Genomic DNA, 144,179 nt, shown 5'->3' with positions numbered 1-144,179 from the left:
AGAGATTAAATGGCAATAATTTGCTAGTTAAATATAAAATGGGTAATTTTTTTGTATTTTTAATGGCAACCCACTCCAGTATTCTTGCCTGGAAAATTCCATGGGCTACAATCCATGGGGTTGCCAAGAGTCACAAATGACTGAGCGACTTCACTTTCACTTTCAAGCTCTGGAAAAGCTAATGTAACAGAACACTTTCTCCTCCTTTTCTTTTATCTTTCTTCAACATAAACATCTCTTTTCTTAAAATTTGTTATCTGATTGTCTCCTTTTCTGACTTTCCTCCAGTTTTAGATACATGGTTTCACATTTGATCTATTGTTCTTTCATCCCTTGAGTCATTTTGTCTCCCTGCTTCTGCTGCTGCTGCTAAATCGCTTCAGTTGTGTCCGACTCTGTGTGACCCCATAGACGGCAGCCCACTAGGCTCCCCCGTCCCTGGGATTCTCCAGGCAAGAACACTGGAGTGGGTTGCCATTTCCTTCTCCAATGCATGAAAGTGAAAAGTGAAAGTGAAGTCTCTCAGTCGTGTCCGACTCTTAGTGATCCCATGGACTGCAGCCTACCAGGCTCCTCCATCCATGGGATTGTCTAGGCAAGAGTACTGGAGTGGGTTGCCAATGAGGAGTCAAAGGAAAAAAATGTTTGTTTCCCTTTAAACGCATGGTTTAATGGACTGCAGCAGACCAGGTTTTCCTGTCCTTTTCTATCTCCCAGAGTTTGCTCAAACTCATGTCCAGTGAGTCAGTGATACCATCCAAACATTTCATCCTTTGTTGCCCTTTTCTCCCCCTGCCTTCAATTTTTCATAACATCAGGGTCTTTTCCAGAGTCAGCTCTTCACATCAGGTGACCAAAGTATTGGAGCTTCAGCGTCAGCATAAATCCTTCCAATGAATATTCAGGGTTGATTTCCTTTAGGATTGACTGTTTTTATTTCTTTGCTGTGCCAAGGGATTCTCAAGGGTCTTTTACAGCAAAACAATTCAAAAGCATCAGTTCTTTGGTGTTCAGCCTTCTTTGGGCTCCCAAGTGGCGCTTCTGGTAAAGAAACTGCCTGCCAATGCAAGAGACATAAGAAATGTATAAGAATTGCGGGTTCAGTCCGCAGGTTGGGAAGAGCCCCTGCAAGAGGGTATGGCAACCCAATCCAGTATTCTTGTGTGGAGAAACCCCTTGACAGAGAAGCCTGACGGGCTACAGTTCATAGAGTTGCAAAGAACTGAACACAACTAAAACAACTTAGCATGCATATAGCCTTCTTTATGGTCCAACTCTCACATCCATACATGATTACTGGAAAAACCATAGCTTTGATTATACAGACCTTTGCTGGCAAAATGATGTTTCTGCATTTTAATATGCTGTCTAGGTTTGTCATACTTTTCTTCCAAGGAGCAAGCGTCTCTTAATTTCATGGTTGCAATCACCATCTGCAGTGACTTTGGAACCCAATAAAATCTGCCACTCTTTCCACTTTTCCCCCATCTAGTAGCCATGAAGTGAAGGGGCTAGATGTCATAATCTTAGTTTTTTGAATGTTGAGTTTTAAGCCAGCTTTTTCACTCCCTTTTTTTACTTTCATCAAGATGCTCTTTAGTTTCTCTTTGATTTCTGCCATTAGAATGGTATCATCTGCATATCTGAGGCTGTTGATATTTCTCCCAGTAATCTTGATTCCAGGTTGTGAGTCATCCAGCCCAGCATTGCACATAATATAGCCTGCATATAAGTTAAATAAGCAGGGTAACATTATACAGCCTTGATGTACTCCTTTCCCAATTTGGAACTAGTTCGTTGTTTCATGTCCTCTTCTAACTATTGCTTCTTGACCAGAACACAGGTTTCTCAGGAGACAGGTAAGGTGGTCTGCTATTCCCAACTCTTAATTTTCCACAGTTTGTTGTGATCCACATAGTCAAAGGCTTCAACCTAGTCACTGAAACAGAAGCAGATGGGTTTTTTTGGAATTCCCTTGCTCTTTCTATGACCCAACAGATGTTAACAATTTGATATCTGGTTCCTCTGCCTTTGCTAAATCCAGCTTTTATTTATTCTATATTATAGAACTTATGGAAGTTCTTGGTTCACATACTTTTGAACCCTAGCATGAAGGATTTTGAGCTTTACCTTGCTAGCATGTGAAATGAGCACAACTGTATGTTAGTTTGAACATTCTTTGGCATTGCCTTCTTTGGGATTGGAATGAAAACTGAACATAGTAATTAAGGAGAAATTGACAGTTCAGAGAGATAGCCAGGAGTCTTGTTTATCATGTAGGAGAGCACTGGGCCAAAATGGTGCTGTTTAACTGTTTATCATTAAACTGTGCTGTTTATCCTGTTGTTTAATTAACAGGTAGTAGATGCTCAATAAATATGACTTGAAATATAGCTGCTGAAGAGGAGAATACATTTTTAATTACAGTTACTGTTTTAAAATATAACATACAAAACTACAATTGAAATTTTACTATTATTTTCTTCTGTGCAACAAAACACACAGCTTAGAAGCTGACGTTTTTCCCGTTTCTCACAAATTTTAGAAAATTATACATAATTAATTCTTGCTAAGAGTTTTCTATTTGGCTAGATGAAGACTGGCAAATAAAATTGAATATCCCTTAAAAAAGATAATTGTTTCATAAAGGAAACCCCAAACAGTATGCACTGTTCCTATTTCCAAGAATAATGAGTCATATTTTTATTCAGTTAAAACTATTGAACAACTGTAGTGCTTTAAAATTTCAAGAATATCATTTGCATTCAATTTTTGACTGTCCTCTTTTTTTATCCTATATCCATTATGCTTTTTCATAACTTTTCATGTGTTCGATGATTTATCTCTTTCGTTTATTTGTACAAAGAGAATATTTTATCACAGCTCTCATTACCACCTTCACCATGCCCATTACTACTACTTGTCTCTAATGACAGGCTGGTAATCAATTATCATACCCTAGCTGCTCTCTTGTGTGTGCTGAATACTCCAGCTGCCCTAGAACTTCCCACATGTCTCCTGATTCCCTAGCCCCTCCCCTGTAACTCCCCTATATCCACTTTCAAAAGGGTCAGTGTCAGGCCCCCAAGGCCTTCTTCTAGCCTCAAAACCTGAATCTGCTTTGATTGATTATTGACTATGATAGGGTGATTTCCAAGTATTTTAAACATTACCTCTGTTTCTATGAACCAAGCACTCACGTGGTAGGTAATATGCTAAGAAATTTACTTATGTAATATTATTATAAGTAAAATAAGTCAACATCCATGTGTAATTGTTGTTATCTCCATTTTACAAATGGGAAAACTAAAGCTCAAAGGGTATTGTGACTTGCCCAAGATCACATTGGCTTGACTAAAATTAACCCAGGGCTATCTGACTCTAACACTTGCATTGTCAGCTATGGCAGTGCATTTTTGGTAGTAGAAGGTATGTGGTGTTTTGGTATTTGTATAAGTGTTCTTTACCTGAGACAAAATGAAAAGCAAGGTATTTTTACCAGTTTGAAGTCTACTGTATTCAGAAGGGACTTTTCTGGAGAAAGTTGATATCTACAGGGTAGAACATTTCATAATTAGCCCTCAAAGTTTATTGGTAAAATTTTTGCTTGTTCTGAATTCAGTTTAAAATTTTTAATGTTTACTAGAGAAATATTTCCACTAAAGACATAAAAATATTTCTCCTGAAGTGGAAGCTAAGTCTGTTTGTTGTTCTGATGTCAGTTGATAAATAAGCCCCCTAAAAGGTGTTATTATGTTGTCCAGGTGATATATTTTAAATATCAAAGAGCAATTGTGTTGTTTCTGTGCTGTCGAGTCAAGAAGGAGCACAGATGTCACCCATGAAATTCTCTAGGATACATCTTTTTACTACTAGTTTCCAGAGTAACAGTAATATAAGACCATCGCAACCCTACACAGGTGAAACCACCAAGGGTTCAGATCTTTTAGCACTGAAGGCTTGGGCTAATCCACTCTGAACAGATCTCTGAGAAGTTGAAAGGCTAGGTGAAAACAGAAGTAAGTAATCTTTAGTTGTTATTAGATAAGGGAAATAATAAATCCTCTCTTATGAGTCATCCCACAACTAAGTCCCACAATTTTCTGGATGCAATAGTGTGTAAGTCCCACAATATACATATATATATATATATATATATGTATATAGCTTCTTCCCTCCCATGTATGTGTGTACGTGTGTTGGAAACAGACTATTTCCTTTTATTTTCTCTCATTTTACCCATTGTTAAATACTAGGTTTGGCTACCTTTATGACTTAGTAGTTTGCCTATATACAGATGGTATTCAGAGAGAAGAAAGGAAATACAAATCCTCACAGGTCATCGTCACACAAAACATAACATGATTTGGGTGTTTCCATGTGATGATGAGGTGAGACATTTTGCTTGCAGTATGAGACAGTTAAAATATGGTAAGCAAGAACATTGTTTTGAAGGGTGAGAGAGATACATTAGTGTTGAACAACCAAAGTTTTAGTTGTAGGTAACAGTCATTTTTGTACTCTTGCCTGGAAAATTCCATGGACGGAGGAGCCTGGTAGGCTGCAGTCCATGGGATCACTGAGAGTCGGACACAACTGAGCGACTTCACTTTCACTTTTCACTTTCCTGCATTGGAGAAAGAAATGGCATCCCACTCCAGTGTTCTTGCCTGGAGAATCCCAGGGACAGCACAGCCTGATGGGCTGCCGCCTATGGGGTCACACAGAGTCGGACACTTCTGAAGCGACTTGGCAGCAGCAGCAGCAGCAACAGTCATTTTTACCAGTTCATCATTGGAATATCCTTTTATGTTTGGCAACTGTGTTTAAGTCTTCATGGAAACCAAAGTCACCTGCCCCCTACAGAAACTGAGAAAGCGGCCTTTCTTGAAGAAAAAGGGCAAGCAAAGGATTTAAACCTTAACATTTAGAGACACATTCTGATCCTGAAATGGGACCTAGTGATATTTTAATGACAGCAGTAGCGACAGCAATATGAATTTTCTGGATGCAATAGTGTGTAAGGAGACATCCTGCATCCTGCATGTTAGCATCAGTGGAGCAAGCTAGAACATCCAGGATTCAATAAGAGCAGCAGAGGATAGATGTCATAGTGTATGAAAGTACACGAAAGTACATGAAGTCGCTCAGTCGTGTCCAACTCCTTGCAACCCCACGGACTGTAGCCTGCCAGGTTCCTCTGTCCATGGGATTCTCAGGCAAGAATACTAGAGTAGGTTGCCATTTCCTTCTCCAGGGGATCTTCCTGACCCAGGGTTCAAACCCGGGTCTCCAGCACTGGAGGCAGACTCTTTACCGTCTGAACCACGAGGGAAGTCATAGTGTATAGTTGCTCTTTATTCCAACTGTTTTCCAAGTATGACCTTAAGGACACCTAGTGATTTTGTGTGTGACTTAATATGCTTCCAATAAATTTCAGGTTTTCTATTGCTTTAAATAAAAAAGTCTAGGTGATATGTTGGATATATTATATTCAACCATTTCAGTACAGATGTGGAAAGATGATGTCGTTTTTAAACACATTGACATTAATTGTCATCATGGACAGGGATTTCCTGTTATTTTCTCACTTTGAATTTTTATCAGAACTTCAAATACATCATTAATTAATTCTCTAGGGAAATATGACAGTCTCCAACTAAAGTAGAAAAGTGAATTCTGATAAGATAAAATCAATCCAGAATGTTGCTTTATTCTATTTTTTCCTAGTGAAAGACCATAAATGTTTAAAGCTCTTTCCTCCTTAATTTAAAGTGCTGACTTTAGTTTCAAATAATATCCTGGTGAAAACAGTTTTTATTCCTATATAGTTGAGGCCTCTGGTTGTAATGAACCTGATTTTTAGTGTGTGCAGTGGAATTTCCAATTAATGAGATTAAAGAATCTGGGTTCCACCTCTTTCTCTTAACTAGATCTCACAAATGTTTTTTAAAGGTTAACTCATCTCTGCTTCAGGGATCCATGTTTCAGATCTACTGTCATCTCATTAGTGAAGTAGATTTCATTATATCCAGACTCATTATGAGTTCCAAACTACTATGCTATCTTCAATTCTTTCTCTAATATCTGGAGTATTATAATTGTTCATTAAACAGCCACCTGTGACAGACTTATACTTTATTAAGTAGCCCATTAATCTGCCTACTTGGGACTCTGAATAACTGTATATTAATTTCTGTTGACCTTGTTTTTCCCATTTTATATTTTCAGCAGTTTGTGTGTATAATGATGACATGATAATCAAATTCTGTTACTGTTTTATATCAGAGATCCCTTTACTAGAAAATATTTGCTATTCATCACTAGATTGTTTTTCTTCTCAAAAGAAATTAACTGCTCCATATTTGGAACACTAAGATATTATTAATAGTATCCTAAGAAAATTGTTTTCACTGTCTTTCATGAAGGATTTATTGGCTCTGTTGTATCATGCACTGATAAAATATATACCTGGAATCTGCCTGTTTGTTTTTTTTAACTGGAAAAGGAAGAGGCTGAATTCTATGGATTCCTAATTTTAAAACCGGAATTCCTTTTAGAAGACTTTTGTTATTAATCAGTTTTCACTACAAAAGTATACAAGAAATGAAAGTGAAAGTGTTAGCTGCTCAGTCGGGTCTGACTCTGTGACTCTATGGACTGTGGCCCACCAGTCCCACGGGATTTCCCAGGCAAGAATACTGGAGTGGGTTGCTGTACCCTTCTCCAGGAGATCTTCCCAATCCAGGGATCAAACTCAGGTCTGCTGCATTGCAGGTGGATTCTTTACAGTCTGAGTCACCAGAAGCTAAAGCTTTAAAAAGTACAAAAAAGCAAGTAGAAAAAAATAAAAATCATCCACATCTCCCTGAGAAATAGCAATAGGTTATCATTTTGGTGTTTGCATATACAATCTCTCTATATATATTCCATCTATTTGTAGATTTATTCAATCATTCAGCAAATGTTTTTGAGTGCATAGTAATATCAGGTTTAGTTCCTGGCAATACAGTAGTAAATGAAATGGATTCTTTTTAAAAACTGTCTTATATGGTGAATAACCTAAATTAGACACACAAATACAAACATACACACACGTATATAACATCCTAATCCATATTTTGTTAAAGACATTCCTGGTTAGGATTTGTGAATAAAATTTTTAAATAAAATATTTAAAACATGGTGTTTTAAAAACTGAAGTGAAATAAAGGAGTAACACAAAATCAACAATTTAAAAATGTACAATTGAATGGCACTTGATACATTCACATTGCAACCATCATATCTAACTGGTCCTAAAACATTTTCATGACCTCAAAAGACAAATCTCATATCAAGTTAACAGTCACTTCCTATCCCCCAAGCCCTTTGGTTCTAGAAAATACCAATCTGGTTTTTGTCTCTGAATATTCTTAATATTTAATATAAATTGAATTATGCAATGTGTGATGATTTGTGTCTGACTTCTTTTTCTTCTGCTTCACAAAATGCTTTTGAGGTACATCCATGTACTAGCATATATCTTTACTTAATTCTTTTTATGGGTGAAAATATTCTATTATATTTCATAAAGTTGTGTGTGTGTGTGTTAAGTCACCTCAGTGTTGTCTGACTCTTTGCAACCCTCTGGGCTGCAGCCCACTAGGCTCCTCTGTCCATGGAATTCTCCAGGCAAGAATACTGGAGTAGACTGCCATTTCCTTCTCCAGAGGATCTGCCCAACCCAGGGATTGAACCCACCACATCTCTTACGTCTCCTGCATTGATATAACTTTATATATATATATATATATATATATATATATATATATGTAAAACTTTGTTCAACAGATGATGGACATTTGGGTTGTTTCCACTTTTAAGCTATTGTGAGCTATGCTGATGTGAACATTCATGTGAGTAATGCTGTAATGAACATTTAGTCATTGTTTGAGCTCCTATTTTAAATTGTTGAATGGCTTATGTATAGGAAGAAAATTGCTAGGTGACATAATGATTCTGTATTTAACTTTTTGAGGAACTACCAAACTGCTTTGTTAGTGACTGAACTATTTTGCATATCCATTAGCAATGTATAATACAAAAGGCTGAATTTCTTTATATTCTTTGAACACATTTTCAAATTTTAAAACTTACAGTCATTCTAATGGATATGAGGTGATAGCTCATTGTGATTTAGATTTGCATTCCCCTATTGGCTCCTAATATTGAACATTTTTTCTTATACTATCGCCTGTTTGTATATCTTCTTGGGAAAAATATCTACATTAGTCCTTTGCTGATTTTTTAAGTTAGTTGTCTGTCTGTGGTTGAGTCATGAGTTCTTTATATATTCCAGATACTAGACCTTTATTATACACATGCTCAGTTGCTTCAGTCATGTCTGACTCTTTCCAACCCTACGAACTGTAGCCCTCCAGGCTCCTCTGTCCATGGAATTCTCCAGCAAGAATACTGGAAAAGGTGCGACTGAACCAACATCTCCTGTGTCTCTTGCATTGCAGACAGTTTCTTTAGCCACTGAGCCACCTGGGAAGTCCCTTATTATATATATGATATTTCAAATATTTTCTACCATTATGTAGATTATTTTTCACATCTCTTGATAGTGTTCTTTGATGTATAAAAATTTTAAATCTTGATGAAGTCCAATTTATCCCCCTCTTTCTCTTGTTTTGTTGCTCATGTTTCTGGTGTCATATATAAGAATCAATTGCCAAATCCAAGAATGTAAAAATTTGGTCCTATATTCTTTTCTAAAATCTAAATAGTTTAAAATTTTATATTTAGATATTTGAATTATTAGAGAATTTTTTGTATATCATGTAAGGTAAGATTCTAACTTCATTCTTATTTATCTTGGAAAGTCTTTATATACCCTTCATTTAAGGAAGAGAATTTTGCTGGATATGAAATTTTCTTTGACATATTATTCTTTAAGCAACTTAAAACTGCTGTCCCATTTTCTTCTGGCCTTCATGGTTTGTGTTGAAAATTTGACTATTAAACTTGAGAACCTCTTGTTTATGACAATCACTTCTTGCTGCTTTAAAGATTCTCATTTTTTTAATTTAATTTTATTTTTTTAATTAGTACTATTTTTTTTTTTACTTTACAATATTGTATTGGTTTTGCCATACATCAACATGCATCCGCCACGGGTGTACACGTGTTCCCCATCCTGAACCCCCCTCCCACCTCCCTCCCCATACTATCCCTCTAGGTCATCCCAGTGCACCATCCCCAAGTTTCCTGTATCCTGCATCAAACCTGGACTGGCAATTCATTTTTCATATGATATTATACATGTTTTAATGCCATTCTCCCAAATCATCCCCCCCCCCGACTCCCACAGAGTACAAAAGACTGTTCTATACATCTGTGTCTCTTTTGCTGTCTGGCATACAGGGTTGTCATTACCATCTTTCTAAATTCCATATATATGCATTAGTATATCAGCAGATGAATGGATAAGAAAGCTGTGGTACATATACACAGTGGAGTACTACTCAGCCATTAAAAAGAATACATTTGAATCAGTTCTAATGAGGTGGATGAAACTGGAGCCTATTATACAGAGTGAAGTAAGCCAGAAAGAAAAACACCAAGATTCTCAGTTTGTCTTTGACTTTGGACAATCTGATTTTAATGTGTCTCCATAAATCCTTTTTAGTTTAACTTTGCTAAAATTTATTTAGATTATTTGATGTGTATATTCATGTCTTCTTATCAAATAGAGAGAGCTTTGAGCTATTATTTCTTTGAATATTTTCATTTGCTCCTTTCCTCCCTCTCTGAGACCCTCATTTTGTATATGCTATTGTGATAGACTGTCCCACATGTCCCTCAGACTGGATAATTTTGATTGACCTGTCTTGAAGCCTACTGCGTCTTTCTTCTGTTTGCTCAAATCGGATATCAAAACTATCTAGTGAGTTTTTATGTTACTTATTTTAGTTTTCAATTCCAGATTTCTATTTGGCTTCTTTTTAAAAAATTATGGTAAATTATACATAACATAAAATTTACTATCTTAACCATTTTTAAATGTAAAATTCAATAACATTGAGCTCATTCATAATGTGGTACAATCATCAATACCATACGTCTCTGTAACTCTTTTCATCTTATAAAACAGACATTCTATACACATTAAAAAATAATTCTCTATGACCTCCTTCCCCCAGTTACTGGCAACCACTACTGTTCTTCTGTCTCTATGATTTTAGCTACTATGATTCATATAAGTGGAATCATACAGTTTGTCTCTTTATGACTGACTTATTTCACTTAACAAACTGTCATCAAGTTTCATTTATGTTGTAATAAACATCAGAATTTCCTTCCTTTGTGAGGCTGAATAATGTTCTATTGTATCTATCAATGGACTTTGCATTGCTTCCACATTTTGGCTACTGTGAATAATGCTGTTACAAACATGTGTGTGCACATATCTTCTCAAGACTCCACTTTTAATTCCTTTGAGCATGTACTCAGAAGTTAAATTGCTAGATTATATGGTAATCATATTTTTCTTTTTTAGGAAGCTGTCATGCTGTTTGCTGCAGTGGGTATACCACTTTACATTCTTTCCAATGGTGCCAAGTACTCCAATTTCTCTATATCTTCTCCAACACTTGTTGTTTTCTATTTATTTGTTTGTTTGATAGTAGCCATTCCAATAGGTATGAGGGAGTATCTCACTGTAGTTTTGACTTGCATTTCCTCAATGATTAGTAATGCCAAGCATCATTTTATATGCTTATGGCCATTTGTATATGTTCTTTGGAGAAAGGTCTATTCAAGTCCTTTGTGGATTTTTCAATCAAGTAGTTCATTTTACTATTGTTGAGTTTTAGGAGTCTCTATACATTCTGGATATTAATTCCTTATCAGATGATTTGCAAATATTTTATCCCATTCTGTGGGTTGCCTTTTTGCTCTATTGATAATGTCTTTTGATGCACACAATTTTAAATTTTAATAAAGTACAATCTACCTATTTAATGTTTGGTTGCCATATCCAAGAAACAATTACTAACTCCAAAATTGTGAAGATTTTGCCTTGTGTTTTCTTCTAGGAGTTTTATAGCTTTAGTTCTTATTTACTATAAGATCTTTGAATCATTTAAAATTAGTTTTGGCATATGGTGCTAGGTGAAGGTCCAAATTCATTTTTTTAAATGTGGATGTCCAATTTTCCTTGTACCATGTCTTGAAAAGACTATCCTTTCCCAGTTGAATGGTCTTGATACCCTTGTCAAACATAATTTTACTATATATTATTTCAGACTTTTTATTGTTTTTAATCGTTCTGTATTCCTGTATTTATTCCAGTATTTAATTGCCTTAGTTTGGTAGTAAATTTTGAAATCAGGAAATATGAGTTCTCTAGCTTTATTCTTCCTTCTCAAAGTTGATTTGGCTGTTCAGTTTCCTGTGAGATGGCACATGCATTTGATTGTCTTTTATGTTTTTTAAAAAAACATTGAAATTTTGATGAGGATTACATAGATTCTGTAAATTTCATTGTGTAGTATTAGCATCTTAACAATATTGTCTTATATTTCATGAACAGGGAATATATTCCATTATTTATATCTTATTTAATTTCTTAATGTTAATTTCTTTAATGTTTTCTAATATTCATTGCACAAGTATTTCATTTTCTTGGCTAAGTTAATCCTAAATGTTTCACTGTTTTTGATGCTATTGCAAATTAAATAATTTTCATAATTTCCTTTTCATACTGTTTATTGTTAGTGTAGAGTTAGAATTGCATGTGTGTGTGTTATGTGTGTCTATATGTTGACTTTGTAGTCTGCTACTTTGTTGAATTTATCTTATTACTTCCATCAGGGTATTTTTTGGTGGAATCTTTAGGGTGTTATACATATGAGATCATATCATTTGCAAGCAAATAATATCAGGTGGGCCAACAGGTTTGTTTGGTTTTTTCAGTAACATGAAAAAGTAGTGCTTAGTTGTGTTCAAGTTCATTTGTAACAATTTTGTTAGACTATATTGTCATATCAGGTGTCATATCATCATGCATTAAAAATTTATCAAAATTGGTGAAGTTTTATATAGCCATTTTAATATTAAAGATGGAAGGAAAAAGCAGCATTTTCAGCTATTACGACTTATTTCAAGAAAGGTAAAAACACAACTGAAATGCAAAAAAAAAAAAAAAAAGTGATTTGTGCAGTGTATAGGGAAGGTGCTGTGATTGATTAAATGAGTCAAAAGTGGTTTGTGAAGTTTCACACTAGAGATTTCTCACTGGATGATGCTCCAAGGTCAGGTAGACAAGTTGAAGTTGAAAGTGATCAAATCAAGACATTAACTGAGAACAATCAACACTATATCATGAAGGAGATAACCAACATACTCAAAATATCCAAATCAAGGACTGAAAATCGTTTGTACCAGTTTTGTTATGTTCATCACTTTGATGTTTGGGGTTTTCACCTAGGTTAACTGAAAGAAACCTTCTTGACTGTATTTCCACACGTAATTCTCTACTGAAACATAAGGAAAATGTTTTCATTTTAAAACAGGTGATGAAAAGTGGATACTGTACTGTCTAATAATGTGGAACAGAAGAGATCATGGGGCAAGTGAAATGACCAACCACACAAAAGGCTGGTCTTCATCCAAAGAAGATGTTGTTTTGTATATGGTGGCACTGGAAGAGAGTTATCTATTATGAGCTCCTTCAGAAAATCAAACAATTCCAACAAATACTGCTCCCAATTAGACAACTGAAAGCACTGCTCAAGAAAAAGCATCTTGAATTAGTCAACAGAAAAAGCATTAGTATAATACAAGACCACATGTTGCTTTGATGACCAGGCAAAAACTTACACCTTGGTTGGGAAGTTGTGATTCTTTTCTCCACATTGACCAGACATTACACCTTTGGATTTCCATTTACTTAAGTTTTTACAAAATTTTCTTAATGAAAAAATTTTTCAGTTTCTTGGAAGACTATAAAAGGCACCTGGAACAGTTCTTTGCTCAAAATGACGAAATATTTTTGGAAGATGGAATTATGAAGTTGAAACAGGACAGAAGGTAGTAGAACAAAATGGTGAACATGTTATTTAAAAAGTTCTTTGTGAACATGAAAAAATGCGTCTCTCTTTACTTAAAAGCCAAAGGAACTTTTTGGCCAACCCAATATTACTTCCTTTTCTATGAGTTGTATTTCTCTTTGTTACCTAACTGGTCTGGCTAGAACTTTGCAGTTCTACCTAGAACACTCCAGTTCTAGGAGTGGTGAAAGTGGGCATCCTTGACCATTTTCTTTTTATTTATTTATTTTCAGTTGCACTGGGTCTTTGTTGCTGCTCATAGGCTTTCACTAGTTGTGGCAAGCAGGATTTACTCTTCTCTGTGGTGCACAGGCTTCTCATTGCAGTAGCTTCTCTTGTAGAGCACAGACTCAACGATCATGGGCTTCAGCAGCTGCAGCTTGCGGGCTCAGTAGTTATGGCTTGTAGGCTCTAGAGTGCAGGATCAGTAAGTGTGGTGTACAAGCTTAGTTTAATTGCACCACAGCATGTGGAATCTTCCCAGACCAGGGATTAAACTAGTGTATCCTGCATTGGCAGGCAAATTCTTATCCACTGTGCCACCAGGGAATTTCCCTGTTTCTTGATCATAAGTGAAACACCTTTTAGTCTTTCACTATCGAGTTTGATGTTCACAGTTATTGTTTTATATATGGAATTTATAATATTGAGATAATTTCTTCTATTCCTAGTTTTTGAGCATATTTGACATAAAATAGTATTTAATTTTGTCAAATGTTTTTCCTGCATTAATTGAAGTAATCATGGTTTTTCCCCCGCTTCATTCTGTTAATGTGGTTTATTATACTGATTGATTTTTGTATGTTGAACCATTCATGAATTCCAGGAATAAATGTCACTGAGTTATTGTGTATAATTCTTTTTTTTTTAACTTTACAATATTGTATTGGTTTTGCCATATATCAACATGAATCTGCCACAGGTATATAAGTGTTCCCCATCCTGAACCCTCTTCCCTCATCCCTCCCCATACCATCCCTCTAAGTCGTCCCAGTACACCAGCCCCAGGCAACCAGTATCGTTCATAGAACCTGGACTGGCAACTTGTTTCATATATGATATTATTCATGTTTCAATGCCATTCTCCCAAATCATCCCACCCTCTCCCTCTCCCACAGAGTCCAAAAGACTGTTCTATATATCAGTGTCTCTTTTGCTGTCTTGTATACAGGGTTATTGTTACCATCTTTCTAAATTCCATATATATGCATTAGTATACAGTATTGGTGTTTTTCTTTCTGGCTTACTTCAGTCTGTATAATAGGCTCCAGTTTCATCCACCTCATTAGAACTTATTCAAGTGTATTCTTTTTAATGGCTGAGTAATACTCCATTGTGTATATATATCTACCACAGCTTTCTTATCCATTCATCTGCTGATGGACATCTAGGTTGCTTATATGCTTCTGAATTTTGTTTTCTAGTATTTAGTTGTTAATTTTTGCATTCATATTCATAAGAGATATTAGCCTATGGCTTTATCTCCTAGTATTGTCTTTGTTTTGCTTTGATATCAGGGTAACACTGGCCTCATAGAATGAATCGTTCTCTACTCTTTATTTTTTTTTTTTTTGAAACATTTGATAAGGATGGATGTTCTTTTTAAAATATTTGATAGAATTCCTCAGTGAAGCCATCAATTCTTGGGCTTTTTTTGTTGTTGTTGGAAGCTTTTTGCTTACCAATTCAATCTCATTACTAGTTATAGGTCCTTTCAGATTGCCTATTTCTTTGTGATTTAATCTTGGTTGTTTTTGCTGTTCTAGGAATCTATCCATTTCATCTCAATTTTTCAAGTGTTTTTTCCATAGAATTGTTCATACTACTGCCTTATAATCCTTTTTATATCTATATAATTGATAATACTGTCTCCATTTTTATTTTGGATTTTAGTAATTTGAGTCTTCCCTCTCTTTTGTTAGTATCAAGCTAAAATTTTAACAATTTTGTTAATTTTCTCAAAGAACTTTTTGTTTTATTAATTTCTCTACTATATTTATATTTTCTATTTCATGCATCTCTGCTCTAATCTCTAATGTTTCTTTCTTTCTTCTATATTTAGCTTTTGTTTGTTCATTCCCTTGGTGCTGCATTTGCTGTATCTCACAGTTCTAGTATACTGTATTTTAATTTTCATTAATTTCCAAATATTTTCTAAATTTCCTTTGTGATTTATTCTTTGATCTATTGGTTGTATAAGATTGTGTTTTTAATTTCTGAGATTTTGTAGATTTTCCAGTTCTTGATGATTTCTAACTTTCCTCTGTTATGGTCAAAGAGGTTACTTTGTATAATATTTATATTTTTACACCTATGGAGACTGAATTTATAGCCTAACATATGGTCTGTCATGGAAAATGCCCCATATGAATTTGGGAAGAATGTGAATGCTATTATTTTGATATAGAGTGTTCTGTATATGTCTGTTAAAATAGTAGGTTGATTGTGCTGTTTAAATTCTTTGAGCATATTTAAGATGATTGACTTAAAGTCTTTGCCTAATAAATCCAATGCCTATGCTTCCTCAGGGATAGTTTCTAGAAATTTCTTCTGGGAATAGGCCATGCTTTCTTGTTTCTTTTCATGCTTTCTAATTTTTTATAAAACACTTGGAATCTTGAGTTATATAATGTGATAACTCTGGGAGTCAAATTTCCTCCATCTTGTCTTTATTTTTCTTGTTTGCTGTGTTCTTTAGCTGTTTTTTGGTGACTTTTCTATAATATTTTTGTAAAGTCTGTATTTAGACAGTCTCACTTCAGCACTGGGTATTTGTAGGCTTTTTACATGTGTCCTGCCTTGAGGATGCATATGGTCAAGTCTCCAGTATACATGATCCCTTGTGAATTTCAAAAAGCAACAACAAAAAAGAAAAATGAAAAAAGAAAGAAAACCTCTTTCTTCAAATTTTATTCCAGAATTTAGATATTTTATTGTTTACTATAACTGTAATCTTTAACCACAGGCCCCAGGAAATCATTCAATTGCCTTACAGTTGTTTTTGAAATGAATACAACTTTCCATATTGTGTGAACCCTGTTAGGAAAAATGAAATCAAGTAATTATTCCAGTCTTTATGTAGCCCCAGACATGTTAGAACAGATAAACATGATCATTTGAGAGTAAGGTCTATTCTATTCCCTATGGAACCAGGGACCAGAGTTCCATGATGGAAAGTAAGCTGCCATCTTTAAGATTAGGCTTAAGATAGGAGGGAGTTGGACAATGCAAGCAAAAACACTACTTTTCTAAATGATCATTTTCTTTATGTTCAGTTATGATTTGGTTGCTGCAATCACTTGACTATTTTCTAACATTCTGACAAAATTGATTCTAACAGTTTTTGCTTCACTTTTCAATGTTACTATGAATGGATTCTTAGAGCTACCTACTCTGCCACTTGTGCTGATGACCTTTTCTAAAACAGTCTTTTTGATAACTATAATTATCTACTGCTTACAGAATATATGAAATATAATATAGGTGATAGATGGTTATTTCTCCCCTTTAGATAGTATCTAATTTTTTGAGAACAGAGTAGGGAAGCTATTCTATCTGGATTGAAATGTTTACTCTCCCATTTCTTCTTATGAGATAAATGACATTAAAAATCTTTAGACTACAGTATTCTTTTCTAGAAAAATGAGATGATCATTTGGACCTAATATTGTCATTAATATGTTTTAAAATGTGTGTAAATTGCTTAATGCTGTCTTTATCCATTGTGTTTTTAAAATCGTATAGAAAGTAGTTGCCTCAACACTTCTTTGCTTACAGCTATGATTATTTCCTTAGTATGAATTTCTGGAAGAAAAATTGATGAAATAAATAGCTGTTATTGTTTAGAATTAAAAATAATATCAACAAATTGTCCCTTTTAAAGGGCTGTGCGACTTTATTCATCTTTTCTGAAAAGACCTCATTTTCTGCTCTTGAGCAGCCTGACTTTCTTGTATTTGTACTTGAGGGGGGAAATAGAGATAACAATTTCCAAATATTCTTCCTATATCCAATCAGATTTATTGTGTCATTTTGGACTTCTTCTCCCCTACTTCTGCTTGGTTTAATAGTTAACAGTTAAATTTTGTACAGCTATTCCTATCAAACTGCAAAAGATACTAATGTAACAGGACAAGATGAACACAGCCCTTAGCAAGTAGCCATTGCTGTGCCTCATTTTTCTGCACTCTGTTACGAGACAACAGGTCTTGCTCAGCCATTGCTCAGTGTCTCAGTGGGCCCTGCTCACCAGCAGCCAACTGTCAATGAGCAGCTGTTAGTTGTCCTACTCAGCTATTGGTCAGCACTGCAGTGGGTCCTGTCCACAGCTAACTGTCAGTGAGGAACCATTAGGGGAATGATTCAGTCAAGGGTCAGTGGTGTGTTGGTTATCAGGTGAAGAGTGAGGTAACAGGAAAATTCAGGCCTTCTCCTGGAGGCCCTCTAGCTTATCCAGCCTTAGGCCAGCAGGTGGGCTGGAGGGCCCAGGGAAGAGACTGGGGACTATGCAGGGCTACAGAGACCTCAGTAAGCCCCTCCTCTAACCTTGACCCATGCCTTGAGGCAGCAGAAAACCTCTCCCCCAACCCTGTCTCTGTGACCTAATAGCAGTGGCCATCTGTCTGGGTCACAGTATATGAGACCTAGTCTCCCCATTTGGGAAGCCTGAGGAGACTGAGGACCAGTTGGGTTGGACGGCTTTCTCCCTCAGGGATGACAGCCTGGTAAGATGTGGGAACCTGGCCCTGAAGGAGTTGCAAACTGAGATTTGCCTCCTCTTAGCCAGGACTGGGCCCTTGGAGGGTGAAAATTGTGCCTTGGGACTTTGCTTCTTGCCAGAACAGACAATAACATTCATCAGGAAGAGATTTATAGGAACATCATTACCTGCCCATGACCTGACCTCAAGAACAAAGGATCTGACACCCAGAAGTCTGCAACAACTAACCATGTCCATGGTTAGTTTAGTTAGTTACTCCTTTTGCTTTTAAAAGGACTTGCTGAAAGCTCTCAGTAACTTTGGAGTTCTTAGGGCATGAGCCACCAATCTCCTTATGTGAATCTGTAATAAACTTTTCTCTCTTCTGAACTCTAAAGTTTAATATTAATGGGCCTCACTGTGCATCTGGCACATGGACTTCTGAATTCAGTAACACTAACAAGTATGTGGGAAAAGAGCCATTTCAGATACTCATAGACATCACCCAAGAGCAAACTGATGACTCTAACCCCAAGATTGTAGGATCTATATTTCCGAAATACAAGCATGTTGAAACAGTCATTATGTCCCTAGCGATGACCATATAATTGACAATAAGTCCAAGACAGTTATGTTTTTCCTAAAATTTCATTTTAAAATATTCTAAACATACAACCCCAAAACACTATTGGAAGTAAAAGGAGATTGTCCCTGGCAAACTGAGACTCAAGATCAAGCAACACACAAATTATTTATTGGTTACCTGTTTTTCCTGGTGGCTCAGATGGTAAAGGACCTGCCTGCAATGCAGGTGACCCAGGTTCAATTCCCAGATCAGGAAGATCCCCTGGAGAAGGGAATGGCAACCCACTCCAGTATTCTTGCCTACAGAATTCCATGGACAGACCATGGGGTCACAAAGAGTCAGACACAACTGAGTGACTAACACACACAGTGACATCAATCAAGAGTCTGACATTTCAATGGGAATTTGCTGTATGACTCAAGGAACTCAAACTGGGCTCTGTGAGAATGGGCAGAAGGTGGGAAGGAGATTCAAGAGAGAAAAGACATATGTACACCTGTGGTTAACTCATGTAATTGTATGACAGAAATCAAACCAATATAGTAAAATAATCATAAATCAACTAAAAATAAGTAAATTTAAAAAAAAAGAGTCTGGCATTTGATTGGTATAAGTCTTTATTTTCTTTTTTATTTTTTTGTAGGGAGGTATATGTACTTTCATAGCTATTTTTGTTGGGTGGTGATGTGAGGCTGCATGAAGTTTTTAACTATAATTCATTCCTTTTCTGATGTATAAGTCAATGTGATAAGTTGCATTATGGCTAAAAATACTTCTTGTCCCTTCTTGGGCATTCCTTTTCGTGGTGATCTACTTTATGGAGTATAATTTCAAATTTCTTGGCCTCAAACACAAACACTCAACTTACTTTGGCCAATCAGTTACCAGTGTGATGTAAGAGAAAACATCAATGTTCATTTCCCTCAAATCATTTCTGCATTAGTTCCAACTTACATTTTATATATGAGGTTGGTAATGTCTTACATAAAGGGTCTACAGTAAGCCTGAATACTGGAGCAAAATAGCATAAAAAAAATCAGAGCCAACTCATGATAGACAAGTAGTTTCAGAAAGAAGCACACATTTGTGAGTCACTGAGATTTGGGGGTTGTTTGTTATAGTTTCATAATTTAGCCTAAACTGATGTAGTAAGTCCACTAAGGGAATGGTTTATTCCAGTATGGGAGAATTAAAAAAAAAAAAAATGTGAATACTATCCTTTATTTAACAATTGACTCATTTACTTAGCCTTGTCTTTTTTTCTACCTAATACCTCAATACTCTTGACTATATCTGTTTCAATTATGCATTTTCATTCCTTATATATGCACAAGTAAAGATAAAATGCCCTATCAATGGTCTATACCTCTAAACTGGTTACTATTCATAAAGACTGGTTCTCTGTCTGGACTTCATGATATATACATGAGAAACTTTGATCAAGATATCTTGAAATCCCTGGGATACCACAATTACCATCTCTAGGGATTTCATTTATATTGAGGGTTTCAACTCAGCCCAGATTCACAGGAAAGGTTTTTAGAAGGAAATTTTTACTGTAGACTTTCTAAATTTCAGATAGTAGAGAGGAAATTTCTCAAAGTTAAAATTGTAAAAGTATATATATTATGAGATAAAATCATGTAGAATAAATACCTTACCTTAAATATGTTCTTGAATTTTGGAGGCAAAAGGATGGTAAATGTATAATCATATAATCCTCAGCTGTTTACCTTTGTAAAACACTCTCAACAGGTAAAATTTATCCAGATTTTATCTTAGGAGACATGTATTATACTTGTGCCCTATGGGATTGAACATCTCTACCTAGTCATCCGTCCTGTAAACATTTCAATGTAAAGTAAACAGACCACTCCTATAGAAGTTGACTCAAATCAACTTCAGAGTTTTCCAACCTGATTACAGGATGCATTCCACCAAATTAAGTGACTTGAGAGGTCTTTTTCTAAATATTAAATTACTCCTTCCACGAGTTGTCAGATAATACCTAGAAATAAGCCAGGGGAAATTCTGATGAAGTTTCATGGAAAGAACCCTAGATTAGAAATTGTATCTGCTCTGGGAGTTGGTGATGGACAGGAAAGCCTGGCGTGCTGCAGTCCATGGGGTTGCAAAGAGTCGGATACAACTGAGCGACTGAACTGAACTGAACTGAAATTATAATCCTGAGTCTATCCCACTTATCTTTGTTGAATTTTAGTATTACTTTTGGAAAATACATCAAGGCTTTATATTGTCACCCTGCTTGTTTAACTTATATACAGAGTTCATCATGAGAAATGCTGGACTAGATGAAGCACAAGCTGGAATTAAGATTGCCGGGAGGAATATCAATAACCTCAGATATGCAGTTGACACCACCCTTATGGCAGAAAGTGAAGAACTAAAGAGACTCCTAATGAAAGTGAAAGAGGAGAGTTAAAAAGCTGACTTAAAACTCAACATCCAAAAAACTAAGATCATGGCATTCGGTCCCATCACTTCATGGCAAATAGATGGGGAAACAATGGAAACAGTGAGAGACTTTATTTTGGGGGGCTCCCAAAATCACTGAAGATGGTGACTGCAGCCGTGAAATTAAAAGATGCTTACTCCTTGGAAGAAAAGTTATGACCAACATAGATAGCATATTAAAAAGCAGAGACATTACTTTGCCAACAAAGTTCTGTCTAGTCAAAGCTACGGTTTTTCCAGTAGTCATGTATGGATGTAAGAGTCGGACCGTAAAGAAAGCTAAGTGCCAAAGAATTGATGCTTTTGAACTGTGGTATTGGAGAAGACTCTTGAGAGTCCCTTGGACTGCAAGGAGATCAAACCTCTCAATACTAAAATAAATCAGTCCTGAATATTCATTGGAAGGACTGATACTGAAGCTGAAACTTCAATACTTTGGCCCCCTGATGCGAAGCACTGATTCATTGGAAAAGACCCTAATGCTGGGAAAGATTGAGGGCAGGAGGAGAAGGGGATAACAGAAGATGAGATGGTTGGATGGTATCACCAACTCAATGGACGAGTTTGGGCAAGCTCCGGGAGTTGGTGAAGGACAGGGAAGCCTGGTGTGCTGCAATCCGTGGGGTCGCAAAGAGGTGGACACGACTGAGTGACTGAACTGATAATCCTGAGTCTATCCCATTTATCTTTGTTGGGTTTTAGTATTATTTTTTGAAATATGAAGTTATTTGACTAAATTTTTTCATGCTGATCTATATAGCAAATTCCATATAGGTAGACAGTGTGCCTGAAGAACTATGGACTGAGGTTCTTAACATTGTACAGGAAGTGGTGACCAAAATCATCCCCAAGAAAAAGAAATGCAAGAAGACAAAATGTTTATCTAAAGAGGCCTTACAAATAGCTGAGAAAAAAAGAGAAGTGAAAGGCAAAGGAGGAAGGGAAAGATATACATAACTGAAACAGTTGTTCTAGAGAAAAGCAAGAAAAGATATACACAACTGAACACTTGATCTGGAGAAGAGCAAGGGAAGATAGGAAAGCCTTTTTAAGTGAACAATGCAAAGAAATAGAGGAAAACAATAGAAGGGGAAAGTCTAGAGATTTCTTCAAGAAAATTCGTGATACTAAGGGAGGATTTCATGCAAGGAGGGATTCAATAAAGGACAGAAATGTCGAGAACCTACCAGAAGCAGAAGATATTAAAAAGAGGTAGCAAGAATACACAGAAGAACTATAAAAAAGAAATCTTAATGATCCAGATAACCACAATGGTGTGATCACTCACCTAGAGCCAGATATCCTGGAGCATGAAGTCAAGTGGGCCTTAAGAAGCATTACTATGAGCAAAGCTAGTAGAGGTGATGAAATTTCAGCTGAGCTATTTCAAATCCTAAAAGATGATGCTACGAAAGTGCTGCACCCAATATGCCAGCAAATATGGAAAACTCAGCAGTGGCCACAGGACTGATTAGGTTTCACTCTAATCCCAAAAAAAGCAATGCCAAACAATATTCAAGCTACTGTAAAATTGGGCTCATTTTACATGCTAGCAAGGTAATGTTCAAAATCCTTCAAGCTAGGCTTCAGCAGCATGTGAACTGAGAAATTCCAAATGTACAAGCTGTATTTTGAAAATGCAGGGGAACTATAGATCAAATTGCAAATATCCATTATATCATTTTTGAAAAAGCAAGAGAATTCCAGAAAAACATGTACTTCTGCTTCATTGACTACACTAAAGCCTTTGACCATGTGGATCACAGCAAACTGGAAAATTATTAAAGAGATGGGAATACCAGATCATCTTACCTGTCTCCAGAAAAACCTGTATGCAGGTCAAGAAGCAACAGTTAGAATCAGACATGAAACAATGGACTGGTTCAAAACTGGGAACCAGTTTGTCACACTGCTTATTAACATATATGCAGGGTACATCATGTGAAATGAAGGGCTGGATAAAGCAAAGCTGGAATAAAGATTATATCAATAACTCAGATATGCAGATGATACCACTCTAATAGCAGAAAGCAAAGAGGAACTAAGAGCCACCTGATGAAGGTGAAAGAGGAGAGTGAAAAAGCCAGCTTAAAACTCAACATTCAAAAAATAAAAATCAGGGTATCCTGTCCCATCACATCATGGCAAGGAGATGGGGAGAAAGTGAAAACAGTGGCAGATTTATTTGGGGGGCTCCAAAATCACTGTGGCTGGTGACTATAGCCATAATATTAAAAGATGCTTGATCCTTGGGAGAAAAATCATGGCAACCTAGACAGAATATTAAAAATCAGAAACATCACTTTATAGACAAAAGTCCATATAACCAAAGCTATGGTTTTCCTGTAGTCCTTTATGGATGTGAAAGTTGAATCATCAAGAGGGCTGAGGGCCAAAAAATTGATGATTTCAAACTGTGGAGCCGGAGAAGATTCTTAAGATTCCCTTGAACAGCAAGAAGATCAAACCAGTCAATATTAAAGGAAGTCAATCTTGAATATTCATTGGAAGGACTGATGCTGAAGCTCCAATACTTTGGCCACCTGAAGAGCCGGCTCATTGGAAAAGACCCTGATGTTTGGAAAGATTGAAGGCAAGAGGAGAAGAGGGCAGCAGAAGATGAGATGGTTGGATGGCATCACCAATGAGTTTAAGGAAACTCTGAGAGATAGTGAAGGACAAGGAAGGTTGATGTGCTGCAATCCATGGGTTGCAAAGTGTTGGACACGACTTAGTGACTGAACAATCTAGGACTCGGGGCATATCAAAATCCTTTTTTCTCTGAAGACCTTAACGTTTAGTTGAATTTCTAAATTAGCTAATTTTTAAATAAGTAAAGAGTTAAGAATTCACCAAATTTAACATGATAACATTTTGAACAAGGTCTCACCTTGGCCTAAAGGACTGTAAATTTGATAACAGAGGAAGTAGTCCTGGGCTAGAAAATGCTTTCTAATACCACTGCCTCAGTTTTGTTCTTTTTTAATTAGAGTATAATTGCTTTACACTGCTACATCAGTTTCTGCTGTACAGCAAAATGAATCAATTGTACGTATACATATATCCCCTCATTTTCAGATTTCATTCTCATTTATGTCACCATAGAGTACTTAATAGAGTTTCCTGTGCAATGGAACAGGTCCTCATTAGTTATCTATTAATATTTTATACATAGAAGTGTACATATGTCAATCCCAATCCCCAATTCATTCCAACTCCCCTTACCCCCTTGGTGTCCATACATTGTTTCTCTGCATCTGTGTCTCTATTTGTTTCATAACAAGATCATCATACTATATTTCTAAATTCCATATATGTATTAATATTCAATATTTGTTTCTCTATTTATTTGGGGCTGTGCTGGGTGGTCATTGCTGTGCACAGGCTTTCTCTAGTTGCTATGAGCAGAGGCTATTCTTTGTTGGGGTACGCAGGCTTCTTATTGTGATGGCTTCTCCTGTTGCAGAGCACAGGCTCTAGGGTACATGGACTTCAGCATTGTGGCGTGTGGGCTTACTAGTTGGGGCTCCTGGGCTACAGAGTACAGGTTCAGTAGTTGTGGCACATGGGATTAGTTGCTCCACTGCATGTGGGATCTTCCTGGATCAGGGATCAAACACATGTTTCCTGCATTGACAGGCAGATTCTTTACTACTGACCCATCAGGGAAGCTCTGTTTTTCTCTTTCTGACTTGCTTCACACTGTATGACAGTCTCAAGGTCCGTCTACATCTCTCCAAATGACACAACTTTGTTCCTTTTAAGGGTTGAATAGTATTCCATTGTATATATGTACCATATCTTCTCTGTCCATTCCTCTGTTGATGGACATGCAGTTTGCTTCCATATACTGGCTATTGTAAATAGTGATGCAATGAACACTGGGGTGCATGTATCTTTTTGAATTACAGTTTTCTCTGGGTGTATGGCCAGGAGTGGTATTGCTAGGTCATATGGTAGTTCTATTTTCCATTTTTTAAGGAACCCCCATACTGTTCTTGATAGCAGCTGTATCAAGTTAGATTCTCATTAATAGAGTAAAAGGGTTCGCTTTTCACCAAATGCATTCCAGCATTTATTGTTTGTATAATTTTTTATGATTTCCATTCTTACTGATGTGAGATAATACCTCATTGTAGTTATGATTTGCATTTTTCTAATAATTAGTGGTGTTGAATATCTTTTCATTTGTCTTTTTTGAAGAAAAGTCTAGTTATTCCACACATTTTTTGATTAGGTTATTTGTCTTCTTAATATTGAGCTGCAGGAGGTATTTGTACATTTTGAGAATTAATCCATTGTCAGTTACTTCTTTCGCAAATATTTTCTGCTATTCTGAAGTTTGCCTTTTTGTTTTATTTATGGTTTCCTTTGTTGTGCAAAAGCATTTAAGTTTAATTAGGCCCCATTTGTTTATTTCTGTTTTTATTTTCATTATTCTAGGAAGTGGGTCAAAAAGATCTTACTTTAATTTATGTCATAGTGTTTTCTTCCTCTGTTTTCCTCTAAGTTTTATAGTGTCTGGTCTTACCTTTAAGTCTTTAATCCATTTTGAGTTTATTTTTGTGTACTGTATTAGGGAGTGTTCTAATTTCATGCTTTTACGTGGAGGTGTCCAGTTTTTCCAGCATCCCTTATTGAAGATAAGTCTTTTCTCCATTGTATATTCTTGCCTCCTTTGTCATATATTTGGTGACCAAAGGTGTGTGGATTTATCTCTGGGCTTTCTATACTGTTCTATTGATTTATATTTCTGTTTTTGTGCCAGTAGCCTTGTCTTGATTACTGTAGCTTTGTACTACAGACTGATTTCTCCAGCTCCATTTTTCTTTCTCAAGAGTATTTTGGTTATTTGGGGTCTTTTGTGTTTCATACAGATTTTTAATTTTTTGTTATAATTCTATTTTTAAAATGCCATTGGTAAATTGATAGGAATTGCATTGAATCTGTAGATTGCCTTGAGTAGTATATTTTCAGAATATTGATTCTTCCAGTCCATGTATATGGTTTATCTCTCCATCTGTTTGTGTCATCTTTGATTTCTTTCATCACTATGTTATAGTTTTCTGAGTACCTGTCTTTTGCCTCCTTAGGTTTACTCCTAAGTATTTTATTCTTTCTGTTGCAATGGTAAATGTGATTGTTTCCTTGATTTCTCTTTCGTATCTTTTGTTGATAACACGTAGAAAAACAAGATTTCTGTGTATTGGTTTTGTATCTTACAATTTTCCAAAGCTCTTTGATGAACTCTAGTAATTTTCTGGTGGCATCTTTAGCATTTTCTATGTATAGTATTATGTCATCTGCAAACAGTGATAGTTTTTCTTCTTCTCTAATGTGTGTTCCTCTTATTTCTTTCTCTTCCCTGATTTCCATGGCTAACACTTTCAAAACTATGTTGAATAAAAGTGGTGAGAGTGGATATCCTTTAGGTGCTTTAGGTTTTTCACCGTTGGAAATGATGTTTGCTGTGGGTTTGTTGTATATGACTTTATTATATTGAGGTTAGTCTTCTCTATGTCTACTTTCTGGACAGTTTTTATCATAAATCAGTGTTGAATCTTGTCAAAAGCTTTTACTGCAGCTGTTGAGATAATTGGATGGTTTTATTCTTCAATTTGCTAACATAGTGTATCACAATGATTGATGAATCATTGCATCTCTGGGATAAATCCCACTTGATCACCGTGTATGATCCTTTTAATGTATTGGTGGACTCTGTTTGCTAGTATTTTGCCAAGGATTTTTGCATCTATGTTGATCAGTGTTACTGAGCTTCAATTTTCTTTTTTTGTGTGATACCTTTGTGTAATTATGGTACACAATTGGCTCAAATGGTAAAGAATTTGCCTGCAATGTGGGAGACCCGAGTTCAACCCCTGGGTTGAGAAGATTCCCTGGAGAAGAGAATAGCTACCCAATCCAGTCTTCTTGCCTGGAGAAATCCATGGACAGAGAAGCCTTGTGGGCTACAGTCCATGGGGTTGCAAAGAGTTGGACACGACTAAGTGACTAACACTCATGTAATTGTGATATCGGGGACATGATGTTCTCTTAGAATGAGATTGGGTGGGTTCCTCCCTATGAAATTTTGGGAAGAGATTGAGAAGGATGATGTTAGCTCTTCTCTAAATGTTTGATAGAATTTGCTTGTTAAGTTCCTGGTCCTGGATTTTTGTTGTAATATTTTTAATCAAAGTTTCCATTTCAGTACTTGTGATTGGTTTGTTCATTTTTATTTATTTATTTTTGGCTGTGTCAGGTGTTAGTTGCATCAGATAGGCTCTTTGTTGCTGCACGTGGGATTTTTCACTGTGGCATGCAGGCCACTTTTTTGCAGTGCACAGACTTCTCTCTAGTCGTGGTGTGTAAGCTCCAGAGTGATTGGGCTCTGTAGCTGTGGGGCATGGGTTTGTATTCTAGGACACATGAGCTTTGCAGTTGCTGCACAGAATTTCTCATTGAGGCATGCAGGCTCAGAAGTTGTGGTAAACGGGCTCAACTAAGGATCCTCAACATAGGATCTTAGTTCCCTAACAGGGAATTGAACCCACATCCCCTGGGTTGAACCCACTGGAAAGCTGATTCTTAACCACTAGACCACCAGAGAAGTCCTGCTTGGCCTATTCATAATTTTTATTTCTTCCCAGTTCAGTCTTAGAAGCTTGCACTTTTCTAAGAATTTAATCATTTCTTCCAGGTTTTCCCTCTTATTGGCATATAGATGCTTGTCTTCTAAAAGAGATCAGCCCTGGGTGTTCTTTGCAAGGAATGATGCTAAAGCTGAAACTCCAGTACTTTGGCCACCTCATGCGAAGAGTTGACTCATTGGAAAAGACTCTGATGCTGGGAGGGATTGGGGGCAGGAGGAAAAGGGGACAACAGAGGATGAGATGGCTGGATGGCATCACCGACTCCATGGACGTGAGTCTGAGTGAACTCTAGGAGATGGTGATGGACAGGGAAGCCTGGCATGCTGCGATTCATGGGGTCGCAAAGAGTCGGACACGACTGAGCGACTGAACTAAACTGAACTGAGATGCTTGTAGCAGTCTTTTATGATGCTTTGTATTTCTGCAGTATCATTTGTAGTTTCAACTTTTTTCATTTCTACTTCTATTGATTTGGGTCCTCTCCCTTTTCTCCTTGATGAATATGGTTAAAGTTTTATCAATTTTATCTTCTCTAAGGAGCAGTATTTAGTTTCATTGATCTTTGCTATTGTTTTATTTGTTTCTATTTCATTTACTTCTGCTATAATCTTTATGATTTCTTTCCTTCTACTATCTTTGGGGATTTTTGTTTGTTTGGATTCTTCTTTCTCTAGTTGCTTTAGTTGTAAGGTTAGGTTGTTTATTTCAGATTTTTTTTTGTATCTTGAGGTAGGATGGTATTTACATAAATTTCCCTCTTAGAACTGCTTTTGCTCTATCCCACAGGCTTTCAGTGATCATATTTTCATTGCCATTTGTTTCTATGTTTTTTTTTTTTTCCTCTTTGATTTCCTCAGTGATCTCTTGGTTATTTATAGTATGTTGTTTAGCCTCCATGTGTTTGTGTTTTTTACTTTTTTTTTTTTTTTTTTTTTCCTTGTACTTGATTATTAATCCCATACCACTGTGGTTGGAAAAGATGCTTGGTATCATTTCAATTTTCTTCAATTTACTGAAGTTTGATTTGTGATCCAAGACATGATCTGTCTTGAAAAATATTCCGTGTGCACTTGAAAAGAAAATGTATTCCATTACTTTCAGATGGAATGTCCTATAAAAATAGATTTAGTCTTTCTGGTCTAATGTGTCATTTAAGTCTTCATCCATCATCCATCATGTGCCCAGTCAAGTCTGACTCTTTTGAGACCCAGGTTCCTCTGTCCTTGAAATTTTCCAGGCAAGAATATTGAAGTGGGTTGCCATTTCCTTCTCCAGGCTGTCTTCCCAACCAATGGATCAAAACTGCATCTCTTGGCTCTCCTGCATTGGTAGGTGAATTCTTTACCACTGAACCACCTGGGAAGCCCTAGTTAAGTCTTGTGTTCCCTTGTTAATTTTCTCTCTGGATGACTTATCCATTGGTTTAAATGGAGTGTTAAGTCTCCAAATCATATTGTGCTACTGTCAAATTCCCCTTTTATGGCTGTTAGAATTTGTCTTATTTATTAAGCTGCTCTAAAGTTGCATGCACAAATATTCACAATTACTTTATCTTTTTCCTGCACTGACCTCTTGATTATTACATAGTACCCTTCCTTATATCTTGTAATAGTCTTTATTTTAAAGTCTATTTCATCTAATATGAGTATTGCTACACCAGGATTCTTTTGATTTCCATTTGTAAAGAATATTTTTCCTATCCCCTTACTTTTAGTCTGTATGTGTTCTTAGGTCTGAAGGGGGTGTCTTGTAGATAGCTTATATATAGGTCTTGTTACTGTGTCCATTCAGCCAATCTGGTTTTTTCTGTTGGAACATTTAATACATTTACATTAAAAGTACTTATCAGTATGTGTGTTCCTATTACCATTTTCTTAATTGTTTTTGACCTATGCTTCTTGCCTAGAGAAGTTCCTTTAATGTTTGTTGTAAAACTTGGTGGTGCTAAATTCTTTGAACTTTTGCTTGTCTGTAAAGCATTTGATTTCTTTGTCAAATCTGAATGAGATCCTTGATGGGGAGAGCAATCTTGGTTGTAGGTTTTTCTCTTTCATCATTTTAAATATGTTCTGCCACTCTCTTCTGGCCTGCAAATTTTCCACTGAAAATCAGTTGATAACCTAATGGGAATTCCCTTGTGTGTTATTTGTTGCTTTCCCTATGCTGCTTTTAATATTTTCTGTCACATTTAATTTTAGCTTGATTAATATGTGTTGGCATGTTTATTTTGGAGTTATTCTGTATGAGTCTTTCTGGGCTTCCTGGACTTGGGTGACTATTTCCTTTCCCATGTTAGGGAAATTTTTTACAATAATTTCTTCTAATATTTTCTCAGACCTTTTCTCTTTCTCCAAAATAGAAAGGAAACTTGAAAGATGCACAGAAAATATAAGGCAAAAACATAAAAATGATCCAAAAACAAAAAAAGAATAAAAACACAAAAAAAACCCAGAACAACAAAAATAAAGTAAAAGAAAGAAATTTTAAATAAGTAAAAATTTTTTAAATCAACAAAAACTGAACAAAATTAAACAAAATGAAAAAAAGAATAGTACTAATAAGAATATTTTCCAGTGGCCTCCTCTGTTAGGGTCTTTGCTCTCACAGTGAGCTGCAGCCAACACCTACCTCTCCAGGAGGCCCTCTTATTATCACTGCCAGGTCCCTGGATCTGTAGTGGGCACTATGGGGCCAGCGCAGACTCTGACCTGGCCCAACTCTTGCGTATACTTGCCCCCAATATCACTGCTGCCAAAGTTAGACTGGTCTCCGAACACTTGTTGTCTATTCCCATAGTCCAGATGCAGGTTTTACCAAGCTTATTGTGAGGATTTAATTTACAGCTTATGTAGCAGCAAGGCCAGATTTCCATTCTTTTCCTTAGTGGCACCACTCCTGGGGCTCATCTTTGGCTTTTCTCTACCTCTGCCTGTGTGTGACCTCAGGCATCTGTCCCCTAATCAGGCAAGAGGGAGCAAAAGCAGCAGCTGACTGGGACACTTACTCACTCAGATTAGGGTTGGGGGGAGGGGTATTATGGCCACAGCTAAGGTGTTGCCAAGTGCCTGCTGAAGCAGAGACCAGAAGGCAGCTGCAATAGAGTAGGGTGTACTTGCTCTGGTGGGAGTCCCTCCCAGTGGCCACAGAAGCAGGGGCTGGCATGTGAGGGCTATGGTTACCCCACCCCTTGCACACCAGTCAAGAATGACACCTCATTTCCCAGGCAGACCACACTTCCTCTAGGGGCATTCCCAGCCAAGGAGCCATTCAATCTTTACCCTTGTGTTGTATCCACATGGTCAATAGCAATCCTGTCCCTGAATCTGCTCTCTTAACCCCATGCTTTAGCACTCATCCCCCTTCAGCATTGGCAGATTCCTGTCTCAGGCAGGAGGTTCCAGGACAGACTCTGGAGGCTTTGTGAAGGGTGGTGCTCAGGACCCTGGAGCTTACACAGGTGGAGGAGACCATGACTTGAAGTGCAAGTGAGCCTGTTCAGATGGGTCCCCTCCTAGTGCTCACAGAGACCAAGCTCATGGACAAGGAAGGCAGTTGGCATGGCAGCCCCACCCTTTGCGTGCCACTCAACAATGATGCCTTGCCCCTATGGTATCCTGGGCTTTTTCCAAAACTTTGCCAGTTGTGAAACTCTTAGTTCCTCTTCCTTCAGGCTGTCTTTTCAAAGCCAACAGCTGTCTCCTCCCTGGGTCCACTTTCCAGCACCCAACCCCTTTCTGTAGTAGGAGACACACAGCTCAGGCTGGGAAGCACAAGGATGCAGCACAGACTAGATGAAACAGGAGGAAAGGAGATGAGGCACAACTTTTGAAAGAATGACATAGCCCAAGGACACAACATAAAATGATTAGAATCAAATGGGTTCAAGATGTCAGACAAGTTGACTTCAACTAGACCTTAATCCTCAGCATATGCTCATTGTAGCACATCAGCAAGCTAAATGGCACACCCAGAGGCACCATGACAGTTCCAAGGCTGACCATAAAAGACCGGAAAGTGGCAGTGGCCCAATTCCGGGAAATCTCCCTCCCACAAAAAATAGTTGAAATAATCCTCCCACTCATTAGCCTATGAAATTTGTTCAGTTACTTAGTCATGTCTAACTGTTTGCAACCCCATGAAATGCAACACACCAGGCTTCCCTATCCTTCACCATCTCCAAAAGTTTGCTCAAACTCATGTCCAGTGAGTAAACTATGTCATTCAACCATCTGTTGTCCCCTTATCTTCCTGTCTTCAAAATTTCCCAGGATCAGGGTCTTTTCCAATGCTCTTCACAACAGGTGGCCAAAATATTGGAATTTTAGCATCAGTCCTTCCAATGAATATTCAGGGTTGATTTCTTTAGGACTGACTGGTTTGATCTTGCTGTCCAAGAGGCTTCTACAGTACCACAGTTCAAAGGCATCATTTCTTTGGTCCTCAGCAATTTTATTGTCCAACTCTCATATCCATACATGACTACTGGAAAAACCATAACTTTGACTATACAGACCTTTGTCAGCAAAGTAATGTATCTGCTTTTTAATACTTGTCTAGGTTTGTCATTTCTTTTCTTCCAAGGAGTGAGCGTCTTTCAATTTCAAGGCTGCAGTCACCATCTGCAGTGATTTTGGAGCCCAAGAAAATAACGTCTCATTGTTTCCATTGTTTCCCCATCTATTTGCCATGAAGTGATGAGACCAGATGCCATGATCTTAGTCTTCTGAATGTTGACTTTGAAGTCAGCTTTTTCACTCTCCTCTTTCACCTTCATCAGAAGGATCTTTAATTCCTCCTCTCTTTCTGCCATTAGGGTAGTGTCATCTGCATATTTGAGGTTATTGATATTTCTCCCAGAAATCTTGATTCCAGCTTGTGCTTCATTCAGCCTGGCATTTTTCATGATGTATGTACTCTGCATATAAGTTAAGTAAGCAGGGTGACAATATACAGCCTTGATGTCCTCCTTTCCCAATTTGGAATCAGTCCATTGTTTCATGTCTGGTTGTAACTGTTGCTTCTTGACCTGCATATAGGCTTCTCAGGAAGCAGGAAAGGTGGTTTGATATTCCCATCTCTTTAAGAATTTTCCACAGTTTGTTGTGATCTACACAGTCAAAGGTTTTTGTGTAGTCAATGAAGCAGAAATACGTGTTTTTATGGAATTTTCTAGCTTTTTCTATGACCCAATGGACATTGGCAATTTGATATCTGGTTCCTCTGCCTTTTCTAATTCAGCTTGTACGTCTGGAAGTTGAAGCCTAGCTTGAAGGATTGGGGGCGTTATTTTGCTAACACGTGAAGTGAGAGCAATTGTGTGATAGTTTGAATATTCTTTGGCATTGCCCTTCTTTGGGACTGGAATGAAAACTGACCTTTTCCATCCTGCGGCCACTGCTGAGTTTTCCAAATTTGCTGGCATATTGAGTGTGGCTCTTTCACAGCATCATCTTTTAGGATTTGAAATAGCTCAGCTGGAATTCTATCATCTCTACTAGCTTTGTTTATACTAATGCTTCCTAAGGCCCACTTGACCTAACACTCCAGGATGTCTGGCTCTAGGAGAATGATTACACCATTGTGGTTATCTGGGTCATGAAGATCTTTTTTGTATAGTTCTTCTTTGCATTCTTGCCACCTCTTCTTAATATCTTCTACTTGTGTTAGGTCAATACCATTTCTGTCATTTGCCTAACTTTGCATTAAATGTTTCCTTGGTATCTCTAATTTTCTTGAAGCTATCTCTAGTCTTTCCCATTCTATTGTTTTCCTCTGTTTCTTTGCATTGTTTACTTAAAAGGGCTTTCCTATCTCTCCTTGCTATTCTTTGGAACTCTGCATTCAGATGGGTATATCCTTTGTCCGTTGCCTTTGTTATGGAGCCTATGAAATTACCCACTCCCTAAGCTAACTGTGCCACATTTTGAGGCCGCACTCACCCTCTGCAATGGCCCACATTCTGTCTGTGGAGTGTTTCTCTCTGAATAAGCCACTTCTTACCTACCCATTTGTCTCTCACTGAATTCTTTCTGCAATGAAACATTGAGAACCTGAGTTTCATTAGGTCCTGAAACCAGGTCTGTGTTCACGGGTGGAAGACCATGGGTTTGGGCCAGGTTCAAGTCCCAGCCACATGGGTTCAAGTCCCAGGCAGGGTTTTGGCCAGGTGTGAGTCCTGGCCTCTTGGGTTTGAGTCCCAATCTAAGGTACAATTTCACATGTACACAGTTTTATTTTGTCCTGTCTTCCACAGATTGTCCACTGAGCTCTCCTTTGATCCCTCAAAGGTTATTTTCTGTCCTCGCTGATTTCCCCACTGCAAGGGCAGTTTTCTAAGTGCAGGATCCTCTTCTCGCCCTCAGTTTACCACCGTGGTTCCTGGTCACTTGTTTGTTTCCTCTTTTCTTTTTTTCTTTCATCCTACCCAATTGAGAGGGAATTCTGCTTGTCCTTTTAGATGTCTGAAATCTTTCACAAATGGTCAGCAACCGCTCCGTGAGATGTATTCTCACATTCACTTGCAGATGTATTCTTGATGTCCTTATGAGGAGAAACTAACTCCATGTTCTCTTGTTCTGCCATCTTGACTCCTCCCCTCTGCACCTCTGTTCTTACTAGTTTATTTCTAATAAACTTGGAATACTATCACTTCTTCTACTTTCTTTGTCCAGGGCTGCCAGATGGGCTTCTTTCATAAAATATGCCTTTCTGGAAGAAGAGTGAGTATAAGAAAGACTTGTAAAACAGCTACAGATACTAACAGCAGCAACTCTACTGGCAACCAACGGGAAAAATTTTGTGGAGCCTGAACTGAGCATATGTAAGCCTTGCACTGTTCCCTTATCACTTAGAGATAAACTTGTGGATTCAAGTAAACTCAAGTCATTTCTTTCAGGTACAGGGGAAGGATATATATAAAACAAAGGGAAGTGCTAGGTGTGTATCTCAAGTTTGGAGTATACGGTAGGGACCCCTCCAAATGTATCTCTTTGGACTAAATTTCTGGAAAATTGGAGTGGATATAAGGCCTAACGTGCTCATATGCTTAGTTCTTAGAGATTTTATTTTATATTCCTCTAATACAGTAATGTAAGAGGATACAATTTATTTAAAAGGGAGAAAAAGAAAGAATACAATTAAACACAAAACTTTCTTGACCTTAATTTGGTGGCTAAAAATCTTCAAGACCTGTTTTTGAAAGACAGTCCTACTACTGACAAAAAAATCATGTCTTAACTAGCCATTTCTGTTAGTGATGATTTGCCAGGAAAGTAGCTTAGGATTCTTTTAGAAGAGATCAGCCAGAACCAAATCTCTCCTCATCAAAGCACTTCTACTGGAAATCTAGAGATTCATGTGTCTTGAAGAATATCAGTTGTGATATTTTTATGAAAATACTCAGTTTTAGGTTTGACTTTCATAAAACATTTCTAGCAGTATCCAATAAGGATAAGATTATATATGAATTCTTTCTAACCTAATAGATTTCTAATAATACAGATCATTTAGTATTTTTATAAACAGTAAAGTAATTTCACTAGTGAAATTTAAATATACTATTTAATTTAACAGCATTTGCTGAGCACTATCTGTGCCAAGCATTGTGCCAGACTCATCTTTCCATGCAGTGTGGCCTGAACTAGCAAAGACAAAAATAGGTTACAAAAGCAACAGCTAGTTGGCTTAAAACTCAGCATTCAAAAAAACTAAAACCATGGCATCTGATCCCATCACTTGATGGCAAATAGATTCTTTCTGGAGTTATTTGTCCACTGATCTCTGGAAGCATATTGGGCACCTACTGACCTGGGGAGTTCCTCTTTCAGTCTCCTATCATTTTGCCTTTTCATACTGTTCATGGGGTTCTCAAGGCAAGAATACTGAAGTGGTTTGCCATTCTCTTCTCCAGCGGGCCACATTCTATCAGTGGACCACACTCTACACATGGACATGAGCAGATGGTCAACACCGAAATCAGATTGATTATATTCTTTGCAGCCAAAGATGGAGAAGCTCTATACAGTCAGCAAAACAAGACCAGGAGATGACTGTGGCTCAGATCATGAGCTCCTTATTGCCAAATTCAGACTTAAATTGAAGAAAGTACTGAAAACCATTAGACCATTCAGGTATGACCTAAATCAAATCCCTTATGATTATTCAGTGGAAGTGAGAAATAGATTTAAGGGACTAGATCTGATAGATAGAATGCCTGATGAACTATGGACTAAGGTTCGTGACATTGTACAGGAGAAAGGGATCAAGACCATCCCCATGGAAAAGAAATGCAAAAAAACAAAATGGCTGTCTGGGGAGGCCTTACAAATAGCTGTGAAAAGAAGGGAAGTGAAAAGCAAAGGAGAAAAGAAAAGATATAAGCATCTGAAAGCAGAGTTCCAAAGACTAGCAAGAAGAGATAAGAAAGCCTTCCTCAGCAATCAATGCAAAGAAATAGAGGAAAACAACAGAATGGGAAAGACTAGAGATCTCTTCAAGAAAATTAGAGATACCAAGGGAACATTTCATGCAAAGATGGGCTCAGTAAAGAACAGAAATGGTAGGGACCTAACAGAAGCAGAAGATATTAAGAAAAGGTGGCAAGAATACACAGAAGAACTGTACAAAAAAGATTTTCATGTCCCAGATAATCACGATGGTGTGATCACTCACCTAGAGCCAGACATCCTGGAATGTGAAGTCAAACAGGCCTTAGAAAGCATCATTATGAACAAAGCTAGTGGAGGTGATGGAATTCCATTTGAGCTATTTCAAATCCTGGAAGATGATGCTGTGAAAGTGATGCACTCAATATGCCAGCAAATTTGACAAACTCAGCAGTGGCCACAGGACTGCAAAAGGTCAGTTTTCATTCCAATCCCAAAGAAAGACAATGCCAAAGAATGCTCAAACTACCGCACAATTGCACTCATCTCACATGCTAGTAAAATAATGCTCAAATTTCCGCAAGCCAGGCTTCAGCAATACGTGAAACGTGAACTTCCAGATGTTCAAGCTGGTTTTAGAAAAGGCAGAGGAACCAGAGATCAAATAGTCAACACCCACTGGATCATCGAAAAAGCAAGAGAGTTCCAGAAAAAACATCTACTTCTGCTTTATTGACTATGCCAAAGCCTTTGACTGAGTGGATCACAATAAACTGTGGAAAATTCTGAAAGAGATGGGAATACCAGACCACCTGTTGTGCCTCTTGAGAAACCCGTATGCATGTCAGAAAGCAACAGTTAGAACTGGACATGGAACAACAGACTGGTTCCAAATAGGAAAAGGAGTACGTCAAGGCTGTATATTGTCACCCTGCTTATTTAACTTATATACAGAGTACATCATGAGAAACACTGGGCTGGAAGAAGCACAAGCTGGAATCAAGATTGCTGGGAGAAATATCAATAACCTCAAATATGCAGATGACACCACCCTTATGGCAGAAAGTGAAGAGGAACTAAAAAGCCTCCTGATGAAAATGAAAGAGGAGAGTGAAAAAGTTGGCTTAAAGCTCAACATTCAGAAAACGAAGATCATGGCATCTGGTCCCATCACTTCATGGGAAATAGATGGGATAACAGTGGAAACAGTGTCAGACTTTATTATTTTAGGCTCCAAAATCACTGCAGATGGTGACTGCAGCCATGAAATTAAAAGATGCTTACTCCTTGGAAGGAAAGTTATGACCAACCTAGATAGCATATTCAAAAGCTGAGACATTACTTTGTCAACAAAGGTCCGTCTAGTCAAGGCTATGGTTTTTCCTGTGGTCATGTATGGATGTGAGAGTTGGACTGTGAAGAAAGCTGAGTGCCAAAGAATTGATGCTTTTGAACTGTGGTGTTGGGGAAGACTCTTGGGAGTCCCTTGGACTGCAAGGACATCCAACCAGTCCTTTCTGAAGGAGATCAGCCCTGGGATTTCTTTGGAAGGAATGATGCTAAAGGTGAAACTCCAGTACTTTGGCCACATCATGTGAAGAGTTGACTCTGGAAAAGACTCTGATGCTGGGAGGGATTGGGGCAGGAGGAAAAGGGACGACAGAGGATGAGATGGCTGGATGGCATCACCGACTCAATGAACATGAGTTTGAGTGAACTCTGGGAGATGGTGATGGACAGGGAGGCCTGGCGTGCTGTGATTCACGGGGTCGCAAAGAGTCGGACACGACTGAACGACTGAACTGAACTGAACTGATGAACCTCTATTTTACTCAGGAGGAAACTTAGGTAGAGACTATTTAAGCATCTTAAGATGATTCAGTAGATAATGACAGGACCAGGGCTAAAGTCAACAGTCATATTATTAAAAGAATATTTAGAACATAATCTGTGATTTGTTTAGATGATTACATCATTTTTCCCAGCTCACCGCACCATATTTGACCATCATACTCACCGGCAGTGAGGGAGTGGCTAAGACTGAGGCTTATTTCTAAGAGGATAGCACTCCCTCTGCCCTATCTGTCCTTGGACTGTATCCAGGTATGACAGGCAGGCCTCAGCCAATTCTTTCCATATTTCTCTATACCTGGCTCTTTCATCATCTTGGATCACTAGTTTCCTTGACTTGAGGAGCAAACTTCTCACAACTTTATCTTTTCTCTGTGGCTATTTTGGAGACAGAGGGAAAACTACTCTTTGAAGTCTTTAACCCTAGAAGCAGATGTAGATGTATGCCTTTGAAAAAATTAATATTGAAGATGTATCACCCATTTATTTATTATTACAGAGATAAATTATTTCTGAGAACCAATTCTAAAGCTTAGAATTTAATACGCAAGGAATCCAGTTTAAATTGTTAAAAATATTTCAGTGAAAAAAATCTTTGAAATACATGAAATTTATGAAAATGTAAACAAAAACCATAATTAACACATCTTTTAATATGTAATTCAAAATAATTCAAAACCCTAGAAGGAAGTATAATGAGTTATTTCACAACATGTGTTCTGGAGTAAAGATGGCTTTGTTTTAAATTCTAGCTTCACCTTTTCCTTCCTGTGTAATGGTGGACAAATTATTTCTTTTTTTTTAATTTAAATTTATTTATTTTAATTAGAGGCTAATTACTTTACAATATTGTATTGGTTTTGCCATACATCAACATGAATCTGCCATGGGTGTACACATGTTCCCAATCCTGAACCCCCCTCCCACCTCCCTCCCTGTACCATTCCTCTGGGTCATCCTGGTGCACCCGCCCCAAGCATCCTGTATCCTGCATCGAACCTGGACTGGCAAAAGAGACACAGATGTATAGAACAGTCTTTTGGACAAATTATTTCTTACTGGAGTCCACTTTCTTTACAAATGAAAGTGGTGCCACTTTAGTGTGTCTTTCAGATTTGTGCTGTAAAGGTTAAAAAAGCTATTGCAAGTAAATTGCTCAGTGTAGTACCTAGTAGTGATAATAAATATAAAGAAACCAACAGAATACATCAAGAATGACAAATGGTGGATAAAATCCCTATAAAGAATGATCATGGACATATTGCAGCAAAGGATGGTGAAACTCCACAAGATATCTCTAGCATCACGTTGCCTGTTGTTTGCTGCGTATTTTCTGCCCTAATTGGATCTAAGCCCTATGCTTTCCTCAGAAAATTCCTAAGCATTGAGCCAAAAGCCTTGCCCATTTCTGACTTCCCACAGTTTTCACAGGGCATGCTATCAAACCTTAGTGCAAGTGACAAGTTTTAAACTTCAATCTTATCATGAGTCTACCTGAAATGAACAGTTGATTCTTTCAAGTAATATTTGTATAGTTCTTCACATGATGCTTCACCATTTGATACAATATCACATTCTCTCATTGTCCCAGAAGTTCCTAAAGAAACTCATAATTTTTCACATTTTAAACATAACATATTCGATCTCAGTCAAGTTTAAACCTAGATCATTGGATTCCGAATTGTGTGTTTTTAAACATCAAGTGGTCTATAAAACAAACATATTTTAATCAGTATAGATTCAAATACATGGTTTACTCAATGTGATTAAGGAAAAAAATAGTCAGAGAAATGTTATCAAGTCCAGGCTGTGTTCACCTCCAAAGTGATTTAAAATCTTAGCCACATTCAACATGGTCCCGCTAGATTTGCCTAATATGTAAATCTTACTCATTTAGTTAGTGTTTTTTTTTTTTTCCTCTCCTTTATAAACAGGCTGTTGAGAACAATTTGGTTATAGTAGCAGTTTCATTCTGCCAATGGGGTGAATAAACACTGAGATATCATGCATAATCAATCATGCAAATATAACATATGTCCATATGTCCAGGGACTAGAAGAAATTACACTACACCTAGAGCATGCTGCACATTCTCACTAAGTATTTATTCTTGATTTATGAATTGCTTAAAATAAGACTAGGTCATTGAGAAATCAGGCAGGGACCCAATCAGAATTTTAATGATCTTGGCTTTTTGCCCACTTTTATCATAACGTGTGCCCTTTCTTCACTAACATTTAAAGTTGTGAAACACAACTTGTCATCTCATTCTCCATTTGGCTTGGCTTTTTTTTTTTTTTTTTTTTTGCTTGTACTGAATCTGTAAACAAATTGTTATATTGACTTTCAGCAAATGGCTTTTAGAGTACTACACATAAGAGTCACCTTGGAGAGCTTGTTAAAAATACAGATTGCACACTAGGTATTACCTCAGAGATCTGGGTGAGACAAACAAATGTGCACTTTTAACACAAGTGTGTTGTCGAGGCCACACTCTAAGAAGAGATGTTATAGTGAAATCATTTTTTTTTTTTTTTTACTTTTGGAAAGAGGCAGACACTATTAACAATACACAGTCATTTTTGTTCTAAGAAAATTCTATTAATCAATTACGTTACCATCTCTCTGATGGTTTGACATATAAAATAGTTGTTGGGTAATGTCAATGGACAGGGAGGCCTGGCATGCTGCAATTCATGGGGTCGCAAAGAGTCGGACACGACTGAGCGACTGAACTGAACTGAACTGAATGGCAATGGCAATATCAGCCTTGGTCATCATTAACATGGAATGGATATTCAGCCCTTTAAAAGAAGGAAATAAGGAATTTTAATCATTAATTCTGCATACATAGTCACTTATAATTTTATTTTTTGTACTTATTAAATGTATCTTTTCCATAAATTATAAATAAAATAAATAAAAATGATATAAGATAAAGATATTTTATAATTTACTTTAAGAAGTATTTCAGAAGTTGATTTTAAGTAAAATTTAATGAGAATTCAGTGATCTGACAATAATATTGAGACTCACTATTAGCTGCTATATTCAAATTTGATAGCTAAATTTTGAGTCTCGGTATTATCACCAGATAAAATCTGAATATGAATTTGGCTATCAAATTAGAATATAACAGAGTGTCTGCTATCAGGATACTATTTTGCTTGGGCTGATGTTAGTGATAGTTGATTGGGTTGTTTTCCCTGCAATTTTTCTTGCATTTTTAAATTTATTTTAATTGAGAGTTATACATCTCTGTACTCTTTTACAGTCCTTTAATATATATTTCTCTCTACCCTGTCCAAGTTAGTTGCAACAGATTTCATATAACTCATAAATATATTAAGCTCTCTCACCTTTTAAAAGCTCTTGGTTGTGTATTGTGGTCACCTACAGGGTGGTATATTTGACTCTTGTTCAGGACCGACTTTGTACTGTTACTGGGCTAGACCATGTGTCTGCCTCACCAGTCCATTCACTGACCGTAGCTAATTGGTCAAAGTATAGACTCCTGAGGAACACTAGGCAAATCAGGTTTTCTCTTCAATAAATTAGAATTGAGAGCAAATAACTTTACTCTGTCTACGCTGCCTCTTAAGTGGAAAAAGGTGCATAGTCCCTTCTGTGAACAGAAAGTTCTGCAGAGAGAGAACAAAATAGACATGACTCCTAAATTTTTATCTCTGCTTGGACCTCTCCTCTGAACTCCAGGCTTACATATTCAACTGTCTATTTAACATCCTGATTTATTTCTAATATAACATGCTGCTGCTGCTAAATCATTTCAGTCATGTCCAACTCTGTGCGACCCCATAGACAACAGCCCACCAGGCTCCCCCGTCCCTGGGATTCTCCAGGCAAGAACACTGGAGTGGGTTGCCATTTCCTTCTCCAATGCATGAAAGTGAAAAGTGAAAGTGAAGTTGCTCAGTCGTGCCTGAATCTTAGTGACCCCATGGACTGCAGCCTACCAGGCTCCTCCATCCATGGGATTTTCCAGGCAAGAGTACTGGAGTGGGGTACCACTGCCTTCTCCAAATATAACATGTCTAAGCCTTAAATTCTAATCTTCCTTTCCAAAGTTTCTCCACCTGTTATTCCCCATTTTACTTAATGTAACTATATACTTTGTGTATCACACACATGAAAAGCTGAGTTATCTTTTACCTCTCTGTTTTATCTTATATCCATTGTCATCAGCAAATTCTATTGAATTTTTCTTTAAAACATATTCAGTCAGATCACATTTCACTGTCTTTACTGTTTATTTTCCTGGTTCAATCTCCCATCATCCCTTATGTGGGTTATTGCCATGGTCACCCAACAAGTGTTCTTACTTCCATCTTTCACCCTCTACAGTCTATTCTCACAAAAGCAGCCAGAATGATTCTTTAACAATGCAAAATCCTGCAATTTCTCTAATCAAAACCTTGTGACATGTCCCCAATGTGTTCATTTTGGAGGTCTAAGTCACGTCAACTACCTAAAAAACACCATTAGTACTTGCAAACCAAAAGCCTTAATTAAGATAACCAGGTACTCTGAAGGCCTCATCTGGGCCTAGTTGAACTTGGTTTTCACTGGCTTTTACTCTTTAAAGTGACTTTAGGTATATCTTCAAACTCATCAAATTCTAAGTTTGTGCTTCTGTAAAGCGAAAAAAAAAAGGAAGAGGGGACTGGCATCTGCTCTCCTACTTTCAAAACATTCTTTTGAGGATAAAAATTGGGGATATATGCAAGAGTACTGCACATATATAAACGATTATCATTGGAAAGCAACACAGACCTTGAACTTTGGTATTCAAATAATGGAAGAAATATAGCATCTAAAGAATGCAGCTTTGGGACTTCCCTGGTGGTCTAGTGGTTAAGACTCTGTGCTTGTACTGCAGAGGGCATGGGTTCAATCCCTAGTTAGGGAACTAAAATCCCACATACCATGTGATATGGACCAAAAGAATTGCAGCTGTCAAGCATTGTGCTTTAGAAAGTATATGGATTTAGATTTCATCTTTATTAAAATTAAAATTTTTGAAATTTTAATTCGAAACATAAGTGAATTTGATGGGACATCTGAAAGGTGGTTACAGTAAAGGTTGGGGTGTAACCAGATCCACACGTTTAGAAAATAATATACAAAATGAGTGCAAGTTTGTTACTTTCATATAAAAATACCGAATAAAAATACATAATAGAGTCTCCAAACCACTGTATTTTTTCCATGGACAGGCTGAAAGGAAAGATGACAATCAGAAGGGAGCTTTCTCTTTCTAATTAGAAACAAAATATGTAAAAAGTTTACGTACAGATTTTTATATACTTTACATATTTTCCTCAAATGACTGAATTTGGGAGACCAGTAAGCTATAATTCTGTCCCCACTTCTGAGTTTTGATTCAGTAAGAACTATTCACAGGCATTATATACAAACATCATAAACAATACAACAAGAAGATAAAAAGATAGTTGACATAGCCATCAATTCCTATTTTTCCAGTAAGACCACAAGGAAAAAGAATACTAGCACACATAAAATGAGGTAGGCACTAACTTAAACTTTTATCATTGACTATTTTCCCATACCTATTCACTTCACAGCTCTGTGTCTCTGCATCTAGAGATTATCACTTTGTAATGAGACAGCCTAACTGACAGCCAGTGCCTCCTCCTGCAAAGAGCAGAATTATATTGTGTTCTTTTATAAGTCAGTATCAGTAGAGATTCATCTTTTCTTCAGTAACTCAGAAAATCCTGCCTTTCTTATTGATCCACTGCTAATGAAGCAGGAGTTTTGAAGAGTTTTCTCTTCAGAAAAGAAGTTGGGAATCAGTCCTGGAGTGCAGCTAGGCTCATCCCTACTGGACTTGGAAAACTCAACAATGCTCTCTCTTCATGTAGATGACTGAGTAGGGTCATCTTCTGTGACACAGGGAAGAGGCCGACACAATTATATCTGGCATCCTTATTCTTAGTCCCCAGAAACCTTGATTTTCTCATTCTAATTTTTTTTTGGGGGGGTATCTTTTTCAGTCTCCATTTGCCATGTCATCATGGATCACTAAGAGGAAATAGTCAAGTGGATATGCTTGATTGGAATTGAGGACTTGTGGAAGGCACAGGAAATGAGTCTTGAGAAGTAAGCAGATGGTAAAGGACCAGCCGCACATGGCAGAGAATATTTGTCCTGTCAGTAACAGGCAACAACTAAAACTTTCAAGTCAGATCTCATATTTCATTAAAAGGAAAAAAAAAAAAAACACTTTAATGAATATGGAAGGTGAACTGGCTTCATGATGGAGAGAGTAGACAGAGCAACCCAATGAGGAAGCTGGAGTGCTGGGAGCCGGCATGAGGACCTCCACCCGTGGCAAAGGTCATGAGGAAGGAGGCTCAACATACGCAAAGGCAGGATCGAGCCTCAGGAGTCCCCCTGGAAATTCTCAAGCATCTACCCCCAAAACCAGATCCTGCCTACTTTACTACTTTGTGCTCTCACCTACACCTCTGACTTTACGGTGGGCTATCCCCCACCACCTCTTTCAGAGAAGGAGTTAACTTAGAGTTCCAGTTAATAATAATTCCTGGGCGTGACAGGAGTGTTCCAAACTTACAAACTCCTCTGAAGGTTCTCTAGCCTGCCTGACAGGCTTGTCCGGCCACATGTGATTGCTCACAGCCTCCCAACCGTGAGAGGCACAAGATGCTTTAAACCTTCTAAAAATAGGTTCCTTAGAGAAGTTAGAAAACTATTAGTATAAGTATAGTGGGCTGATTAGAAATTGTATTGGTGAAGGGTTTTTCATTTGTTGAGCCAATGTTTGCTGCTAAGTCTCCACATCCCCTGCCCTTACACACATTAATGAATATATAGAAGAAATAAGTATTAACCTTTGATATTAATCACATTAGACCTTAGGCTAAGTAAATTCTTTCCTTAATTAAAACCCACTACACCCTCACCCTATAGGAATGTAACTTTATTTGGGTGGCGTCTGTTTTAAGAATAATCACCCCTGGAGAAATAGGTGTTGACTGACCGCTGTCACAAGGAGAGGGTCATAAATTGTCAGCAGGCCCCCTAGCCAGAAAATGATGTAACACCCCTAAGACCTCTGTATACATCTGTATGAAGCACCTGACTTTAATAAAAGTCAGGACTGCTGACCCCGCGTGACTTTTGTATAACATCTCAGTGTATAAAAACAGACCCTGGAAAATAAAGAATTGTGATCAGTTCCTCAAAATACTGGTCTCCCCATGTCTCTCTCTCTCAAACTGTGGCTGAGTCTCCATCTGGAGCGCGGAGCCCGCCAAGCTTACTAATTTTGCCTGGGCTTCTAAGATCCGACCCGGGAGGCCTCAGTGTTTCCTCTCCTTCGGGAGAATGGAAGGACACCTGCGGCCTACGTAAGTGGTGCAAGCTTCTTGTCTTGAAGTTTTATTGGTTTCCCGCATAAACCAAGCTACTCAGCCTCTTTTCTCCACTGAATTTTCCTGCTGAGCTATCCTCATTACTATATACTATTACTCTTTATATCTCTAATTAGTATCTAATACTGAGCGACTTTCCCTTCCCTAAATCCAATGTATTCGCCGACGCCGTCTCTCCTTCAAATTTCCCTGGATCCACCGGGGCTGGACCCCGGCACTGGAGCACTAATTCAGACTGGAAATAAGGAAAGATCTGAACTAGGACAAGCAAGTGAGGACTGGAGATGAGGGGAGATAATTGAGAAATATTTAACTAGATTCTATGTTACAGGTTGGAAAGACATATCGTTGTTGTGTTAAATAATAGAGTTTAGAAAATTTCTTGCTCTAGGGCTAAAACCCAAACTTCTAATTAAGGTCCTCCTTCCAGCATTTTAGAACTAATTTAACATCTAAGTCTAACGTTTTCTCCTCCTCACCTCCACATGTATAGTTTCCTAACTACAGTAGTTTCAATGTGGGAAAATTAATGGAGACTTGCTATCTACCCTCCAGGGATGTTAAGCCTGGTTAACGAGTCATCTGATGAGAACCTGTCCTATTTTTTTTAGGGCTTTCCAGCTCTCCAGGGTTGTACACTTTCCACTGACTTTCCTGTCTTGCATAAATTGATGATCTTGATTAAGTATCTGGACTTGAAGAACAGACCTTAGAGATTCTTAATTTCAAAACTCTGAAATGCCCTGCAATACTAGAATCCCAGTCTTTGAAGTCAGAACCAATCTTGGGCATTTAAGATGTCTGAAGCTACCTTAAGTTTTCCCTTTTTCCTACTTAAGATTTCATTCTTACTGTTTGTCACCATTTTTGCCTGGGTAGTTGCTTCAGATTCTTTCTAGATTTAGTCTTTATTCTCTTGAGATGTACCACATGGATAGGAAATTCATTAAGGATACTAATGCCCTATTTACACTAATCCATTTTTAACTTAGAGAATACATACAGGAGAGGTTCTAAATGTTGATTATGTATCAGAGTCACTGTAGAATTAAAAAAAAGAAAGGAAACAAAAGAAAATGAGAAGTCAAACAATATGTACATAAATGGATTAATTCTTTCATAGTCTGTTCCCATTGGTCTAGATGACAACTGCTGCTGCTGCTGCTGTTAAGTTGCTTCAGTCGTGTCCGACTCTTCGCGACCCCATGGACTTCAGCCTACCAGGCTCCTCCGTCCATGGAATTTTCCAGGTGAGATTACTGGAGTAGGTTGCCATTGCCTTCTCCGAGATGACAACTAAGTAGCCCTAATTTTATCAAAAGCTTCCTAAATATTTTTGATGAGGTATCAACGTTGAAAAAAATTTAACAGTTTACATAATACAACTTCTTACTTTGAAATGGGAACACAGGACCCAACTAAGAGGAATCTTATAGTTAGAGGTAGCAGTAGAGCACAGAACTTCTCTCTCATATGTTTTCTGTTTTTAGTAAATTCTTTATCCTCATTACTTGACTCAAATTGGTAACTGTATGTATCTCAATATGATGCTTAACTCATGAGCTCTTTTATTCTGATGGGTCAGTAAGCATTGGAACTTATTGTTCAGTCAAATTCAATGACAATAATATTCAATAAAACCTTCATAAATAACAAACCTGATTTTAGTCAAAATAGCAACAACTATTTACATAATCAGTTAAATATATTTAATCAGTTAAATATCAGTTATATAATGAGTTAAATCTGAAGCTACAGGGTTCAGAAGCAACCCAATAAATACCATAATATGGACTCAAGTATTCAACTGTCAGTCTAACCCATAATTCCCACTTCTCATCTTTTAGAAGCTTGAGCTTATAATAAATGTATATTAAGCATTACTCCAACCTGTTTGAAACATGTTATATCATTTATGATTACAAACTTGTGCTCACAAGAATCTGTGTGCAGCCAGTTATGCTAGCTTGAGTTTCTTGGGAGATTATGGTAATAAAACTGACTGTGGGCTTATATTCAGAGATGCTATGGTTCTTCCTTTATTCCTGGGCTTGAGTTTATGGATTACTTAACATAACATCCCAAGCAAGTATTATATTTTATTCTTTTGTATTCAAAGCTATTTTTAAAACCTTTTTGGCTTTGTGCAATAATTTGTCCTTGTTAATGAAAAAAGCACAACTCAGCTGACAAACCCCACACATGCCATATTGTGCTTCAGATGAGTGCCCTGAGATGCCCTAACCTAACCTTACCAGTTAATAAATCTGTGTGATAGTATCTTTTGTCCTATATGTTGACAGAGGTGTCATGTCTCAAAATGGGCATCACTCTATGATTTTCCGTAAGGCATGGCCCAATGGGACCAGACTATCCTCTACTAAATGTTGTCAAATTGGGAATTCTTGTTCTGTATGACCAATTTCTCAAGGTATTTTGGAGACTCCCAATAAGCTACTGAATGCTGTTTAAAAAAAAAAGAAGAAGAAGAAGACTTTAAGATATCTAGAAAAGATCCTAACTTCAACATAAATGTTTACCCTCCCACACAAGCTCCTTTCCATTACAGGACTGAAATATATACGAAAATATGAATATATATTACTGTGGATGGATGGATAGATAGACAGATAGAGACATGAATACATACCCACATATAATCTGTTGACATGATGGGCTTCCCCAGTGATGGAAACTCAGAAAGAGTGCTAATTGAATGGCACAAAATAGAATAATTTTGATGAGATATTCTGTAGGGATGTTGAGGGAAGATGAAAGTTGGCTTACAAATTCCTAACCAAGAAAGGTGTACAGAGTTAAAGAACTTGATTAGAAAAATTCCTAGTGGAATACTGCTCATACACTGTAATTTAGAGTCCTGCTCAATGAAAAACAAAAGGAATACCCAACTTATCATCAAGTTAGCTGAGATTAAATATTGTTAAGAAACAGAGGACCTAGTAGGCTAACAGATATACAAAAGAAAATTAAAATGTTGTTGCTCAATCACTTAATTCTTTGCAACCCCATGGACTGTAGCACTCGAGGCTTCCCTGTTCTTCACTATCTCCTTAAGTTTGCACAAACTCATGTCCATTGATTCAGTGATGCTATCTAACCATCTCATCCTCTGCCGCCCCTTTCTCCTCCTACCCTCAATCTTTTCCAGCATCAGGGTCTTTTTCAATGAGTTGGCTCTTCACATTAGGTGGCCAAAATATTGGAACTTCAGCAACAGCCAATCCAATGAATATTCAGAGTTGGTTTCCTTTAGGATTGACTGGTTGGATCTTCTTGCTGTCCAAGGGACTCTCAAGAGTCTTCTCCAGCACCATAGTTCAAAAGCAACAATTCTTCAGTGTTCAGCCTTCTTTATGACCCAATTCTCACATCTGTACATGACTACTGGAAAAACCATAACTTTAACTGTATATACCTTTGTCTCAAAGTGATGTGTCTCTGCTTTTTAATACACTGTCTAGTTTTGTCATAGCTTTCCTTCCCAGGAGCAATCATCTTTTAATATTATGGCTGCTATCACTATCTGCAGTGATTTTTTTGAGCCCAAGAAAGTAAAATCTGTCACTGCTTTCACTTCTTCACCTTCTATTTGTCATGAAGTGATGGGACCAGATGCCATGATCTTAGTTTTTTGAATGTTGAGTTTCAAGCCAATTTTTTCACTTACTTCCTTGAGCCTCATCAAGAAGCTCTTTAGTTCCCCTTCACTTTTCTGCCATTAGAATGGTATAATCTGCATATCTGAGCTAGTTGCTATTTCTCCCAGCAATCTTGATTCCAGCATGTGATTCATCCTGCTTGGCATTTCACATGATGTACTCTGCATAGAAGTTAAATAAACAGGATGATCATATACAGCCTTAAGGCACTCTTTCCCAATTCTGAACCAATTAGTTGTTCCATATCTGGTTCTAACAAAATAATACCAGTGAATAAAAAGGGCTCCAGTGGGATGGTTGCCCCTGATGTAGTTTTTAACTGAAATCATGTGTCAAACTACTGTCTCAAAAATTAGAGAGATATACAGTCAGAGTCAAAGAATCATAAATTAATAGACACCTCCATGTGAACCAGTACCAGGATAGAAATACCTGAATTATACTTGGCAAATTGCTGGAGACTGCATGTGGACAAGTTTGAGAACTGAAACTCAAGGGCAGGGGCCTAATCTTAGTGGGGAACTTACACTTTTATGAGTTTTTCCTCCAAGAGTCCTATCAGGGTCTCACAGTAAAGACCAGAGAAATAATTCTTACTCTTTCCAGCATGGAGAGGGGATATATCACCAATCTGAAACACTCCAGAGAATTCAGCTCTTATTAACAAACTCTGCTCTCAAAAAAAACCCTATTTCTCCAGAGGTTAAATGACTGGGATTTTACCCAAGCCTCACCAACCTGGGGAAAAGGGAATGCCCACCAAAAGCCCATCCTAGCCTTGTATATGGGGGGAAAAGGGCCTAAATCTAGCCCCCACTAGACATCCATAAAGGAGAAGGGAAATATCAACTCCAGTCCCCTCTAGCCTTCCTGCCAAAACCAAGAGGGGAGAGCACGAGAAATGACAAGCACTTAACCACTTGCGAAGGTCACAACCCCAGTATACAGGCTCACTAAAAGACTGAAATTCATCATAGAAATAAGACTATGTAAAGTTTTCTCTCTCTCTTCCTACCACCACATCAGTAGGGCTCCTGCATAACAACAGAGGAACACAACTGAAAGAACTGCACATTTAACTTTACTTAAGAACAAGTCTTTAGGGAACTCCAAAGACAATGGGAGAGATAAGAAGAATTCCAGAGGAAATTTTAGCCTGTGACACCAGCAGCCACAACAGTGGTAAACACAATTATACTCCTAGCCAGATAAACATCAAACCTCACACTAAAAGAATATTTACTTCAGGTATTTTTATCCAGTACATAATGTTCAGGTTTCATTTAAAAAAAAAAAAAAGGCACACTGAAGGACAAAAAACTAAGTTTGAAGAGACAGGGGAAGCATCAGAACCTGACAAAGATATGTCAGAATGTTGGTATTATCAGACCAGAAATTTAAAGTAGTTGTATTTAATAGGGATCTAATGGAAAAAGTCGGAGAAGGCAATGGCACCCCACTCCAGTACTCTTGCCTGGAAAATCCCATTGGCGGAGGAGCCTGGTAGGCTGCAGTCCATGGGGTCACTAAGAGTCAGAGACCACTGAGCGACTTCACTTTCAGTTTTCACTTTCATGCATTGGAGGAGGAAATGGCAACCCACTCCAGTGTTCTTGCCAGGAGAATCCCAGGGACGGGGGAGCCTCATGGGCTGCTGTCTATGGGGTCGCACAGAGTCGGACACGACTAAAGAGACTTAGCAGCAGCAGCAGCAATGGAAAAAGTGAACATTCAAGAACACATGGGTAAAGTAAGCAGACAGATGAGAAGTCTAAAAAAAAATCAAAAATAAATACAAGAAATCAAAACACTGTAACAGGAACAGATATCTTTGATAGATTTTTTAATAGGCTGGGCACAGCTGAAAAAAAATCAGTGAGATTAAAGCTATATCAATAAAAACATCAAAAACTGGAAAAAAGTGAAAAAAGAAAAAATAAACCCAGAATACCCATAAACTATGGGAGAACCACAAAGCATATAACATATGCTTAAGGGGAATTCTACAAGAAGAAGAAGAAGAGAAAGAAACAATAAATATTTGAAGTAACTGATTAGTGTGAATATCCCAAACTAATGTAGAAACGACACCACAAATCCAGGAATTTCAGAGACCACTAAACATAAAAAGTGCTTTTTAAAAACCTATAATTAAGAAATAATATTCAAATTGAAGAAAATAAAAGACAAGAAATTTTCAAAGAAAATTTTGAAGAAGCTAGGGAAAGCAAGCAAACAAACAAAAATAATAGTAATAATAATAACCTGTAGAGGAGTATAGAAGGAAATGGCAACCCACTCCAGTGTTTTTGCCTGGAGAATCCCAGGGACAGGGGAGCCTGGTGGTCTGCCGTCTCTGGGGTCGCACAGAGTCGGACACGACTGAAGCAACTTAGCAGCAGGAGCAGAGGAGTATAGACAAGAAAAAACTTCCCAGAAAAATAAAATTTGAGGGAATTTGTTACCAGTAGACCTATTTTTGAAATGTTCACATTCTCATAGGAAACAATAATGAGAGTTTACATCTCTCACAGTTAACTGATATAACTGGATTTAGAAAAGGTGGAGGAACCAGAGATCAAATTACCAACATCCACTGGATCACTGAAAAAGCGAGAGAGTTCCATAAAAACATCTACTTCTGCTTTATTGACTATGCCAAAGCCTTGACTGTGTGGATCACAACAAACTATGGAAAATTCTTCGAGATGGGAACACCAGACCACCTGACCTGCCTCCTGAGAAACCTGTATGCAGGTCAAGAAGCAATAGTTAGAACTGGACGTGGAACAACAGACTGGTTCCAAATCAAGAAAGGAGTACGTCAAGGCTGTATATTGACACCCTGCTTATTTAACTTATATGCAGAGTACATCATGAGAAATGCCAGGCTGGAGGAAGCACAAGCTGGAATCAAGATTGCCAGGAGAAATATCAATAACCTCAGATAACACCACCTTTATGGCAGAAAGTGAAGAAGAACTACAGAGCCTCTTGATGAAAGTGAAAGAGGATAATGAAAAAGTTGGCTTAAAATTCAACATTCAGAAAACTAAGATCATGGCATCTGGTCCCATCATTTCATGGCAAATAGATTGAGAAATAATGGAAACAGCAAGAGACTGTATTTCGGGGAGCTCCAAAATCACTGCAGATGGTGACAACAGCCATGAAATTAAAAGACAGCTGCTCTTTGGAAGAAAAGCTATGACCAACCTAGAAGGCATATTAAAAAGCAGAGACATTACTTTGCAAAAAAAAAGACCATCTGGTCAAAGCTATGGTTTTTTCAGTAGTTATGTACAGTTGTGAGAGTTGGACCATAAAGAAAGCTGAGCGCTAGAGAATTGATGCTTTTGAACTGTGGTGTTGGAGAAGAGTCTTGAGAGTCCCTTGGTCTGCAAGGAGATCCAACCAGTCCATCCTAAAGGAAATCAGTCCTGAATATTCATTGGAAGGACTGATGCTGAACCCGAAACTCCAATACTTTGGCTACCTAATGCAAAGACCTGACTCATTGGAAAAGACCCTGATGTTGGGAAAGATTGAAGGCGGGAAGAGAAGGGGACAACAGAGGATGAGATGGTTGGATGGCATCACCGACTTGATGGACATGAGTTTGAGTATGCTCCAGGAGTTGGTGAAGGACAGGGAAGCCTGGCATGCTGCAGCCCATGGGGTCGCAAAGACTAGGACATGACTGAGCCACTGAAGCAAACTGAACTTAATAATGACATAACAAGGTCGTGAGAGGTTCTGGGAGCTTGTCTGATTTGACTTTGAGAACAAGAATTTCATATTATATTGCCATCAAATGAGTTCTTTTCATTTGGTCTTCATTGCTGTTATTTTAGTCACTAAGCCATATCCAGCTCATTTTCAACCCCATGAACTGTAGCCCACCAGGCTCCTCAGTCCATGGGATTTCCCAGGCAAAAACTCTGCAATGGGTTGCCATTTCCTTCTCTGGGGGATCTTCCTGACAAAGGAATCAAAGCCACATCTCCTGCATTGGCAGGCAGATCCTTTACCTCTGAGTTACCAGGGAAGCCCTTGTCTTCATAGCTTTCCCTACTTTCTAACTTTTTCGAGAAACCTTCCCTTTTTATAATTTTTGCTTACTAACATCCTTCTACCCAGATTAGTCCTTATTTTTTTTATGTATTAATTTTTTAAGAACTGGTTTTCATCTCTGTTTAGATTTTGAGTTCACTGAGGGCAAAGGCTATGCCTTACATTTTCTCTTACTCACTAATAATTTTGAGCAATAAGTTTTAAATAGCCCAAAATAAGCAGTCAGTTAATTGATTAGCATGCTTGTATATGATGTTTCCTCTTCAATATAAGGGCTTCCCTGGTGGCTCAGACAGTAAAAAGTCCATCTGTAATGCAGGAGACCCATGTTTGATCCCTGAATTGGGCAGATCCCCTGGAGAAGGGAATGGCTCCCCACTCCAGTATTCTTGCCTGGAGAATTCCATGGACAGGGGCACCAAGCAAGCTTGAATATAAAGGGGGAAATAAGCATATGACAATGCCCTTTTCTGTATTCTCTGCAAGTGAAAGTCTCTCAGTCACGTCCAACTCTTTGTGACCCCATGGACTATACAGTCCATGGAATTCTCCGGGCCAGAATTACTGGAGTGGGTAGCCTTTCCCTTCAGGGGATCTTCCCAACCCAGAGATTGAACCCAGGTCTCCCACATTGCAGACAGATCCTTTACCAGCTGAGCCACAAGGGAAGCCATCTGTATTCTCTACTCTAATAATAATTTGAAAGATAATGATTGTGTCTTTGCTGGGTCTGAGACACAACCTAATTGTGACCTTTTGATATGACCATGTTTCTGTGTCCCATAAAATACAATTGTGGAAATTCAAATAGCTTTGGTTTGAGGCACGAGCCAAAATTTAAAATGGATTTGGCTGAGCTCTAGTAAATTGAAAATGTGTGTTTAGCACACAAGGAAACTTGGAACCTGGTTATAACATTATGTGATAGTAAAATCAAATTAACCTATTTGTAACTTACCAAATGTTTTTAAAGCTATCCAAAAAACTCGTTTTTAATTTAAAGTAACAATTGGGCATGGGATATGTCATGGAAATCCTATAAGTTGGCAAGTTTCTCCCATATCTTACCAAGCATAGTTCAATACATAGAGAAAAGCTGGGAAATAGGCTAATAAAGTTCCCATACTTTAAACTGAGTAGCTGACAAGAGAGCCAAATAGCAGTGGTGATAACTACAGGAAATATTATTTCTGGCTCTGCTTCAGATGCTGTAGTTTACTGTTAAAGCAGAAGTCTCTTTCTGGAGATTAGTTCAAAAGAAACTAAACTTGAGGGAAAGTGATATTTATTGTTAGGATAAATGGTTTTCCTTTTGCTGGTAATTTATATATACAAGTTTTCTAAAAGAAAGAAGACAGTTCAAATCATACTATTCTAAACCATAGACTAGTGTGGCATTTCACTCTTCTGAGTCACTGGAGATATTCCAGGATCTGAAGGTGAATTTGATAGCTTATAACAGAAGTCATCTGTTGGTAATGATGGACAATCAAATTTAGGAAATTTTTATATGTGCAATTCAATCACCATATATATTTTGGATTTAGGGCTAATTTTCATGAACTTCAAGGATGAAAAATTATATATTCATATTATAGTAATACGAATATATGGTAGTATATGAACTTCTATAGCAAAATTTATGGCATCTCTCAATAATTTTAGGATATGCAAACTTCTGGGACCATTCAACCTCTATTTCCAGCATTAAAAACCTGACCCACATCATTTTCTTGTTATAATTGATATTGATCATTCATAACCTCCCTTCAATTTTCACTTAGCCATCTGTCTATATTCCAAATTACAATAAGCTTAGAGACATAAAAGTACTGAAAAAGAAGCCCTAAGTTAATTACTTAATAGTGGCAGACATAGTTTGCCATTTTAAAAGAATAGGGAGCTTATAGATCATGTCTTAATCTTAACTCATTACAACAAAAACTCTACTAGACTCCACTAGAAAGTAGTAGAGAAATAATTTCTAAAGTGTATTTAGACTTGTGTTCTTAATTACATGGGGTTCTTACATACCAAAGAATTTTTTAATTAATTTTTAAATGAAATGAATATGCACTTTTATGTATGAAATAAACTAAGTAAATAAAATAAAAATTAATTTGTGTATTATGTTGCTTTTCCTTTTAACGATGACTTTTATAACATCTAGGCAGTGTTTTGGATTTTATGAGTTAACATAAAATTGTCTACTTAGGACTTTCTTTGTGCTATTTTCCTATGAGTTTATTATAATTTCCAACAGAGAAGGCTGGGAGTGAAAATTGAAGGAAAGTTGTTACTGATCACCATCAGTCAATAAAAGCACGATGATGAGTTCAGTTTGTGAAGCTGAAAGTAGAGGCTGAATTGTTTCCAAAGTTTGAATATTCCAAAGTTAGTGGGAAATGTCTTGAGTTTGGGTATAAAAGAGAGCTGAGACTAGGAGACAGGGAGGAGCGGAGCCTACAGAATCAATCTGGCTGTAAGTAAGAAATCAGAAATGTGGTGCTAATTTTATCACATTGACCAGGTACACGGCTCGCTCCAAAAAATTGATATAGCCTTTGATGTTGTTCAGTCACTAGTGCATGTCCGACTCTTTGCCACCCCATGGACTGCAGCACACCAGGCTTCCCTGTCCTTCACTGTCTCCCGGAGCTTGCTCAAACTCGTGTCCATTAAGTCAGTGATGTCATCTAACCATCTCATCCTCTATCGTCCCCATATCCTCCTGGCTTCAACCTTTCCCATCATCAGGGTCTTTTCCAAGACTCTTCCCGTCAGGTGGCCAAAGTTTTGGAGTTTCAGCTTCAGCATCAGTCCTTCCAATGAATATTGAGGGTTGATTTCCTTTAAGGCTCACTGGTTTGATCTCCTTGCAGTCCAAGGGACTCTCAAGAGTTTCCCCAACACAGTTCAAAAGCATCAGTTCTTAGATGCTCAGTCTTCTTTATTGTCCAACACTCACATCCATAAAGGACTACTGAAAAAACCATAGCTTTGATTATATGGACTTTTCTCTGCAAAGTGATGTCTCTGCTTTTTAATATGCTGTGTAGTTTTTTCACAGTTTTATTTTAAGGGGCAAGCGTCTTTTAATTTCATGACTGCAATCAAAGTCCTCAGTGATTTTGGAGCCCAAGAAAATAAATTCTGTCACTGTTTCCATTCTTTCCCCATCTATTTGCCATGAAGTGATGGGACTGGATGCCATGGTATTAGTTTTATGAATGTTGAGTTTTAAGCCAGTTTTCACTCTCCTCTTTCACTTTCATCAAGAGGCTCTTTAGTTCCTCTTCACTTTCTGCCATAAGGGAGGTGTCATCTGCATATCTGAGGTTATTGATATTTCTCCCAGCAATCTTGATTCCAGCTTGTGCTTCATCCAACCCAGAATTTTGCATGATGTACTCTTAATATAAGTTAAATAAGCAGAGTGACAATATACAGCCTTGATATAATCCTTTCTCAATTTGAAACCAGTCCGTTGTTTCATGTCCTGTTCTAACTGTTGCTTCTTGACCTGCATACAGGTTTCTCAGGAGGCAGGTCAGGTGATCTGGTATTCCCATCTCTTTCAGAATTTTCCACAGTTTGTTGTGACCCACACAGTCAAAGGCTTTGGCATAGTCAATGAAGCAGAAGCAGATGTTTTTCTGGAACTTTCTCACTTTTTCAATGATCCAATTGATGTTGGCAATTTGATTTCTTGTTCCTCTGCCTTTTCTAAATCCAGCTTGAACATCTGGAAGTTCACAATTCACATACAGTTGAAGTCTAGATTGAAGGATTTTAAGAATTACCCTGCTAGCATGTGAAATGAGGGCAATTGTGAGGAGTTTGAATATTCTTTAATATTGTGCCTCTTTGTGATTGGAATGAAATCTGACCTTTTCCAGTCCTGTGGCCACTGCTGAGTTTTCCAAATTTGCTGGCATATTGAGTACAGCACTTTCACAGCATCATCTTTTAGGATTTGAACAGCTGGAATTCCATCACCTCCACTAGCTTTGTTCCTAGTGATTCTTCCTAAGACCCACTTGACTTCACACTCCAGGATGTCTGGCTCTAGGTGAATGATCACACCATTGTGGTTATCTGGGTCATGAGGATCTTTTTTTTGTATAGTTCTTCTGTGTGTTCTTTTGTCCCACTTCTTAATATCTTCTGCTTGTTAGGTCCATACCATTTCTGTTCTTTATTGTGCCCATCTTTGTATGAACTGTTTTCTTGGTATCTCTAATTTTCTTGAAGAGATCTCTAGTCTTTCCCATTCTATTGTTTTCCTTTATTTCTTTGCACTGATCACTGAGGAAGGCTTTCTTATCTCTCCTTGCTATTCTTTGGAATTCCTCGTTCAAAAAAGTGTATCTTTCCTTTTCTCCTTTGCCTTTAGCTTCTCTTCTTTTCTCGGCTATTTGTAAGGCCTCTTCAGACAACCATTTTGCCTTGTTGCATTTCCTTTTCTTGGTGTGGTTTTGATCACTGCCTCCTGTACAATGTTATGAACCTCCATCCATAGTTCTTCAGGCACTCTGTCTTTCAGATCTAATTCCTTGAATCTATTTGTCACTTCCACTGTATAATCATAAAGGATTTGATATAGGTCATCCTTGAATGGCCTAGTGGTTTTCCCTACATTCTTCAACGTAAGTCTATATTTGGCAATGAGGAGTTCATGATCTGAGCCACAGTCAGCTCCCGGTCTTGTTTCTCCTTACTATATAGAGCTTCTCCATCTTTGGCTGCAAAGAATATAATCATGTGTAGAGTCATCTCTTGTGCTGTTGGAAGAGGGTGTTTGCTATGACCAGTACGATCTCTTGGCAAAATGCTGTTACACTTTGCCCTGCTTCACTTTGTACTCCAAAGCCAAACTTGCCTGTTACTCCAGGTATCTCTTGACTTCCTGCTTTTGCAGTTCAGTCCCCTATGATGAAAAGGACATCTTTTTCTGGTGTTAATTCTGCAAAGTCTTGTAGGGCTTCATAGAGCTGTTCATCTTCAGCTTCTTCAGCATTCGTGGTTGTGGCATAGACTTGGATTACTCTGATGTTGAATGGTTTGCCTTGGAAATAAATTGAGATCATTCTTTCATTTTTGAGATTGCACCCAAGCACTGCATTTTGGATTCTTCTGTTGACTATGATGGCCACTCCATTTCTTCTAAGGAATTCTTGCCTGCAGTGGTAGATATAATGGTCACCTGAATAAATTCTCTCATTTATGTCCTTTTTAGTTCACTGATTCCTAAAATGTCAATGTTCACTCTGGCTATCTCCTGTTTGACCACTTCCAATTTACCTTGAGTCATGGACCTAACATTCCAGGTCCCTCTGCATGCAATATTGTTCTTTATAGCATCGGACTGTACTTTCACCACAGACACAACCACAGTTGGGTGTTGTTTCCGCTTTGGCTCAGTCTCTTCATTCCTTCTGGAACTATTTTTCTGTTCTTCTCCAGTAGCATAAAGATGACCTGGGGAGTTCATCTTTAAGTGTCATATCTTTTTGCCTTATGTCCTTATCTTTTAACAAATATTTATCTGGCTTATTCTTGTATCTCAAAAGTTTAAATCAGGAAATAGAGACCTACACTGGTGGACAAACTGTTAATGCGTAGTGATGATTTTTAATGAGCATGGACATGAATATTTTCCTAGATACACATACACTAGTACACCTAAATCCCCACCTGGTGAGCTTACTTTTAAGCTCTTAAGGATATATTTTTATACTGACCACTTGATAGAGATTTATTTAGAAACAGAGGTGGTACATGGCTTAGGCAGTGAAGAATATGCCTGCAATGCAGGAGACCTGGGTTTAAAAGATCCCTTAGAGAAGAGAATGGCTACCCACTCCAGTATTCTTGCCTGGAGAAGACCATGGACAGAGGAGCCTGGTGTGCTACAATTCATTGAGTTGCAAAGAGACAGACACAGCTGAGCAACTGACACTAAAGAATGGAAAATATCAGTGGATCGAGTTGTGTAAGGGTAGGAGAGCTGACAGTAATTTTGCCCCTGTTATCAATCTTAAACTATCACACAAGTCATGGGAGCTCATTATTTTTAAGTATAGTTTAGTTAAACAGCTTTATTTGTTGAGGCACATGTGAGATAACTAAGGAAAATCAGAGTAATAAGAGTTCATCAATAATATGGAATTCCTGAAGTAGTTCTTGGGAATAAAGAAAATAGGAGATACTGTTGTTAATGTGACCCTATTTAAAACACTGAGCTGTTGGGGAACACATAAGTAGAACTCACATAAATACATTTCAAAAACTTTATACAAAGAACAAGAAATATGTGTCTTTACTTGGTGACCTAGAAGAGTTTAACTAGAGAAGAAAACACGAGAAGTAATATTTGAAGTGTTGAAGAATTTGAAAACTAAGAAGAGAATTCCAGGCAGAGAAAGCATAGGGGAAAAAGAAAAGATATGCAGTCATGACAGAAGGGCTTATTCAGAAATGAGGAAATTCAATGTGGGTTGGAGTTTGGAAGCATGGGATGATGTTCATGAATGGAAAATGCATTGCAGGCAGACTCTTTAATGTCTGAGGCACAAGGCAAGCCCCCATTTAGAGACACAGTTGAGGTTAAATAACAAAAGATAATTATACCATAAAATAGCTTATCCTAGGATATCCTAACACATTTAAGAAGCCATTAGTAAAATTTTCTATTCTCTTGTTATGCTATTGTATGCTATGTAACCTCAGTCATGTCTGACTCTGCAACTTTATGGACTGTAATCCTCAGGACTCCTCTGTCCATGGGATTTTCCAGGCAAGAATACTGGAGTAGGTTGCCATTTCCTCCTCCAGGGGATCTTCCTGACCCAGGTGCTGAATTCGAGTCTCCTGCATTGCAGGTGGATTCTTTACCTGCCAAGCCATCGGGACAGCCCCTTATTCAGTATCTAATATATGTTACATATTTCATATCAGTGTTTATCTAAGTCTTTGAGTGCTGAATAATGAATCAGGGCAAAAATAGAGTAAATAGAGTTTTTTGTCAGATCAACAGTGAGAGAGAAACATAAGCAGTCCATGGGGTTCAAAGAACCAGACACAAGGGAGTGACTGAACACAACAGCAATATTTCTTCAAATATTTGATATTATTAAGTATAATGATAATTGTGAAATCTCCAAGGGAGATATGAGATTCCAAAAATTAAATATATTACTTTAAATTTGTGTTACTCCCATGTGGGGATCCCTGAAAACTTTAGAAGATAGTAGTACGGAGTATGGTCAGAACTTGGAGCTGCCTTTAGAAACGCACCAGGCTTGAAGCATTATATATTTAATAGACAACTCTCTGCTGCTGCTGCTGCTGCTGCTGCTGCTGCTGCTTAGTCGCTTCAGTCGTGTCCGACTCTGTGAGACCCCAGAGACGGCAGCCCACCAGGCTCCCCCGTCCCTGGGATTCTCCAGGCAAGAACACTGGAGTGGGTTGCCATTTCCTTCTCCAATGCGTGAAAGTAAAAAGTGAAAGTGAAGATGCTCAGTCGTATCCGACTCTTAGCAACCCCATGGACTGCAGCCTACCAGGCTCTGCTGTGCTGTAAATGTCTACCACATCCTCCAGAAAGTCTTCCCAAACTCGAAAGAAAAAGTAGGCTTCCTCTATCTCTTCTGCAGGATTCAAGTGGCCCTTAGTAATTATCTCACTGGGATGCACTTGTCTGGTTGCATGTCTCTTCTATGTCTTCTGGCTCAGAGCTCTTTTTGTTGGGAATACTGTCCCACTGTCTTCAGCATCTCTAGTTACTAGCAGTGCATGAGTGTTAGTTGCTCAGTCATGTCTAACTCTTTGTGACCCCATGGACTCTAGCCCACCAAGTTCCTGTGTCCATGGGATTCTCCAGGCAAGAATACTGGAGTGAATTGCCATTTCCTCCTTCATTTTACTAGCAGAGTGCCTATAAAATATATTAGATTTTTAAACTTATGTTTAATCAGTGAATAGGGAGTGAATCCAACACCAAATGAAAGTTAGAATCCTATCCATTTGAGGAGAGAATATTATCTGCGAGGTCAAACTGGACTGGATTACCAACTCTACTTATGCAATTCCACCTCTCATCCCACCCTCTAAAATTATTTTCTTACTTGTCAAAGGTAAAATAATGTATTTCTCTCTAAAGCTTACTTTTATGATTAATGGAAAGAACATGTTCAGGACACTTGCCAGATAAAAAGAATGAAATAAAATGTGGTTCTCTTTCATTTTCTTATTCTACTCTCTTACAGACTCTTAAATTCAGTTCTGTATAAAAACTCATGATCCTAAAAATATGTATGTTTCTAGATACAGTAATAGTATGATACTTGAACATTTGTTTTTACCCTTTATTACATTCTCTTTTGTCCTTGTTGACACATGCATAATATCTAGTCAAAATAAAAATAGTATAAAAATCAGTTACAATGATCTTTGGAATGATAATTTCCCTGGATGACTCATGGAAAAATTAGTCTAACATTATAAAATGATACATTATGGGAAATAAAAATGATAGAGGAAACTGTTTTAAATGTAATATTCATACATTGACTAATACAGGACCCTAAATATTTCAAGGCTTTATGTATAAAAAGTCAAAATTAGTATGCAGTTACATGAATCTTTGTTAAGTGCCTACAACTGTGTTAACACTTTACTCATTAGATTTTTTTGTTTGCCTTCATTTCTCAAACAATAATAGAAGCATACAACCTCAGACTATCCCTTATTGCCAGATGGCAATGGAGGCTAATTATTCAGTTTTTATATCAGCCTTCTTCTTCCTGAATGTGAATTCTCAGAAATGTAATGCAACTACAGTTTTCACATGTATTAGATGGTAAAATAATACTCTATAGGGTTTTTGTTACAAGTAAATGAGATAACACATGTTAAAACTATCTACATAGGTAGTGCTATTAAAATTAATTAATAATGTTTTAATATTAATATTGAAACAAAATACCATTAAATAATAATAAAGCTATTCTATGAATATATATTTTAACTTGTGTGTTCAGTTCAGTTCAGTTCAGTCAGTCATGTTTGACTCTTTGTGACCCCATGGACTGCAGCACACAAGGCCTCCCTGTCCATCACCAACTCCCAGAGTTTATTCAAACTCATGTCCATTGAGTCGGTGGTACCATCCAACCATCTCATCCTCTGTCATCCCCTTCTCCTCCCACCTTCAATCTTTTCCAGCATCAGGGTCTTTTCCACTGAGTCAGGTCTTCGCATCAGGTGGTCAAAGTATTGGAGTCTCAGCTTCAGCATCAGTCCTTCCAATGAATATTCAGGACTGATTTCTTTAGGATGGACTGGTTGGATCTCCTTGCTTCCAAGGGACTCTCAAGAGTCTTCTCCAACATCACAGTTCAAAAGCATCACTTCTTCAGTGCTCCGCTTTCTATATAGTCCAACTCTCACATCCATACATCACTACTGGAAAAGCCATAGCTTTGACTAGATGGACATTTGTTGGCAAACAATGCCTCTGCTTTTTAATATGCTGTTTATGTTGTTCATAGCTTTTCTTCCAAAAGCAAGTGTCTTTTAATTTCATGACTGCAGTCACCATCTGCAATGATTTTGGAGCCCCCAAAAAGTAAAGTCTCTCCCTGTTTCCATTGTTTCCCCATCTATTTGCCATGAAGTGATGGGACCAGATGCCATGGTCTTAGCTTTCTGAATGTTGAGCTTTAAGCCAACTTTTTCACTCTCCTCTTTCACTTTCATCAAGAGGCTCTTTAGTTCTTCTTCACTTTCTGCTGTAAGTGTGGTGTCATCTTCTTATCTGAGGTTATTGATATTTCTCCCGTGATCTTGATTACAGCTTGTGCTTCATCCAGTCAGACATTTCTCATGATGTACTCTGCGTATACTGGGGTGAAAACCAGTGGATAAAGTTTAAGTCCATCAGTTAAGGCGAGATACACACACAGTGGCTTATTTGGCAGCAACTGTAAGGAATGCTTTGTGTTCTCAACTTTGTCAAGGAGGAAAACCCATGGAGAGAAGGCATGTAGATTGAGACAGTGTTCATGTGGTTTGTACAATGTTGCATTAAAAGAGGTGATTGCATACCTAAGGTTATTTTAGTTATATAGGTCTAAAATAGGTAATAGTTTGCTTAACCCTCCAAATTATTTCTTTAAAATAGCTCTATTTGATTTAGTTGTATACTAGTTTTAACACAAACTTTAGTTACTAAGGGCTTCCCTTGTGGATCAGCTGGTAAAGAATCCATCTGCAATTCGGGAACCCTGGGTTTGACCCCTGGGTTGGGAAGATACTCTGGAGAAGGAAAAGGCTACTCACTCCAGTACTCTTGCCTGGAGAATTCCATGGACTCTATGATGCATGGGGTCGCCAAGAGTCAGACACAACTGAGTGACTTTCACTCACCTACTCACTCTGCATATAAGTTAAATAAGTACTCCAAGGCCAAATTTGCCTGTTGCTCCAGGTATCTCTTGACTTCCTACTTTTGCATTCCAGTCCCCCGTAATGAAAAGGACATCTCTTTAGGGTGTTAGTTCTAGAAAGTCTTGTAGGTCTTCACTGAATCATTCTACTTCAGTTTCTTCAGCATTACTGGTCAGGGCATAGACTTGGATTACTGTGATATTGAATGGTTTGCCTTGGAAACGAACAGAGATCATTCTTATATTTTTGAGATTGCATCCAATACTGCATTTCAGACTCTTTTGTTGACTGTGATGGCTACTCCATTTCTTCTAAGGGATTCGTGCCCACGGTAGTAGATATATTCTTGTTAAATTCACCCATTCCAGTCCATTTTAGTTCACTGATTCCTAAAATGTTGGTGTTCACTCTTGCCATCTCTTGTTTGACCACTTCCAATTTGGCTTGATCATGGACCTAACATTCCAGGTTCCTATGCAATATTGCTCTTTACAACATCAGACTTTACTTCCATCACCAGTCACATCCACACCTGGGTGTTGTTTTTGCTTTGGCTCCACCTCTTCTTTCTTTCTGGAGTTATTTCTCCACTGATCTCCAGTACCATATTGGGCACCCACCGACCTGGGAAGCCCATCTTTCAGTGTCCTTTTTGCCTTTTCTACTGTTCATGGGGTTCCCAAGGCAAAAATACTGAAGTGGTTTGCCATTCCCTTAACCACGTTTTGTCAGAACTCTCCACCATGACTTGTCCATCTTGGGTGACCTTACATGGCATGGCTCATAGTTTCATTGAGTTAGACAAGGTTGTAGTCCATGTGATCAGATTGGTTAGTTTTCTCTGATTGTGGTTTTCAGTCTGTCTGCCCTCTGGTGGAGAAGGATAAGAGGCTTATGGGAGCTTCCTGATGGGAGAGACTGACTGAGGAAGAAACTGGGTCTTGTTCTGATGGTCAGGGCCATGTTCAGTAAATCTTTAATCCAATTTTCTGTTGATGGGTGGATCTGTGTTCTCTCCCTGTTCTTTGACCTGAGGCAAAACTCTAGTGAAGGTAATGAAGATAATGGTGACCTTCGAAAGGTCCCATGCATGCACTGCTACACTCAGTGCCCCCAACTCTGCAGCAGGCGACCACCAACCCACACCTCTGCCAGAGACTCTTGGACCCTCAAGGGCAAGTCTGGGTCAGTCTTTTGTGGGGTCACTGCTCCTTTCTGCTGGATCCTGATGTACACAGGGTTTTGTTTGTGCCCTCCAAGAGTCTGTTTCCTCAATCCTGTGTAAGTTCTGGTGGCTCTATTGTGGGATTAATGGTGACCTGCTCCAAAGGGATTTATGCCATACCCAGGTCTACTGCACCCAGAGCCCCTGACCCTGCAGCAGTTCACTGCTGACCTGTACCTCCTCAGGAGACACTCAAACAGTTCTGTCTCAGTCTCTGTAGGGTCTCTGGGTCCTGGTGCACACAAGGTATGTTTGAGCCCTCTGAGCATCCCTGGTGGGTATGGAGTTTGATTCCAAACATGATTTTGCCCCTCCTACCATCTTGCTGAGGCTTCTCCTTTGCCCTTGGATGTTGGGTTTCTCCTCAAAGTCGCCCCAGTGCCATGCAGTCACCACTCCATCGCCCACCATTTTTCTGGGGCTTCTCTGCCCTTGGATGTGGGATATATATGTCTGTGTATACATTTAAGGCCTCCCAGGTGGCACTAGTGGTAAAGAAACTGCCGGCCAACACAGGAGATGTAAGAGATGCAAGTTTGATCCTTGGGTCAGGAAGATCCCTTGGAGGAGGGCATGGCAACCCATTCCCGTATAGTTATCTGACTAATCTCATGGATGGAGCAGCCTGGTGGGCTACAGACCATAGGGATGCAAAGAGTCAGACATGACTGAAACAACTTAACACACATGCATATACATTTAATATATGATATGGATGAATGTACACAGATATATATTTGTTTTATTTAAATGTAATTATTCTCTTCAGAGGACCATACCTAATAAGGTGATTTCAGGTGTATTTTGTGAAAGTGTATATTGATGACCCACATATTCATATTATATTTCAGCTTCAAATCTTCTCTTCCATATTTGGCTCTGGGATGCTCACAGAGATCTGCAAACTAAAATTTTTAGATTCTTTTGCTATGATCTCTGCTAGCTGTGTTAGAGAAAGGTAGGAAAGCAGGATGCAGGGAGAATAGGCACAGTGGCTCAGCTGGTAAGGAATCTGCCTGCAACATGGGAGACCTGGGTTCAATCCCTTGCTTGGGAAGATCCTCTGGAAAAGGGAAAGGCTACCCATTCCAGTATTCTGGCCTAGAGAATTCCATGGATTGTATAGTCCATGGGGTCACAAAGAGTCAGACACAACTGAGTGACTTTCACTTTCACTTTCTGTTCATAGCTCATGTTAGTACCACTTCAGTTTCAGATGACAGCTGCAATATCATCCTCCATGTCCTTTTGGTACTTCCAGCCCTAGAAGCACCAGCCCCAGCTGGCCACACTTCCCTCAGCAGTCCATTTACCAACCATGTAATGTATCCTTCAAGGTCCAAGAAGCAACAGTGTGGGGCCTCTCCTATGAATCCCCAGGGTAGTTACCACTACCTCTTCCATTTTTGAGATTCCTCAGTTATTATTACTTTGGTTACCATAGTCTTATGGATAATATCTGCTTCTTGCAATAACTATTATCTGGTACCCTTTTGTTTATTCAGACTTTAAATATCTATGTGCCAATTACTTGCATGAAATCTCTTCAGGTTCAAATGTCTAGGGTGGCTTGTATGTTCCCAACTCTTCTCTGACTGAGTCAGCATATAAACAGTATTGTTAAAAATTAATTTCTGCCCTTAAATAAGAAGATTTAATCACTTATTTTATTTTATATTTCCTTAGAAATTTGGGGATTGTTTTGAAAAGTCTATGTAGCACTCTCTCATTAAACTTTCTGTGATAATAGAAGTACTATATAATGGAACTTACATATTATGCTAATACTGTTATAGCAACCACTAGTCACATAAGACTACTGACCATTTGAAACATGGCTATGTGACTAAGGAACACAAATTTTAACTAATATAAATTTAAGTAGCCACATGTAACTAGTGGCAATCAGTATCAGTATCAATTCAGTCACTCAGTTTTGTCTGACTCTGAGACCCCATGAACCACAGCACGCCTGGCCTCCCTGTCCATCACCAGCTCCTGGAGTTTACCCAAACTCATGTCCATCGAGTCAGTGATGCCATCCAGCCATCTCATCCTCTGTCGTCCCCTTCTCCTCTGGCCTTCAATCTTTCCCAACCTCAGGGTCTTTTCAAATGAGTCAGCTCTTCACATCAGGTGGCAAAAATACTGGAGTTTCAGCTTCAACATCAGTCCTTCCAATGAACACCCAGGACTAATTTCCTTTAGGATGGACTGGTTGGATTTCCTTGAAGTCCAAAGGACTCTCAAGAGTCTTCTCTAACACCACAGTTCAAAAGCATCAATTCTCCTGTGCTCAGCTTTCTTTAGTCCAATTCTAACACCCATACATGACCAATGGAAAAACCATAGCCTTGACTGGATGAAACTTTGTTGGCAAAGTAATGTCTCTGCTTTTTAATGTGCTGTCTAGGTTGGTCATAACTTTCCTTCCAAGGAGTAAGCATCTTTTAATTTCATGGCTGCAATCACCATCTGCAGTGATTTTGGAGCCCAGAAAAATAAAGTCAGCCACTGTTTCCACTGTTTCCCCATCTATTTGCCATGAAGTGATGGGACCAGACTGATGATGAAGCTGAAACTCCAATACTTTGGCCACCTCATGCAAAGAGTTGACTCATTGGAAAAGACTCTGATGCTGGGAGGGATTGGGGGCAGGAGGAGAAAGGGACGACAGAGGATGAGATGGCTGGATGGCATCACTGACTGGATGGACATGAGTTTGGGTGAACTCCGGGAGTTGGTGATGGACAGGGAGGCCTGGCGTACTGCAATTCATGGGGTCGCAAAGAGTTGGACAAGACTGAGTGACTGAACTGAACTGAACTGAACTGATGGGACCAGATGCCATGATCTTAGTTTTCTGAATGTTCAGCTTTCAGCCAACTTTTTCACTCTCCTCTTTCACTTTCATCAAGAGGCTTTTTAGTTCCTCTTCACTTTCTGCCATAAGGGTGGTGTAATCTGCATTTCTGAGGTTAATGATATTTCTCCCGGCAATCTTGATTCTAGCTTGTGCTTCTTCCAGCCCAGCGTTTCTCATGATGTACTCTGCATATAAGTTAAATAAGCAGGGTGACAATATATAGCCTTGACGAACTCCTTTTCCTATTTGGAACCAGTCTGTTGTTCCATGTCCAGTTCTAACTGTTGCTTCCTGACCTGCATACAGGTTTCTCAAGAGGCAGGTCAGGTGGTCTGGTATTCCCATCTCTTTCATAATTTTCCACAGTTTATTGTGATCCACACAGTCCAAGGCTTTGGCATAGTCAATAAAGCAGAAATAGATGTTTTTCTGGAACTCTCTTGCTTTTTCCATGATCCATTGGATGTTGGTAATTTGATCTCTGGTTCCTCTGCCTTTTCTAAAACCAGCTTGAACATCTGGAAGTTCACGGTTCATGTATTGCTGAAGTCTGGCTTGGAGAATTTTGAGCATTACTTTACTAGTATGTGAGATGAGTGCAATTGTGTGGTAGTTTGAGCATTCTTTGGCATTACCTTTCTTTGGGATTGGAATGCAAACTGACCTTTTCCAGTCCTGTGGCCACTGCTGAGTTTTTCCAAATTTGCTGACATATAGTGTTGTACAGAACCCGCTGTGCAGTTGACCCAGTGATTAATTTTCAAGGAACTGTAGTAGTATGTTCTATCAAGTAGAAAAAATACTTTTTAAAGAATTTTAAGATCTCAGTAACTGCTTCTAGGATATTGTAGTCCCATAAAATCTCACAGGAAAAAACATAGTATTTTATACAACAAGGAGCATATTTTATGATGTGCTTAATTTCTCAGTTGTGTCTGACTCTCTGTGGTCCCATAGACTGTAGCCTTTCAGTCTTCTACATCCTTGGAATTTTCCAGGCAAGAATACTGGAGTGGGTTGCCATTTCCTACTCCAGGGGATCTTCCTAACTCAGGAATCAAACCCATGACTCTTACATCTCCTGCACTGACAGGTAGTTTGTTTTTTGTTTCTATTTGTTTTTAGCCCCACCCAGGGAGCTTATGATAACCTAAGATAATATTAAAATCTTGAAGACCACTGTAAACTGTTATCTAATAAATGAACATAAATGAAATATTATGATCTTCAATCATGAATTTTTTAAATATATATTTTTATTGAAGTATAGTTGACTTCCAATGCTTCAGGTACACAGCAAGGTGATTCAGTTATACAAATACACATATATTATTTTTTCAATTATTTTCCATCATAGGTTATTATAAGATATGGACCATAGTTCCCTATGCTATATGGTAAATCTTTCTTTTTGCTGCATATCTGTTTTTTAAATTAGAAATCTAGCATTCTATTCATACTAAGTCAAATAAGTGGAATCAAAATGTCATACTCTTTTAGTTAGGCAAAAATTCATGTCTTTTAAACATGAATAAAATATATATATATATATATATAATTCATATCTAAACATGAATTTTAAATATATATATATATATAATACATATATACTACCCTACAGATATACTACAATACTGTTGCTGCAGCCTGAGACAGGTCATGAGCTCTCTCTGGGGAACTGGTCCAGGTTGCAGGTCTGACCAACCACAGCTGCATTCCTCCCTGCCTCTGGCACTCAGGCAGGTGACCTATGCAGTCTGTTCTGGGGTCAGGGACTGACCACAACCACATCCTGTCCCACCTTTGGCACTCACATGGGTTGACCAGTGCAGCCATTTCTAGGGTCAGAGACCTCCCCCCACAAAGCACTTGTGAAGGCAGTATTCTGTAGTCTGTAAATGCATGGACTTAGAAGGTCCCCACGACAATGATCTCTTGCATCTCTGGCAGGCCCAGACTTTTTCCTGGGCTCCCTCAGCAGTGTCATACTAGCCCCCTCAGACTGTCTTATGATAGTCAACCCTAGACCTCTCCTGGGGGTCTGACCTCTAAAGCCTGGGTCTCAGCATCCAGTCCCCACCTGCTCTGGTGAGCATGCAGATATATGTCCCAGGCTAGGCAGTGCTGGTTGGCTCTGATCTCTGTGCAGAATTTTCTGCATTTTGTCTTCTACACACCTATTGTGCATTCTCCTCTGAGGTTGCAAGGTGCCCATTGTCCCGACCTGTGAGGGGGTTTCTGAGTGTGTGGAAACTTGCTCCTTCACAATTCCTTCCCCAAGGCACAGGTCCTGTCCTGAATCCTTTGTGTTTTTCTCTTTTTTGTTTTGCTTTGTTTTGTTTCATGTCTTTTGCCCAGTAGATCTTCTGTAAGACTTCCATGTGCAGATGCATTTTTTATATATTTGTGGGGAGAAGGGTGACCTCTGCATTTTACTCCCCTGCCATCTTGATGGTCCTCCCCCTTACATAGTCTTTAAGAACATTTTGTGAATGGCTGCATATTATTTCTTTACAAGGAGATATGGTAGAGTTGGACATTTATATTGTTGCCGGTGATTCACTATTACAAATACCATTTTAATGTATTTCTAAAAGTGGAATGATTAGGCCATTACAAGTAATACTTTGATTACAAAATTGTATATCTCTAATGTAGAATGTAAGAAAAGAAATAAGAATATTATAAATGTAAAATATTAAGTAGAAATACAGGACTTAGAGATAAATACTGTTTGAAAGTTTTTGTATGTATTGTCAGTAAATTTTCTGAGCATTCATGCATATTTTATGAAAAATCATACCAACTCTATGGACACTTCACTACCTTGTTTCTCTCATGAATTTTTATATTATGTATATCGCTTCATGTTTATATTCTGTAGAATATAATTTAAATTTTTTTGTGCTATGTAATACTATATTATAATTTACCTAATACTTCATTTTGGAGTATTTAGTTTTTTTAATTATAATTCATATATACTTACATTAAAATATTTTATAAAAAAGTTTTACATATTTTCACATATCAATCATACATTTCTTAGAATAAATTTCTAGTGTATGAATTAATGGAGCAGAATATATAAATATTCTGAGGATATTTAATGACCATTGGCAAATTGCTCCACCAAAGTGCCAAATTTGCTCTCCCATCAGGAAGGCCTCTTTGCCTAATTTTTTTTCTACAAAACATTGGGTAACGTTGAGCATATTTGTTACCATTTTAAATGAGGTTTCATCACTATTTATCTGCTGTCAGTTGAAAAAGAAATCACAACCTAAAGTTGAGATTATTTTTACTTGGGGTGTTACTGAGAACTATAGCACTGAAACAACTTATCAGATAGATATGAGGAATTGTTCCAAAGAGATATGGGAGGAGCCAGGATATATAGGAATTTACTCAAAAGTAAAACATGTAGTTGAACATCAAAAGATTACTCAATTCAGTTCAGTGGTTCAGTCATGTCCAACTCTTTGTGATCCCATGGACTGCAGCACACCAGGCTTCCCTGTCCATCACCAACTCCCAGAGCCTACTCAAACTCATGTCCATTGAGTCGGTGATGCCATCCAACCATCTCATCCTCTGTCATCCCCTTCTCTTCCCACCTTCAATCTTTCCCAGCATCAGGGTCTTTTCAAATAAGTCAGGTCTTCGCATCAGGTGGCCAAAGTATTGGAGTTGCAGCTTCAGCATCGCCCTTCCAATGAACACCCAGGACTGATCTCCTTTAGGATGGACTGGTTTGATCTCTGTGTTGTCAGCTCTCAAGAGTCTTCTCCAACACCACAGTTCAAAAGCACCAATTCATCGGTGCTCAACTTTCTTTATGGTCCAACTCTCACATCCATACATGACTACTGGAAAAGCCATAGCCTTGACTAGATGGACCTTTGTTGACAAAGTAATGTCTTTGCTTTTGAATATGCTATCTAGGTTGGTTATACCTTTCCTTCCAAGAGTACGCTTCTTTTAAGTTTTTTTTTTTTTAATTTTATTTTATTTTTAAACTTTACATAATTGCACTAGTTTTGCCAAATATCAAAATGAATCTGCCACAGGCATACATGTGTTCCCCATCCTGAACCCTCCTCCCTCCTCCCTCCCCACACCATCCCTCTGGGTCGTCCCAGTGCACCAGCCCCAAGCATCCAGTATCGCGCATCGAACCTGGACTGGCAACTCGTTTCTTACATGATATTCTACATGTTTCAATGTCACTCTCCCAAATCTTCCCACCCTCTCCCTCTCCCACAGAGTCCATAAGACTGTTCTATACATCAGTGTCTCTTTTGCTATCTCGTATACCAGGTTATTGTTACCATCTTTCTAAATCCCATATATATGCGTTAGTATACTGTATTTATAGTACGCTTCTTTTAATTTCATGGCTGCAGTCACAATCTGCAGTGATTTAGGAGCCCAGAAAAATAAAGTCAGCCACTGTTTTCACTGTTTCCCCATCTATTTGCCATGAAGTGACGAGACCATTGCCGGCTGCGAAGGACCATGCAGCAGAAACACGCGGCTGTAACGGACCTAGCAGAAGCATGGCCGAGAGGAGCTACCCCACGTCTGAGGTCAGGGGCGGCAGCCAAGAGGAGCTACCCCACATTCGAGGTCAGGGACGGCAGGTGGGAGGAGCTACCCCATGTCTGAGGTCAGGGGCAGAGGCCCAGAGTGCCAGGCTGCGATGGTGCAGGAGCGGCAGAGAGGAGCTACCCCACGTCCCAGGCCAGGGGCGGCGGCCGAGAGGAGCAATCCCATGTCCACGGAGCAGTGGCTGCAAATGTGCAGGAGGGCCAAGAGGAGCTACTCCACGTTCAAGGTCAGGAGGGGCGGTAGTGAGGAGATACCCCTGGTCCAAGATAAGGAGCAGCGGCTGTGCTTTGCTGGAGCAGACGTGAAGAGATACCCCACATCCAAGGTAAGAGAAACCCAAGTAAGACGGTAGGTGTTGCGAGAGGGCATCAGAGGGCGCACACTGAAACCATAATAGAAAATATAACAGAAAATATTCATTATAATCACACGGACCACAGCCTTGTCTAGCTCAATGAAACCAAGCCACGCTGTGTGGGGCCACCCAAGACGGGCGGGTCATGGTGGAGAGGTCTGACAGAATGTGGTCCACTGGAGAAGGGAATGGCAAACCACTTCAGTATTCTTGCCTTGAGAACCCCATGAACAGTTTGAAAAGACAAAATGATATGATACTGAAAAAGGAACTCCCCAGGTCGGTAGGTGCCCAATATGCTACTGGAGATCAGTGGAGAAATAACTCCAGAAAGAATGAAGGGATGGAGCCAAAGCAAAAACAATACCCAGTTGTGGATGTGACTGGTGATAGAAGCAAGGTCCAATGCTGTAAAGAGCAATATTGCATAGGAACCTGGAATGTCAGGTCCATGAATCAAGGCAAATTGGAAGTGGTCAAACAGGAGATACCAAGAATGAACGTCAACATTCTAGGAATCAGCAAACTAAAATGGACTGGAATGGGTGAATTTAACTCAGATGACCATTATATATACTACTGTGGGCAGGAATCTCTTAGAAGAAATGGAGTGGTCATCATGGTCAACAAAAGAGTCCAAAATTCAGTACTTGGATGCAATCTCAAAAACGACAGAATGATCTCTGTTCATTTCCAAGGCAAACCATTCAATATCACAGTAATCCAAGTCTATTCCCCAACCAGTAATGCTGAAGAAGCTGAAGTTGAACGGTTCTATGAAGACCTACAAGACCTTTTAGAACTAACACCCAAAAAAGATGTCCTTTTCATTATAGGGGACTGGAATGCAAAAGTAGGAAGTCAAGAAACACCTGGAGTAACAGGCAAATTTGGCCTTGGAATACGGAATGAAGCAGGGCAAAGGCTAATAGAGTTTTGCCAAGAGAACGCACTGGTCATAGCAAACACCCTCTTCCAACAACACAAGAGAAGACTCTGCACATGGACATCACCAGATGGTCAACACTGAAATCAGATTGATTATGTTCTTTGCAACCAAAGATGGAGAAGCTCTATACAGTCAGCAAAAACAAGAACGGGAGCTGACTGTGACTCAGATCATGAACTCCTCATTGCCAAATTCAGACTTAAATTGAAGAAAGTGGGGAAAGCCACTAGACCATTCAGGTATGACCTAAATCAAATCCCTTATGATTATTCAGCGGAAGTGAGAAATAGATTTAAGGGTCTATATCTGATAGATGAAGTGCCTGATGAACTACAGACAGAGGTTCATGACATTGTGCAGGAGACAGGGATCAAGACCATCCCCATGGAAAAGAAATGCAAAAAAGCAAAATGGCTGTCTGGGGAGGCCTTACAAATAGCTGTGAAAAGAAAGGAAGTGAAAAGCAAAGGAGGAAAGGAAAGATATAAGCATCTGAATGCAGAGTTCCAAAGAATAGCAAGAACAAATAAGAAGCCTTCCTCAGCGATCAATGCAAAGAAATAGAGGAAAACAACAGAATGGGAAAGACTAGAGATCTCGTCAAGAAAATTAGAGATACCAAGGGAACATTTCATGCAAAGGTGGGCTCAATAAAGAACAGAAATGGTAGGGACCTAACAGAAGCAGAAGATATTAAGAAGAGGTGGCAAGAATGCACAGAAGAACTGTACAAAAAACATCTTCACGACCCAGATAATCATGATGGTGTGATTATCTAGAGCCAGACATCCTGGAATGTGAAGTCAAGTGGGCCTTAGAAAGCATCACTATGAACAAAGCTAGTGGAGGTGATGGAATTCCAGTTGAGCTATTTCAAATCCTGAAAGATGATGCTGTGAAAGTGCTGCACTCAATATGCCAGCAAATTTGACAAACTCAGCAGTGGCCACAGGACTGCAAAAGGTCAGTTTTCACTCCAATCCCAAAGAAAGGCAATGCCAAAGAATGCTCAAACTACCGCACAATTGCACTCATCTCACATGCTAGTAAAGTAATGCTCAAAATTCTCCAAGCCAGGCTTCAGCAATACATGAACCATGAACTTCCAGATGTTCAAGCTGGTTTTAGAAAAGGCAGAGGAACCAGAGATCAAATTACCAACATCCTCTGGATCATTGAAAAAGCAAGAGAGTTCCAGAAAAACGTCTATTTCTACTTTATTGACTATGCCCAAGCCTTTAACTGTATGGATCACAATAAACTGTGGAAAATTCTTCAAGATATGGGCATACCAGACCACCTGACCTGCCTCTTGAGAAATTTGTATGCAGGTCAGGAAGCAACAGTTAGAACTGGACATGGAACCCCAGACTGGTTCCAAATAGGAAAAGGAGTATGTCAAGGCTGTATATTGTCACCCTGCTTATTTAACTTCTATGCAGAGTACATCATGAGAAACACTGGGATGGAATAAGCATAAGCTGGAATCAAGATTGCCAGGAGAAATATCAATAACCTCAGATATGCAGATGACACCACCCTTATGGCAGACAGTGAAGAAGACCTAAAAAGCCTCTTGATGAAAGTGAAAGAGGTGAGTGCAAAAGTGGCCTAAAGCTCACCATTCAGAAAACTAAGGTCATGGCATCCAGTCCCATCACTTCATGGGAAATAGATGGGGTAACAGTGGAAACAGTGTCAGACTTTATTTTGGGGGGCTCCAAAATCACTGCAGATGATGATTGCAGCCATGAAATTAAAAGATGCTTACTCCTTGGAAGGAAAGTTATGACCAACCTAGATAGCATATTGAAAAGCAGAGACATTACTTTGCCAACAAAGGTCCGTCTAGTCAAGGCTATGGTTTTTCCTGTGGTCATGTATGGATGTGAGAGTTGGACTGTGAAGAAAGCTGAGCGCCAAAGAATTGATGCTTTTGAACTGTGGTGTTGGAGAAGACTCTTGAGAGTCCCTTGGACTGCAAGGAGATCCAACCAGTCCATTCTAAAGGAGATCATCCCTGGGATTTCTTTGGAAGGAATGATGCTAAAGCTGAAACTCCAGTACTTTGGCCACCTCATGCGAAGAGTTGACTCACTGGAAAAGACTCTGATGCTGGGAGGGATTGTGGGCAGGAGGAGAAGGGGACGACAGAGGATGAGATGGCTGGATGGCGTCACCGACTCGATGGACATGAGTTTGGGTGAAATCTGGGAGTTGGTGATGGCCAGGGAGGTCTGGCATGCTGTACTTCATGGAGTCACAAAGAGTCAGACACGACTGAGAGACTGAACTGAAATGATGGGACCATAGGCCACGATCTTAGTTTTCTGAATGTTGAGCTTTAAGCCAACTTTTTCATCTCCTCTTTCACTTTCATTAAGAGGCTCTTTAGTTCTTCACTTTCTGCCATAAAGGTGGTATCATCTGCATATCAGAGGTTATTGATTAGTAATAATCACAAAAGAAGACATCTCAAGATAAAGATTTTAGTACTTTTCTATGTATGAAAAGATGCAAGAGTCTAGAATTATTGAACTTATTTCTTTGATACACACCTCAACTATCTAGGGCCAATATCCTGTTTTTCTTCATCCTTAATACCCCTTGGGGTGCACCATCAGGGGGCAGCCTTATAGCTAAAACACCCTTTGTTTATGAAAATGGCTGCTGTCATTCTTTGTCTACACTGCCTGTGGCTGGCACATAGGACATTTATTGATATATATGTTTTATTTTAGACATCTCATGGACCTATTATTATTACAATCACAAAACACAATCATCAGTTGCTCATTTCCAACGATATGGTAAACATAACCTGAATATATTTCAGGTACGCTTAGAAATACTGTGTGAGGCTTTTGAAGGTAAGTAAATGATGAATAGAAGAACTGGCAAGAAAGAAAGGAAAATCCTCAGGTGCTAGGAATAAAGAATTGAGAATTACTATAATTGACTTTGACTGGAATTTGAAGCTATTACACATCCCGGGAGTTTAAAGGCTGAGTTTCAGTACCCATGCAGGTAAAGCAAATGATACATTCATATTCAGTGAGTTGCAGAGTTGGAATGTAAGCCCTGTATTTGTCTAGAACTATTCAAAAGCCTGCATATATCCTTCATGAACAAGAAATATTCAGAAAATTCACTTATCTGCATGTGAAAACTGTAGGACTGTTGAGAAAATATTTTGATGTTTTTGCATGGTTAGGGCTTTCTAAACAAAGAAATCTGAAATGTGGATTAAAGGATGTTTTGGAAGTCAAAAGATGATTTGGATCTCTTTGGAGCACAGATTTACTTCCCTGGAGGTATGTGTTTACATTTCAAAGGGAGATTATACGTGGAGCTATCATTTACATTACAAAGGATTTGTTTATACTGATAAAACATTCTACTCCTCTCTTGGTGGGGAGGTGAGGCTACTGGGCAAGCTCTCTTAGAAAAACTCCCAAATTCCTAGTTCAAGGTTCCTCTCCTATAGTGCATAACTTTAGAAGAGGGAAAAATTGGGGAAATGGGAAACTGATGTTATTTCTGTAATAATGATAATCTGCCTGGATTCATAAATTTTGTTCACTTTCGTAAACAAATATAAATGTCAAAAATTGAGGCAAGATGACAAAAATATACATCTTTGCTTGAGGTCTGAGTGTGGACATTTGACTCTGATAATTTTAAACCTCTAGTTTATAATTTACTTAGTTTGGTGTTTCAATTTGCTAGACATGTCAACTACAAATTGACACTTGCCATGGGAACTTGCCATCTACTTCTACAGGGATTAAATCATGTGCTACTGCAGCTGCTGACCTTCAAAATCCCCTAAAAGGAGTTCAGGGTGGAGAACAGAAATGAGGCACATGTGCTCAGGGAAAAACTGGTAGGACAAGTCTTCAGATAGATACATTCAGGACTCATTTTATGAGCCCAATTTTGTATCTCCTCATATCCAGAAAAACACTAAAATCCTTCATGTGATGACTGTTCCTCATGATTAGCACAAAACTTTGAGACTAGCAGAAATCTTCTGGAAAAATATGTGCTTGATTGCCTTTATTCTCCTTTCACCAAAATTATGCATATACTGACCTTCCTCATTGCTTCTTTGGAGCAGCTTCTCAGAGCTTTCTGAGGTGCTGTCTCCCAGTATGTGGTCCTCATTTTGCCCCCAAAAATCTTAACCCACAACTTTAATGTTGTGCATTTTTTTAAGTCAACATTTCCATGGTGACCATGAAGGAGCCCAGAGTAGATTTCTCTCCTTCATCTGAACTCTACAAGGAACTGGAGTCTTGGTATGAGTAGAGACCCCTTTTGTCTGACCACCTTCATAGACAGTCCAGACAAATTTGATAAGTCTCTCCTGGTTCTCAAATCTCCCATGTTGGTTATGATCCTGAATTTTATTTGTCAGTATAGCGGGTACCTGCCCTCTCCCAGTTGAAAGATACTGGGATGTACCCAGTTGAAAGATACCAAGGCATCCTAACCCATTGGAAAGATATTGGGTGGGGCTTGATACAAAGGAATACCCTCCTAGTTGAAAGATACAGAGCAGGGGGCTTGTTTAAAGATACCAGGGCAGACTTACCCAGTGGAATGGTAGTGGATGGAGCTCAGTTGAAAGATACTTAGGAATACCTAACCAATTGAAAGGTACTAGAGGGTCCTGGTATTCCCATCTCTTTCAGAATTTTCCATGATTTAATGTGATCCACAGAGTCAAAGGCTTTGGCATAGTCAATAAAGCAGAAATAGATGTTTTTCTGGAACTCTCTTGCTTTTTCCATGATCCAGCAGATGTTGGCAATTTGATCTCTGGTTCCTCTGCCTTTTCTAAAACCAGCTTGAACATCAGGAAGTTCTCAGTTCATGTATTGCTGAAGCCTGGCTTGGAAAATTTTGAGCATTACTTTACTAGCATGTGAGATGAGTGCAATTGTGCAGTAGTTTGAGCATTCTTTGGCATTGCCTTTCTTTGGGAATGGAATGCAAACTGACCTTTTCCAGTCCTATGGCCACTGCTGAGTTTGTCAAATTTGCTGGCATATTGAGTGCAGCACTTTCACAGCATCATATTTCAGGATTTGAAATAGCTCAATATGGATGTGAGAGTTGGACTGTGAAGAAGGCTGAGCGCCAAAGAATTGATGCTTTTGAACTGTGGTGTTGGAGAAGACTCTTGAGAGTCCCTTGGACTGCAAGGAGATCCTACCAGTCCATTCTAAAGGAGATCAGTCCCCGGTGTTCTTTGGAAGGACTGATGCTAAAGCTGAAACTCCAGTACTTTGGCCACCTCATGCGAAGAGTTGACTCATTGGAAAAGACTCTGATGCTTGAGGGATTGGGGGCAGGAGGAGAAGGGGATGACAGAGGATGAGATGGCTGGATGGCATCACTGACTCGATGGACGTGAGTCTGAGTGAACTCCGGGAGTTGGTAATGGACAGGGAGGCCTGGTGTGCTGCGATTCATGGGGTCGCAAAGAGTCAGACACGACTGAGCCACTGAACTGAACTGAACTAAGAGGGTCCTGGTTAAAAGATACCAGGGCATACCCACCAAGGTGAAAGTTTCTGGGTGGGGCTTGGTTGAAGGATACCAAGGTTGCTCAATTGTAGGAGACTGAGTGGTCTGTGCTGATTAGGTCAGAGGCTTATCTGATGCTTTTCCTCAAATTGTCTGCCTTCACATAGTTTGTCAGGATAAAAGTGAAGATACTACTTGAAAGCTTTGCTCCAAAAAAAGGGACAAGACTGCTCCCAGTTATGACTCTCTCAGGTGACTGAGAAATTTATGGGAGTGATGGAGGCCGAGTCCTCATACCATGCAATGTTCCCATAAGGAGACCACTCATTTTTAAAATGCTTTCACATCCAGATGTCACAGAGAAGAATTTGCCATTCAGCAATCCATGATCCACAGTGGTCCTAGACTGCTGAAGGTAGACTCTGAGTCACGTAAGCCAGCTGAAATGACTCTAGGGTGATACTCAGAGGAGGATACTCACAAGCAGGATACATGCACATCACACAATTACACTAGTGAATTTTATCCCTGATAAATTCAATGTAAAATGGGAAATAGAGCCTCTCAAAAACAGAAACAAGAGGCATCAGAAAGCCAGCCTCTAACTAACACCCCAGCCAGGGTTATATACATACCAAACTTATACTTGCAAGTACCTATTTAATTGGGGGAATTATACTAAAGGAGATCTTAACATAAAAATACCAAATATTGAGTTTCATTTGATATTCCAAAATTGATATTTTTGCACACAAATTTGGAAAAAGCTGGTTGTAAGATCAAACAGACTGAACGGAACACTTACTTCAATTGGTATCTAGAATCTTCTCTTAAAACTATATCAGAACAAAAGGGTTGCTAGCACTTTGTCACTGACTGTCTCTCCCTCAGCTCCTCCCACGTATCTTCTTCTATCTGAATTACTTGGAAAATGTGAAAGTGTTAGTTGTGTCCATCTCTTTGCAATCCCATGGACTGTAGCCCACCATGCCCCTCTGTCCATAAAATTCTCCAAGCAAGAATACTTGAGTGGTAGCCATTCCCTTCTCCAGGGCATCTTCCTGACCCAGGGTTAGACCCTGCGTCTCCTCCATTGAAAGCCAATTGTTTACCATTTGAGCCACCAGGGAAGGCTACATGCCATCTCTTTTTTCTCTTCAAACTCTTCTACTTCTTGCTGCTCCCCTTTTCCCAGCAAAGGAGGATAAAAAAAAAAAAAAATCAGAAGTGATTTTTTTAAGAAAAAATCTATTATAGGGAGAAGTGAACAATTCTCAGTGCTTATTTATGTGCCCCAGCTCCTGAGCTGAGTCTTGGCTGAGAAATATCCCAGTCCAAGTCAGGATCATTGAGATTTGCTCAGGAAGTCAAGTTACCCGTTCGGTCCTATGAGCCCAGGTTTTCAGATCTATATCACTAATACAGCTCTTAGTTTCTGAAAACAAAGCAAAGGAATGAACAAAGAAAGCAGAATGGAAACATCCCTTAATGTACTTCGAAGCACATTCAGAAGCTCGTACTGAATGCAAGGAATTAGCTCAGAAATAATTCAAACTTATCTCTGAGGTTTTTCCTAAAACTGTAGATTCAACAGTGCAAGCAAAGATTGAATGAATTAACTCTGGACTATAATGAAATATTTGAAAAACAAACAAAAATACCTTTTAAACAACATTCCAGCTTGAAACCTTAGTTATTTTTTAACCACCAAAATGATCTTTACTTATTTCTGTCTTTTTAGAAGGCTTAGATGAGGATTTGGCTACTTGAGTCAAAAGACAATCTAGATTGATATGAGTCATACACAAACACTCTTGTTCCACTGGCTGACCAACTTTTCCAAACCATTAAAATAAAAGGGGATAGCTACAAAAATTATGAACCTTCAATTATGCCAATTAAGTTCACAGTTCCAGTTCAAGTTTAACCAAACCCCAATCAGTTTAATTCCCAATCAGAAGAGAATGCTACCTTGAAGGAAAAAAAAAGTCCTACTTAAGAGAACCAGATTTTTGCTCCCTGTGCCTTGAGACCAGAGCTCTCAGAATCACTTGTATACACCATCTCTAATTTCTGAAACTGAAGGAAAAAAATGAACAAAAACATTTTAAATTTTTTTCTTATTCTGTTATTTACAACTAGTAAGTTTTATATTGTGATACTAATTCATGGCTTATTCCAACTGTTGTTTACAACTAGTGAGTTTCATACTTTGATATCTGATTCATGACTAAGTTTAGAAAATGAAGGTAGATCTCTTGTTGTGTCTGTATGAATATATGTATGTCTCAGTATGTATCTTTGTCTTTGGATAATATTACTGAAATTAATTTGTAAATGAGCTTTATTTAACTAGCCTAAAGAAAAGTAAGCACTTACAAATCAAACAATTCTAAATACTTCTAAATACAAGAGAAATTAAGCTAAATGAATTTCAGGTTCACATGAACTGGAGAATATTTAATATTAAATTGACATCCATTAATAAAGTTTAAGTTTGTTCATCTGATTAGTATAGACATGTCTGGTGTCAGCAGCATCAATATCATGCCTAGGTTTAATATAAGCTAGAAAAGATCTTATATCTGTTGCAAATTTGTCAGCAAACAAAATAACTCAATGTGAAGAAACTTTTAAGGAAAAAAATGTAAATGAGATAAATGCTTTTAGATAAATTCTATTAATAACAATTATGTTTTAGGAATGTCTATTTTAGTCTCTCCAGATTTCGGTAACTTGAATTTCTAGGGTTGTGCTAAATTAAGTGATGGAAGTTTATTGAATAGCTAAGTGACTTCCAAATAAAATAAAATGCTGAAACATTAATAACTGAACATTGGCTTCCTCTTACAGTGGAACTAAGGATATTGAGGACCATTCATGAGTATGTTTAGTACCATCCTGAGGTGATGTCTATAAGAAAACAAATGTTTTTAGAAATTATCACTGATATTTATGTTCACCAATCTACAGAATGCTAATATGAAGGACAGTTTGTGGTTGCTTAAGGAAAGTTCGATATGTATTTTCAATAAAGAAAGCATGAGAATTGAAATTGCATTTTATTAAGGGAAAAGGAAGTAGGTCTGTTTTATAGGTGGCTATCCCTAGATGAGCAAATTAAGTGATGGCTACAGAAAGTGAAGAAAGTTTGTGAAAAGTGGACCCCTAGAGAAGAGTTTTGTGCATACTGCATACTGCAAGTATTCTTAAGATGTTGAACTTCTCTTGATAAGAGATTTTAGGTTTCTTTACCTCTTAAGTGATCTGTTATGTATTCATCTTTGAAATCATTTATTATAATTTGGCTAAGTGAATTACTATTGTTTCAAAGTAACCTTGGGCTTCTCTGATGGCTTGGCTGGTAAAGAATCTGCCTGCAATGTGGGAGACCTAGGTTGGATCCCTGGGTTGGGAAGATCCCCTGGAGAAGGGAAGGGCTACCCATTCCAGTATTCTGGCCTGGAGAATTCCATGGACTGTATAGTCCACAGTGTCACGAAGAGTGATTTTCACTTTGCTTCTTCATTTCAAAGTAACCTATGATCCTATCCTAGCAATTGTTTTAAACCCTTTATATATTTATTGACAAAACTTCCTAAATCAAAATTTAATTAAGTCATTTGACCTCTGGTTAACTTTGGGTTGTCTCAAAGGGCCCCTGGAACATCCCAAAGAGAGATATTAAACTAATTAGGTTCATTTGGTGTGTTAATTTACATGGGAAGTATGGTCAAATGAGTAATAAATCTTCTTAGGTTATATTCTATGGTTGTTGTTGTTTAATTATTAAGCCGTGTCTCTTTTGCAACCCTATGGACTCTAGCCCATCTGGCTCCTCTGTCCATGGGATTTCCCAGCCAAGAATACTGGAGTGGGTTGCCATTTCCTTCTCCAGGGGATATTTTCAAACCATAGATGAAACCTGAGATTCCTGTAATGCAGGCAGATTCTTTACTGCAGAGCCACCAGGACTTCCCAAATGTTGCTAATAAATTAGGAAAGCTACCTCATCAACAGGTACAGTAATCTCAAAGTATTTTGGGGGGTCTTAATAAGGGAAGAATTCACCTAAGTGAAATGTGTGATAAGCTCTTAATGTGACTTTCTTACCTCTGAGGGTTTTTTAAAGTTCAGACTGAGACGCCTTATAAAAGTTTTAGTAAAGCAAAAAATCTGTATGATAAATTATAGTTATATAAATTATCAGGTCAAGTTTTTGAAGCCAGACTTTTTTTATAAACAAATTATTCTTAATTTGGGTATATTTGGTAGAAATGAGGGTAATTTTGGAGAGAAAAAGAGTGTTCCAATGAATGTTAAATCCAAATTTTGTACTAAGTCACTTCCCAGATAGTTTCTTGCAGTTACACTATATTAATGTAAAGTTAACTGTATTATTAAAAGGACACTATAAATTTTGTTTATGAAGCTAATTTTTGTAATCACTGAATGAAGATCAGATGCCCCATGGCCTGCAACCAGGGGATTATGTGTACTGTAAAACATAATTTAAAGGATTATCTCCAACTGGATGGAAGGACTTTTATCAGGTACTCTTAATTAGCTCATACACAGTGAAACTGAAAGCAAGCTGACTCTTGAATTAATTCTCATTTTCAGAGGCCCCTACACTAAACTGGTCTATAGAGCAGACTGCTGACCTCAAATTTACCTTAAAAAGATGTTCAAACAGAGGAGACTACATTTCAATGAAAATGAGAATAACACAACATCAAAAGTAGACAGCTTAAGCAAGATAATGAACTAATTTGTTTGATCATTTATAATGTTTTCTTGACTTCTTGGACCTTTGTATATAAATCAAGTGTTTTACTATAATGGACACAGTCCTATGCTAGTTTGAAAAAGCATTCCATATGTTGCATTGTGGCCTATTACCTGTATCTAGTACTTATAGATTACCTTGCTGTATCTCTGTACTCCAAGGCTCTAATTGGATGACCCTTAGAAAATTTATTTTAGAAAATAGGAAGTTCAGTCTCCTCAGGCTGCTCTTGGTATTACTAGGTGGTATGCTCTCACTAACCAATTAATAATATCTACTCTGACCATGGCCATAAATATAAATTTCCTCTAAAGTTCCTCAGCTCAATCAGAGTAACAAGCAAGAGTTCAGCCAAAGAATAAACCCTCCCACAACTATGGGATGAATTTATGTGGTTAAACCAGGCTGTGGTCACTTAAGTTTTAAGGCCCTCCTAAAGGAGGAACAATTAAATTACACTAAGGACAAGCAGCCTGGTAACAATAGGAAATTGGACTGGGAGCTTTATGGACAGTGTCAATATAAAATTACCCTGAAAGACAAAGATTGGTACAGACTAAACTAAGTTGGATGACCTGAGACTATACCGAACTACACTTAATGGAAGTTCTTGGCTGAATTCTTATTTATGACTTTAATATTACTGCTAGTTACATTACTTGTACTTTTCCTATTTTATTAATTCAAGATTAATTACCATATGTGTGACAGAACTTCTGATAAAAAAATATAGGAATACCAGACCACCTACCTGCCTCTTGAGAAATCTGTATGCAGGTCAGGAAGAAACAGTTAGAAATGGACATGGAACAACAGACTGGTTCCAAATAGGAAAAGGAGTACGTCAAGGCTGTATATTGTCACCCTGCTTATTTAACTTATATGCAGAGTACATCATGAGAAACGCTGGACTGGAAGAAACACAAGCTGGAATCAAGATTGCCAGGAGAAATATCAATAACCTCAGATATGCAGATGACACCACCCTTATGGCAGAAAGTGAAGAGGAACTAAGAAGCCTCATGATAAAAGTGAAAGTGGAGAGTGAAAAAGTTGGCTTAAAGCTCAACATTCAGAAAACGAAGATCATGGCATCCGGTCCCATCACTTCATGGGAAATAGATGGGGAAACAGTGGAAACAGTGTCAGACTTTATTTTTCTGGGCTCCAAAATCACTGCAGATGGTGACTGCAGCCATGAAATTAAAAGACGCTTACTCCTCGTAAGGAAAGTTACAACCTAGATAGTATATTCAAAAGCAGAGACATTACTTTGCCAACAAAGGTCCATCTAGTCAAAGCTATGGTTTTTCCTGCGGTCATGTATGGATGTGAGAGTTGGACTGTGAAGAAGGCTGAGTGCTGAAGAACTGATGCTTTTGAACTGTGGTGTTGGAGAAGACTCTTGAGAGTCCCTTGGACTGCAAGGAGATCCAACCAGTCCATTCTGAAGGAGATCAGCCCTGGGATTTCTTTGGAAGGAATGATGCTAAAGCTGAAACTCCAGTACTTTGGCTGCCTCATGAGAAGAGTTGACTCATTGGAAGAGACTCTGATGCTGGGAGGGATTGGGGGCAGGAGGAGAAAGGGACGACAGAGGATGAGATGGCTGGATGGCATCACTGACTGGATGGACATAAGTCTGGGTGAACTCCGGGAGTTGGTAATGGACAGGGAGGCCTGGCGTGCTGCGATTCATGGGGTCTCAAAGAGTCTGACACGACTGAGCGACTGAACTAAACTGAACTGAACTGAATGATTGTAATAGGAAGTCATTTCCTAGGAAGGTTGATAAGGAGTCTAGGGGTCCCCAATGAGAGAGGGGTCTGGAATTCTCAAGGAGGAAGAAAGGACAAACTTTTTTCCTTCTCTACATTCCTTAGGATTATATAACAATAATGTATCCTGCCTGAGGACAGTCTCTAGATTACACCTTCTGGCTAATTCTGTTATCTTAAAATGTAAATTATGGGAGTAGGTCTGGTGAGGTCTTTACAACCTCCAGACATTCTTTGGATTCATTGGAGAGTATATAACTTCATTGCTAACACTAACAAGGGGGTACTCTTTCTGCCCCCTTCTGATGCCTATGTCAGAAGCTTTCTCTATCTCCTTTATACTTTAATAAAACTTTATTATGTAAAAGCTTTGAGCGATCAAGCCTCGTCTCTGGCCCCGGATTGAATTCTTCTCCTCCGGGGGCCAAGAATCCCGGTGTCTTCATGTGATTCAACAACCTTTTAATAGTGTTACTCTAGATATGGAAAGAGAGAATAGAGAATTTTTATTCTCTCATCAATAGAGAATTTTTCCTAGACTGTAACAGTTAAGGTAAGACAGGTTGGTCTAGAGCTCTTTGATTACTGTTGATAGATCTAGTCCAGTAATAGCAGATTGAATGGCCTATCAGTGAAACCTTCACCAGACCTAGGAATCAGTCTTCCTAGCACTGTAGGATAAAATGGTTATTAAATGCTTCCCAAAGTATGCTCAAATTTATTACCATGAGTGGGCCGTCAACTGAAAATCGGTGCTTGCAATTTCACCTGCTCTACAAGGATTAAATCCTGTACTGCTGTCACTATTGACTTTCAACACTTTCAACACCCCCTGAAAGAAGTTCAGGATGGAGAGCAGAAATTAGGCACTCTGTGCTCAGGGAAATACTGGAAGGACAGGTCTTCAGATGGCTATATAATTTCAGGAGCCAATTATATAGCCTCATTTTTTAATCACCTCATAACTAGAAAAGTATTGAAGTCCCTCATGCTGATGACAGTACTTTGAGATTAGCTAGCAAAGCTTCAGGAGAAGGCAATGGCACCCGACTCCAGTACTCTTGCCTGGAAAATCCCATGGATGGAGGAGCCTGGTGCGCTGCAGTCCATGGGGTCGACTGAGCAACTTCACTTTCACTTTTCACTTTCATGCATTGGAGAAGGAAATGGCAACCCACTCCAGTGTTCTTGCCTGGAGAATCCCAGGGACGGGGGAGCTGGTGGGCTGCCATCTACTGGGTCGCAGAGAGTCGGACACGACTGACGTGACTTAGCAGCAGCAGCAGCAGCAAAGCTTCATGAGACTAGCAGAAACTTTCTGGAAAAATATGTGCTTGATTGCATGTATTCTCCCTTCACCAAAACAATGTATATACTGACCTTCCACCCTGCTTCTTTGGAGCAGTTTCTCAGAACTATACGTAGTGCTGTATCCCAGTCTGCAGTCCTCATTTTGCCCCCAGTAAAACTTAACTCACAATTTCATGTACATTTTTTAAGTCAACATACGTGAGTGGCCCTGGAGTTACCAACTGAGAAATTAATATCAATAGTGATTGATCCAATTATGTGCATTTTGTTCCTGCAGAAGACAATTAAAATCACTCTAGGGATGATACTTTGACAACCTAGGCAAAAGGAATCAAAAAAGAAACAAATAAAAGACAAATACGAACTAACCTTCAGAAATTACCAAATACACAAAGCAAGATCAAGCATGGAATAAGTGTAAACAGCAATAGGAAATAACAGAAATATGGACAGCATGAATTTCAGATAATGAGAGAAATATCATAAGGGGAATATGAAATACTTTTCACAATGATTAAGCACATAAATTATTAAGCACAACTTAGATGGCTCAGATGCTCAAGAATCTGCCTGCAATGCAGGAGACCCAACTTTGATCCCAGAGCTGGGAAGATCTCCTGGAGAAGGGAGTAGGAACCCACTCCAGAATTGTTGCCTGGAGAATTCCATGGACAGAAGAGCCTGCCAGGCTACAATCCATAGGATCACAGTCAGACACAACTGATCGACTAGCACTTACTTACTAAAAAAGTTTAGATATCAAAAGCTAAACAGACTGTCTTAAAATTTTTAAATATGTAAATGAATTTTAAAAGCTGTAAATGAGTTTTATAATGATAGATAGGTCCAGGAAGCAACAAGTTAGACCTGAGGAAACTATGAAGATTGAAATAGCAAAAATGTTATAAAATACGTAACAGTTTCCAAGGAGGAAACTGTGGTGACTTCATGGGTCAGGCCTTTCCCTTATTTCTGCTTTAGTTCCTCTCTGAAGTTCACCTCAGTTCAGTTCAGTCACTCAGTCGTGTCCGACTCTTTGCAACCCCATGGACTGCAGCACACCAGACCTCCCTGTCATGACCAACTCCAGGAGTCTACTCAAACTCATGTCCATTGAGTCAGTGCTATCATCCAACTATCTCATCCTCTGTCATCCCCTTCTCATCCTACCCTCAATCTTGCCCAGCATCAGTGTCTTTTCAAATGAGTCAGTTCTTTGCATCAGGTGGCCAAAGTATTGGAGTTGCAGCTTCAACATCAGTCCTACCAATGAATATTCAGGACTGATTTCCTTTAGGATGGACTGGTTGGATCTCCTTGCAGTCCAAGGGACTCTCAAGAGTCTTCTCCAACACCACAGTTCAAAAGCATCAATTCTTCAGTGCTAAGCTTTCTCTATGGTCCAACTCTAGCATCCATACATCTCTACTGGAAAAACGATAGCTTTGACTAGATGGACCTTTGTTGGCAAAGTAATGCCTCTGTTTCTTAATAAGCTATCTAGGTTGGTCATAACTTTTCTTCCGAGAAGGAAGTGTCTTTTGATTTCATGGCTGCAATCAATATCTGCAGTGATTTTGGAACCAAAAAAAAAAATAAAGTTTGACACTGTTTCCACTGTTTCTCCATCTATTTGCCATGAAGTAATGGGACCGGATACAATGATCTGTTTTCTGAATGTTGAGCTTTAAGCCAACTTTTTCACTCTCCTCTTTCACTTACATCAGGAGACTCTTTAGTTCTTCACTTTATGCCATAAGGGTGGTGCCATCTGCATTTCTGAGGTTATTGATATTTCTCCTGGCAATCTTCATTCAAGCTTCTGCTTCATCCAGCCCAGCATTTCCATGATGTACTCTGCATAAGTTAAATAAGCAGGATGACAATGTACAGCCTTGACATACTCTTTTCCAGATTTGGAACCAGTCTGTTGTTCCATGTCCCGTTCTAACTGTTGCTTCTTGACCTGCATACAGATTTCTCTGGATGCAGGTCAGGTGGTTTGGTATTCCCATCTCTTTAAGAATTTCCCACAGTTTGTCATAACCACACAGTCAAAGGCTTTGGCATAGTCAATAAAGAAGAAATAGATGTTTTTCTGAAATGCTCTTGCTTTTTCAGTGATCCAACGGATCTTGGCAATTTTCTTTCTGTTTCCTCTGCCTTTTCTAAATCCAGCTTGAACATCTGGAAGTTCACGGTTCATGTACTGTTGAAGCCTGGCTTGGAGAATTTTGAGCATTACTATACTAGTGTCTGAGATGAATGCAATTGAGCAGTATCTTGAGCATTCTTTGGCATTGCCTTTCCTTGGAATTGGAATGAAAACTGACCTTTTCCAGTCCTGTGTCCACTGCTGAATTTTACAAATTTGCTGGCATATTGACTGCAGCATTTTCACAGCATCATTTCAGCATTTGAAATAGCTCAACTGGAATTCCATCACCTCCACTAGCTTTGTTCGTAGTGATGCTTTCTACGGCCCACTTAATTTCGCATTCCAGGATGTCTGGCTCTAGGTGAGTGATCATACCATTGTGATGATCTCGGTCATGAAGATTTTTTTTTTGTATAGTTCTTCTGTGTATTCTTGCCACGTCTTCTTAATATCTTCTGCTGTTAGTTCCATGCCATTTCTGTCCTTTATTATGCCAATATTTGCATGAAATATTCCCCTGGTATCTCTAATTTTCTTGACGACATCTCTAGAGTTCCCATTCTATTCTTTTCCTCTATTTCTTTGCATTGATCACTGAGGAAGGCTTTCTTATTCTCCTTGTTATTCTTTGGAACTCTGCATTCAAATGGGTATATCTTTCCTTTTGTCCTTTGCCTTTTGCTTCTCTTCTTTTCATAGCTGTTTGCAAGGCCTCCCCAGACAGCCATTTTGCTTTTTTGCATTTCTTTTCCATGGGGAAGGTCTTGATCCCTGTCTCCTGCACAATGTCACAAACCTCCGTCCATAGTTCTTCAAGCACTCTATCATACCTAATCCCTTGAATCTACTTGTCACTTCCACTGTATAATCTTAAGGGATTTGATTTAGGTCATACCTGAATGGCCTAGTGGTTTTCCCCACTTTCTTCAATTTAAGTCTGAATTTGGCAATGAGGAGTTCATAGTCTGTACCACAGTCAGCTCCCAGTCTTGTTTTTGCTGACTGTATAGAGTATCTCCATCTTTGGCTGCAAAGAATATCATTAATCTGATTTCAGTATTGACCATCTGGTGATGTCCATGTGTAGAGTCTTCTCTTTTGTTGTTGGAAGAGAGTGTTTGCTATCACCAGTGTGTTCTCTAAGCAAAACTCTATTAGCCTTTGCCCTGCTTCATTCTGTACTCCAAGGCCAAATTTGCCTGTTACTCCAGGCATTTCTTGACTTCCTACTTTTGCATTCTAGTCCCCTATAATGAAAAGGACATCTTTTTTGGGTATTACTTCTAGAAGATCTTGTAGGTCTTCATAGAACGGTTCAACTTCAGCTTCTGCAGCATTATGGGTATGGGCATGGACTTGGATTAGTGTGATTTTGAATAGTTTGCCTTGTAAACGAACAGAGATGATTCTGTCATTTTTGAGATTGCATCCAAGTACTGCATTTCAGACTCTTTTGTTGACTATGATGGTTACTCCATCTCTTCTAAGGGATTCTTGCCCACCATAGAAGATATAATGGTCATCTGAGTTAAATTCACCCATTCCAGTCCATTTTAGTTCACTGATTCCTAAAATGTTGATGTTCATTCTTGCCATCTCCCATTTGACCACTTCCAATTTGCCTTGATTCATGAATCTGACATTCCAGGTTCCTATGCAATATTGCTCTTTAAAGCATTGGACTTTACTTCCATCACCAGTCACATCCACAACTGGGTGTTGTTTTTGCTTTGGCTCCATCCCTTCATTCTTTCTGGAGTTATTTCTCCACTGATCTCCAGTAGCATATTGGGCACCTACCAACCTGGGGAGTTCATGGTTCAGTGTCCTATCTTTTTGGCTTTTCATACTGTTCATGGTGTTCTCAAGGCAAGAATACTGAAGTGGTTTGCCATTCCCTTCTCCAGTGGACCATGTTTTGTCTAAAGTACCTAAAAAATAACATTTGATACACATTTTCAGAGTTGTTTTACAGATGTGAAAATCTCTCCCATCAAATGTAAGATGTCAACTACTTGATGACCATGAATATCTAGCCTCAGGCCTCCAGCAGCCTAAGGACTGATAATACTAACCCCTATGGCACCACCATCTTATCTCATCAATCAATCAAAGAATTGTGCATTAGCTGATTACATACCCTGCTACCCTCCTCCTCACCTGGCTTTTAAAAATGCTTTGCCAAAACCCTTTGAGGAGTTCATGCCACTTTAGGGCACGAGCCACCCACCCTCCTGCATGTCCCTGCAATAAACCTTTCTCTGCTGTAAACTCCAATGTTTTCATGTGTTTGGCCACATTGTGTGTTGGGCACATGAACTTGAACTAACGATATGAGTTTTAAGGATAGAGTGAGAAGTGCTACATGTGAATATTAGGACTTAACAGTAAAGATAATAAAGAAATAATGTGAAAGATAACTGTGGGGAAACTATGTCAACAAAACATCAATTAATAGTCAATCTAAGAAAGAAATGGAAAAGTTTATTTGAGCCAAACTGAGGAGTATAACCCAGGGGACAGCTTTTCAGAGAGTTCTGAGAACTGTTCTGAAGAGGTAATGGGGGAGGTCAGTATATATGTGATTTTGGTGAAATGAATACATGCAATCAAGCACACATCTCAGCAGAAGGCTGCAACTAGCCAGATGGAACAGATATCTTAGTTAATGGTTTTGGTGTTTTCCTGAAATCAGAAATTGTAAGAATCCAGGTTCATAAACAATTTCCTCTGAAAATATCTAACTATCTGAAGACTTATTCTTCTAGTTTTGCCCCAGTCTTCAGTATTGAAGGTCAGCAACTGCAGAGGCCAGTAACTTGATTTGTGTAGAACTGGATGGTAGGCAACATTCTTTATTTTACAACCCCTTCCCTTTCAGTCTTAATTTCAACCCAGGTTTGGGAGGCATTTTGTGACCAACTTGTCCCATGGCATTAGAAATGCTCATTCCCAGATTAGGCAAGGATTTTGTTGAAAGGCCACTTAATGTGTTATTGGGCTAGGCTCTGTCAACAGTAATCAAAAGCCTCTGGGATCCCTGTGTTTATCAGTCTTAAATGGTCCAGGAAATGTTTCTTTCTTGTTGCTTCTTCCTATATCTGCCGTGCTGCCAAGCCACGTCAGTCGTGTCCGACTCTGTGCGACCCCACAGATAGCAGCCCACCAGGCTCCCCCATCCCCAGGATTCTCCAGGCAAGAACACTGGAATGGGTTGCCATTTCCTACTCCAATGCATGAAAGTGAAAAGTGAAAGTGAAGTCACTCAGTCGTGTCCAACTCTTAACGACCCCATGGACTGCAGCCCACCAGGCTCCTCTGTCCATGGGATTTTCCAGGCAAGAGTACTGGAGTGGGGTGCCATTGCCTTCTCCTCTTCCTATATCTAGAACTATACTATTATGAAAATTGATCTTGTAAGACTACATATTTGGCCAATTGTTTCAAGCTGCCCAATTATCATCAGTTTCCTCTCAGGCTCTGTCACACATTTGGTAATGTAGTCTTGTAAAATAGAATACAGACAATATTGCTAGTAACATCAATAAAGTCATAAGTAAGTATTTAAGCTAGGAACATCCATTAGGTGTGGCCTAGTGTCTCCCCAGGTTTACTAACCAATTAGTTCTTCACCAATCACTATCTTAAGGGAAATAATATATTGGCTTTGTACATAAAGTTCACAAAAGATACCTGCACATACAGAGTGGTGAGTCATCCTGATCCCTTCCAGGATTGAAAAAGGAATGTTATCTTTTAAGTAGTTACATGGTTGGTGCCAGAAGGAGAGAAATAAATCTTTATGGTTGAGCAGGTATTTCTGCCATAGGGGAAGTCTGGTTAACACATAATACAGAAGCATAACACACAGTTGAGGGGAGGGAGAAAGCCAAAGGACATAGAAAAAGCTTTATATTTAAATTTTTTGTCTTATTTTAAAATGTGAACTTTTATTTCCTCAAATGAAATTGATAATGGCTGAGGATTCCCCAAGATTGGTGAAAGTTTTAAGGAGAATTATTGGTAAGCAAAATAATTTAAAATATATTTCAACTTAGATACATAAACAGTGAACCTGAAGAACCAAGAATAATTATTAAAGCAACTAGAAAAAAAAATTTATTACCTACAAAGACCAAAAGTTGTTGGACACAGATAGGATACAATTGTAAGACACAATCTAGTCAATTGTGACAGAAAGCCTGGAATTAGGGAGATGGGAGAAACTGAGAAGGGATATAGGGAATGTTGTTGGATCGTAGATATTTGTTTACCTGGGTTGTCAAAAATTGAGAAATTTTATGTTCAAAATGAGTGCATCTTGTTGCCTGTAAATTATACATGTTAAAAATGATCAAAGAACACAATTTAGGTGTGATAAAATTAATTCATATGGACCCACAAAATAAAAACTGCCCCAGTGGCCAACCCACAACACAAATCCAAACCTAAATCAGTTGCACTTACAAGAAGCCTCCCTCATGTAAGGCTAACATACCCTAACCACAATCTTTGAACTCCTCTTTCCCAAGTTCTCCTTAGCCTAGAAAGCAGGACCTGCTAACCTCCTAAGGAAATCCCCGACCTCGTAGCCCATCTTGCTCTTCTAATCTCTGTAAAACTGACTCTTGCCCCCAATCCCTCAAGAATAGTGCTCCACTGCTTGTGAGGTACTGAACTCCCTCAGTCCGTAGATTGTTCTCCCTTGTACTCAAGAGAGACATCAAATTCATTATTTAAAATTGTTTTAGCTTTTTTCATTTATCAATTAACACAATCTTTGTTTAACACTTTGCGAAGCAAGCTTTCTCTGTTCAGAAGAGTGCAGGGAGCCGAAAAATAGGATGGAAGAGAAGAAGCAGCTTTTATAGGGTAAAGAATAAGGAACAGGGAAGACAACAATAAAAAGTGGATCGAGAACAAGACACTAAGCATACAGCCCAGAGTTGACTGGGCCGTTTGGGGACTGGCTGCTAGGACATAATGTGTTTCTGGTCCAGGGGAGAATTGATACTGACGTGAAAGTTACCCAAGTTTTGGCTTGTTATCATGGCACCAGGCAAGAGCGGCCCCACACATTTTTCTTTTTGACACATTTCAACACAGAGAAAGACAAATGTCATTTTTCAATGAGACATTCCCTACCAGTCAGGATGGGAAACTAATTATTAGTTGGTGGGGATAACAGAGTTGCCAATTTTGTTGGAAGAAGGGTAAATTTGTATAACAATTTTGGCAATATCTAATTATATTGGAGTTGCCTACATTATCAAATTCTGACATTTCATATTCAAGTGATAACTCTAGAGAAATTCTTGTATATGTGCACAGGAGACCTGTGCAATGATGTTTATTCTTCATGTCCCTTTATAAAAGAATGGTAAATCATATATAATGTGTTCACAAGGAAAAAATATAGTTTCAGCACTTGAAGTGAATAAATCAAGTCCCTGAATACTCAAAAATATATTGCTGTGAAAGCAACTTCATATAAGAAAACAAAAAATCCACTTAAATAAATTATAGAAATTGTAAATCAAACTACCCAATTTTAGTTAATAAGATACCTTTATGTAGGAAATTACTACAAGCCTGTACAGGAAATGCTTGTAGCAATATCAAGACAGCAATAGGAACTTGGAAATGGGTCAGGGGCAGGGTCTTTCAGGAGTGAATCTTTATTTTTACTGTAATATTCCATTTAATTTGTTTTTAATAGAAAACAGATCAGATAACTATCAAGGAAACTTCTCATATCTATTTTATTTTGGCAGTGGATAGCATGGTGTCATTAATCTATGTTTTGAATATTTTGTTAAAAAAATTTATATGAAAAACAAGATTATCTACAAATAGCAGCTGTATTAACTGCTTTTCCATGTGTGAATTCTTAATTATTAATTCATTGAAAACTATGATATACTTCTAAATAATTTTGTAGTAATTCTGTATATTATTCTCAGATTTTAAAAAGAATTCTTCTGGTGTTTCATAGTCATTAATATGGCTCACTATAAAGTTGGCATATCTGTGTGTCTCTTTTTTTTTTTCATTTTGGTCTTAAAAAAACCCCATCTTGTAGTATTATTTAAACATATCTTAAAAATAATTTTTAATCAATAATGAATATTGAATTCCATCAACTGCCTTTCTGACATGTTAATCATATAAGCAATACAGTTTGGTTTCTAGAAATTTAGAAGCAGACTACATTCTTTGACTACTCATCACTTGACTTCATAAATTATGGGCCCAATATCTCCCTTTATTCAAGCATTTTTCACCTACTTCACAGGTGGTAAAAAACAATATAAATAAATAAAATGCTAACATTATTATACATTTATGTTTTCTCCTTCACTTATTGATAATGAAAAGTCATTCAGACAGTGTTTATCAAACAGTTAACACAAAATTGGCATTGTTATAGTCATTAGGAAAGAAGTGATATGTTAGCAACAGGCAAGGTTCTCTCTTCTATGCAGTATAAAGAATATAAGAATTTCTATTAAAGTATTATATAATATTTGACTATCTTTCCATTTTCAAAGTAGACTTCAATTATATAGTTGGCTTTGTTTGCTAATATATTTAGGATTAGGATTAATGGCATATGTATGGCACATCCATAATTTTTGTGTGTGAATGTGTGTTTTTTTAACATGAATATCTTTTGAGTGACAAAGAAGCTGTTTGTGAACAGAGACTTCAAACCTGAAACTATATGAAGCTCTGAGGTGTAGTGTTACAGGATGGCTTATAAAGTGAACATGAACCTTTACAATGATTGGTTATTATAATGAGTATTTCTAGATGGCAGCTGCTGCTGCTACTGCTAAGTTGCTTCAGTCATGTCCGACTCTGTGCGACCCCATAGACGGCAGCCCACCAGGCTCCGCCGTCCTTGGGATTCTCCAGGCAAAAATACTGGAGTGGGTTGCCATTTCCTTCTCCAATGCATGAAAGTGAAAAGTGAAAGTGAAGTCACTCAGTCGTGTCCGACTCTTAGCGACCCCATGGACTGCAGCCTACCAGGTTCCTCCATCCATGGGATTTTCCATGCAAGAGTACTGGAGTGGGGTGCCATTGTGGGATCAGTTAAAAGTAGTCATACAATTTAAGGAAGATAACTTAAATTTTATGATTATCAGAGGCTTTAACACAAAATAAGTTTTACAAACATTCATGAAATAAGCTACATTAAGTTTTTTTTTTTAATTTTATTTTATTTTTAAACTTTACATAATTGTATTAGTTTTGCCAAACATCAAAATGAATCCATCACAAGTTTTTAATATACTTTTACTTATTTTGCCTGCTTGGGGTTCATCAAGCCTCATATCCATTTAATTTTGTGTTAATACAAGCCAGGGAAAATCTGATTTATTGAACACCTGAATTCATCTCCATTCATTCCTGACCATGTCCTTTCTCCCTACCTTCATGACATTAATAAATAAAAGGGCACAGACCACAAGGACAAAGAGACAGAAAGGATAATCATAATATACTGAGAACTTCCTGTGGAATATCCAGAAATTTCAGTAAGGCTTGTCTTCAGACATGGGCCTTTAACTTAGTTTTGAAGTACTGTATCTCTCTCTTATATATGGACATCCAAGAATAAGAGTCATTTGAAGAATGCCTCTAATATGTATTTGTTGTTGTTCAGTCACTCAGTTGTCTGACTCTTTGCCATCCCATGGACTGCAGATGCCAGGCTTCCCTGTCCTTCACCATCTCCTGGAGCTTGCTCAAACTCATGTGCATTGAATCTGTGATGCCATCCAACCATTTCATCTTCTGTTGTCCCCTTCTCCTACTGTCTTCAATCTTTCCCAGCCTCAGGGTCTTTTCTAATGAGTCAGCTCTCCTCATCAGGTGGCTGAAGTTTTGAAGCTTCAGTTTCAGCTACAGTCCTTCCAGTGAATATTCAGCATTGATTTCGTTTAGGATGAACTGGTTTGATCTCCTTGCTGTCGAAGGGACTCAAGAGTCTTCTCCAGCACCACAGTTCAAAAGCATCAGTTCTTCGACACTCAGCCTCCTTTATGGTCCAGCTCTCACATCTATACTTGACTACTAGAAAAATCATAGCTTTGACTATACAGACTTTTGTCGGCAAAGTAACGTCTCCACTTTTTAATACGCCATTTAAGTTTGTCATATTTTTTCTTCCAAAAAGTAAACATCTTTTAATTTCATGGCTGCAGTCACCATCTGTAATGATTTTGGAGCCCAAGAAAATTAAGTCTGTCACTGTTTCCTCTGTTTCCCTATCTATTTGCCATGAAATGATGGGACTGGATGCCATGATCTTAGTTCTTTGAATGTTGAGTTATAAGCCAGCTTTTTCATTCTCCTCTTTCACCTTCATCAAGAGGTTCTTTAGTTTCTCTTCACTTTCTGCCATAAGGCTGGTGTCATCAGCATATCTGAGGTTATTGATATTTCTCTCAGCAATCTTGACTCCAGTTTGTGCTTCATCCGACCTAGCATTTTTCATGATATACTCTGCCTATAAGTTAAATAAGCAGGGTGACAATATACAGCCTTGACGTACTCCTTTCCCAGTCTGGAACCAGTCCATTGTTCCATGTCTGGTTCTAACTGTTGCTTCTTGACCTGCATACAGATTTCTCAGGAGGCAGGGAAGGTGGTCTAGTATTCCCATCTCTTTAAGAATTTTCTACAGTTTGTTGTGATCCACACTGTAAAAGGCTTTAGTGTAGTCAATGAAGCAGAAGTGGATGTTTTTCTGGAATTATAGCATGTATGACAATGATGTAAAACAAGAAAAAAGTAAAACAGAAACTCTGAGGGGATAAAGATATTGCAGGGGACAGAAGAAAGCTTAAAAAACAAATTAAAAGTAATATTCTCAGATGAATTCTTCATCACTGATATAAGAACAAGACACAATTTTTTAATAATTCAAATGAACCTATTTACAAAACAAAAACAGACTCACCGACTAAAGAATGAATTTATGGTTACCAAATGGGGAGGATGGAATGGAGGGATAGTTTCATGTTGATATGTACACACTGCCATATTTAAAATAGACAACCAACAAGAATACACTGCACATCACAGGAAACGCTGCTCAATACTTTATAACAACCTAAATGGGAAAAGAATTCAAGAAAGAACAGCACATGCCTATGTATAACTGAATTGCTCTGCTCTACTCCCAAAACCTACCATTGTGGTTATCTGGATGCATATTCCTAAAGGAAATCAGTCCTGAATATTCATTGGAAGGACTGATGCTGAAGCTGAAACTCCAATATTTTGGCCACATGATGAGAAGAACTGACTTATTGGAAAAGACCCTGGTGCTGGGAAACATTGACGGCAAGAGGAGATGGGGATGACAGAGGATGAGATGGTTGGATGGCACCACCGACTTGATGGACATGAGTTTGAGCAAGCTCTGGGAGTTGGTGATGGACAGGGAAGCCTGGCATGCTGTGGTCCATGGGGTCGCAAAGAGTCAGACACAACTGAGCTGCCTAACTGACTGACTCCCAAAACCAGCACAATTCTATCAATAAACCACACTTCAACACAAAACAAAAAAAATTTTTTTAATCCATGCATTTTGAATGGAAGAGAAAATAAGAGTCAGAAGATAAGTGTTCCTGTCAGTTTAAAGTACTGCATAGAAAAAATAGAAATATTCATGGAAAATAGAGAAAAGAGTAGTCATGGCCAGGCGCATGTATAAACAAATGGGCCAGAGGAACTCAAATTCTAATCCCTCAAATACTAATGTATGTGGAAAGCAGCTCAGTGATCTGCCCTTTCCTTCAGCCCCAAACACTGCTGTGGGTGTGTCTGAGAGAGTCCATATTCCATAGTGGGGAGCCATGTGGTTGGAAGGATTTCAATGAAGATTGTGTGGACTGATACCTGAAGGTTATGTCAAGATGGAGGATCTTAGGAAAAATGTAGTTAACAAAGATGTTGCTGCCCAAACCTATTAAGACAGTACTGGAGGTCAGATAAAACAGAGAATGGCGTGAAACTGGACACCCTTCCCTCAAGGCCCGATGCTGATGTCATGGAAGTCACTCCATTATGAATGGGTTTACTTTTTATAAGATTTTTTTAAATGGCTCGAGCAATTAAAATACAATAGAAATGAATTTTTATAAAACCTAGTATTAAAACTATTTGTATGAGATACAACTTTTCCGCTTAGTTCTTTGACAACTCTTAAAGGTTTTGCATTTATTATTCAGATATTATTAAATTATTCTACCCAGTCTTGAATATTTTCAATTATAAATTTATTCAAAATAGCCTATTTCACTTTAATTTCAAATTAGCATTTTAGTTACATTAGTTATATTTTTAATATCATAAACAGACATCAGTGTTAATATATTCCTTTTCTTATACATAATATATTGCTCATATTGAGTCATGAGCTATCTTAACAGAGTTGATCTATTTTATTGATGTTATTTAACAAGTTAAGTCTTCACTTAATCAACTCTTTATTCTTCTGTTATTGAACAAATTAAATGTTGATTTTTATCTCTATCATTATTACTTCTTCTAGCTTCATTTCATTCTTTTTATTCTATCTCATTTAAGTTTTTTTTTAGAAAAAGACTATTAGATATTCCTGTCATACAGCTTTCCCAATATCTTTTTAGTTTTGATAAAAATTATTCTCATTGATAACAACTTGTGGTTACTTTGAATTGCAAATTCGCAATTTTGATTATTTGACCAAAAGTGACAAGTTTCTTTAATTTCAAAGTTGTTAGATTATTTATTGTTTAGTAAGAAGTTACTTTGCCAACAAAGGTCCATATAGTCAAAGCTATGATTTTTCCAGTAGTTGCATACAGATGTGAGAGTTGAACCATCAAAAAGGCTGGGTGCCTAAGAATTGTTGCTTTCAAACTGTGTTGCTGGAGAAGACTCATGAGAGTCCCTTAGACAGCAAGATCAAACCAATCACTCCTAAAGGACACCAATCCTGAATACTCATTGGAAGGTCTGATGCTGAAGCTGAAGTTCCAATACTTTGGCCATCTGATGGGAAGAGCTGACCCACTGAAATAGACCTTGATTCTGGGAAAGATTGAGGGCAGGAGGTGAAGGGAGTGACAGAGAATGAGATGGTTGGATGGCATCACTGACTCAATGGACATGAATCTGAGCAAACTCTGGGAGATAGTGAAGGACAGGGAAGCCTGGCTTGCTGCAGTAGTGGGGTAACAAAGAGTCAGACACAGCTTAGCAACTGAACAACAACAATTCAAGAAGTCTATCATTTTCTGAGTAATTGTGTTGCTTTAAGACAATATATGCTCAATAAACAATTACTGAAGTTAAGGTATACTTCTACTGACTGAAGTTGAAGAACGTAGTTAATAGAATTTCTAAATAGACAATATTCTATAATTTTCTTAGTGCCTAGTACAATATTAAAGTCTATTCTTTTCAAGCATATATATAAAGCAAAACTACATTCATTATTTACAGGTGAAATGTTTGGTATAGATATCCTTACACATGATATAGGTATATGTAATTGTGTACATGTATAGTGGTTGTTGTGAATGTAATAAAATTTTTGACCATCTGAAATAAATTTTTTGTCAATCAGTTATGTTTCTATCTATTAGTGTAGATCTTTGGACATGTAGGGGAGAGTTTTACTTGCACAGGTGGCTACAAAGCCTTAAACATATGTTCATGTCCCCCACTGATTTATTGTGTATCAAACCATCGTTTGCATTGCAGTTATTTTGTTTTGTCTTAATATTTTATTCTGTGTATGAAGTTTTATATATATATATATATATATATATATATATATATATATATCTCCACATCCAGGAACATTACAATTTAATTGTGAATGTTATATTTAATGAATATGAATATATCTGTCTATAAATATTATATTACTTAATATATAAATATGGCTATAAATATGCACATGATATACACAGTTCAGTTCAGTCACTCAGTCGTGTCCGACTCTTTGCGACCCCATGAATTGCAGCACACCAGTCCTCCCTGTCCATCACCAATTCCCGGAGTCTACTCAAACTCATGTCTATCAAGTCAGTGATGCCATCCAGCCATCTCATCCTCTGTCGTCCCCTTCTCCTCCTGCCCTCAATCCCTCCCAGCATCAGGGTCTTTTCCAATCAGTCAACTCTTCGCATTAAGTGGCTAAAGTACTGGAGTTTCAGCTTTAGCATCAGTCCTTCCAATGAACACCCAGGACTGATCTCCTTTAGGATGGACTGGTTGGATCTCCTTGCAGTCCAAGGGACTCTCAAGAATCTTCTCCAACACCACAGTTTAAAAGCATCAATTCTCCGGTGCTCAGCTTTCTTCACAGGCCAACTCTCACATCCATACATGACCACTGGAAAAACCATAGCCTTGACTAGACGGACCTTTGTTGGCAAAGTAATGTCTCTGCTTTTGAATATGCTATCTAGGTTGGTCATGACTTTCCTTCCAAGGAGTAAGCATCTTTTAATTTCATGGCTGCAGTCACCATCTGCAGTGATTTTGGAGCCCCCAAAAATAAAGTCTGACAGTGCTTCCACTGTTTTTAATATAAATTAAATACTAAATACACATATTAGTATTTAATCTGAAGACTTTTTTAGTCTTAATGACATATTTCTTCACTTAAGTTATATTTGTCTAATATTATCTTTACTCCCTCCATAATTTTTTGCCCTATCAATTTGTTTCTGATATCTTTATGCTGTGTTTTCTATGTGTTAGAAATTCTTGCGATTTTCTTTTAAAATATCTTTCTATATTTATGAATTATTTATAAATTTTTATTTTTACTTTTTTTCTGTTGAACTGTAAGTGAATATGATTTTCCATTAATCTGAAAGACAAAAGAATTCTAAAAGATCTCTTTTAATAGGTTTAAGTTATCTCTCTTAATAACTTTAACTAGTCTTCAACTTTTCTCAACAATCCTGAGTTCCAAATTTATTGAAATAATTTGTGAGTATTAGACCCAACTTGTTAATTAGTTGTTTCATACAGCATGACATATTCTTTCAAAAATTCTCTTCCATATTTCATTATTTAGTAAAATGTTATTAATAATTATTTAAAAGTAAATGTTCATTTTGTTATTTTCATTAGTACCAGCCTATAATTTTATTTCGTGTCTTCCCTATTTTTGATTCATGTATGAATTTATATGTGAGAGTGTATGTTCTGCTTTTTTGATTTTTCTTGATTAGATGGAGTATTAGGTCAAGAGTTTACTTTCCAGAAAAGGTAGTATATTTTGTGAGAATTTTTGATTTAACAAATAGCCTATATTTTTCTATAGAGTTCACATATAGTTTGAGTGAAAATTCATACTAAAATTTTAAAACATTGTCCCATCATATTTCAACATTTAGTATTTGAGAAAGTGATACTATATTAAATACATATTTTCTATATTTACATTTTGCCTACATTTTTCTATCTGAATATATTTAAGTATTTTACTCTTTATTTTTGAAATTTAGAAAAGTAATTACATTTCAGTTAGGCCAATATGTCTTTTAATTAGTTTTACCAAGTATTTAAGGGACTCTTTTAAGTTGAAGACACTGACCTTTCCTTCTACTATACTTACTTTCTTATTTCTTCTGTGTATTCCCTGAGCTCCACTTTTATAAATTTCTGTATTTTTTTTAGTAGTTTGAATAATTATTTGTTAGTCAATATTTTGATGAAAGAAAAGGTTATATTATCAAATTATATATTTTGGTCAATATAATTCATCAACAAGAAATAACTGAGTGAAGTTTTAAATCATTTTCAATAGTGAGGTTTTATTGATAATTAAGGATTGCCCTGAACTTGAAGAGTTTGCTCTTTAGAATCAGATTATCTATTTTTAATCCTAGTTTCCACCTTCCAGATGAAGAACTAGGGCAAGTTACTTTATCATTCTGTACCATGTTTTCCTCACATGATCAATTAGCATAATAATAGCATCTATCTTACTGTTATCACCATAAATGAAATGAAATACCTGAAGGTCTCAGAACAGTTTTGGCATTTAACAGTGCATTCTAACTTTGTTATTATGAAAGTTTATTTCTTTGCTATTATTATGAAAGCTTATTGCCTATTATGAAAATTAATTGCTCATATTATTATGAAAATGTATTGCTTACACATTTCAGCTTTCAGACTTGCTTCCAGATTTTTTCACATCCTTTCAATAAACTTTTGGACAAGTTACTTGAACTCTTATGTTTCAGTTTTCTCATCAGTTACAACTGAAGCAATATTAATTAATATATATCATTTGCAAGGATTAAAGAAGATAAGAAAAATATAAATATTTGTAACTTACTTAGCATTTCTGACATACAGTAATTACCAAAAGCATATAACATACAATTTTCTTAGAACCTTTAATACACTATGTGGACATATTGTCAAATTAAATATTTATTAAATAAATGAATAAACTCTTTCCCTAAGATACTGATGTTTGTTCTTACCATCTCCTGCTTCACCACATCCAATTTACCTTGATTCACGAACCTAACATTCCAGGTTCCGATGCAATACTGTTCTTTGCAACATCGGATTTTACTTTCATCACCAGACACATCCACAACTGAGCATCATTTCTGTACTAAAACCACCTCCCTGAAACTGCCTGCCCTGGCCAGGACCTATAGTAATCACTTGCATGAGTTTCCTTACAGCAGAAGGTCCCAGTAAGGCATGCAGAGCTAACAACTAACACAGCTTCTGAACTAACAACATGCATAAGCTACCAACAACCTGAAGACTTAGGGAAAGTTCAAAATATAGAGAAGACACCAGTCCACAAGTCCTACTGACCTCCCAGAATCCTTCTTGCTGGAATCCATCTTAGCTGAGCAATGCGTGCGTCATCAAGAAGGACCCAGAGTAAGAATGATTGGCCAGAAACTAACCCCATTATCATGAAACCTGAGACTGTAAGACGCACGGTAGAGCAGTGCTCCTGGGTTTCCTTATGCTCCTATTCTCTGTCCGGGCACCCCTTCTCTTACTTTATCAATACATGTCTCCTTGGACAATTTATTTCTGAGTGTTCAACAAGAGCCCACTCTTTGACCCTGGAAGAGGTCCCCTTTTCTGTGACAGCAGAGGCTCTGTGTGCTGGATGGAGCAGAGCCTAGGGATCAGAGTCCTTTCTGTGCCCCATTGTCTCTGCATGGCCCAGCGAATATTTATTTACCAAATATTTGCTTTTCCATCATCATGTTGTCAACTAAAAACTCCACAACCTAAAAATTGAGAGTTATGTCTTTGTCGACTTAAAAAATAACTCACAACTAAAAGTTGACAGTTATGATGTTTGGTAGGAGTTTTTAGGACTTCAAGCCCAGGAGACAGCATCTCAAGTGACTCTGAGAGAATTGTTCTGAGGAGGCAAGAGGAGGAGCCAAGTTGTATAGAAGTTTTGCCAGGAAGGGCAGGTAGTACGAATATATATTTAAAAATTATTAATTAAAGAAAAATCAGATATCCCAAGTAAAAAAATTTAGTACTTTTCTATGTGTGGGAAGATGAAAGGGTCTGAGCTCACAGAAATCATTCCTTTCATATGCACTTTATCTGTCCAGGGCTAGTATCCATGTTTTTAAATCCTGAGATTCCTCAGGACTCACTGTTTGGAGTGGCTACAGTCTGATAGCTGCTAGATCACAAGTATTCTTCTCCTTCCTGAGTGACCTTAGGGCTCACCAGCTCATACTGGAGGGCTGCAATCATTGATGACTGTGACATCCTTGTTTATTGGATGGAAGGAAGTATTTTATTTCTTAATTTCCTCATCTTAGTCAGGAATTCAACCAATATTTAGGAGACATTTCATGACCAATCTTTGTCCCATGATGCTCAGAGGCTCACCATAGATCAGGCAAAAGTTTTCGTTGATATGCCACTCCAGGTATTAATTTCCAGATTAGGCCCATGGGTAGATAATAAACAATTCTATGGATACTCTATCTTCTAACCTGTTATTAATATGACCCAGGAAATAATCTCCCTGTTGCTTCTTCTCATACCTAGAATCAGACTATTATAATTATTTGTCACATACAGAACTATATATATTAATATTTGATCAACTGTTTTAAGTCACCTAGTCATTATTATTTTTGCTGGAGGCCTGGTTACACGCTGGGTGGTGTAAGAGACAACAATTTTATCAAATAAACAGGACATAAGTAATGCGGCTAGTAACATTGATGAAGTCATAGTGTAACAGGGACACAAAGCACAAATAATCTAGAAGCAAAGAACAAATTAAAACAATGATTAGCAGAGTTGCACAGTGGAAATGCACTGGGAGAATAAAACAGTAAGTACAACTAGTTGTAATCCAGTTGGAATAAACCATTAAGACCACAGGAGAGCCAGTTGGACAAGACAAATTCTGACATGATCAGGTAGAGATAAAAATATGAATGTTTCATCTTGGTTTAAAAAGGCATGCTTTATCAACTTATACATCATAGCATAAGACAAAAGGTTTTACAGAAAAACAAGGATTCAAGTTAGTATATTTTCTAAAGTCGTAAGTCATATCAGCCCCATGTAATTGGTTCCTGTTGAGCTACATGAAGTTATCAGGTTTTCCATTAAGACTTTGTCATTTGTTACCCAGTTCAGCGACATTATTTAAAGACCATCAGAAATATATTTATTGAAAAGTTCTTTTTATGAGTCTTAGAAAATATTCACTTTGTAAAAGCAGTGTAAAATTATGATCATCAATAAAGAACAAGGGCTTCCTTGGTGGCTCAGACAGTAAAGGATCTGCCTGCAATACGGGAGACCCAGGTTTGATCCCCTGGTCAGGAAGATCCCTTGGAGAAGGAAATGACAACCCACTCCAATATACTTGCCTGGAGAATTTCTTGGACAGAGGAGCCTGTCAGACTATAGAATATGGAGTTGCAGAGAGTCAGACACAATTGAGCAACTAACAAATAAAGAACAAAACTTAAGGTAGCATGGTTAAAGATTTGAATACAATGCATTTAGCAGGAAACTTGGATATTTTGACAACATATAGCATTTTAGGATAATAACTAGAATTACAATTGATAGCTTTTTATCAGGACATACCAGATGTAAGAGATTCGTATAAACCTTGGAATATCTATATTAATGACGTTTTCCCATACTTTACGAAGTCCACATTCAATCACTTGAAAATGTTTTTGAGTTAAAAATACCAAGTAAGCTTAGCTTAACATTCTTCTCTGAGATGTCTCAGAGATGTTTTTTTTGAAGCATCCCAGAATTAGCTGGAGGCTAAAAGAGCTTTAGTTACATTTTGATATTTGGGAAATTTGTTAGAAATATTAGAAAAGTTTCTAAACACACAGGATCACAGGTCACTGAAGCAATACTTATTCATTTAACAAAAGTCACAACAGCATTGAAAAGAAAATAAATATATATCACTTAAGGGCACAGAAAGTGATTTTTTTAATCAGAAAGATAAATCCAATTTCAGTCCTGCATTAGCTTATTTAACAAAATCCATTTAGTTAACCTCAATCTATATTTAGTTAATCCTGAATATGCATAATTTTTTTTATCCTCAAGGTTCTTTTCCACAATCTCTCATGACTTTTTGTATACAGCCTTTCTCTCATTTTCCATACAAATAAAACCAACCAGTTCATTCCTTCTGTTTCCTCAGTAAAATGTAATTCCATTCCTCATACCTTCTTTACTGAAAACATACATTCTACTTTCTTATTGTACAGAGGTATTTGTTATTCCATTATCTTTAATAACATATTTAAATTAGAATCCTCAACTCTTAAAACCTTAATTTACAGTGAAAGTTAAGAAGTAAGCAATTATGAACTATCTTTTACACTAGCATTCTATAGATTGGTGAGCATAAATACCAATGATTATTTTTAAAAAAACTTGTTTTCTTACAGATAACATCTCAGGGTGATACTAACAGTCCTAAATATCTTTAGTATCTCTAATTGGTAATTAATGTCTCAGTATCTAATTTTTAATTATCTATTTAATAAACTTTTATCACTTAAGTTAGCAGAACTCTAGAATTTCCAGTTGCCAAATATCTGTGGAAAGATCATTTTAAGTAGATATTTCTAAAATATTACTATTTCAAAGAGTTCATCCCAAAGCTCTTATGTCATTTACATTTTCTTTAAAGTTTCATCATATCAAGTTATTTTCCTTGCAACAGATATAATGTGGTATTTATTAAACCTAAAGTACAATAAAGTATTATACTTAATTTTGATGAATTTTAATGACATTAAACAAACAAAAATTACAAAAAAAAAAAAAAAAGATCAACAAACAAAAATTAATATCAGGATTCCCAGGAAGCACTACCCACTCAGGTGGGTAAAGAACCCACCTGCCAATGTAGGAGACATAAGAAAAGTGGGTTTGATCCCTGGATCAGGAAGATCCCCTGGAGGAAGGTATGGTAACCCACTCCAGTATTCATGCCTGGAGAATCCCATGGTAGAGGTGCCTGGCAAGCTATGTATGGTCCATAAGGTTGCAAAGAGTCAGACACAATCAAAGACACTTAGCATGCATGTCAACCTAATACTGACTATATCCCATTGTACATGAACCTGAAAATCATCTTGGACTGTGTCTTTAAATGTGGCACTGTTTACTAAATAGAAATCTTTATAAATTCAATTTTGATAGAACTGTTTACAAGTAGAGATAGCTCATGTATAATGTGTACAGACATAAATAGGCAAACTAGAGATCTCTTGGAGAAGGCAATGGCACCCCACTCCAGTACTCTCGCCTGGAAAATCCCGTGGACGGAGGAGCCTGGTGGGCTGCAGTCCGTGGGGTCGCTAAGAGTCAGACACGACTGTGCGACTTCACTTTCACTTTTCACTTTCATGCATTGGAGAAGGAAATGGCAACCCACTCCAGTATTCTTGCCTGGAGAACCCCAGGGACTGGGGAGCCTGGTGGGCTGCCGTCTATGGGTCACACAGTCTGACACGACTGAAGTGACTTAGCAGCAGAGATCTCTTGACTTTCTCATAAGAGATCTCATAACTTAAAAGCTTAGTTATGAATCAGGTATTACAATATAAACTTACTAGTTTACAAGCAGTTGAGTGCCTTAAAGTTGTTTGCTCAGGTGACTAAGGCTTACTATCTGTAAGGTTTGACTGAGGGAGCATTCCCAGCAGTTTGAATTTTAAAACTACCAATTTTTTCCCCTTAGTTTCAAGTTTTGCTTGATTGAGCTAATTAGGCTCAGTAAGCCTCAGGTCAGGCTATGGTTTTTCCTGTGGTCATGTATGGATGTAAGAGTTGGACTGTGAAGAAGGCTGAGCGCCGAAGAATTGATGCTTTTGAACTGTGGTGTTGGAGAAGACTCTTGAGAGTCCCTTGGACTGCAAGGAGATCCAACCAGTCCATTCTGAAGGAGGTCAGCCCTGGGATTTCTTTGGAAGGAATGATGCTAAAGCTGAAACTCCAGTACTTTGGCCACCTCATGGAAAGACCCTGATGCTGGGAGGGGTTGGGGGCAGGAGGAGAAGGGGACGACAGAGGATGAGATGGCTGGATGGCATCACTGACTCGATGGACGTGAGTCTGAGTGAACTCCGGGAGTTGGTGATGGACAGGGAGGCCTGGCGTGCTGCGATTCATGGGGTCGCAAAGAGTCGGACACGACTGAGCGACTGATCTGATCTGATCTGAAGCCTCAGGTCCTATAGCATGTACTTACATTTCTGGATTTTAGAGATTTTTAAGAGAAATACAATTGATTTTAGTTCCCAAAAAAACAGGTCTGTCACCTAAAAAATACTAAAAGGTTTTATCAGTATCAAGATTTCTAACTAAACAAATTTATTTTACAAGTTCTATGTTCTATAATTTTAGAGTTTAACTTGTTATGCCTCCAAAAGTTTGTATAAGGCACTCAGCAAAGACCTTTCTGTGTTTACAAGAAAAACCCAAAGCAAAATCACTATTTTTACTTTTATAAGCCTTTACATGTTCAGTCATGCCCAACTCTGCAACCCCATGGACTGCAGCATGCCAGGCCTCCCTGTCCATCACCAACTCCTGGAGTTTACTCAAATTCATGTCCATTGAGTCAGTGATGACATTCAACCATCTCATCCTCTGTCATCCCCTTCTCCTCCCACCATCAATCTTTCCCAGCATCAGGGTCTTTTCCAGTGAGTCAGTTCTTCACATCAGGTGGCCAAAGTATTGGAGTTTCAGCTTCAGCATCAGTCCTTCCAAAGAATATTCAGGAATGATTTCCTTTAGGATGGACTAGTTGGATCTCCTTGCAGTCCAAGGGACTCTCAAGAGTCTTCTACAACACCTTACATGTTATTTCCCAGTTTTTACTTATTTTGTATGACTTAGGTAATCCTATTGGTTTCCTTTAGTGTGTTCAGTTAATATTTCCTGAGGCATGGATTTATATGTATTTTATAATATCAGGCAGGGGAAGCATTCCTCTTGAAACATGCTAATTCCATAATATAATTAAATGAAAGAGATGTAAACATCCTATATAAAACCCATTTAAATATATCAGTTTTATACACTTTCATCTCAGTTCTGTTAACTTTTATATATTTAACTTTAGTGTTTTCATTAGAATACAGTTAACAAGCTTTGGTCTTACAAATGGAGTTTTAGAAGTTTTTCTTCTTTTGTTCCCTGTCCCTTTTATCTATTTTTATATTAAAAAGCTCTGAGATTCCCCAGAGTGGGGCTGAGCTACAGAGATCAGACCTTTGGTCTAACCAAATAATTGCTGAGCAGATGTCTCATGGTTAACTTTTTAGCCCCTTAAATATAATTTAAAACTGATGTAAATACAACAGACTTGTTTGGATTTTGACGTTGGGGACCAATAGGCATCCCTTCAGGCCCGTTTAACCCTAGGCAGTGTGGTAATGTTAAATCTTGTTTTAGTCACAAAATGTCCAGTTTATTTATCCCATTTTAAATAATTATCTATGGATTTGTTCATTTGAGATAATTCCTTTTAAAATTTCTACCTTGTTGGAAAATAGTAGTTAGACTTTCCTTACAAGTTTTTCTTATTAACATTAATTATTCAAATATGCTTATTAGCATCTGTAAGATCCATTAAGGGGAAACATGGACTACCAATGAAGCTTCTGAAACCAGTTTTTCTTACTTGTTTTAAACAATAGAAGTTCTTAGGTTAAATATCAGATATAATTGTCACCTTTAATTTGATTTTTGTTTTATAGGTACCAATAAAACAGCTGTTTATAATAAGAGCACTTTAGATTCACTAATTTGTTAGTTTCTTCAAATTTAAAAGGATCCATCATTTGGCCATCACTAAAATATATATCAAACCATTAAGATGCAAGAGTCGGCCCCATAAGACTGGGAGAGAATGTAACCTAAATCTGGAGAGTTTACTCTGAAAAAATAGTATGGCAAAGATGAAGTTTTCAAAACACATACATGCAAGCGCACATATACACAGAACATCCTAGGAAGATCAGGTAGAACATTTACAACTCAAAGACCCAGGAAGAGGAATGGAAGTTTCCCCTAGAAGGTCTTTGTTTAAAGTCAGAATTTTGAAAAGATATATTTACAAAGCCAATTTTTAACCTTAATTTAACTGCTCATGCAATTAAAAACACCCTCATTTTAGGGCGAGATTTCCTATAGTATAATTTCCCCAATTAACAAGGTACTTGCAAGTATGAACTCCATATATATAATACATGAATCTGACTAGGGTGTTAGTCAGAGGGTGGCTTTCTTACGCCCCTTGTTTTCATTTTTCAGAGATTCTATCTCCTGTTGAGAGAGTTAATTCTTAGGTAAGTTGATAAGGAGTCCAAGGGCCCTGAAAAGAAAAAAGGAGTCCGGGGCCTTTGAGGAGCAGAAAGGGGACCAGGGGCCTCGAGGAGGAGAAAAGGACAAACATGTGTTGCTTTTTTCTTCCCTACATTACTTCATCTTAGAGAAGTCTCTCCCATCAGAAAGTTTCCATAAACCTCTTATTCTCATGAGAGGGCAGAGAGAATGAAAACCACAGTCATAGAAAACTAATTAAATTGATCACATGGATCACAACCCTGTCCAACTCAATGAAACTATGAGCCATGCCGTGAAGGGCCACCCAAATGGATGTGTCTTGGTGCACAGTTCTGACAAAATGTGGTCCATGGAGAAGGGAATGGCAAACCACTTCAATATTCTTGCCTTGAGAACCCCATGAACAGTATGAAAAGGCAAAAAGATATGACACTGAAACTGAACTCCCCAGTTCGGTAGGTGCCCAATATGCTTCTGGAGAAGAATGCAGAAATAACACCAGAAAAAATGAAGAGACAGAGCCAAAGCAAAAACAACGTCCAGTTGTTGATGTGACTGGTAATGGTAGTAAAGTCCAATGCTGTAAAGAACAATATTGCATAGGAACCTGGAATGTTAGGTCCATGAATCAAGCTAAATTGGAAGCAGTCAAATAGGAGAAGGCAAGGGTGAACATCGACATTTTAGGAATCAGTGAACTAAAATGGACTGGAATGGGTGAATTTAACTCATATGACCATTACATTCACTACTGTGGACAAGAATCCCTTAGAAGAAATGGAGTAGCCCTCATAGTCAACAAAAGAGTCCAAAATGCAGTATTGGGTGCAGTCTCATAAACAACAGAATGATCTCTGTTCATTTCCAATGCAAACCATTCAATATCACGGTAATCCAACTCTATGCCCCAACCAGTAATGCTGAAGAAGCTGAAGTTGAATGGTTCTATAAAGACCTACAAGACCTTCTAGAACTAACACCCCAAAAACATGTCCTTTTCATTATACGGGACTGGAATGCAAATGTAGGAAGTCAAGAGACATCTGGAGTAATGGGCAAATTTGGGGTTGGAGTACAAAATGAAGCAGGGCAAAGGCTAACAGAGTTTGCCAAGAGAACACACTGGTCACAGCCAACACCCTCTTGCAACAACACAAGAGAAGACTCTACACATGGACATCACTAGATGGTCAATATCAAAATCAGGTTGATTGTATTCTTTGCAGCCAAAGATGGAGAAGCTCTATATAGTCAGCAAAACAAGACTGGGAGCTGACTGTGGCACAAATGATGAACTCCTTATTGCTAAATTCAGACTTAAATTGAAGAAAGTAGGGAAAGTCAATAGATCATTCAGGTATGACCTAAATCAAATCCCTTACGATTGTACAGTGGAAGTGACAAATAGATTCAAGGGATTAAATCTACTAGAGAGAGTGCTTGAAGAACTATGGATGGAGGTTCATGACATTGTACAGGAGGCAATGATCAAGACCATCCCCAAGGAAAAGAAATGCAAAAAGGCAAAATGGTTGTCTGAGGAAGCCTTACAAACAGCTATGAAAGGAAGAGAAGTGAAAAGCAAAGGAGAAAAGGAAAGATATACCCATGTGAATTCAGAATTCCAAACAATAGCAAGAAAGGATAAGAAAGCCCTTCTCAGTGATCAATGCAAAGAAATAGAGGAAACTATAGAATGGGAAAGATGAGATTTCTTCAAGGAAATTAGAGATACCAAGGGAACATTTCATGCAAAGATGAGCACAATAAAGGACAGAAATGGTATGGACCTAACAGAAGCAAAAGATATTAAAAGAGGTGGAAAAAATACACAGAAGAACTAACAAAAAAACATCTTCATGACCCAGATACCATGATGGTGTGATCACTCACCTAGAGCCAGACATCCTGGAATGTGAAGTCAAGTGGCCCCTAGGAAGCATCACTACAAAGGTAGTGAAGGTGATGGAATTCCAGTTGAGCTATTTCAAATCCTAAAAGGTGATGCTGTGAAAGTGCTGCACTCAATATGCCAGCAAATTTGGAAAACTGAGCACTGGCCACAGGACTGGAAAAGATCAGTTTGCATTTCAATCCCAAAGAAAGGCAATGTCAAAGAATGCTTAAACTACCACACAATTGCACTCATCTCACATGCTAACAAAGTAATGCTCAAAATTCTCCAAGCCAGGTTTCAACAGTACATAAACTGTGTACTTCCAGATGTTCAAGCTGGATTTAGAAAAGGCAGAGGAACCAGAGATCAAATTGCCAATATCCACTGGATCTTTGAAAAAGCAAGAGAGTTGCAGAAAAATGTCTATTTCTGCTTATTGACTACGCCAAAGCCTTTGGCTGTGTGAATCACAACAATTTTCCACAGTGAAAAATTCTTCAAGAGATGGGAATACTAGAACACCTTACCTGCCTCCTGAGAAATCTGTATGCAGGTCAAGAAGCAACAGTTAGAACTGGACATGGAACAACAGACCAGTTCCAAATCAGGAAAGAAGTATGCCAAGGCTGTATATTGTCACCCTGCTTATTTAACTTTTATGCGAATACATCATGCAAAATGCCAGGCTGGATGAAGCACAAACTGGAATCAAGACTGCCAGGAGAAATATCAGTAACCTCAGGTGTGCATTAGCTACCACCCTTATGGCAGAAAGTGAAGAATAACTAAACAGCCTCTTGCTGAAAGTGAAAGAGGAGACAGAAAAAGTTGTCTTAAAACTCAACATTCAGAAAACAAAGGTCATGGCATCAAGTCCCATCACTTCATGGCAAATAGATGGGGAAACAGTGGAAACAATGAGATACTTTTTTGGGGAGAGTGGGCTCCAAAATCAGTGCAGATGGTGACAGCAGCCATGAATTAAAAGATGCATGCTCCTTGGGAAGAAAAGTTATGACCAACCTAGACAGCATATTAAAAAGCAGAGACATTACTTTGTCAACAAAGGTCCATCTAGTCAAAACTATGGTTTTCCCATTAGTCATGTATGGATGTGAGAGTTGGACTATAAAGAAAGCTGAGCACCAAAGAATTGATGCTTTTGAACTGTGTTGTTGAAGAAGACTCTTGAGAGTCCCTTGGTGCAAGGAGATCAACCAGTCCATCCTAAAGGAAATCAGTCCTGAATAGTCAGTCATTGGAAGGATTGATGCTGAAGCTGAAACTCCAATATTTTGGCCACCTGATGTGAAGTACTGACTCATTTGAAAAGACCATGACGATGGGAAAAATTGAAGGCAGGAGGAGAAGGGGATGACTGAGGATGAGATGACTGGATAATATCACCAAATCAATAGACACGAGTTTGAACAAGCTCTGGGTATTGGTCAAGGATAGGGAAGCCTGGCATGCTGCAGTCTATGGGGTCTCATGGACTTCTGACTAATCCTATTATCTTAAGATGGAAGTTGTGGGAGTTGGTCTGGTAAGACCTTTACAATCTTGAAAAAGTATATAAGGCCTCATAAGACTAAGAGGGCATTCTCTGCCCCCTTCTGATGTCTATATCAGAAGCTTTTCTATTCCTTTTTCACTGTAATAAAACTTTTGCCACACGAAGTTCTGAGTGCCTGAAGCCTCATATCTGGTCCCGAAGACAAATTCTCTTCTTTGGAGATCACAAAGGGAACACCATTCACTATAAGCTATCATCATCTTAAGTTGAATTTGTCAGGAACAAAATTGACTAGTAAAATCAGGTGGTAGACCTATGTGATACTTGTGAGCTTGAGTCCTCCAGCCATCACCCAGAGCCCTTTCAGTTTGTCTTACATGTCTCAGCTTTTCCCTCCAGCAGTCTAAGACCACAATGGATGCTCAAATGGCTGAATGGCCAACTCTAATTTGTGACCTTTGGGTGAGCAAGTGTTTTAATTAATGAATGGATTTCCCTATGGAGCCACTGGTCTCTATCAATCTGGTAAATTTCTCAGTCACCTAAGAAAGCCATAACTGGCCAGGAGAAATCTTGTCTCTTTTCTTTCGAGCAAAGCTCTCATGCAATATCTTCACCTTTATCCTGAAAAATTCTATTAAGGCAGTGGAACTGGAAAAAAAAAAAAAAAAAGCATCAGATCAGGCTCTCACTTAACCACTCATCCAAGACCACTCAGTATCCTACAACTGAGCAAACCCTGGTGTCTTTCTTTCAACCACCCCCATCCCCAGTACTTTCACTTAGGTGCGTATTCTTCAGTATTTTTCAATCAAGCCCCACCCAGTATCTCTCAGCTGGGAAGGGGCAGACCTACTATACCTCACCAAATAAAACTCAGGATCATCAACCAATACAGGAGATCCAAGAACCAGGAGAGACTCACTGAAATTCATGTGGACTCCCTTAGGATGCAGGTGGGCATAAGAAGCCTAGGATGGTACCAAGGCTCCGGGTCCTCTTAGTGTTCAGGTGACAGAGATAAATCTGCTCTGGCCCCTTTGGGGGTCACCATAGCTTTTGACTAAAGAGATAGTCTCAACCTTAAAGTTATGTTTTATTTCAGTAGGAAATTTTAGGGCTTCAGGCCCATGAGGTATCATTTCGAGTGTTCCTGAGAGAAATGTTCTAAGGAGGCAAGGGGAGGAGCCAGGTTTTACAGAAGCTTTGCAGCAAAGAGCAGGTAGTCCATACATCTAAAGGGTCATTGTTAATTAAAGAAAGCCAGATAGCTGAAGTTAAGGAATTTAGTGGTTTTCTCTGTATGGGAAGATACCAGAGCCTGAACTCACTGAAATCACTCCTTCATATGCATCTCAGCTGCCTGGAGCCAGTATCCTGTGTTTTCACATCCTGGGCTTTCTTGGAACTCACTGCAAGAAGTGGCTGCAGTCTGATGGCTGGTAGATCACAGGTATTCTTCTCCTTCCTGAGTGCCCATAGGGCTAACCAGCTCATACTGGAGCACTGCAATCACTGATGACTGTGACTTTTTTGTTTACTGATATGGCAGGAAATATTTCGTCTCATCTTATTTGACTAGAATTTTTAGCACTTCAAGACTGGAAGGCAGCATCTCAAATAAACTTGAGAGAACTTCTCTGAGGAGATTGGAGGTGGGAAGCCAGGATATATAGGAGTTTTGCAACAAAGGTCAGGCAGCATAAATGTCAAAAGATTATTGTTAATTAAAGAAAACTAGAAATCTCACGGAGAAGGCAATGGCACCCCACTCCAGTACTCTTGCCTGGAAAATCCCATGGATGGAGGAGCCCGGTAGGCTGCAGTCCATGGGGTCACTAAGAGTTGGACATGACTGAGCGACTTCACTTTCACTTTTCACTTTCATGCATTGGAGAAGGAAATGGCGGCCCACTCCAGTATTCTTGCCTGGAGAATCCCAGGGACGGGGGAGCCTGGTGGGCTGCCGTCTCTGGGGTCTCACAGAGTCGGACACGACTGAAGCGACTTAGCAGCAGCAGAAATCTCAAGGAGTTTACTGCTTTTCTATGAGAAGATGTAAGAGTCTGAGCTTACTGAAATCGTTCCTTTGATATGTACTTCAACTGTCTTGGACCTATATCATGTGTTTTCATGTCCTGAGTTTCTTCAGGGCTCACCATAGGGAGCGACTACAGTTTAATGACTGGGAGATGGCAAGCATTCTTTTCTTTCTTGTGTACTCCCAGGATTCACTATCAGGGTAGTGGCTGCAATCATTGATGACTGTGACATCCTTTTACAGATACGGCAGTCAATATTCTATTTATCAAAGCAAACTGCCTTCCTTACCTTTTAAGTCCCAAACCGCTACCCCGACACTCTCTTTTGTCTTTAATTGAAAATGGTATTTAATGTGAGGGCTTCTGCCATCTTGGCCACTGACTGTTTTTCTTGGTCTCTCCCACATACACATCTCATTTTTCTCCTGTTAATCTATCTCATGTCAATTTAATTCTTAAACCAGTCAGAAAAACCTAAAAGGTACAGAAAATTTTCTTCCTCCCGCCATGTATATATTAGGTTGGTTCAAAAATAATTGTAATTTTGCATTTTTGAACTTTGCCATTTGATATTGGAATATATTCTTAAATGACTGTGATTATACATTATTTTAATGCACATTTCTCACTTGATGATTTTTGCTAACGATTTACTTGCTGTTCCTTTTTATATTTATTTTAGACTAGGGAAATGGTGTTAGACAAAAAGCAAATTCAAGCTTTTTCCTTATTTGAGTTCAAAATGGGTCATAAAGTAGCAGAGGCCACTGGCAACATCAACACGCATTTGGCCCAGAAATTACTAACAAACGTATAGTGCCGTGGTGGTACAAGAAGTTTTGCAAAAGAGATGAGAGCCTTGAAGATGAGGAGTGCAGTGGCTGGCTCTTGGAAGTTGACAATGACCAACCGAGAGCCATCATTGAAGTTGATCCTCTTACAACCACATGAAAGTTGCAGAAGGACTCAGCATGAACCATTCTATGGTCATTCAGCATTTGAAGCAAATTGGAAAGGTAAAAAAGCTCAATAAGTAGGTGCCTTGGAGCTGACCACAAATCATTTTGAAGTGTCATCTTCTCTTATTCTATACAACAACAAACCATTTATCAATTGGATTGTGATGTACGATGAAAAGTGGATTTTATACAACAACTGGCAATGACCATCTCAGTGGTTGGACCAAGAAGAAAGTCTAAAGTACTTCCCAAAGGCAAACTTGCACCCAAAAATGGTCATGGTCACTGTTTTGCGGTCTGCTGCCAGTCTGATCCACTCTAGCTTTCTGAATCCTGGCGAAACCATTACATCTGAGAAGTATGCTCAGCAAATCAGTGAGATGCACCAACAACGGCAGTGCCTGCAGCTGGCATTCAGCAACAGAATGGGCCCAATTGTTATCCATGACCAACACCCAACTGCACGTCACACAGCCAACACTTCAAAAGTTGTACAAAGTGGACTACAAAGTTTTGCCTCATCCACCATATTCACCTGACCTCTCACCAACCAACTACCATTTTTTCAAGCATCTCAACAACTTTCTGCAGGGAAAACGCTTCCACAACCAGCAGGAGGCAGAAAATAATTTCCAAGAGTTCATCAAATCCTGAAGCATGGATTTTTACATTACAGGAGTAAACAAACTTACTTCTCATTGGCAAAAATGTGTTGATTGTAATATTTCCTATTTTGATTAATAAAGATGTGTTTGAGCCTATTATAATTTAAAATTCACAGTCCAAAACCATAATTTCTTTTTCACCAACCTAATACATGCAGTATTGTAGTGAATTTATATCTTGTCTTCCAGAACGTTATTCCAATTATCTGAACTGTATGAGAGGTCTCATTTCATTGATGATGAAGATAATCATTTTTGAAACATTGGGTATTTTAAAACTTAAGAAAAATGGCTTTTTTTAAAAATGCGTTTCTTCTATTAAAAGTAAAACCTCTTTCCCAAAAAAATACCTATTAACCACTTGTATTTCCTACTTTGTGAGTCAATGTTCCAAAATTACTTTTGTCCTGATGTTAAATTTTTAACTTTTGTTTCTAAAAATTATTCTGCATAGTAAGAACAATAATTCACTGTTTTCCACAAATATTATTTATTTTATTTTATTTAACTTTACAATATTGTATTGGTTTTGCCATATATCAAAATGAATCTGCCACAGGTATACACGTGTTCCCCATCCTGAACCCTCCTCCCTCCTCCCTCCCCATACCATACTGGGTCGTCCCAGTGCACCAGCCCCAAGCATCCAGTATCGTGCATCGAATCTGGACTGGCGACTTGTTTCATTTATGATATTATACATATTTCAGTGCCATTCTCCCAAATCATCCCACCCTCTCCCTCTCCCACAGAGTCCAAAATACTGTTCTAGACATCAGTGTCTCTTTTGCTGTCTCACATACAGGGTTATTGTTACCATCTTTCTAAATTCCATATATATGCATTAGTATACTGTATTGGTGTTTTTCCTTCTGGCTTACTTCACTCTGTATAATAGGCTCCAGTTTCATCCACCTCATTAGAACTGATTCAAATGTATTCTTTTTAATGGCTGAGTAATACTCCATTGTGTATATGTACCACTGCTTTCTTATCCATTCATCTGCTGATGGACATCTAGGTTGCTTCCATGTCCTGGCTATTATAAACAGTGCTGTGATGAACATTGGGGTACATGTGTCTCTTTCAATTCTGGTTTCCTCAGTGTGTATGCCCAGCAGTGGGATTGCTGGGTCGTATGGCAGTTCTATTTCCAGTTTTTTAAGGAATCTCCACACTGTTCTCCATAGTGGCTGTACTAGTTTGCATTCCCACCAACAGTGTAAGAGGGTTCCCTTTTCTCCACATCCTCTCCAGCATTTATTGCTTGTAGACTTTTGGATCGCAGCCATTCTGACTGGTGTGAAATGGTACCTCATTGTGGTTTTGATTTGCATTTCTCTGATAATGAGTGACGTTGAGCATCTTTTCATGTGTTTGTTAGCCATCTGTATGTCTTCTTTGGAGAAATGTCTATTTAGTTCTTTGGCCCATTTTTTGATTGGGTCATTTATTTTTCTGAATTTGAGCTGTAGGAGTTGCTTGTATATTTTTGAGATTAGTTGTTTGTCTGTTGCTTCATTTGCTATTATTTTCTCCCATTCTGAAGGCTATCTTTTCACCTTGCTTATAGTTTCCTTTGTTGTGCAGAAGCTTTTAAGTTTAATTAGGTCCCATTTGTTTATTTTTGCTTTTATTTCCAATATTCTGGGAGGTGGGTCATAGAGGATCCTGTTGTGATGTATGTCGGAGAGTGTTTTGCCTATGTTCTCCTCTAGGAGTTTTATAGTTTCTAGTCTTACGTTTAGATCTTTAATCCATTTTGAGTTTGTTTTTGTGTATGGTGTTAGAAAGTGCTCTAGTTTCATTCTTTTACAAGTGATTGACCAGTTTTCCCAGCAACACTTGTTAAAGAGATTGTCTTTAATCCATTGTTGCCTCAGTCATGTCCGACTCTGTGCAACCCCACAGACGGCAGGCCACTAGGCTCCTCTGTCCCTGGGATTCTCCAGGCAAGAACACTGGAGTGATTCTTGCCTCCTTTGTCAAAGATAAGGTGTCCATATGTGCATGGATATCCTACACAAATACTATTAATTATTTTATGGTTTATTGTTTCTTTCCCTAAAACTTTTATTGAAATCCATATTCTACTTAAAGTATAATTATGCATTATTTAAATTTGAAACTAAAAATGACAGTAGTACATTTTTATATATATGCTTGCTCCTTGGAAGAAAAGCTATGACCAACCTAGACAGCATATTAAAAAGCAGAGACATTACTTTGCCAACAAAGGTACATCCAGTCAAAGCTATGGCTTTTCCAGTAGTCATGTATGGATATGAGAGTTGGACCAAAAAGAAAGCTGAGCGCTGAAGAATTGATGCATTTGAACTGTGGTGTTGGAGAAGACTCTTGAGAGTCCCTTGGCCTGCAAGGAGATCCAACCAGTCCATCCTAAAGAAAATCAGTCCTGAGCATTCATTGGAAGGACTGATGCTGAAGCTGAAACTCCAATACTTTGGCCACCTGATGCGAAGAGCTGACTCATTGAAAAGACCCTGCTGCTGGGAAAGATTGAGGGCAGGAAGAGAGGGGACAACAGAGGATGAGATGGTTGGATGGCATCACTGACTCAATGGATATGAGTTTGAGTAAGCTCCGGGAGGTGGTGATGGACAGGGAAGCCTGGCATGCTGCAGTCCATGGGGTCGCAAAGAGTCGGACACAACTGAGCAACTGAACTGAACTGATATATTTTTATAAAAGAAAAAACTCACAAATATCCCTGAAATGAGTCTCTTGATGAATATTTATATCAGTGTTAATGTCCTCTGAGTTGCTCCCATGCTATGTATGGTCTGGATCATGATTACAGCTGAAACCACTTACACTTTTATAGTATCTGGAACTTATATAAATGCAGTTCAGACATCAAGCTTTCTCTACTCACCAGCACCGCAGAAACCACTTATGATCACATACTGGAACCATCAGGTATATGTTAAAATGTTTAAACTTAGCTCAGCTAATTTAAGCCCTAAGATGTGACTTACTTGTGAAGTCTATTTCTCTTTAGCTGTATTTATCAATGTAAGAAGATTATTAGGAGAAAGGGTATGGACTTTTCCTCTGTTGACAGATGGTGGGGATAGTGAAGTGCCTGTGATGCATTGAACTTTTTGACTTTGTGCTCAAAAAGTCTGTCTCTCAAAGGAGCCTTTCTTTGGCAGGTAGAGTGACTGCCAAAAGCTTCAAGGGGGACAATATATTTCTTTGACATTATATCTGAATTATTGCCCTGAAGTCGGGCAGGGCACTTGTATGTGTGAGCACTTAAGGCTTTCAAATAGAAAGCAGGCCTCAGGTTTCAGAGACATTTATTAAGAGTTATGAATTTTACTTTCTCATGAATTGCTGAAGATAAAACATTCTAATACAATAAAAAAGTGAAACTGTGGCATAAAAGTGCATTCAGAAAACATATAATTGTCACACCAAAAATTAATGAAAGTGTCAAAGAACTAAGTCATAAGTCATATTTGGAACACAGCCAAGCTCTGGATGCAGACAAACTAATAAATGAATTCTAAAGTGTTTCCTTGAGTCTCCTTTGAGTATTCACTCTTTTGTAATCTGTTAGTTTTAAAGACAGAAATGGCTAGTCTTTTTTTTTTCTAACCAAGCTTAATCTAAGAACAACCCTTTGCATCAATTCTTTCTCTAATAAATATTACAAATGAGTTTTGTGTATATAGAACATTCTCAAAAATAAAATCTTCTAATTCAGTCATATATGTGTATTGAGTACCTACTATGTTCTAAGTTCTTACTTAGATGTTAGAGTTAAAATAGACATGTATGATATATAGATATATATATATACATCCATGGCCAATGAAAAGTAAAGTTTCTTGGATTGCTCATGTGGTTGAGACTGGCTTTCTTTCGATTTGTAATTCTAGGTCATACTTGTCATTGCTTCCATCAGTTTAGGTATGGCTATGTTGGGTCAGTGCCTCCTCATCTATAAGCTTTGTTAACCCAACCGATCATCTCTGCAATTTCACAGAGACTTTAATATGTATACAACCTGATCTTAGCTGGACCACTAATGACATAAATGCCCTGACTGGGAAAAACTGCCTGAGTTTGGACAATGAAATCTTGATAGATTGTTAATGGAAAGATTCTTCTCAATTATGATGAGCAGTAACAGTCTTAACCAATAGCATTATCATGCTTGTGTGTGTTAGTGGCTCAGTCATGTCTGACTCTGAAACCGCACAGACTGCAGCCTGCCAGGCTTCTCCACCCATGGGATTCTCCAGGCAAGAATACTGGAGCAGATTGCCGTTCCCTTCTCCAGAGGATCTTCCCGACCCAGGAATTGAACCCTGGTCTCCAGCATTGCAGGCAGATTCACCATTTAAGCTTCAGGGAAGTCCTCTTATCATGCTTAGTGGTGAAGTTAAGTGGGCATTTTAATTATATTGGGACCCATGAACTATACAGCCCATGGAATTCTCCAGACCAGAATACTGGAGTGGGTAGCTGTTCCCTTCTCCAGGGGATCTTCTCAACCCAGGGATCGAACTCAGGTCTCCCACATTGCATGCAGACTTTACCAGCTGAGCCACCCGGAAAGCCCATTGGGAAACCAGATAAGGTCAACTAGTGTCTCCACCTTTATTCAATAGTGTTTCAGAAGTTTTAGCTGAGGGAACAAAATAAAAAAGAAATTTGAAGTATTACTGTGATGACAATGTGATTATTATTTTTAGATAATATAAGATTAAACTGGTAAACCAAAGAGACTAATAAAGAGGCAAGTACTTTGTGTAGAAAAAAAGTGAATGTATAAATATCAATAATTTCCATATACCAAAAATATTCCATTTTAAAATGTAGTAGAAATATACCATAGTTATATGTATGACATATCTCTGATCAAGATAATTGCAATATATTTATTAACTACTTTAAGAAGATATAGATAAGAAAAATTGCAAATGACTTAAACAAATGAACAAATGATAGAAACAAAATAAAAACAGTCTGGTGAAGGTATGAGGACATAGACATTTTCACAGACCATTTTAGATTGTTTATAGTATGAGAGTATAGCTTGTCAACACAAAAAATTTAAAAATTGCAATTATTCACTGGTAATACAGTTTTTCAGAATGTACTTTAAACAAAAAAAATTAAGCATGTATGCAAGATCTTCTCTATATGAAACATTAATTTTACTACTGAGAACTGGAAGCAGTAAAAAAAAGTCTAGAATCAAGGGACATATTAAACACATTACAGAGTTCTAGTAACACAAAGCTTGTTGCAACATCAGATCTCAGGTTACTCTAAGATGCTTATTGCTATGGAAATATGATCATGCATTTTACATGGAAAATTAACTATAAAACATGCACTGTGGGATTTCAGTTCTGGGATGATATAGGAGGCAGACATGTGACTACCTAATAGGCATTCCAAACAATGTAGCAGAGGAAGAAAAGGAGTTGATTCCTAATATCCATTCTTCTTTCTTCCTGCAGGCATTAAGATCCTGAATTTTAGCTGATCACAAGCTGCCTGGCTAAGGTCTGTATAATACAGTCTCCGTAAGTAGTTGTAGCCTAGTGACTAAGTTCTGGGCATTGGTATGTGTATGGAAGTGATGTGGACAAATTCCAAGTCATTGCTTTAAAGAAAGGGAGCATTCTTCCCTTTCCTCCTTCATCTTGCTTTCTGGTATTTGGATGTAGTCTTAAAACATCTTCAACAAGGTGGAGGACATAAGAAAATGTATATTCAAAAAATTTATGTATCGGGAAATGGGAAGGTAGAAGGGAAGTAGTACAAAAAACAGTCAGAAAAATTAGAGATAGAAACAGAAGTCAGAAGTAGTGTGGAGAGAAGGAAAATGCCATTGTTTTGACATTTTAAAAATTAAGTGTGGAAACCGAAATGTTTTCCACTTTGGAAAGCTGTGTGGAAAGCCCCTCAGTTTTTCCACCTCGCTCTACCATGGCCCTCCCACCCACTGCTTCCCCACTGCGAACACAATTTCAAACTAAGTGTGTGTTCTTTGTCTTACACTTATTTTCTAGTTATTCTGTTAAACAGAAGCTACCCTGGTAGCTCAGTTGGTAAAGAATCCGCCTGCAATGCTGGAGACCTGGGTTCAATCCCTGGGTTGGGAAGATTCCCTGGAGAAGGGAATGGCTACCCCCTCAAGTATTCTTGCCTGGAGAATTCCTCAGACAGAGGAGCCTGGCGGGATACAGGCCATGGGTTGCAGAGTCGGACACGACTGAGCAACTAAGCACACACACATAACTGAGGCTAAATTCTGATAGCCAGACAGTTCTTTCAGGTTTTGCAGCCATAAGGATAAATCTATTCCTTGCATTTGCTGCCATCTGCTGGCTTTGTTTGTGCTAGCATACTCAGTACTTGTGCCTGCTTATTCCTGCACTTCAGGTAGTCCAGGTTCTGTGATTTTCTTTATGTTATTTGTTGCTGTTCGTAGCTAAGTCATGTCTGACTCTTTGCGACCCCATGGTCTGCAGCACTCCAGACTTCCTGGTCCTTCACTGTCTCCCAGAGTTTGGTGAAACTCAAGTCCATTGAGTCTGTGATATCATTCAACCATCTCATCTTCTGTTATTGCCTTCTCTTTCTGCCCTCAATCTTTTCCAGCATCAAGGTTTTTCCAGTGAGTCAGTTCTTTGCATCATGTGGCCAAAGTATTGGAGCTTCAGCTTCAGCATCAGTCCTTTAAATGAATATTCAAGGTTGATTTCCTTTAGGATTGACAGGTTTGATCTCCTTGCTGTCCAAGGAACTGTTAAGAGTCTTCTCCAGCAGTACATTTGAAAGCATCTATTCTTCAGCATTCAGCCTTCTTAATGGTCCAACTCTCACATCCATACATGACTATTGGTAAAACCATAGCTTTAACTAGATGGACTTTGGTCAGCAAAGTGATATCTCTGCTTTTTAACATACTGTCTAGGTTTGTCATAGCTTTTCTTCCAAGGAGTGTCTTTTAATTTTATGGCTGCAGTCACCATCCACAGTGATTTTGGAGCCCAAGAAAATAAAACCTGCCACTGTTTCTATTGTTTCCCAATCTATTTGCCATGAAGTGATGGGACCAGATGCCTTGATCTTATTTTTTTGAATGTTGACTTTTAAGCCAGCTTTTAACTCTCCTCTTTCACCTTCTTCAAGAGGCTCTTTAGTTTCTCTTCACTTTCTGCCATTAGAGTGGTATCATCTGCATATCTGAGGTTGTTGATATTTCTCCCAGCAATCTTGATTCCACTGTGATTCATCCAGTCCAGCATTTTGCATGAGGTACTCTGCGTATAAGTTAAATAAACAGGATGACAATATATAGCCTTGATGTACTCTTTTCCCAATTTTGAAACAGTCCATTGTTTCATGTCAATTTTTAACTGTTGCTTCTTGACCTCCTCTGGTTTCTCAGGAGGCAGGTAAGGTGTTCTGGTATTCCCATTTATTTCAGAATTTTCTACAGTTTGTTGTGATCCACACAGACAAAGGCTTTAGCATAGTCAATGAAGCAGAACTAGATGTTTCTTTCTGGAATTCTCTTGCTTTCTCTATGATCCAAAGGATGTTGGCAATCTCTGGTTCTTCTGTCTTTTCTATTTACCTGCCTTTCATTCTTGATTAAGTAATTTTGAAAAGTCAAAGAGTCTTTCTTAACCCTGGTTTCCTCATCCATAAAGTAAGAATTATAATAAAGCTTGCTTTACAATTTTGTTTATCAGCCACTAAGATAATGCTTTGCAAAATTCTAAACAGCTGTTTTTAGAATGTCAGGGTATCTTGACTCTGATACCAGGCACAGTCACTTTTTTAAGTATTATTAATAAATTACCAACAATTCAACATAGCTGTAAAGTTTCACCTGAATAGTTCCAAGTTATAAAACATGCAGAACATAAAAAAGAAAAAGAAAGCACTGAATACCATCACAGAACCATTCAAGTTTACGTGTAAATCTGGATCTCATATGAAAACAAATCGATTCAATTTTAGGGCTCTGGTCTGCTTTTAATAAGTGTCCACCTTAGCAGGGAGTGGCTATGACACATTATCAAATATTATCAATATGTGCCAGGGACACAATTCTTTCATTTTTGAATATTAATAAAATAGAAAACAAATCACAGCTTTGTTTAAGCTGCTGATGAAACTAGCTTTAAACATACTACAGAAGTTAGAAAGAAGTTGATGGAATCTAGAGCACAAAGCAAAATTGTGAAAGACCTTTGGGGAACAGAAAGTTGGTAGGGTATTTATGAGGGAAGAAACTGGGGACCTGAGGTGGGGCAGGGCCAAAAGCCGAATGAGACAACATACTGTGGAAGTGCTTTCTGGTGTGTTCCACTCTTTTCTTCATCAACGTCAACAAAGAGAACATTACAGTGTAAACTAAAGTAGTCCAGCTGGGGTAGAAGACAGATTCTTGCAGTGATCCTGTCCCACCCCAGGAGTCACACAATGTCAACCTAAGGAAAGAGCACTTTGAAAATAGGAGCGGACATATTTGATGGTCTTCGATGGGAAAGGTCACTTAAAATGAGTTGAGACTCGATGGGAATGCCAGATATCCTTGGCCCTGAAGTATTATCCCAAAGACACTTTTAAACTCACTTTTACAGGCCTACCATAGAACTGTGGCATCCAGGTTTACAATAAAGACAATATATGCCATTTACAGCAACCTGGATAGACCTAGAGATTGTCATACTGAGTGAAACAAGTCAGATAGAAAGAGAGAAATATGTTATCTATCACTTACATGCAGTCTTAAAAAGTAATATAAATGAATTTATTTATAAAACAGAAACAGACTCACAGACTTAGAGAACAAGCTTATGGTTACCAAGGTGAAAGGGTTGGAAGGAGGGATAGGGAGTCTGGAATTGACATGTATACACTGCTCTATTTAAAATGGATAATCATCAAGGACCTGCTGTAAATCACAAGGAACTCTGTTGAATATAATGTAACAACCAAAATGTAAAAGAATTTGAAAAAGAATAAATACAATGTATATGTATAACTGAATCATTTTGCTGTACACTTGAAACTAACACAATACTGTTAATCAATTATACTCCAATGTAAAATAAAATTTAAAAAAACAGTGAAAAACCCCCCAATACAGATAAGATAACTGACACCAAAAAGCAATAAGAAATCATAGGGGAAAATGACAAGACTAAGGTCTATGAAAGAAACAAGAGAATAAATAAATTTTCAGATAAATATTAAGCTTACAAATTTTGAACTTAAAAAGCACCACATATAATTCTTTTAAATAGGATATAAAATTGGTAGCAGACATGTAAGTATATAAAAAAACAATTTACAATATAGGTATGAAGAATATAAAATAGGAAATAAAGAACTAAAAATAGAATAAGGAAAAAAATTAGTAACTGGAGGCTGAGATCATGTAATATTTTATAGAAAGCACAGAAAAAGATTAAAAAGTTGGCAAAATAAAAGATAAGTCTAGAGATATGAAATATAAAAATAGAAGAGCCATTATCCATAGACTGTATATATCAGACAGAGAAAAAATGTAGAAAGGAATAATTGAAATAATATATGTCTTCTGTTTAAAGGAAGATGAAAAATGCAACTATAACCTTAAACTTTTTTTTTCTTTTTTTTTTTAATTTTTTTTTTTTTTTTTTTACTTTACAATATTGTATTGGTTTTGCCATACGGCAACATGCATCCGCCACGGGTGTACACATGTTTCCAATTCTGAACCCCCCTCCCATCTCCCTCCCCATACCATCCCTCTGGGTCATCCCAGTGCACCAGCCCCAAGCTTCCTGTATCCTGCATTGAACCTGGACTGGTGATTCATTTCTTATATGATATTACACATGTTTTAATGCCATTCTCCCAAATCATCCTCCTCCTCCCTCTCCCACAGAGTCCAAAAGACTGTTCTATATATCAGTGTCTCTTTTGCTGTCTCGTATACAGGGTTGTCATACCATCTTTCTAAATTCCATATGTATGCGTTAGTATACTTATGGCAGAAAGTGAAGAGGAACTAAAAAGCCTCTTGATGAAGGTGAAAGTGGAGAGTGAAAAAGTTGGCTTAAAGCTCAACATTCAGAAAACTAAGATCATGGCATCTGGTCCCATCACTTCATGGGAAATAGATGGGGTAACAGTGGAAACAGTGTCAGACTTTATTTTTCTGGGCTCCAAAATCACTGAAGATGGTGACTGCAGCCATGAAATTAAAAGACGCTTACTCCTTGGAAGGAAAGTTATGACCAACCTAGATAGCATATTCAAAAGCAGAGACATTACTTTGCCAACAAAGGTTCATCTAGTCAAGGCTATGGTTTTTCCTGTGGTCATGTATGGATGTGAGAGTTGGACTGTGAAGAAGGCTGAGCACCGAAGAATTGATGCTTTTGAACTGTGGTGTTGGAGAAGACTCTTGAGAGCCCCTTGGACTGCAAGGAGATCCAACCAGTCCATTCTGAAGGAGATCAGCCCTGGAATTTCTTTGGAAGGAGTGATGATAAAGCTGAAACTCCAGTACTTTGGCCACCTCATGCAAAGAGTTGACTCATTGGAAAAGACTCTGATGCTGGGAGGGATTGGGGGCAGGAGGAGAAAGGGACGACAGAGGATGAGATGGCTGGATGGCATCACTGACTCGATGGACATGAGTCTGAGTGAACTCCGGGAGTTGGTGATGGACAGGGAGGCCTGGCATGCTGCAATTCATGGGGTCGCAAAGAATCGGACATGACTGACTGACTGATCTGATCTGATCTGATACTGTATTGGTGTTTTTCTTTCTGGCTTACTTCACTCTGTATAATAGGCTACAGTTTCATCCACCTCATTAGAACTGATTCAAATGTATTCTTTTTAATGGCTGAGTAATACTCCATTGTGTATATGTACCACAGCTTTCTTATCCATTCAGCTGCTGATAGACATCTAGGTTGCTTCCAAAAATATACAAGCAACTCCTGCAGCTCAATTCCAGAAAAATAAATGACCCAATCAAAAAATGGGCCAAAGAACTAAATAGACATTTCTCCAAAGAAGACATACAGATGGCTAACAAATACATGAAAAGATGCTCAACGTCACTCATTATCAGAGAAATGCAAATCAAAACCACAGTGAGGTACCATCTCATGCCAGTCAGAATGGCTGCAATCCAAAAGTCTACAAACAATAAATGCTGGAGAGGGTGTGGAGAAAAGGGAACCCTCTTACACTGTTGGTGGGAATGCAAACTAGTACAGCCACTATGGAGAACAGTGTGGAGATTCCTTAAAAAACTGGAAATAGAACTGCCATACGACCCAGCAATCCCACTGCTGGGCATACACACCAAGGAAACCAGAATTGAAAGAGACACATGTACCCCAATGTTCATCGCAGCACTGTTTATAATAGCCAGGACATGGAAGCAACCTAGATGTCCATCAGCAGATGAATGGATATAACCTTAAACTTAAAGGTAAAAGCCCACTTATATATATATATATATTGCTATAATATTTGAGATCACCCAATAAAGAAAACATTCTAAAGGCTTCCAGAGAGGAAAATAGCCTACAAAAGTATAAGTATCAGATTAAAATCATATTTCCCAACAACTGCATTGCATGCCAGAAAGTAATAGAATAATATTATTTATGAATTGATGGAAGATAAATCTGAACATAAATTTTTTTATCAAGTAAAGCTATAATATAAATGTGAGAGCAAAATATTATCCTCAGGCATATGAGACTGCATAAAATTTAATATGCAAAATTTTCTTTGAAAACACTTTTGGAGGAAGTACTCAAAAATAGAAATGGACTCAGGAAGAAACAAAATTTAGAAGATAACATTGGATAAGTGAGTTAAAAAAGCTTTAAAGTGGTCTAAATAAATAATATCCCCAAATTAAGAAAGGGCAGAAAAATATACTTGGTGAGGTTATCTACATATCAGAAGGAAGAAAGAAATGAATATTGTCCTTAAGAGATGGGAAGAAATACACATAAGTATACATAAAATTAAATATGTGTATGAATCACCAAGACTAAAAATCAAATAAACAAACTTAAATCAGAAGAGAAAGTAAATTTAAATCATTTAATGCTATTAAGAGTGAAGAAGGAACACAAAGTAACTAGAGTCTGAAATAAATATGATATATAGAAAACTGGACATACAAAAGCAGAAGTCCTAATATAACTGTAAATATAATAAATGTAAAAGGATTGCTGTGCTGCTAAGTCGCTTCAGTCGTATCCGACTGTGCGACCCCATAGACGGCAGTCCACCAGGCTCCCCCATCCCTGGGATTCTCCAGGCAAGAAACTGGAGTGGGTTGCCATTTCCTTCTCCAGGAGATTTTCTCAACCCAGGGATCAAACCCAGGTCTCCCGCCTTGCAGGCAGACGCTTTACCATCTGAGCTAAATAATTCTTTTTGCTATTTTTTTTTATTTTTAATTGATTGATGATTGGTTTACAATATTGGTTTGATTTCTGTCATACATCAACATGAATTAACCATAGGTGTATATATTGTCCCTCCCTCTTGAATCTCTCCCACTTTCTTCATTGAAGAAGAAAGACAATAAAATATTGAATAAAATGTAGTAATTTAAATTAAAAGTATGGCATATAGCTAAGGTTTTCAGAAGAATATTAGCGAAACTGCACAGTGAGTAGGAAAGTAAATGCAAAGAAGTAGCAAGGACAAAAATAATAAAAAATGACTAATAAGGGTAAAAGTAGAAAATTAAGATTTATACTGAATCTTTGCTATATAAATGAAGGAGAAGAATAGATTGCCTAATAAGGCATAATTTTATTAATCAACTTTAAAAGTACATAATAATATACAGAGCACATAATATAACATTGTGTAGATTTTATCTCTGGGGAAGTTAAGACAGAAATCTGTTTATGTAAATTATCCTTTTGGTGAAAAAAGGAGAAAATGGTACAATCATTTCATTGAGGCAAGAAAAGCATTTGATAATTTTCAATCCTAGTCTCTGATAGAAAATGTCAGAATATAAGAAGTAAAAGGGAATCCTTTTATTTTGAAAAAGAAATAACCTACCCTGATGATAATGATCATGGCATCTGGTTCCATCACTTCATGGCAAATAGAAGGGGAAACAGTGGAAAAAGTGTCAGACTTTATTTTGGGGGGCTCCAAACTCACTGCAGATGGTGATTGCAGCCATGAAATTAAAAGACACTTACTCCTTGGAAGGAAAGTTATGACCAACCTAGATAGCATAATCAAAAACAGAGATATTACTTTGCCAACAAAGGTCCGTCTAGTCAAGGCTATGGTTTTTGCAAGGTTTTGTATGGATGTGAGAGTTGGACTGTGAAGAAAGCTGAGTGTCGAAGAATTGATGCTTTTGAACTGTGGTGTTGGAGAAGACTCTTGAGAGTCCCTTGGACCGCAAGGAGATCCAACCAGTCCATCCTAAAGGAGACCAGTCCTGGGTGTTCATTGGAAGGAATGATGTTGAAGCTGAAACTCCAATACTTTGGCCACCTCATGTGAAGAATTGACTCATGGAAAGACCCTGATGCTGAGAGATTGGGGGCAGGAGGACAAGGGGACGACAGAGAATGAGATGGCTGGATGGCATCATGACTCGATGGACATGAGTTTGGGTAAACTCCGGGAGTTGGTGATGGACAGGGAGGCCTGGCGTGCTGCGATTCATGGGGTCACAGAGTCAGGCACGACTGAACGACTGAACTGATGATAATGGGCTTAACAAAGGACAGAAATGGAATGGACCTAACAGAAGCAGAAGATATTAAGAAGAGGTGGCAAGAATACACAGAAGAACTGTACAAAAAAGATCTTCACGACCCAGATAACCACGATGGTGTGATCACTCACCTAGAGCCAGACATCCTGGAATGTGAAGTCAAGTGGGCCTTAGGAAGCGTCACTACCAACAAAGCTAGTGGAGGTGATGGAATTCCAGTTGAGCTATTTCAAATCCTGAAAGATGATGCGGTGAAGGTGCTGCACTCAATATGCCAGCAAATATGGAAAAAACAGCAGTGTCCACAGGACTGGAAAATGTCAGTTTTCATCCCAGTCCCAAAGAAAGGCAATGCCAAAGAATGCTCAAACTACTACATAACTGCACTCATCTCACACGCTAGGAAAGTAATGCTTAAAATTCTCCAGGCCAGGCTTCAGCAATACATGAACCGTGAACATCCAGATGTTCAAGCTGGTTTTAGAAAAGGCAGAGGAACCAGAGATCAAATTGCCAACATCTGCTGGATCATCAAAAAAGCAAGAGAGTTCCAGAAAAACATCTATTTCTTCTTTATTGACTATATCCAAGCCTTTGACTATGTGGATCACAAGAAACTGTGGAAAATTCTGAAAGAGATGGGAATACCAGACCACCTGACCTGCCTCTTGGGAAACCTGTATGCAGGTCAGGAAGCGACAGTTAGGACTGGACGTGGAACATCAGACTGGTTCCAAATAGGAAAAGGAGTATGTCAAGGCTGTATATTGTCACCCTGCTTATTTAACTTATATGCAGAGTACATCATGAGAAAAGCTGGGCTGGAAGAAGCACAAGCTGGAATCAAGATTGCCGGGAGAAATATCAGTAACCTCAGATATGTAGATGACACCACCCTTATGGCAGAAAGTGAAGAACTAAAAAGCCTCTTGATTAAAGTGAAAGAGGAGAGTGAAAAAGTTGGCTTAAAGCTCAATGTTCAGAAAACTAAGATCATGGCATCCAGTCCCATTACTTCACAGCAGATATGCGGGGAAACAGTGAAAACGATGGCTGACTTTATTTCTGGGCTCCAAAATCACTACAGATGGCAATTGCAACAACATAATTAAAATACCCTTACTCTTTGGAAGGAAAGTTATGACCAGCCTAGACAGCATATTCAAAAGCAGAGACATTAAAGTAATGGCAAAGTGCCAAAAAAGGTCTGTCTAGTCAAGGCTATGGTTTTTCCTGTGCTCATGTATGGATGTGAGATTTGGACTATAAACAAAGCTGAGCACAGAAGAATTGATGCTTTTGAACTATGGTGTTGGAGAAGACTCTTGAGAGTCCCTTGCACTGCAAGGATACCCTACCAGTCCATCCTAAAGGAGATCACTCCTGGGTGTTCTATTGGAAGGACTGATGTTGAGGCTGAAACACCAACACTTTGGCCACCTGATGCAAAGAGCTGACTGATTGAAAAAGACCCTGATGGTGGGAAAGATTGAGGGCAGGAGGCGAAGAGGACGACAGAGGATGAGATGGTTGGATGGCGTCATTGACTCAATGGACATGGGTTTGGGTGGACTCCGGGAATTTGAATGGACAGGGAGGCCTGGAGTGCTGCAGTTCATGGGGTCACAAAGTGTCGGACACAACTGAGTGACTGAACTGAACTGAACTGATGATAATGAGTTCAGTCACTCAGTGGTGTCTGACTTTGTGTGACCCCATGAACCGCAGCACACCAGGCCTTCGTGTCCATCACCAACTCCCGGAGCCTACACATACTCATGTCCATCGAGTCGATGATGCCATCCAACCATCTCATCCTATGTTGTCCCCTTCTCCTCCCACCCTCAATCTTTCCTAGCATCAGGGTTTTTTCAAATGAGTCAGTTCTTCACATCAGGTGGCCAAATATTGGAGTTTTAGCTTCAACATCAGTCTTTCCAATGAATATACAGGACTGATTTCCTTTAGGATGAACTGGTTGGTTCTCCTTACAGTCCAAGGGACCCTCAAGAGTCTTCTCCAACACCACACTTCAAAAGCATCAATTCTTCAGTGCTAAGCTTTCTTTATAGTCCAACTCTCACATCCATACATGACTACTGGAAAAACCATAGCCTTGACTAGACGGACCTTTGTTGACAAAGTAATGTCTCTGCTTTTTAATATGCTGTCTAGACTGGTTATAACTTTTCTTCCAAGGAGCAAGCATCTTTTAATTTCATGACTGCAGTCACCATCTACAGTGACCTTGGAGCCAAAAAAAATAAAGTCTGTCACTGTTTCCACTGTTTCCCCATCTATTTGCCATGAAGTGATGGGACCAGATGCCATGATCTGAGTTTTCTGAATGTTGAGTTTTAAGCCAACTTTTTCACTATCCTCTTTCACTTTATCAAGAGGCTCTTTAGTTCTTATGATAATAGCAAACCTTTTAATGCATTACATTAGGATGAGATATCAACAACCTCAGATATGCAAATGATGCCACTCTAATGGCAGAAAGTGAGAGGAACTAAAGAGACTCTTGATGGGGGTAAAAGAGGAGAGTGAAAAGCTAGCTTAAAACTCAGCATTCAACAAACTAAGACCATGGCATTAAGTCCCATCATTTCTGGCAAATAGATGGAGAAAAAGTGAAAACAGTAGCATAATTTATTTTCTTGGGCTCCAAAATCACTGCAGACAGTGACTGCAGCCACAAAATTAAAAGGCTTGCTCCTTGGAACAAAAGCTATGACCAAACCTAGACAACATATTAAAAAGCAGAGATATCACTTTGCCAACAAAGGTCCATATCGTCAAAGCTATAGTTTTTCCAGTAGTCATCTACAAATGTGAGAGTTGGACCTTAAAGAAGGCTGAGAGCCAAAGAATTGATGCTTTCAAACTGTGGTGCTGGAGAAGACTCTTGAAAGACCTTTGGACAGCAAGGAGATCAAACCTGTCAATCCTAAAGGAAATCAACCCTGAATACTCAATGGAAGGACTGATGCTGAAGCTGAAAATCCAATATTTGGCCACCTGATATGAAGAACTAACTCATTGGTAAAGACCCTGATGCTGTGAAAGATTGAAGGTAGGAAGAGAAGGGGATGACAGAAGATGAGATGGTTGGATGGCATCACCGACTCAATGGAGATGAGTTTGACCAAATTTGGGGAGACAGTGAAAGACAGGGGATCTTGGTGTGCTGCAGTGCCTGGAGTTCCAGAGTCAGGCATGACTTGGCTACTGAACAAAAATAACAGGATGAGACGTAGGGAATTTCCTAGTATCATCATTCTCTGATGTGCAGTGCAGAATTGAAAACAATTTATATATCTATTACTATGGTAAATAATAGTAGAATTTCTTTTCTTTGTAAGGGATGGAATACTATAAAGTGTTCTAAAATTAGTAAAATTTATACAACACCATGATTAGATTTTTAAAAGAGTAGTAAGTTTAAAGTAAGAAAGTCTATTACTGTTAATTTTTAAAACTTGCAAGTATCAGCATATACTTTTCAACAACATATGCATAACTTAAAATGCATTTTAAATACTCTAGATTTGGTGAGTATAGAGTCAGACTCCAGTCAAGAAAATGGAATCCATGCCAGGTAGTTTAATATGGAGAGACAAGGAGGAAAATCACCTGCATTTTCCCCTTCTCTCCTTTCTTGTGCCTTCTATTGACCCAGCCTAACATGACAACAGAGGATAAGGGAGTCTGGACATGTATTCTGTAGGCGGTCTGTTCCTTGTTTAAAATGCAGGGACCGGTTGGATCTGAGGGCCAACAGGTAATGAGTAGCCCAAGGCCTTTACAGGAGAGGGAAATAAGTAGATAGATGATATTGGATGAAATAATAATAACATTAAAATGACTGAAAAGTTTGCCAACCAATGCTTCCAGTGTACCATGAACCAAGCAATTTTGTGTATCTGAGATAAATTATAATGAAACAGAAACATTATTAAGCACAAAAATAATATTAATGAAATGAAAACTTTTTAAACTAGTCAATCTGCTGTAATGCTTACTTATTTGAGATTTGATCTGGTGGAGATCACAGAGCAATTGCTCTGCATTCTCATAAATCCACAGTATGTCCACGGTACCGTATCATTTCTGTTAGCTAATGACTATACCCAAGCTGGGAGTAAAGTAGCAGTAATTTAGATGAGACAATAAACTTTATATTTTTAAATGATTAATCATTTCTCTACGTAAAGAAATGTTCAGAGATTTCTGTCAGAACAGAAATCTCTCAGAACACAGATTATTCAACCAGTTAAAGAGAAAAAGAGAATGATAAAAGACAAACACACCCAGTGCTAGACCCTCCTTGGCATGTGCTGACTCATTTATTCATCTCTGCAACACTGAGGGAAGTTCTAAGTAGTAGCCTCATTTTACAGATGAGGAAACTGATGGTCAGGATAGCTTGAAGTATTACCATATCACACTGCTATGAATGACAGGAACAGGATTTTAACTCACTCATCCTGGAGCTTAATGAGTTAGAAAGATAAGAAACTGACCAATTGATAGGTGGCTTTAACCTTATAAATTCAACCTCATCTTCTTTCTAAGTAAACTTGCTTGCTCACATACTAGAGGATCTAAGAAGTATTCTTGCCTTTTAGCTTAGAGAGGAGTCAGGACAACAATTCAGTTCAGTTCAGTAACTCAGTTGTGTCCAACTCTGCACACCATGAACTGCAGCACACAAGGCCTCCCTGTCCATCACCAATTCCCAGAGATTACCCAAACTCATATCCATTGAGTTGGTGATGCCATCAAACCATCTCATCCTCTGTTGTCTCCTTCTCCTCCCACCCTCAATCTTTCCCAGCATCAGGGTCTTTACAAATGAGTCAGCTCTTCACATCAGGTGGCCAAAGTATTGGAGTTTCAGCTTCAGCATCAGTCCTCCCAAAGAACACCCAGGACTGATCTCCTTTAGGATGGACTGGTTGGATCTCCTTGCAGTCCAAGGGACCCTCAAGAGTCTTTTCCAACACCACACTTCAAAAGCATCAATTCTTCAGTTCTCAGCTTTCTTTATAGTCCAACTCTCACATTCATACATGACTACTGGAAAAACCATATCCTTGACTAGACAGACCTTTGTTGACAAAGTAATGTCTCTGCTTTTTAATATGCTGTCTAGGTTGGTCATACCTTTCCTTCCAAGAGTAAGCTTCTTTAAATTTCATGGCTGCAATCACCATCTGCAGTGATTTTGGAGCCCAGAAAAATAAAGTCTGACACTGTTTCCACTGTTTCCCCATCTACTTCCCATGAAGTGATGGGACCAGATGCCATGATCTTAGTTTTCTGAATGATGAGCTTTAAGCCAACATTTTCACTCTCCTTTTTCACTTTTATCAAGAAGCTCTTTAGTTCTTCTTCACTTTCTGCCATAACAGTGGTGTCATCTGCATATCTGAGGTTACTGATATTTCTCCCAGCAATCTTGATTCCAGCCCATGATTTTTCATAATGTACTCTGCAAGTAAGTTAAATAAGCAGGGTGACAATATACAGCCTTGACGAACTCCTTTTCCTATTTGGAACCAGTCTGTTATTCCATACCCAGTTCTAACTGCTGCTTCATGACCTGTATACAGGTTTCTCAAGAGGCAGGTCAGGTGGTCAGGTATGCCCATATCTTGAAGAATTTTCCACAGTTTATTGTGATCCACACAGGCAAAGGCATTGGCATAGTCAATAAAAAAGAAATAGATGTTTTTCTGGAACTCTCTTGCTTTTTTGATGATCCAGCAGATGTTGGCAATTTGATCTCTGGTTCCTCTGCCTTTCCTAAAACCAGCTTGAACATCTGGAAGTTCACGGTTCACGTATTGCTGAAGCCTGGCTTGGAGAATTTTGAGCATTACTTTACTAGCATGTGAGATGAGTGTAATTGTGCGGTAGTTTGAGCATTCTTTGGCATTGCCTTTCTTTGGGATTGGAATGCAAACTGACCTTTTCCAGTCCTGTGGCCACTGCTGAGTTTTCCAAATTTGCTGACATATTGAGTGCAGCATTTCCTCAGCATCATCTTTTAGGATTTGAAATAGCTCAACTGGAATTTCATCACTTCCACTAGCTTTGTTTGTAGTGATGCTTCCTAAGGCCCACTTGACTTCACATCCCAGGATGTCTGGCTCTAGGTGAGTGATCACACCATCGTGATTATCTGGGTCATGAAGATCTTTTTTGTACAGTTCTTCTGTGTATTCTTGCCACCTCTTCTTAATATCTTCTGCTTCTGTTAGGTTCCTACCATTTCTGTTCTTAATTGAGCCCATCTTTGCATGAAATGTTCCCTTGGTATCTCTAATTTTCTTGAAGAGCTCTCTAGTCTTTCCCATTCTATTCTTTTCCTCTATTTCTTTGCACTGATCGCTGAGGAAGGCTTTCTTATCTCTCCTTGCTATTCTTTGGAACTCTGCCTTCAAATGGATATCTTTCCTTTTCTCCTTTGCTTTTGGCTTCTCTTCTTTTCACAGCTATGTGTAAGGCCTCCTCAGACAGCCATTTTGCTTCTTTGCATTTCTTCTTCTTGGAGATGGTCTTGATCCCTGTCTCCTGTACAATGTCACGAACCTCCCACCATAGTTCATCTGTCTATCAGATCTAGTCCCTTAAATCTATTTCTCACTTCCACTGTATAATCATAAGGAATTTGATTTAGGTCATACCTGAATGGTCTAGTGGTTTTCCCCACTTCAATTTAAGTCTGAATTTGGCAATGAGAAGTTCATGATCTGAGCCACAGTCAGCTCCTGGTCTTGTTTTTGCTGACTGTATAGAGCTTCTCCATCTTTGGCTGCAAAGAATGGAATCAATCTGATTTCGGTGTTGACCATCTGGTGATGTCCATGTGTAGAGTCTCCTCTTGTGTTGTTGGAAGAGGGTCTTTGCTATGACTAGTGCATTTTCTTGGCAAAACTCTATTAGCCTTTGCCCTGCTTCATTTTGTACTCCAAGGCCAAATTTGCCTGTTACTCCAGGTGTTTCTTCACTTCCTAATTTTGTATTCCAGTCCCCTGTAATGAAAAGGACATCTTTTTTTGTTGTTAGTTCTAAAAATGTCTTGTAGGTCCTCATAGAACTGTTCAACTTCAGCTTCTTCAGTGTAACTGGTCAGGGCATAGACTTGGATTACTGTGATATTGAATGGTTTCCCTTGGAAAAGAACAGAGATCATTCTGTCATATTTGAGATTGCATCCAAGTACTGCATTTCGGACTCTTTTGTTGACCATGATGGCTGCTCCATTTCTTCTAAGGGATTCCTGCCCACAGTAGTAGATATAATGGTCATCTGAGTTAAATTCACCCATTCCAGTCCATCTTGGTTCGCTGATTCCTAGAATGTCGACGTTCACTCTTGCCATTTCCTGTTTGACCACTTTCAATTTGCCTTGATTCATGGACCTAACATTCCAGGTTTCTATGCAGTATCACCAGTCACATCCACAACTGGGTGTTGTTTTTGCTTTGGCTCCATCCCTTCTTTCTTTCTGGAGTTATTTCTCCACTGATCTCCAGTAGCATATTGGGCACCTACTGACCTGGGGTGTCCATCTTTCAGTGTCCTATCTTTTTGCCTTTTCATACCGTTCATGGGGTTCTCAAGGCAAGAATACTGAAGTGGTTTGCCATTCCCCTCTCCAGTGGACCACATTCTGTCAGAACTCCCCACCATGACCCGTTCATCTTGGGTGGCCCCACACAGCCTGGCTTAGTTTCACTGAGTTAGACAAGGCTGTGGTCCATGTGATTAGATTGGCTAGTTTTCTGTGATTATGGTTTCAGTCTGTTTGCCCTCTGATACCCTCTCTCAGTGCCTACCATCTTACTTGAGTTTCTCTTACCTTGGACATGGGGTCTCTCTTCATGGCTGCTCCAGCAAAGCACAGCCACTGCTCCTTACCTTGGACGTGGGGTCTCTCCTCTCAGCCTCCGCTCCTGACCTTGGACGTGGGGTATGTCCTCTCTGCCGCTCCTGCCCCCGCAGCCACTACTCCTGTGGGACAGATAAGCAGATTCTTATCTCCATTAGTCTTTAACCTGACTTCTGTGTGATTTCCCAAAGGCGGTGATCTCAACCACAGAGGAGGGTGCCTGCCACATTCTGCAGAGATAATGGGGTTCAAGGCAAATCAAAGAAACAATCAGAAGAACACAAGTTGCTTACTTCATGCCCATGTATATCTTCTTTATTTCTTTCACTGAAAACATTACATTCCACCTATCTTCATAGCATGAGACTCCACTATAACTTTGTATCTATGAGGTAGTCTACTCTTCTAAAATACTTTGGAGCTTGGCCCCAATTTGTCCTCTTGTCTGAATGAAATGAGATACATAATCAAGCTCTTAAAATATTAAAAATTCCATTATTGTATATCTATCTAAATGAGAAAACAGTGGCTTAGTAAGGTTAAAGGCAATTTTGAAAAAAAGAGAGAGAGAGAGAAAGCTATCCAACCTTCTGGCCTTTGTCAATGAGTACATGGTTGTCTACATTCATTACACATGGAATTTGTTTTTAAAAAATTATATTCACATTGATATAAATGTGATAAATGTGTTCTCTTGATTAACTTGCTCAGCGATTACAAGCTGAGCTTCCAGTAATTCTGAAACTTACTTGCTTCTGTTTTGGATTACTTGAACAGGAGGGAAACAGCCATGTGGGTAAAGAATCATTCTGAAAAGAAACAGAATTAATGCCATCAGTTCTCCATCAACTTTTCAGGAAAAATCTGTGTAGTCCTTTGTTATTTCAGGATCTGTTCCTCTTTGTTAAATGACAGTAATTCAGTCTTTGAATTTCTTGAGGAAAATAAAATTTGAATGTCAAGAACAAGACCACAGTGAAGTAAGCCAGAAAGAAAAACACCAATACAGTATAATAATGCATATATATGAAATTTAGAAAGATGGTAATGATAACCCTCTATGCAAGACAGCAAAAGAGACAGATATATAGAACAGTCTTTTGGACTCTGTGGGCAAGGGCAAGGGTGGGATGGTTTGGGAGAATGGCATTGAAACATGTATATTGCCATATGTGAAACGAATCACCAGTCCAGGTTTGATGCATGATACAGGGTGCTTGGGGCTGGTGCACTGGGATGACCCAGAGGGATGGGATGGGGAGGGAGGTGGGAAGGAGGTTCAGGATGGGGAACACATGTACCCCCGTGGCAGATTCATGTCAATTATGGCAAAACCAATACAATATTGTAAAGTAAAAATAAATAAATAAATTTAAAAATAAATAAACAAATAAAAGTTATGTTTACATTTAAAAAAAGGAAAGGGTGAGGCCAAGATGCAGAATTCTTAATCCTCTAAAACAAATCTTTATCAAAAAGTCATGGAAGGACTGTGCTGTTAGGGTACAATTTAAGTTGTCAACATGATGCAAAATAGAAAAAGTGTGGTGATGATCTCAAGTCCCGTTGTTTTTCAATGGCATTCATCACAATGGAAATGGCAGACGTTACATTTACAGAAAAACAGTAAGATCAAGCCTCTCTGGTGGGCACCCAGAGAATCAGGAGGCTACTCAACAGCACACACACCCCTGAAGAATGAAGGCAGCTTAGGGTCCAGGGTTAAATATGGAGGGAGTAAAGAAGTGGTTGGTTCATCACTAACAGTCATAATTCCACTTTTTAATCTTAAAAAGTGCTTTCTTCCCCCATGTCCTTCCAAATATGATTTGTTATAAATCAATTCATGTTTAGTTTGCTCAATTAATATATTAATAAATTAGTATAGTATTTTTATACACACACACACAAAAAAAAGAGCTAAAAGTTCAACAAAGAAGCAGGCATAAGTTTCATGGAGAGGCAGGTTCCAATAAATTTTCTTTTTCACATCTGGGACTTCTTTTACTTTCATCTGCTCCATCTGCCTGTGCTGAGAGAGCTAACAAGTGCATCACTGCAGGCTTCTCAGCATCTTTTTTCTTTGCTAAGACACCATATCTTTAAAGTTTTAATACTTGCCTGTAAAATTATATATTTAATAAATATGTTATACATGATCATTATTGAGAATTTGTTAAATCTCATGAAGTTACAAAGCTTTTTTTCATAATTCAATTATCCAGAAATAGCTACATTTAACATTAGATAAAAATCCTCTAGAGGAGTAAATGGCTATTCACTCCTACATTTTTGCTGAGAAAATCCCATGGACAGAGGAACCTGGTAGGCTACAGCCCATAGGGTCACAAAGAGTCAGACATGACTCCAGTAACTGAACATACACAGATGCACACATGTTTCTCAAGGCCATACCCACACATACATAGATATATCTATAAACTGGGTTCTGACTCTTTACTAGATTCAGACTAGAATGACTAGACTGACACTAGAATGACTCTACATTCTTTATTTCACATTATACTGCAAATATTTTCATTAACTATTCTTGAAAACACCTTTTATGGCTATTACTTAACATATTGTTACGTGGATGTACCACAATCTATTTAAATATTACCCCCAAACTGAACACATCCATTTTTTCCTGAAGTCCTTTATATCTACCCTGTAATTTAGAAATGCAAGGGCTTTTTCTCTAGCACATATGTATTTGTCTAATGTGAGTGAGATGCTTTCCAATTTTTTCCTCTTTTTTCTTGGTGTATAATTGCTTTACAAGGTTGTGTTCATTTCTGCTGTACAATAAAGTGAAGCAGGTGCATGCCTTCATGCTTAGCTGTGTCTGACTTTGTGATCCCAGGGACTGTAGCCCACCAGCCTCCTCTGTCCATGGAATTTTCCAGGCAAGAATACTGGAGTGGATTGCTATTTTCTCTTCCATGAATCAACTATATGTATGCGCTTACCCCCTCGCTCGAGAGCCTCCCTCCCCCATCCCACCCCTCTAGGTCATCAAGATACCAACAAGATAAACTAATGAATCTAAAAACAAAGTCAAACAATTAAAAAAAAATTCCAACGAAATCACAAAACAAACAAACCAAAAACCAAAGCAGAGAACTAATGGAAGAATAAAGCAAAGGAAATAAAACAAACAGGCAAAAATGATTTTTTTTAAAAAAGGAAAAAATCAATATACAAACCAAAGTGGGGAAATTGTCCTCAGAGACCCATTATGCGGGGATCTTTACAGTCCTTTCCAGTGTTCAGGGTTTTCTAATAGTATTCATTTGGTGTTCTATGGTAATTGTTGCATCTCTAGATGTATTCCTGATGCATTTGTGGAGAGAGAGATTTTCTATATCCTCCTTCTGCTTGCTCAGACATCTTGAAATTCCCTTGCTTTCCAATTTTGCATTCACAAAGGAACTGAGAAGTCCAACTCCAGGCAAAAATCTTATGTGTAAATGATCTAGCTTAATCATAGGCAGTGATAAGGTTTAGTGTGGCAGATCTCAAGGAAAGCTGGAGCTTATTTTTGCCACCTGACTGTGCTATCACAGGAAGTGAAGAAAGGCTTGTTGTAACTTCCAGGATGGCTCATAGTCCTAGCTAATCTACTAGTCCCATGACTGCTCAACATTACTAGGGGTTTCTTTTCTGCATCTTTCAAATTACACTTGAATACTGTCTCTCACATTTTTTAAGTTTCCCAATGGAATAGAGGGAAAAAATAAATATGAATTCAATTAAAAATGAAAAGGATGGATTAGTGAGATTAATATTTAGGAGGCAATTGCACTTTTTGAAGAATCATTCTAGGCGTTTTAATCTAAATATCACATTCAATTTATATTTACATTCCCATGCAGTCTTCACAAACATTTTATTAGGGAGATATTATTTACCCACTTCACAAACAGGAAAAGTCAGGTGTCAAATCAAACAAACTCTTGAAAATGCTTAACTGTCTCCTTGTAGCAATGAATCTGAGTAAATTTCCTCTTGGCAGGCAATGAAATATTTTAGAGTAAAGTTTCTATATTTCTTATTACATTTAAAGATGGTATGTATAAGCAAATACTGAAGATCAACATACATTTACTTTGAGTTGATGGCACCAAGTAAAACAGCATTCTCCTTGTTTTTTCCTCAGAAATATGTTTTGTCCTTGGGGAGACAAGATCTTCAGGACAAGTGAAATAAAATCCTGACTTTCATTCTTACATCGTGTTCCCTACTCCAGTTGAAAGTAATCATCAGGGGAACTTTATTCTTCACAGGAATTAAGCATATTTACGTCTTGTCAAGTTGAATCAAAACTCAAACAGATGGAAAGAACACGGTAGAATACTGTAAGTAACACACCTGCTTGTTGGTCTCACACACTTTTAGTATTTTCAATTATTCACAAAAAATTACCGACATTATATAAGTTTATTATTCAAGAGTAAAAGACGTTAAAATATTTAGAAGATACTTCTAAGAGGCAAAACAGAACTTGAGGCATGAGCTTTGGAGAGGCCAGTGAGATAAAATAT

The 144,179-nt window shown here is 38.3% G+C and overlaps 1 long non-coding RNA gene and 1 other non-coding gene across 2 annotated transcripts; both read left to right on the top strand.

Annotated features, from left to right (window-relative positions):
* The first annotated feature begins 42,602 nt into the window (after window positions 1-42,602).
* TRNAT-UGU (transfer RNA threonine (anticodon UGU)) lies at window positions 42,603-42,675 on the top strand. Its single transcript has one exon. It is a non-coding gene; the product is annotated as a tRNA-Thr (tRNA).
* A 40,121-nt stretch (window positions 42,676-82,796) lies between these two features.
* Window positions 82,797-143,863, top strand: LOC147363071 (uncharacterized). The gene is made up of 3 exons (XR_015136759.1): window positions 82,797-82,951; window positions 123,445-123,490; window positions 143,795-143,863. It is a non-coding gene; the product is annotated as an uncharacterized LOC147363071 (long non-coding RNA).
* Window positions 143,864-144,179: the final 316 nt, after the last annotated feature.

Source organism: Bos grunniens, chromosome 11, assembly GCF_055505025.1.
Source record: "Bos grunniens cultivar Pamir isolate PY7600 chromosome 11, Bosgru_T2T1.0, whole genome shotgun sequence".
NCBI lineage: Eukaryota > Metazoa > Chordata > Mammalia > Artiodactyla > Bovidae > Bos > Bos grunniens.
This window is presented reverse-complemented; position numbering and strand designations above follow the sequence as displayed.